Genomic DNA, 144,179 nt, shown 5'->3' on the forward strand with positions numbered 1-144,179 from the left:
GTGTTTATTCTCTCAGTCTCGGGCAAATTATCATAGGTGTTAACCAGGAAGATAGTCATTTTCTTATGAAACCGTGGTCTCAGGATCTGGTAATTAGGCTGTAGGGTGAGTACCGTGACTTCTAGTCCTGGTATAGTATTTTTTATATATATTGTTAAACCCCCCTTGGCCCTACCATGAGGTCTTGCAACTCCCGGGGAGAAGTAGGTTTTGTATCCTGTCAGATGCATTTCTTTAGTGGTCCATGTCTCCTGCAGGCATATCGCATGATACTCCTGCAGAAAGTCCATGGCACTACCATCCAATATTTTCATACGTAGGCCTGCTATGTTCCAGGACAGGATTTGAAGTGTAATATCCTCCTTTCTACACGGTTTGTTTATACTGACTATCTCTTCTATCGGTGGAATCTCCCAAACTCTTGGTGCGCGATTCTCCGAGTGCAGAGATCCGCTACGGGGACTGTTCCCCTGAGTAACCTTTTCCACACCTTCGGTTTGCGGCAAATTAGATGATTGTGGGTAATTACTAATTTCAGTTTCTTGTCTTACGGCTCCTATGCTTGGGCTAGCTACCACTTTAGGCATATTGACTTCTGCAGGGGTAGGATTTTGCACGCACGCCTGATCTGGGCGGAGTCAATCTACACTTTCCAGGTCAAACAGTGGCAGGAAGTGATTAAAGGTGGGTACATTATAGCCCTGATGTTGATAAGGGTTCTCGTTCTGAAATTGTGCAATAGGCCTCTGGTATTGGTGGTAATCGTTATTCTGGGGTCCCCTGAAGGAATGAGCATTAGATGTATGATTACGAGGATATGAACGAGGGAGTTGATAATCGACTTCCCTCCAGCCTACGAGGGAGTTTTTTACAGAGTAGGGTTTTGGTTGGGAGGTCAATTCTCGTGGGTAAAAATAATTAACGTAATGTGTGAGAATACCATCCCCCCCTCTGGCTTCGTACCAATCACCAATATATCTAACTGCTCTGTGATCCCTGAAATGTATGATTATAACATCCCCCTTCTTATCTTTTGGTCTTGTTCCCACCCAAGACGTGCGTCTTACCATTATGATTTCTCCATTTATGTGCGCTGGTAGGGGTCTATTTGGTTTAAGCCAATAGATAATTTTATTTCGTAGGGCGTAATAGTCCTCCCTTGTTCTATCTGGCAATTCTGGTACCCCAGTCATAATAATTGTGTAGGGGGCTGATTCTGGGGGAAGATCAACCTTTCTACCCGAGGTAATGAAAGGGGGCTGAAGTACTCGCTCACCCATTCCAATCTCCTGTCTGTTTTTTCCAAGTGTGTTATTAGAAGCCATGGGAGATTTTTTTTCCTCTATTGTTCCAGCGTTTCCAGGCCTCTCGAATTTATCAATCCCCTTTGCAAATTTTCTCAAATCTTTTCCAGTAGGTGACGGATTAGTGCTACAAGTGTCTGTAGTGTCTTTAGATGACTTTGCCAGGGCTTTTTTACTCGACACAATGTTTGTTTTCGTTGAGGTGCCACTGGTTGAAGGTTGTTCTGAGTGTCGGGTAAAAGGGGCGACTAGGTCGACCATGGTATGTTTTTTCTGAGCCTTAACTAATTCATTTAGAACCAGATTATTCTCTTGCTGTTGTTTTCCCAGATCATCCAGATGTAGAGATATTAATCTAGTTCTCTCTAGTAGAGGAAGTAATAAAGACTTTACCATGGTCTCCATTTTTATAAGTAATTCGCCCACAATATCCTGACCAGAAAAGAGCCCTATGGTATTAGTGGTTATAGGTAGGTTACTTATTTCCGAAAATTCTAGAGATGTCAGCGTTTGAGATTGCAAGTTTGGTTTCTCCTTATTTGACAAGCATGGCGTGATAGGAGAATCTCGTCTTTTACTTGCAATCAACCTAGATTCAAAAGGGCCAATAGTAAGTTGAGGGGATATATCCAAATTCGGCGAGTCCGATAGCCCAGAAATGATTGAACTAGATATATGTTCAGGAGGTGGGATTGCAGAAGGATATATACTCTCAATATTCCTTACCTCCCTTTCAGAAATAGACTGGGAACTGGAATTACCTGTATCCTTTACTACTACCCCTGGGGAAGATTTTTTCCCAATTCTGCCCAGGGAGGATTGTTTACCAGTTAACAGATCGAGTGAGAGGCGCTTCTCTGTGTCCGCTATTTCTTTTTCTAAAACTGTAGTCACACGTTTGAAAAATTGGTCGATAGTACCCGTTACAGGACCTTTAGAGGTATTAACTGAGAGGGTGCGAGAATTCCCTGCATCTACAGGCATTTTTGTAAATAGTTGTGTGGAGAAAAAAAAAAAAAAGAAACGAATTATACAATAGGAACAATTACCGTATATGGAAAATGTACTGACGACAGGGGGACACGGGATTTCCAAGTATGGGGGAGTTAGGGGGGTGGCCGTCCCGTCCTCAATCGTCCTCGGACGGCCACAGACGGCCCGCCCTTTGCCCGGGCTTCGCCCCGAGCTGCGTCCCGCGCGCGTACCGCTAGCGCGTAGGGACAGGAAGGATATTAATAGATGAGTGACCGTGGGGGAGGCGGGGCCGGGAAGAGGTACCAGGTGTGCGGGAAGAAGTGGCAGTGTGCACCCTGGGCCTCGCAGTCCCGTGCAGTAAGCCTCCTCGGTGCTACCCTCCAATGTCAGCAGAGCGTCCTCACAGGGCAGATAGCCAGGTGTTCGGTACTCTAGGGATGGTAGTGTTTGATGCACTTGACAAGGACTGGCATGATGGCATTGCAAGCCGTGTCATGAATCTGGACATTTGGTGATGACTTGCCGTGATGCTGAGATGGTGCTGAGTGACGCTGTGGCACTGAGTCATGCTGAGGTGGTGGTGCAGCGCCGGTGTTGTATTGAGGTGATGCTCTGCTGATGCTGAGGTGGTGCACTGATGCAGAGATAGTGCTGTGCTAATGCTGAGGTAGTGCTGCGCTGGTGTTTAGGTGGTGCTACATGATGCTGATGTAGAGTTGTGCTGAAGTGGTGGTGCACTGATGTGGATATGGTGCTATGCAAATGCACAGGAGGTGCTGTGCTAATGCTGAGTTGGTGGTGCACTGATGAGGAGGTGGTGCTGAGAGATATTGAGGTGGTGCTGAGTGATATTGAGGTGAGGCTGAGTGATATTGAGGTGGTGCTGAGCGATGCTGGGGTGGTGCTGCGCTGATGCTGAAGTGGTACTGCATGGGTCCTGAGTTGCTGCTGAAGTGGTGCTGCGCTGGTAGTGGTGCACTGATGCAGAGATTGTGCTGTGGTAATGCTGAGATGGTGCTGCGCTGGTGCTGAGTTGGTGGTGCACTGATGAGGTAGTGCTGTGCTGATCCCGAGATGGTGCTGCGCTGATGTGGAGGTAGTACTGTGCTGATGCTGAAATGGGGCTGTGCTGATGCTGAGGTGGTGGTGATCAGGTGGTGCTGTGCTAATGAGGAGATGGTGCTGCGCTGGTGCTGCACTAATGCTGAGTTGGTGCTGCATTGGTGGTGGATCACTGTTGAGGTGGTAGTGCTGTGTTGATGCTGATGTGCTGTGCTGATGTTGAGGTGGTGGTGCTGCAATGTTTCTGAGGTGGTGCTGAGCTGGTGATCAGGTAGTGAACCTGTTTGGGTACTGGAGCAGCGTGCTACCCACCAAAAAGAACTTCAACACCTCATCAGGGGTAGCAAGCGCTATATAAATGCAAACCCTTCCTTTTCTAGCCCTCCACTATCCTTTAAAAAAAAATAACAGGCTGTTATCTTCACCGCTCAAATTAATTTACTATTTTCCTATACTAATTCACCACTAATCTTTTTTGGGTTCCGGAGTAGCGTGCTACTTGCCAGAAAGCGCTTCGACGCCTGGTAAGGGGTAGTAAGCGCTATATAAATGCAATATAAATGCAATTACAATTACAATAAGGCTGCTGTTGCGCATCTAAGGAAAGAGGATGGATACACGCGAACAAAAGTAGGGACTGGGAATGTGAGACAGCCTTTTAGCTCCGCTTTGTGCTCTGGTTTGTGCTCACAGGTAGCCTTCCTAAGAAGGGATCCTTCAGAGATTGATGCTGGACTGATGTAGGCCTCATAAGGTGAATGGGCATACATAGCATAGGTCTTTAGAGCTTACCAAAAATATTGTGGGCTCACTACATTATACATTAGGGGCGAAATCCACACCACCGCATTTTCACCATACACAGGCGTAGGGACTGGTTAGGTATCAATTTTACGGTCAACATGTGCATCAAGGGTATATCCACTGCTACGTTTGTGATAACTGTACCTCTAATGGCAATTTATAAAATTTCTATGGCTCAGCAATAATAACATTCCATGAATTTCTCCTCCCGACTTGGCCAAGTTAATTACTCTACTGGCCAGCAAGAGGATAAAGGGCCCCACCCATACAACAGAGCCATTAACAGTGCATGCCACATTTCGGGGAACTGTGGGGTGGGAAGGAAATATGTATGTGTTAAATACATCCTCACAGTGCACCTGGACTGGGCAAGCACCACCCCACAGAAATAGAGAATGATGGCTAAACCTCTAGAGCCAACACAGGAGAGGTTCCCCTTTGAAGTTTCGGTTGAGAGGGATCAGACATAAGACAGTTATCCCTGGACTCTGCTGACCCACGGATACTATTTAGGTAGGCAGGAGGCTGTAGGACCTGACAAGTGTGGCAGGGAGGGGGTTTGGCTTGCTGGACTGTGGAAGAATCCCCTCATTCAGGTAAAGAGCATCGGGAGCCCAAGCAGAGGACAGGTCTGGCAAGGGAGCAGCAAACCCAAGCTCCTCACCTACAGTACAATTTAGGTGCCAGGAGTACTGACCAAAATGCCCCTGGTGGATAGAGCTTGCCACCAGGAGCAGAACCAATATTTGGTAGGAGTGTCTACAAGGGATTTTTTTCACAAAAAATCTTATTTTTCTGTTTAAATCGAAATTGTCACTGTGCGGACACCACCCTTAGGACTACAGAGGGGGTGTTCTTCTCCTTAAGTGATTTCAGCTTTGTGGCGAGCAAGGGTAATTGGAAAGCCGTCACCACATATGTTTGGATTTTGTGAAGCTATTCATTTCTCCATTTCTGGTAATCATCATCCATATGTATTTAGCATATGGTTATGTTAATTTTTGTTCAAGGGTCTTCAGTCCACATAAGAATATTTTGTCCTGAAGATGGTCTTATAGATGTTAGCAGAAGACAAGTCTGAAACGTTGACAATACCACCCATTTTCATTTGTAAATGTCCTTTCTGGAATTGTTCATTGTATTTTCAATTATGTTTTCCTTAATTGAAAATATGAGAACTGGGTTATAACAGTTCATAACAAAATAGTTATTAAGAAAAAGCCATCTCTGTCACTTTTGTATTTATGTGAATTGCATTTTTGTACCCTTTATTGTAACATAGTTTTCTTCATAAATCTGTATTTAAAACTATAAATCCATTTTGAATTTTTTGTATTTTATGCCTTTATTACCCTTTTCCTATTGTTGATATATTCGTCTTGAATTAATAGAGAATTAATTTTGCAAATTTGTTTGTCAGAAGCCACCAGTTAGGGCTTTTGAAATTTGTTTTGTTGAATCAATAATATTTTTTGTCAAAAGAATCCATTGAAGGCCCTCCTACCAAATATTGACTTTGATTTACCCAAGCCTTTGAGGGTTTAATGGGATGCCCATTTTTTGTTAGTAACCAGGAGCAGAACTGCATTTTTTGGGGTGAAAACTGGCCTTATGGAGCTGGGGAATAAAAGCAGAAACTCCCAGGGGAAGACAGTGGAGAATGAAACACGTTGTTCTCTGACAGAATTTTTGAAGTTTACCCCAGGAAGGGTCACCCACTGGAGTCGGTGAAACTCCATTAATGTATTTTTAATGGGGCGAAGCAGTGCTTAATTTGTGCCAGTGCTTTCCGGTGCTTAGCACCGTTACTTAATTATTAGGGCCGGGTCTACACGCATCTGCTGGGCCCGTCACATATTGCACGATGATAGATCTATATATTTAATTTACCCTGTACAGTACGGTGCAGCCGCAGCGTGTTTTTCACGTCTCGGACTCCGGTCTCCCGAGTGAGTCACGGACCAGTGCAACTTGCGGCTGTGACTCTTCTCAGTCACTGTGACTTAGCCTGCCCTGAGCTGCGAGTGAGTCCCCAAGTCAGAGGAGATTCAAGATTTTTGGGCTAGATTTTGGTTCTGAATGGGTGGGGTGGGCTATGCTGCAGGCAGCGTGTGCAGATTTGTTTCACATTGCCACGCCCCAGGGCCCAGCATAACCACCGCAGCAGCCAAGCTCAGCACGAGTCATCGTCGTTCGTGCAGCCCCACCCCGCCCGACGACGACGTGGTTGAGCCTGAGGGCAGGGGCAGGACAGCGGCTGCCTGAGCCTGGGCAGGCATCAATCAACCAGAATTGTCTGCTACTAGCGTAGCAAGCATCACCAGGCCGCCTAATAAGTTAATAAAGGCTGAAGGCAGTGTGAGATTAGTGCAGCCAGTGTGTGTCCCTGACTGCCTGCTGGCCCACCACGAGTAAAGGTAAGAAATTAATCACTAACTTACTTAGTATTAATAGCGTAGTAGCCAACTAGCGATGTGATGTCTTACATGCCATGCCAAAACCAACGCTGTTTTATTTTTTTCGGACTCGACGCATGGTGGCGTGACGGTCCTGACCGTCCTCTCGTCGGGTCACCGTGGTGGTGGTAGGCAACTTGCCTCCGGCACAAGATTCGATTATTAGGATGTGATCAGTTCTGTGTGTGATCATCATTCATTTAGATTAACTGATTGCCAGACCCTGTTTCTCTGAGGCTCTGACTTGACTTGTCCAAACATGGCGCGCACCCGCGCACAAATTAATTAAACGTAGTTTGGCTTCATTTTCTCAGTGTGGTCACCCCGTCTCAGGCAGTACTGGTCTCAGGTCTCACTCTCACTCAACAAACTGCTGGGTACCGCACTACCACCGCCGGGTAATTAATTTGGGCATGCATGCTCCAAGTAACCCCGAGCCTTGCCTAAAATATAGGCAAGAGGCGACATCCATTCCATTCTTCCTTCCATCAGCAAATCACTTCTCCCCGTGCCTGAATGTGTCCTGTAATGTAACCGGTGCTCATGTAAAGCGCAAAGCGCTACAATACCTAAGGGTCGGGTTTGCGCTATATAAATCTACATTAAAACAAAAAATGTAAAAAATAAACTGGCTCAGGCTTTGCATTTTTAAAGTTGAAACCAGTTCTTTTGCACGCATGACGCACGCACCGATTCCCTCTTCCTTCCATCATGCCAGGCCGGGTACAATTATGTATGCAAGCAAGTCAAGAAGACAGTTACTAAATCATGAACTAACTGTTAATGATCTACTGTCGGACTGTAAAATAACACTGCCACTCCATCCGAATTTCGGAGCCGTCACTCACTGACAAATCTTGATTGGAATTGAGCGCATGGCATGCACTCCAAAATAATCTTTATTAAAGAGGAGTACTTTGGGCTCACTCAGTCACTCGCCCAAATGCTTGGCGGGCTGGCCTGGGGGCATCGGCATCCTGTAATACCAGCCCTCCTGACTGGCCCTATTCCTAGTACTGTACAGTACTGCATTCTGCATATATATTCAATCCGGATTGAGATTCATTCATCAGGCTCACTGGCTCAGGCTTTTTTAAAGTTGAAACCAGTTCTTGTGCACGTACGACGCACGCACCGACTCCCTCTTCCTTCCATCAGGCCAGGGGTACACTTATGTATGCAAGACAGTTACTAAAAAAATCATGAACTGATGATGGTCTACTGTCGGAATGTAAAATAACACTCCGTCTGAATTTCTGAGGCGTCACTGACACATTTTGACTGGAATCAAGCGCATGGCATGCGCTCCAAAATAATTTTATTAAAGAGGAGTTTGGGCTCACTCACTCGCCTGCTAGCCAGCCTGGCAGCATCCTATAACACCCAGGCCCAGCCCTCCTGACTGGCCATATTCCCAGTACTGCATATTCCAGATTGAATCATCCGGCTCACTGGAAGTGGCTCTGGCTTTAAAGTTGAAACCTTTTGTACGCACGACGACGCACGCACCGGCAGTCCGTTCTCAAAGCACTTCTTGCAAAAAAAGTTTGCAAGCATGCGACTGAGCATGTATGGAATATCTATGATTATGCAACACAGACAACGTACTGGTGCAACAGCAACTGTTGTTCCTTTGGGTTTATTTCTGTATAAAGATCCATGAATACAGGCAGCCAGGAGAATGCACTCTGTGGCTACGTATCTGCCTTTGCAGTGGTGCTTATAGCCTCTATTGACAAGCTGCAGGCCATACTCCAGTACATGCTCAGTTCTCGCCCACAGACCGCAGTTCAGGTGTCACGAGACCTAAGCAGGCAGAGGCTAAATAGTGGGGCCAAATTACATCCATTTGAGGCAGTAATGGCAATTGTGCTGCACAATTTGCAACAATTAAAAAGTGCATTAAAAGACATTTTCACCAACCGAATGCTACAAAAATAAATATCCCTCTGGCTCTGTCCGATCTGTAGAAATGCAAATCCTAAATCACTGCTGGTGCACATTAATGCAATCTGCTGCCTCTGGCCTGTGCCTATGAACAATTGAATAGCTGAATGGAAAGCCTTGGGATGGGAAGGAATGTATTATCTGACTGGATCAGTCAGTCTACTGATCAGGTTTCCTTTTCAGAATGGTGTTTCCCCCACATGACAAGTTCACAGACGCGATGCGTCACTCCGGCATCCTAGGCCAGTGCCATAATCCTGTCTCGCTGCTCTGGATGGCACAGACAGGAAATGAGAACCTCTAACTGTGGGTGATGATAATGCATGATCATCCCTTGCTAAAATTCAGATCGATCGGGTATTACATCTGACTTTTAGCAGTGCCAGTTGAGGATGCGGGTGAAGCCAATAGAGTGGGTGGAGCCAGTGGAGGAAATGGGTGGAGCCGAAGAAAAGTAGGTGTGGCCGCCAACAAACATTTGAGCACCTGCACTTTATATTTTACAAATTAAGCACTGGGGCGAAGGCATGCCTGGGCCCCCTCAGCGACATCTTCCGCTGCACCATCCCCCAGGGCACTATGCAAGCAACAACTGTCCTTGGCACTCCATCTATCCGGAATAGCACCGCTGCACTCATTGATGGTGGTGTGAGCATCTGCTTCATGTGCCTGTGTCTACAGGAGCGGAGAGTACAGTGCTGACATCGCCAGGCGTGCATCAGGGTCCTGCGGGGGCATTGAGGCTCCCCAGGAGGCTCCCAAAATAAAGGCATGTGGTGCCAGAAAGGGACCAGGGCCCTTAATAAGAAAAGGAAAGGTACGCCTGAGGCTGCATCGTGAAACAAAAAGCGTCAAAGTCATTCATCTGATATGCATGCCTGTGGCACAGGGGAGAGACCAAGAGGCGCTTTCATTTGCATAATGTTTCTTGTGCTGCCCCAGGAAGGGAAAAGTCATTGCCAAAGTTAATGGAAGGTATTTGGGGAAAGGGTTGTTAATAGTGATGCACCCTTTCCCCCTAAAGTTTAAAAAAGGCACTAAAAGGCTCCCGGGGGTTGCATTAATGCTCCGGGGAGAGATATCCACTCATTGTGAAGCAATTCTGGAAACTGTAATTTTGTACAGTCTCCATAGTGAAGGGACCCTTGTTGGTGGGTAGTTAAACTGCTGTAGCAGCATCCTAAAAGTTGAAATAACTCAAATACAGTGCTTTGTTGACAGTGTTGATGGTTGACAATATAAGGCTACACGTTATAATGAACATTATTGAATGTTGGTATTATCCCCACTGATATAAATGGTATGGCAATGGCGGATTATAATATGTTTTCTGTTTTTACTAATGTGGTGACACCCTGACAAATCCAGTAGGCCTGATCTATTGATAGTAACAGCCCCTTATATTGTGATATTGTATTAAGTATAAATGGGGGAGATTGTGAATGCAGGTTTAGAGCTTGCTGGTGGTGTACACTGCACTGAGAATGTCACCTTAGGTATTACTGATTGTATACATTTGTAATTAAACCATATTTACAAATATGTGTAATAATAGCACTTTTTCATTAAAAAAAAAGCACTGGCTGGACACTGACTCGACAGTGATTTATCCTGTGTTGTTTTGTGTACCAGCAAAATAGAAAACTACCCCACATCACCTCCACTTAGTAGGCCTTGGAATGCTCTGCTTTGCTACCCAAAGAGAGTCACGTGCTACGATTGGGTAGTTGGTTCCCAGTACATAGAAAGTTGCGGACGTGTTACTTGTGAAGGACACATGCAACTAAATACCCAATTTCTTAAGGAACTGTAGTATATGAAAATTTATTTGTGTAATTCAAACTTGATACATTCTTGTATATAGGAAAAACAAGTGTGAGAGGTAGGACAGTGAACGGGCCGTCCTTGTCCCTTGGAAAATATAGAAAAACAACTTGGACGGATCAATCTAACTGGTTCTCCAACACTGCAGTGCCTGGCACCACAAGGGTTTCTTAAAAGAACCCTCACACACCAACCTAGTTGGTGTCATGCTTCATCAGCAGGTTCCCATCTGAGTATCCAAATGCTACTCAGCTGTGCTGCGACACCTGGTTACAGTGGACCTGTTTTTTTGTGTGAATGTGATGAAGTGGTGTAATATAAAAAATACCTCTGGGATTCTAACTGATAATTACTTTGGGCCCGATTCACAGAACTAACTTAAGACAAAATCCTTAACTTGCTACCATTTTGGTTTTCACAGAAGGTACTTACTCATTTTGGTATTCACAGAAGTTAGGAGTCCTAACTTTAGGACTCCTAAATGCCTTCTGTGAATACCGAAAGTCTTAAAGTTAGGATTTTTCTCAGTTTAGGAGTAGTAACGTTAGGACTCCTAACTTTCCTACTCCTAAACTGAGAAAAATCCTAACTTTAAGACTTTGGGTGTTCACAGAAGGCATTTAGGAGTCCTAAAGTTAGGAGTCCTAACTTTACTACTCCTACACTGAGATAAATCAAAATTTTAAGACTTTCTGTATTCACAGAAGGCATTTAGGAGTCCTAAAGTTAGGACTCCTAACTTCTGTGAATACCAAAATGAGCAAGTACCTTCTGTGAATACCAAAATGGTAGTAAGTTCAGGATTTTGTCTTAAATTAGTTCTGTGAATCGGGCCCTCCATTCCCAGTGGCCCAGGGTAAATTTAAAAACAATGTGTGGATAACGTTTTAAGACTAGTGATTGTGTCTTAGTTATATCTGGTCGACATGTTTCAGCCCTTTGCTAGATTTCATAGGGCTTTCTTCAGGACCTACTCCGGTCCATCCTGTTCCTGAGGAGACCGGAGTAGGTCACACTGCGGGCGAGCACCTTGACGAATGTGTGACAATAGGCTCACCCCTCACGGGACCAGATCAGTATTGAATTTTCGCAACTAACGTACATGCACAATGGTGGACCCTAATCACGGTTAGTCCACGAAGCATATACAGCACACCTTAGCATGTGTGCTTGAAATGCATATACATGTGGTTTAAACTTTTTAACAAGGATAAGAAGAGATAAAAAGAGAATATATCTGCAAAATGGTGGCACCTGTGGTTCACGATAAATGCATAACTGGTTGGTGTACCCTAGGGGTACACACCCGTAAACACAATAATTTTGTTAGCAATCATACCCCAACCTACTTTAAAGCAAGTTTAAACTTGCACACCAGTGACTACGGCAAAGCAGACTATTTGCGAGAAGACTGCACTCTCATATAGGTGTTGTTTCTCCTCATGTGCCCACTCATGCAAAGAGGACGGAGGAGCACAAATAACAAGCATTGGAAATGCAATCCGTTTCGCATTTGTTTGTGTGAAGATATTGGCATTTTAAATGGCAAAGTATTTTACTTATGTGTTATGGAGTGTATGTATGTGGTGTGTAGTGGAACTTTGTGGTTGGATTGGATTAGTTAGTTGTGTAAATGTGTGGAGTGTATTTGTGTAGTGGCATTATGTGGCATGGTGTGCTGTGGAAACATATGGTTAGCAATTTTGTGGCATTCAGTGTAGTGGCATTATGTGTAGTTGGATTGTGTGGAGTGGTAACTTGTTCAGTGTCATTATGTGGTGTGCAGTTGAATTTTGTGGCACAATGATGAATTGTGTGATGTGGATTCGATGTATGTTGTGTGTCATTGTGTTGTTGTGTTGTATTGTGTGGTTTGGTGTTAAATTGTGTGGGTTGGAAATGTGTGGATCCGAATTGTGTGACATGGAACTTTGTGTATTGGGTTGTGTTTTTGGTGAGGGAAAAGAACAAATAGGTAGGAGCTAAGCATCAGATCTATGAGTTTTTTCTTTTTTTTAAAGGAAAGAGTTGGAACCATTGGCATTGTAAATGTAAATGCCTCTTACCTATGTGTTATGGATTGGAGTGGATGTAGATGGTGTGTACCAATTATGTGGTTTGGATTGGTCTTGTTAGTTGTGGGATTGTGTGGTGTGAACCTGTGTGGTGTGGATTTGTGTAGTGGAATTATGTGGTATTGTGTGCTGTTGTATTATGCGGATCGTAATTATGTATATTGGAATTATGTGTTGTGAGACTGTGTGTAATGGAGTTGAAGTATGTGGAGTAGTATTTTATGTTGTAGGGTGTTGTGTAGTGGAGTTTAAAGAAGACGTGTACAGTTGAATGACTCTTTTAAAAAAAGAATTATCAAAAAATGTCTTTGTTTTTTTTTGTCCTTGCAATGCTGGCAACCTCTTCCTGCCTGTTGCAATGCTTGTTTGTTATAGCTTTTTTTGTTATGCAGGGACATAAACAATAGGAGAGTGGAGATTGAGAAATACTACCTGAATTACAATATGAGCTGCAGACGGACACTAGGAGAGAATCAACAGATTTTAGATTCAGGGCACACTGAGGTGGTGATGAGTAACGCTGAAGCGGTGCTGAGGTGGTGGTGTGCTGGTACAGATGTGATGCTCAGGTGATGCTGAATGAAACTCAGGTATTGCTAAGGGATGATGATGTAGTTGTGTGCTGGTGTGTAGATGATACTGAATTTTTACTGAGGGGGTGCTGAGTGATGCTGAGGTGGTGCTGAGTGATGCTGTGGCACTGAGTCATGCTGAGGTGGTGGTGCAGCGCTGGTGCTGAGGTGGTGCTGTATTGAGGTGATGCTTTGCTGATGCTGAGGGGGTGCTGCATGGCTTCTCAGTTGCTGCTGAGGTGGTGGTGGTGCACTGATGCAGAAATGGTGCTGTGCTGATGTTCATGTTGTGCTGTGCTGGTGCTGCGCTGATGCTGAGTTGGTGGTGAACTGATGAAGAGGTGATGCTGAGGTGATGATGAAGTGGTGCTGAGTAGGGCTGAGGTGGTGCTGAGTGAGGCTGAGGTGGTGGTGCAGCGCTGGGTCTGAGGTGGTACTGAGCTGGTTCTCAGGTGGTGCTGGATGATGAGTTGGTGGTGTGCTGAGGTAATGCTGCTCTGATGTTGAAGTTGTGCTGCATTGGCACTAAGTTGCGGCTAAGGTGGGGCTGCTTTGGTGCTGTGCTAGCGGTTGTGCACTGATGCGGAGATAGTGCTGTGCTATTGCTGCGCTGGTGCTGAGGTGGTACTAAGTGATGCAGATGTGGTGTTATGCTGAATAACCCTAGGTGTAGTTTGCGTAGTAGCACTACGCGTAGCTACACAAAGTACAATTTGAACTACGCTCAGCTACGCAAACTGGGTAGTGTGCTGTGCGTAGCTGTTGGCACTGTGTGCTTGTCTGCTCTGGGCAATAATTGCAAACAGCATCTTGCACAGTGCAATTTATGATAAAATAAGAATCTGTCTTTATATGCTAAAATGCATATAGTCATTTCACAAAAGTGAAAATGATAAATTAGCAAGCAGTGAGAGAGCTGATGATTTTGTGAACCTCCCTAACCTAGGGAGAAAACCAAGCAGATGCCTTGAAAACAAAAAGCCATTTTGTTGAACGATTCGGCGGGGGTCACATCCTCTTAGGACCACCCCAAGCACAGTTATTGGCAAAAATACAATCCCAACCAAAGGTCCTGCAAAGCATTATGGAACGAGTTTAGCAGTGGGCAGTGAATATTATAGTATCCAATATCAAAATAATTCTACAAAGAGCTGCAGTTCAACTAGTCGTTACTAGATGTCCCTCATGAGTCAAATGCAAAAGCATTGAAATTATTATTACATCAAGCTGCAGTTCCACTAGTCGTTACTAGATGTCCCTCACAAGTCAAATGCAAAAGCTTAATGAAAGGGTTTCAATGCTTTTGCATTTGACTCGTGAGGGACATCTAATAACGACTAGTGGAACTGCAGCTTGATGTAATAATAATTTCAATGCTTTTGCATTTGACTCGTGAGGGACATCTAGTAACGACTAGTTGAACTGCAGCTCTTTGTAGAATTAATTTGATATTGGACACTATAATATTCACTGCCCACTGCTAATCTCGTCCCATAATGCTTTGCAGGGCCTTTGGTTGAGATTGTATTTTTGCCCATAACTGTGTTTGGGGTGGTCATAGGAGGAAGGGACCACCACTGAATCGTTCACTAGCATTATATGCTCTTAGTGTTCAAGGCATCTGCTTGGTCCTCCCCTAGGTTAGGGTGGACCCCAACATCATCACCTCTCATTGCCTAATATTTTTATTCTCAAAGTTCACTTTTGTGAATTGGCTATATGCTTTTTAGCATGTAAAATTGCTTAATCAAAGCATTTGTGTGTGTAGTTGATTCTGCAGCTACGCTACGTGGTTTAGCACAGGTTTTACACTGTGCTACATGCGTAGTACCACGCCCAGGATTAATGCTGAAGTGGTGTGCACTGATGTGGATATGGTGCTATGCAAATGCACAGGTGGTGCTGAGTGATATTGAGGTGGTGCTGAGTGATATTGAGGTGGTGGTGCTGCGCTGGTGCTGAGGAGGTGCAGAGTGATGCTGAGTTGGTGCTGCGCTGATGCTAAAGTGGTGCTGCAAGGGTCCTGAGTTGCTGCTGAGGTGGTGCTGCACTGGTAGTGGTGCACTGATGCAGAGATTGTGCTGTGCTAATCCTGAGATGGTGCTGTGCTGATGTTAATGTGGTGCTGTGCTGGTGCTGAATTGGTGGTGCACTGAGGAGGTAGTGCTGTGCTGATCCCGCGATGGTGCTGCGCTGATGAAATGGTAGTGCTGTGCTGATGTTGCGATGGGGCTGTGCTGATGCTGAGGTGTTCAGGTGGTGCTGTGCTAATGAGGAGATGGTGCTGCGCTGGTGCTGCACTGATGCTAAGTTGGTGCTGCACTGGTGGTGGATCACTGTTGAGGTGGTAGTGCTATGTTGATGCTGATGTGCTGTGCTGATGCTGAGGTGGTGGTGCTGAGCTGGTGATCAGGTGGTGGTGAGTGATGTTGAGTTTGTGCTGTGCTGAGGTAGTGGTGCGCTGATGCTGAGGTGTGCCTGCTTTGGAGGTGGTGCACTGATGCTGAGATAGTGCTGTGCAGTGCTGATGTTAAGGTGGTGCTGTGCTGATGCTGAATTGATGCTGCACTGGTGGTGCACTGATGGGGAGGTGGTGCTGTGTTGATGCTGAAACGGTGCTCAGGTGAGGTTGAGGTAGGGCTGAGTGATGCAGATTCCCTCATGACCACTCTTTAACAGTGTCCCTTAAGGTTCCATACCCACTAAAGTTCAGATGCATTTAATTAGTTAGAAAGAGCCACACATACCAGGGTAGGGTTTCAGAGCACTTTGCATCACACACAATTTACACAGAGACCATCAATCATAAGTGTATAAATTAGTGTAAAGGAAATGTTACATAACACAGAGGATTATAGGGTGTAGGAGTCAAAAGTCATGCATATTGGTAAGCAGCATTGCTAAAGAGTGCTTGGGCCCCAGAAGCACAAACTCAGAATTGAAAACAGAACACCATAGTTGGAGGTTCTCTTAAATAAAAAGAATCAATTTCCATCCAGATGAACCCTTTTTGCAGCTTTAATAGCTCCTATAGTATTTACTTTGCAGTGCATGCAGTTCTTTGATGACAGTTATAATTTCACTGTTATGTTAGGGTTTTAACTTATAAGCTGCCTGTAACAGAAGAGCAGTAACCCATTAACCTATTTTCATTGTATGCACTTTGTAATCTCCATGGTTCACTTTCTTCGCAGCTGGCATATTAACACTCTGGCTACGTTTCAATGAGTTAAAACTTCTTTCACTAAACAACCCTGATCTCTCCAGCAAGAACACCAATCAACGGAGTTATTTTGACATTTTTATTGTCTGGAAATTTCTGGAGGTCTAGAATGTGTGGAGCGCTTTTATAAGCAAAATAAACTCAGAAACATTGCCCCTCTGAAGTCAGTATCCACTGGGATGCACAGCCCTTGTGCTGGCCCTGTGTTTTTGTTCTGCTTTTATTTAATGTAATACTTTCAAACAAACATTTTAAAAGGGACATTTTTGCAAAAGGAATCATTTTGGCCTCAGCGCAAAACTGATGAGGAGAAACTTCCAACTCCTCAGCCAGCAGCCAAGAATGCTGCAATAAAATGTAAGCAGCTATGTCTGAGCACCCACAAGAGGATACAAACATAATAAAATAGCCCCCCCCCACCACTAGCAGATCAACGGAACGAAGTGTGATGATATTGTACTAAGTCTTCGCTCCTTGGAGGGAAAAGGAGGGACAAAGAGGCAGGACTGGCCACTAGTAAGCAATGATTTTTAAAGGACATTGAAACAAACAAATGAGAAGCAAGGAATGGCATTTGGCCCACAGAGATATATGTATACTAAAGTATTCAAGAGGTCGGACGCTTACGCCCGACCTATAAAGGAAGTTCAGGAAAGAGCTACTATCCAGAATTATACAGACTGGGCAAACATGCAGAGGTGGATTCAGTTAACAAGGACACCTTCAATAACCTCCTAAATCTCTTCACAACTCACTTAACACCCAAGAAAGCCACAACTCAGACCATAACCATAGAGACAAAGGATCCATGTTTACTATGGTGGTTTGTAATTGGGTCTCTACAGAGATACACTGTAGAGACAATTAGTATCCAACAACAACAATACAGTTGTGAGGCCTGTCCAAGGCCACTCATTGGTTCACTTAAACACAAGTGACCCTCTATATCTCCCTCCAACATATAAGAAAACAGGTATGATAAGCAAAGATGGGCCTTATGCCTTGCCCATTTCTGTAAAAAAACATTATTTACATGCAAAAATCCACCAGAAAGTCCCACAGACATCCCTTTCTTGATGTCATAATAATCTTGGTTATTGAATGAAAAAGTCCACCTGAAGTTAATACTCTCCTAGAATGCAAAGACCAAGATATTGGAACTGCCTTGCTGAATTCCACAAACAAACAGATACCACAAAGTCCAACCACGGAAGATTTCTTTCTAACTACAACAGGTACCAATGGATATCCCTCAACACATCGTATATGACTACCAGACGGGGGGCTAACATTAAGCAATCTTCCTCTTTTATTCACTGCTCCTGACACAATTAAGTACTTTAGCTTTGTTATTCATTTAGCTTTATTTGTTTAACTTGTATTGATTATTAATGACTTATTTTAATATTTTCAGATTAGGTATATTGTACTTACTCAGGTATGCTACTGTGAATGTTGTGTTTTCCCCATCCAATTTATGGTTGGGTTATTATTTTTTTCCCCTTTTGTTAGTGTTTTTCTTTACAGAAGGATTCTATTGTTGGCTCACTCAATGCTCCGCTTCTTAGGTGGCTGGTTATCAAGGTTGCGCTCCCTTAAGACTGCACTTGTTTAGCCTAACTGATTGCCCTCAGGGCCCGGTATACTACCTGTGGCCTCATAGTAGTGTGCTTCAAAACGTTCCTCTTTTCAAAAGATACACGGATTAAGGCAGGGGCTTGTATTATTGAATAAATACAGGAAGGCAGTGGAGGCGCTCTCTCGTCTTTCGGGAGGAATGTCTCTGCCTCCAAGACCAAGCTGCACCCTGCAGGCACATTCATGGAGTCATCAATAAAGTCCCCGAGAAATAGAAATGGGAATCAGCAGTGGCAGCCATTTTCCCTTGGGAGTAGGCCCTTCTTGCTAAGGTGTGCTCAGTGCATGTACTGTGTTGCCATAGCAACGCGAGCTGCCAACTGTTCCCGATTGACATCTGAACCAGTAGGGTGCATTACGGTCATCTGTTTTTTTGATATTTAATAGGCTGTTTGACAAAAAAAAAATTAAAAAGGAGGAAAATAATTGCAAGAGCAAGTTAATACTAATTTGAAGCCCTTTTTGACAAACCTTATACTAATTGTGGGACAATGTCTGATAATAACATCTAGGGGACCTCTGACCTTCCCCTCAGTGAAGATATTTTCAGAAGGTATTTTGAGAAGGAATTTAAATCTTCCCTGAAAGAGGCGGTGGAAGCTGTTTTTAATACGAGAAAAAGCGATTCACCAGTTGAGAAGGATTTTTTGTCCTTTTCAGAGGAGGAAATCCCTTTACTTAGGAAGGCAGATAAGGCCTCTAAAAAAACTAAAAACCTGACCAGTGGAGAGCTTTCCTTTGATAGCCTAAGCGCTGCAAGAGAACGTGATCTATCCTTGGGCAGCCTGAGCACTACAAATGACTGTGGTGTCCATAGCTGAACAATTAGTAAGAGTGACCATGTTGGCATGTGTGTCCCCCGTGGCACAAAGAGAATAAGTGGCCTTCACGGAACAAGAGGCTGCAGTTTTGATACTGATGATGAGTACTCATATGGTATAAAGATAGAGGACAGAGCAGATGAATATGTCTTCGATTCTCTTGAGACGTTGAATGATGATTTCCCTGATGAGGATGTGGATCGGCTTTCAAGAACAAAGGCTATTACCCTTCAGGTGTGGAAATGTAGAATCTTACTCACATTACACACCCGAGAGCCTCAGATTGGTGGCCTATGGACCAGGTGACCTTCTTTATTATATTCTGGGTCCGCAAGTCCCTCAATAAAGAGATGTGAATCTAATGAGAGCTGAATATTGCAGCCCGTTCCTGGATAACAAGTCAGGAATAACACCTAATTTGGACCCTGAGCTGTTGGCTTTCCTTTTTAAGACAGGGAGAGATCCTAGGAAAGGTCTTGAGTGCTGCCTTAAGCAGTGTCAAGGCCGACTATTAGACACTGGGTTCACTGGGCAGAATTTTGGATATGGCTGAGGAGGCCTCGGTGGATGTGGATCGTCTCCGTGGCTGGAGCCAGCAAGCCTTATGCCTGCTCAGCAATGCCAATGATGGTTTAATTGCCGAGCAAAGTAGGGCAATTCTGATGAGGATCAAGCCAAAGTTGGTAGATCTTGCTAACAAGGAGACGCTAGGGGACCCAAATGGCCTTCTCTTTGTGGAGAGTTTTATTAAAACCTTGGCAAAATATGTCTCTACTTTCACTGCCTTCAGTAACGTGCAAAATAACATGAGATGAATGTTCAGCAATAGAATTTTTGGAAGGGCTAACAGGAAAGAACTGTCTGTCAACTGTGGACAACTAAGGTCCCAATAGTGCCACCAGGACCAGCGGGGGCATGATGTCAGGTTTCACGGCTCCCTTGCCTGCTGTTCCCTCTGCTTGCCAGCCACGTACGAATGCATGCGGGACGACATCCTCACTTCCGGCTTGGTCTGTAGCAGTCTAGTCATTCCGGATTGCAACGGAGCGTCACCAGCGCTTCCGGGGGAATCCGCTTATCAGCGGCGGCTTTTCCCCCGGCCGGCGCTTCGGATTAATGAACTTGCCCCCGATGCTACGAGACTCCGTTACTCATGCTCTTCAGAACCCCGGAGGAAACCTTTGCCGTCGCCGTCTGCACGGTGAGTACTCAGCTAGCCCCGCGGCGCTGCAGCGCCTTTGCAGCGCCTTTGGAGCTTCGTCGTTACACTGAAGCGCCTTGCCAAGTCCTCACCGCGCTGAAGCGCCTTGCCAAGTCCTCACCGCGCTGAAGTGCCTGAAACCCTTGAAGTCGCGCTGAAGCGCCTTGCTAATTCCTCACCGCGCTGAAGCGCCTGCAACCCTTGAAGTCGCGCTGAAGCGCCTTGCTAATTCCTCACCGCGCTGAAGCGCCTGCAACCCTTGAAGTCGCGCTGAAGCGCCTTGCCAAGTCCTCACCGCGCTGAAGCGCCTGCAACCCTTGAAGTCGCGCTGAAGCGCCTTGCCAAATCCTCCCTGCGCTGAAGCGCCCGGAATCCTTGCATCGCGCTGAAGCGCATTTGTATTTGATCACCGCGCTAACACGCGTTGGATACTTTGTTGTCACGCTGGATCGTTTAGTTGGAACACTGCTGCTGCACTGAAGCGCATTCGAATTGGTTCACGGCACTAAGGAGTCACGTAAATTGCTTGCCGCGCTGGAGTGCACTCTTCATTTCTTACCGTGCTGACGCACCTTCAGACAACACTCCGGACCGGTTGCATCAACGTCGATCAGGAACTCTTGGTCATCGTGGTGTGTATTGGTGCCTTCCTGCATTCCTTTTTTACATAGCACGGACGTGCTTCTATTCCTCAACCGCCACAAGTGCGGCAAGTTGGAGGAGTCCTTATTTCGTTTGACCTATAGCGCAGGAGCGCTTGCTGACCCAGCATCAGCGGCCTGGTAGCTTACCCTCTGGAGGAGTCACGGAGGTGAGTGTCGTTCCACATGTGTGCATGGTTTGCATGAACCAGGTCTGTTATGCGGAAGTAACCATTTGTTTGTCTTCCTATACAGTTGGGGTTCCCTGTCCACCCACACAGAGGGAAACTTCACCATTCCTCGTGACCCCTCATCTATCTTATTGGCTACGTTCCTGGCTCCCATCCTTGTCCTAGTTGTAGCACATCCAGAGTGGGATAGGGTGGGAGTGGGGGCGTTAGCTCCTGCCGTCTCTGCGAGATATCTCCACTTGTAACAGGTAACTCGTGGGGAACCTGACACATGAAAGGCATTTCCATGTGAATAACAGATTCTTACAGCAAAGAGGACAAGCACCTCACTCATAAGGTAGCAGTGGCAGGCTCCAGGGAGCTGGAGATCAAGGTAAGGATCACCCCTCCAATTGGTCCTTCCCATTCTAAGGTAGGGGAAGGTTAATTTTTTTCACCCAAAATTGATCTGCCGTAACTAAAAATTCTTGAGTGTTACAGACTGGGAAAGGTTTCAAAATAGAGTTTTGCCAGGTTCCTTACCTAAAGTGTCGGCCAAGGGATTTACCCTTAAATCAGGAACAATCGCCACTGGTAGATTCAGAGTTGGCACAAATGTTGCTCAAGGGAGCAATTTGCAAGGTGACGGAATAAGGAAAGGGTATTATAAGTACCGGTTTCCTAGTGAAGAAGAAGTACAAGGGCTGGCATCCAGTAATAAACTTGAAAGAGATGAATAGGTTTCTGGTTTACAGGCACTTCAAGATGGAAAGAATCCATCTTCTGTGGGACATTTTTCAGGAAAAGGGCTGGTTTGTGAAGTTGGATCTCATGAACGCCTACTTCACAATCCCTATGGATCCAGGTTCTCAGAAGTATTTACGATTCAGATGGTGAGTTATTCTGTACCAGTTTTCCTGTCTTCCTTTTGGCCTGTCATCAGTCCCTTGGTGCTTCATCAAAATCCTGCACCCAGTAGTTGCTTTCTTCAGAGAGAGGAGTACAATTATTGATTTATCTACACATGTAACGGATGTCTAGGGGTGAATTGCTGGAGCACATGAGGTGGTCAACAGATATCTTAGATGCTTTGGGGTTCATAATCAATGCGCGGAAGACTGTTGTGATTCCTGCTCAGAGCTTGGAGTTTTTGCAGTTTCAGGTAGATACTAATATGACACAATTATGTCTCCCTCAGAAGAAATTTACGAAGATTAAGAAGGAAGTAGCTCATGGTTTATCACAAGATGTGGCGTCTTTGAGAGGTCTGGCAAGAGTGGTAGGACTTTTCTCATCCTCCATTCAGGTCCTTTTCCCAGGTCTGTTGCATTACAGAGCTCTTCGGAGGCTGAAATCCATGAGTTTGAAGAAAGGTCTGTGGTACGCAGATACAGTTCCCCTGTCCCAAGAGGTTTGAGAGGACCCTTAATGGTGGTTGAGCAAGCTGGACAGCTGGAACAGCAAAGCTATTTTTCGGAATGTCCCGGCATTTACTGTAGAATCAGATGCAAGCAACCTTGGTTGGGGTGTGAGATTAGGGGAGTTAGAAACTGGAGGGAAATGGTCCTGGGATGAACTCTCCTTATTTTTGTTTCAAACATATTTCTATTGGCATTTGTTTCAGCGATCAACAAGAGCAACAATATTCAATAGTACATGTCATATCACAGCATTGTTATAGGTCAAAATCATAGATACATGCATGCTTATTACTGTGTGCTTCCTCTCACCATCTCTTATCTTGTACATGTATTGGAGTCATGACGACTTATGGTTCTCTCTTAAGTTTTATTGTGTATTACTGAGAGGGATTCATATTTGATCAGTATGTAAACATCTGAAGAAAGCCATTCCATATAAATCCATATACATATTAATTCAAAACTATGCAACCTAAATAACTCATTGCGTAACTAGGTGCGCAGTGGGGTCCTTGTTGTCTGTTCATGCTCATAGTGTAAAGTAAGTGCCCTGGGTGTTGAGGCGTTGGGTTTGGAGGGGGGGCGCTAATAGGCTGTGTCACACTTTGGGTGGTAAACCAGCCCTGCCGTTCAATCATGCATTATATGTATTGAGAGGAGGTGTAGTAGAAGTGGGGGCTTCCCCCAATCCTTGTCTGCACCTGGCAGTATAGCAAGTTCTGGTTATACTAGCGCTCTCCTCTTGGAGTTTTCAAATGCCCGGTGCCCGTGTATGCTCTCTCCAGGTCTAGCCCGCTGTTTGATTAAGTGATATCCTGTTGATATCCCTTTCCTCCTCGATCTGGTCCAGCCCCTGTTTGATTAAGTGATATCCTGTTGATATCCATTTCCTCCTCGATCTGGTCTCGGCGCAAGTTTTCCTTTGCCCTGTAGTGAAGACAGGGTTCTGCTTGCAAACATTGCTATGTTAGCATAAGTGTATTAGAAGTTTAAACGCCATTTTGGCCCTTGGCCGCTTTTGCACGCGACACTACGTGTTTCTGTTATTGTAAGTTAAACTGCTTGTTTTTCTTCACATGAGAACGGTCTGTTTTTCACATCCCTAGACTTACACCACGACCTTAGTCTGTACACTGTGTGCAGAAGTCTTCAAGGTCAAATAACAATGTATGCTGTTGCTTCAGGTTGATCGTCCCATGCTCTAGACACAACACACACACAGCTGCAAATATCTGAAACTCGGGTGCCTTTAATTTTGCATTGCACGCATGATGCTGGCACTTGGAGAAAACCTTTCCAGCAACAGAGAGCGTTGCTGATCCTGTGATGTGATTCACCAAAGCTGATCTTGGAGGTATAGGGTTCCCCATTCAAACCTAGAGACCTTCTATTATTATAAAACTAGCTTCTAGCCAGGCGAGGGTGGTACACAAGGAGCTATAAGACCTGTTTCCACTATCATTATAACATGATTTCTCCCTTTGTGTTTTATGGAATTGTAACAATGCTGATTGTTTTATTTCTAATCATTTGCCTGCTTATGTTAGCCAAAATACTGCATCTTAGAGCACGTCGTTAAAAATATACATTTTAAACTTTTCTGTGTCTCTGACTACTCATGTTGTGGACTTGTACGAGAATGAAAATGAAAGAGTGTTCTTGATTCCCACTATTCCTGAGAGTACCCTAAGTTGCTTGTTCTGGGTTGTCTAATCATTGGTAGCTTCGCTGTAGTACAGAGAACGAATGAGACACTGATGCTAGTTGGATAGGGGTTCTGGGTACTGATGTGAGTTTTTTGGTACACCTCAATTCACTGAGGTCCTGGTTTCCTGTGCATAGTTCTGTGCATGAGCAGAATCCCCACAACATGGCGCACCTAACGTTTAGTCTTGTATTCGAGACGCTTTAGTAGTAGTGCTTATATATGTCCACAACACCCTCACTCCTGATTCTGGTTGACAGAAGTGACGGATTAACCTACCTATATGGATAAATTATAGGTTCGTTCAAGCTTGACAATTAAAAAGATTTGCGCTTTGGATTACTACCCTTTTTGTGCTACACTGTTTTTCTTCACCGAAATTCTTAAAGTTAGGATTTTTCTCAGTTTAGGAGTAGTAAAGTTAGGAGTTCTAACCTTACTACTCCTAAACTGAGAAAAATCCTAATTTTAAGACTTTCTGTATTCACAGAAGGCATTTAGGAGTCCTAAAGTTAGGAGTCCTAACATTACTACTCCTAAACTGAGAAATTTCATGGGCTATATAAACAGCCCTAGCATCTTTGTTAGAGAGCATTGACCCTGATGCGTACTCGCATGTTGATGAGATTCATCTCACAGACGACGAATTATGGCTGCATCTGTGTCACGTTGACCGCATCATTGTCATGTTTGCAGACTTCAGTTACAAAATTAACTTAGCAAAATCACACATTGCAGAGTACACAGTGTTGTTTTTAGGCTACGAGCTCAACAACGAAGGGCGAGGTTTAGCACCTCACTTCCTGGAGAAATGCGCACATTTGCGCGCACCAACAACTCTGAAAAAACTACAATCTTTTGCTGGGTTTTTTGAATTTTGGGAGTACTTATATTCCAGATTATGCCCAGCGTATCAAGACGCTATATGCCTTGATGCAACCTACTTTTACCAAATCTTGCTGGCTTCCAGAACATTCAGCTATACTACAATCTTTGCAGGCTGATCTTATTGCAGTTAAATACTTACTGACTCGTGACAACCACACTAACCTGGTACTAAGAATTGTGCCAGGCGCAGTGGGTTTCATGTATTTAACATTTAATGAAGTTGACACAGTCCCTATTGCTTACAAATCCCACTTGAACACTTAGGCTGAAATGTGCTTTTCTTCTGTCGAAAAAGTATTGACTGCTGTGCAGATGGCGATTCTAAAAGAAAGAGCGCTGTTGCAGGGAAAACGCATGTTGGTTGTCACATCGTATCCAGCCCTTGAGGCAGTGACGAGAGCCAGTGTACCAAATTCTAAAGCTTTGCATCCGCGTTGGATACAGTGGGCCACGTTCTTGACGTCTCCGGATGTCACGTTTATCTTTGATTCCTCATTGCAAACTCAGGAGTATTTGCAGTATGAATTTGTTCATCCAGCTCCTCAGTCCATGCGCCCGCTTGAGGATTACCATTGTATCATTTACACTGATGGTTCAGCGCAACCAGCAACGGCATCAAAGCATGCTTATTCAGCAGCCTGCGCAATAGTAGCGGGTACCATGGTGAATGGAGAATTCAAGTCTGATGTCGTGCATACGCAGACATTAGGGGACTGTACCGCCCAGTTGGCAGAGCTACGTGCTCTAGTGCTAGCATTAGAGTTTGCTGATCCCTGTGTGACTACTCTTATTGTAAGTGACTTTTCCTACTGTGTACAGTCTTTCAATGAAAATGTATTCTTTTGGACTCAGAATGCTTTTCGTGATTCCAAAGGTAGCACAATCAAACATAAAATGCTTTGGGTTCGAGTTGCAGAACATAAAGAATGTCTGCCTCTCGTGAATGTCATTCATACTCTTGGTCACCAGCGCGTAGGAGTACACGCTGTTGGTAACAGTTTAGCTGATGAGGCAGCGAAAACAGCAGTGGCGACATATCTAGTAGCAGCAGCTACAAGATCCAAAAGTTAAATTGGTGATGACATCTTGGAAGCTATTGCTGCGACCGAGAAGGGAGATAATTACCCTAGAGGTTTCCCTTCTAAATACTCTTATCGTTTAAGTCCTGATAAAGTTCCCTATGTGAGAATTAACGACGTTGGTGACAGATTGATTCCCAACGTGGACCGCAGGCTATCCTTGATAACAGCAGCTCACGAAGGCATGGCCTCGGCTCATGCAGGCGTTTCAACGACTGTCACTATCTTGCAGCAACGTTACTGGTGGCGCAGATTGTATAAACAGACTTGTGATTATGTCCTTACTTGTGACATTTGCCAGCAGATTAAACCTTTGACTGCTGCGCGTCCACCACAAACACAGTTGTACATATCTAATAAACCGCCTGGGTGTGTTTATCTAGATCACTGTGGTCCTTTCTCCTCTGATAATGCGTATAAGTTCATCTTAGTTGCAGTGGATTCGTGCACACGTTTTCGATGGGTTTGGTCACAAAGAAGTGCTGATTCTCAAACTGCAATTAGGGATTTGCGTGTCTTTGTGGGAATTTTTGCATGTGGCACCCTCCGTTCTGACCAAGGTCCGGCGTTTGCCTCTAAGGCATACAAAGAAGCCATGAGGTCTTTGGGGGTCCAAGTCAAATTTTCATCTCCATACCGGTCTGAGGGCATTTCTGTTGTGGAGCGAATGAACCGTGACTTAAAGCAATATTTGACAGCTAGGATTTTAGGTATAGCCAGAAACTGGTTGGCCCATTTGTATAGCGTACAACGTGCACTTAATAATCTCCCTAGAAGGTCTCTGGGTGGGCGGACCCCATACGAAATGCTCTTTGGCATAAAAATGTTTGTCCCGGACCTTGATGATCTAGACATGGCGGCGGTCGCCACACCCTTTGACGTAGATGATCATTCTGTGGTGTTACACAATCTACAAGAGACTCGAGACAGTCTTGCAAAGGAAAACTTGCCCACCACAACTGATGCTGCACTTCAGATTCCGGTAGTAGGCTGGCTACCTCGAGTCGGAGACCTGGTCCGTGAGAAGGTGGAAAACAAGAAGGAGTTTGGCCCCTCTTATTGTGCACCTGTTCCAGTGCTTGGCGTGCAGGGTACAAGAACAGTCATTTTACCTCCACTTCCTAGTCGCAAGGATAAAAGGTACATCTCCATTGACAATGTAAGACTACAACGAGTGGTCGATTCTTCTTAGTATGACTCCAGCGGTCTCTTGTCCAGCAATGCTGAGAACTTCTGTTTTGGCCTCGGCAAATACGAACAGGCCTGACATTGCCATCGAGATGCATACAGTTACTAATCCATTATTGAATCCACTGGCTGGTGATCCCCATGAAGATACTGAGTATACCTATCCCACAGATGTGTCATTGCCTGGTGTGCAGGCAAGTGCAGTTGACCAGTCACGTTTTTCATTTGACACTAACTCAACAACATCGAGTGCCCCATCGAAATTTTTTATTTTTGCTGTTTGGTTCAAAAGACATTTTTTAATTCCCCCTTGGACTTATATTTGGTTGGTGCTCATTTCTATTTTTTTATTCATGTCGATTGGATTTGTGGTTGTCTTTTTTCGTCTTGTAAATGGACATTATCTTACAGAAAGATCTGCAATTAGATTAATTGATGGAACTTTGGCACCCCACTCCTCATCACACATCATGAAGTGGGACCAGACTTTTGTCAATATTACTGCCTGGCCTGTGTTAGATGGGATTGTATGGGATGCTGTAAAATTTCAAATTCATGGCCCTACAGAGGTGATTAATGTCCCCAATGTACTTCGTGTTTCTATGGGGGATGTTGTGAAACAAAACATATGTTCTGATGATTGGGATGTCCAAGCCGTTGAGGCCCTTTTTTCTGATTTGAAATATTATGCTGCTTTTGATGCTGAAGATTTGTACTTAGACTCAGCAAATTATGCAGAGTTGTTTTGTTACCAGCACTATGGCAATCATTTCCTGCATGAAGCTAATACATTTAGAAATGTGGTTAATTATACCCAATGGGAACATTGTCCAGCCCCCATTGAAGGTAGTTCAAAAACTCTATTGAAAACATCTACATATGTTACTGATTTTAGTCGATCCAAACCTTAAGCCTTTTATTTCAAAATAACTGCTGGGTCCACCTCTAAAGTTAGACTCACATACACTAAATTACTGTATTCAAAGTCCTTTACGGACCAATTAGCTATAGGGGGCTATGAGCTGTGGAAGGATACAATTGATCTTAAATCAGTTTGGGGTTCTAAAAGCTGGCAAGTGCAAGGCATAGAAGCTTTACATCGTGTTTGCCTTAACCCCAACCACATGTTATTTTTGAATTCTAGTATTTCCCAAACTACTTGCTTTGGATTGGCTCCTTCTAAAAAAATGAATGCCCCTACCATTCCTGATCTGGGTGTTTATCCTACATGGGACAATCAAACAGATATGTCCCTTGATGAATTGCAGTCCCTAATTACTAATGACTCCTTCAATATTTCCAACTTGGATCCCCAAGAATGGTTATTATGGCAAAAAAGTTCGGATTGATACCAACATCGCTTCCTGGGTCTGGTCCCAGGCTGTACACAGGTTAGGGTGGACCCTCGTTTTGAAATATCTCATTCTGTTACTACCTATTCGGACGCAGTAGGAATACTGCTAGCTACGCTTGCTCTGTACTCTTTTAACAATTGCACCGAATTCTATATATTTTAAAATATCACCTGTATTTTACTTAAATCTATGCCAGAACGAACGTGCAGCGGACACGGTAGGAATACTGCTAGCTACGCTTGCTCTGTACTCCTTTAACAATTGCACCGAATTCTATGTTTTAAAATATCACTTGCATTTTAGTTTAAACTGCTATTGCTCTATGTGAGTGTGATGGAGGAAGTCTGACTTATGTATAATTCCGCCCCTGCACCCTGGTCCGTCGCAGCAAGAGCCGATTGAACGGAGGGTGGACCTAGGGCAATTTCACTTCCTGTCCTCGCGGTTTCCGGCTGGTTGAGTGGTCTACTCTTCCCGCTTCACAGACTACCTAAATCTATGCCAGAACGAAAGCGCAGCGGACGCGCGCAGCGGGCATGCCTGTTGTGTGCCAAAGGCAAGTCCGTCTGCGCCCGTCCGCGCTCGGGACGCGCTCAGCGCCAGGCACGCTGCCAGTCTGGATAGTGATGTTAATGGGACAACAAAGTATAGTTATACCGGTAATCAATTGAGAGACATAGGGTGCATGAGAGATGGGAAAGGGGAAGTTAAGTGGGAGGAGACTGCTGGCCCACAGTCAGACTATGTTAACATGGATTCCTTGAGATGCGGGCTGCTGAATGTGAGGTCGCTGTCAAAACATCACATAGAAGCTCAACTACTATTAGAAACTAATCATTTGAATATCCTGTTTATGACAGAGACATGGATGCATCCCGGGTCTGATCTGGAATTGGGCCTGACATGCCCACCTGGCTATAAGGCTTTACATAAACCTAGAGCTAGTGGCAGAGGGGGGAGTGTTGGGATTATATTTAAGGAGATATGGGATATCTCATCGATGGATATCGATGAGGTTCCAGGCATGGAACAGCTGGCTCTCCGCCTTAAAGGCCGCAATGGACTTTGCTGGATGGGTATATTATGTTATAGACCCCCTGGGCCATTCTGACTTCAACTTCAACAGGACATGGTTGATGTACTTAGCAATATGGTACCAATGGATATCCCTCAACACATCGTATATGACTACCAGACGGGGGGCTAACATAAAGCAATCTTCCTCTTTTATTCACTGCTCCTGCACAATTAAGTACTTTAGCTTTGTTATTTATTTAGCTTTATTTTTTTAACTTGTATTGATTATTAATGACTTATTTTAATATTTTCAGATTAGGTATATTGTACTTACTCGGGTATGCTACTGTCAATGTTGTGTTTTCCCCATCCAATTTATGGTTGGGTTATTATTTTTTTTCCCTTTTGTTAGTGTTTTTCTTTACAGAAGGCTTCTATTGTTGGCTCACTCAATGCTCCGCTTCTTAGGTGGCTGGTTATCAAGGTTGCGCTCCCTTAAGACTGCACTCCTTTTGCCTAACTGATGGCCCTCAGGGCCCGGTATACTACCCGTGACCCCCTAGTAGTTTGCTTCAAAACTTTCCACTTTTCAAAAGACACACAGATTATGGCAGGGGCTTGTATTATTGAATAAATACAGGAAGGCAGTGGAGGCGCTCTCTCGTCTTTCGGGAGGAATGTCTCTGCCTTGAAGACCAAGCTGCGCTCTGCAGGCACATTCATGGAGTCATCAATAAAGTCCCCGTGAAATAGAAATGGGACTCAGCAGAGGCAGCCATTTTCCCTTGGGAGTAGGCCCTTTTTGCTAAGGTGTGCTCAGTGCACGTACTGTGTTGCCATAGCAACGCAAGCTGCCAACTGTTCCCGATTGACATCTGAACCAGTAGGGTGCATTACGGTCATCTGTTTTTTTGATATTTGATAGGCTGTTTGACAAAAAAAAAAATTAAAAAGGAGGAAAATAATTGCAAGAGCAAGTTAATACTAATTTGAAGCCCTTTTTGACAAATCTTTTACTTATTGTGGGACAATGTCTGATAATAACATCTAGGGGACATCTGACCTTCCCCTCAGTGAAGATATTTTCAGAAGGTATTTTGAGAAGGAATTTAAATCTTCCCTGAAAAGGCAGTGGAAGCTGTTTTTAGTACGAGAAAAAGCGATTCACCAGTTGAGAAGGATTTTTTGTCCTTTTCAGAGGAGGAAATCCCTTTACTTAGGAAGGCAGATAAGGCCTCATAAAAAACTAAAAACCTGACCAGTGTGGTGCTTTCCTTTGGTAGCCTAAGCGCTGCAAGAGAACGTGATCTATCCTTGGGCAGCCTGAGCACTACAAATGACTGTGGTGTCCATAGCTGAACAATTAGTAAGAGTGACCATGTTGGCATGTGTGTCCCCCGTGGCACAAAGAGAATAAGTGGCCTTCACGGAACAAGAGGCTGCAGTTTTGATACTGATGATGAATACTCATATGGTATAAAGATAGAGGACAGAGCAGATGAATATGTCTTTGATTCTCTTGAGACGTTGGATGATGATTTCCCTGATGAGGATGTGGATCAGCTTTCAAGAACAAAGGCTATTACCCTTCAGGTGTGGAAATGTAGAATCTTACTCACATTACACACCCGAGAGCCTCGGATTGGTGGCCTATGGACCAGGTGACCTTCTTTATTATATTCTGGGTCCGCAAGTCCCTCAATAAAGAGATGTGAATCTAATGAGAGCTGAATGTTGCAGCCCGTTCCTGGATAACAAGTCAGGAATAACATCTAATTTGGACCCTGAGCTGTTGACTTTCCTTTTTAAGACAGGGAGAGATCCTAGGAAAGGTCTTGAGTGCTGCCTTAAGCAGTGTCATGGCCGACTATTAGACACTGGGTTCACTGGGCAGAATTTTGGATATGGCTGAGGAGGCCTCTGTGGATGTGGATCGTCTCCGTGGCTGGAGCCAGCAAGCCTTATGCCTGCTCAGCAATGCCAATGATGGTTTAATTGCGAGCAAAGTAGGGTTATTCACATGACGATCAAGCCAAAGTTGGGAGATCTTGCTAACAAGGAGACGCTAGGGGACCCAAATGGCCTTCTCTTTGTGGAGAGATTTATTAAAACCCTGGCAAAATATGTCTCTACTTTCACTGCCTTCAGTAACGTGCAAAATAACATGAGATGAATGTTCAGCAATAGAATTTTTGGAAGGGCTAACAGGAAAGAACTGTCTGTCAACTGTGGACAACAAAGGTCCCAATAGTGGTACCAGGACCAGCGGGGGCATGAAAGGCATTTCCATGTGAATAACAGATTCTTACAGCAAAGAGGACAAGCTCCTCACTCACAAAGTAGCAGTGGCAGGCACCTGGGAGCTGGAGATCAAGGTAAGGATAACCCCTCCAATTGGTCCTTCCCATTCTAAGGTAGGGGAAGGTTAAGTTTTTTTCACCCAAAATTGATCTGCCATAACAAAAGATTCCTGAGTGTTACAGACTGGGAAAGGTTTCAAAATAGATTTTTGCCAGGTTCCTTCCCAAAAGTGTCGGCCAAGGGATTTACCCTTAAATCAGGAACAATCGCCACTGGTAGATTCAGAATTGGCACAAATGTTGCTCAAGGGAGCAATTTTCAAGGTGACGGACTAAGGAAAGGGTATTAAAAGTACCGTTTTCCTAGTGAAGAAGGACAAGGGCTGGCATCCTGTAATAAACTTGAAAGAGATGGGTTTCTGGTTTACAGGCACTTCAAGATGGAAAGAATCTATCTTCTGTGGGACATTTTTCAAGAAAAGGGCTGGTTTGTGAAGTTGGATCTCATGAACGCCTACTTCACAATTCCTATGAATCCAGGTTCTCAGAAGTATTTAGATTCAGATGGGGAGTTATTCTGTACCAGTTTTCCTGTCTTCCTTTTGGCCTGTCATCAGTCCATTGGTGCTTCATCAAAATCCTGCACCCAGTAGTTGCTTTCTTGAGGGAGAGGAGTACAATTATTGATTTATCTACACATGTAACGGATGTCTAGAGGAGAATTGCTGGAGCGCATGATGTGGTCAACAGATATCTTAGACGCTTTGGGGATCATAATCAATGCGGGGAAGTCTGTTGTTATTCCTGCTCAGAGCTTGGAGTTTTTGCAGTTTCAGGTAGATACTAATATGACACAATTATGACTCCCTCAGAAGAAATTTACAAAGATTAAGAAGGAAGTAGCTCATGGTTTATCACAAGATGTGGTGTCTTTGAGAGGTCTGGCAAGAGTGGTAGGACTTTTTTCATCCTCCATTCAGGTCCTTTTCCCAGGTCTGTTGCATTACAGAGCTCTTCAGAGGCTGAAATCCATGAGTTTGAAGAAAGGGCTGTGGTACGCAGATACAGTTCCCCTGTCCCAAGAGGTTTGAGAGGACCCTTAATGGTGGTTGAGCAACCTGGACAGCTGGAATAGCAAAGCTATTTTTTGGGAATGTCCATGCATTTACTGTAGAATCAGATGCAAGCAACCTTGGTTGGGGTGTGAGATTAGGGGAGTTAGAAACTGGAGGGAAATGGTCCTGGGAGGAACTCTCCTTATTTTTGTTTCAAACATAATTCTATTTGCATTTGTTTCAGCGATCAACAAGAGCAACAATATTCAATAGTACATGTCATATCACAGCATTGTTATAGGTCAAAATCATAGATACATGCATGCTTATTACTGTGTGCTTCCTCTCACCATCTCTTATCTTGTACATGTATTGGAGCCATGACGACTTATGGTTCTCTCTTAAGTTTTATTGTGTATTACTGAGAGGGATTCATATTTGATCTGTATGTAAACATCTGAAGGGAGCCATTCCATATAAATCCATATACATATTAATTCAAAACTATGCAACCTCATTGCGTAACTAGGTGTGCAGTGGGGTCCTTGTTGTCTGTTCATGCTCATAGTGTAAAGTAAGTGCCCTGGGTGTTGAGGCGTGGGGTTTGGAGTGGGGGCGCTAATAGGCTGTGTCACACTTTGGGTGGTAAACCAGCCCTGCCGTTCAATCATGCATTATATGTATTGAGAGGAGGTGTAGTAGAAGTGGGAACTTCCCCCAATCCTGCACCTGACAGTATAGCAAGTTCTGGTTATACTAGCGCTCTCCTCTTGGAGATTTCAAATGCCCGGTGCCCGTGTATGCTCTCTCCAGGTCCAGCCCGCTGTTTGATTAAGTGATATCCTGTTGATATCCCTTTCCTCCTCAATCTGGTCCAGCCCGCTGTTTGATTAAGTGATATCCTGTTGATATCCCTTTCCTCCTCGATCTGGTCTCGGCCCAAGTTTTCCCATGCCCTGTAGTGAAGACAGGGTTCTACTTGCACACATTGCTATGTTAGCATAAGTGTATTAGAAGTTTAAACGCCATTTTGCCCCTTGGCCGCTTTTGCACACGACACTACGTGTATCTGTTATTGTAAGTTAAACTGCTTGCTTTTCTTCACATGAGAACGGTCTGTTTTTCACATCCCTAGACTTACACCACGACCTTAGTCTGTACACTGTGTGCAGAAGTCTTCAAGGTCAAATAACAATGTATGCTGTTGCTTCAGGTTGATCGTCCCATGCTCTAGACACAACACACACAAAGCTGCAAATATCTGAAACTCGGGTGCCTTTAATTTTGCATTGCACGCATGATGCTGGCACTTGGAGAAAACCTTTCCAGCTACAGAGAGCGTTGCTGATCCTGTGATGTGATTCACGAAAGCTGATCTTGGAGGTATGGGGTTCCCCATTCAATCCTAGAGACCTTCTATTATTATAAAACTAGCTTCTAGCCAGGGGAGGGTGGTACACAAGGCGCTGTAAGACCTGTTTCCACTATCATTATAACATGATTTCTCCCCTTGTGTTTTATGGAATTCTAACAATGCTGATTGTTTTATTTCTAATCATTTGCCTGCTTATGCTAGCCAAAATACTGCATCTTAGAGCACGTCATTAAAAATAAACATTTTAAACTTTTCTGTGTCTCTGACTACTCATGTTATGGACTTGTACGAGACCAAAATGAAAGAGTGTTCTTGATTCCCACTATTCCTGAGAGTACCCTATGTTGCTTGTTCTGGGTTGTCTAATCATTGGTAGCTTCGCTGTAGTACAGAGAACGAATGAGACACTGATGCTAGTCGGATAGGGGTTCTGGATACTGATGTGAGTTTTTTAGTACACCACAATTCACTGAGGTCCTGGTTTCCTGTGCATAGTTCTGTGCATGAGCAGAATCCCCGCAACATGGCGCACCTAACGTTTAGTCTTGTATTCAAGACGCTTTAGTAGTAGTGCTTATATATGTCCACAACACCCTCACTCCTGATTCTGGTTGACAGAAGTGACGGATTAACCTACCTATATGGATAAATTATAGGTTTGTTCAAGCTTGACAATTAAAAAGATTTGCGTTTTGGATTACTACCCTTTTTGTGCTACACTGTTTTTCTTCACTGTGTCCTTATGGGTGACATTAATATAGCACCGCATAGTCGCGGAGCGCTCCAGCGTCAAACTGATGCAGTTTGGGGTGCCTGACGATGGTATGTCTGTAATCTTTGTGGTGAGTGCCGATGCAGCATTCCCCTTTGAGCTTTTCTACTCTTGGGTACATTTCCTGCCGTTGATGCGGATGATAAAACATTCCGGGCCCGATTCACAGAACTAACTTAAAACACAATCCTAAACTTACTACCATTTTGGTATTCACAGAAGGCACTTACTCATTTTGGTATTCACAGAAGGCTCTTACTCATTTCGGTATTTACAGAAGTTAGGAGTCCTAACTTTAGGACCCCTAAATGCCTTCTGTGAATACCGAAATTCTTAAAGTTAGGATTTTTCTCAGTTTAGGAGTAGTAAAGTTAGGAGTCCTAACTTTACTACTCCTAAACTGAGTAAAATCCTAATTTTAAAACTTTCTGTATTCACAGAAGGCATTTAGGAGTCCTAAAGTTGGGAGTCCTCACATTACTACTCCTAAACTGAGAAATTTCCGAATAAGACTCCTGTTGAAAAACACAGGATTCTGACAATTAGTTTGCAGAAAGACTTAGTACCTGAGGTGACTGAATGTGAGAATGGGGGTAAAGTATTTCTAGCAGTCTATGCGAAGGGCTTCGGCACACCGTCTATGACGGTGCTGCCCTCAGTGATTAAGCGTGTTCAGGATGAGCACGGTCCAGAGGCGGCGGTCGAGTTGGGAATGAGGCTTGTCGGAGTATTTGACGTAGTTGCTGATCTCATCCTTGCTAACGTCAAGGGAGATGCGGTTAACTTTCAAGTGTCAAATGAGTTATGCCTCGTCGCCGATGCCAATAAACCCCGGCAGTTACCGAAAATTATTGCAGAGGCTTATAAAACTATTGGCCGTCCAGTTTTTTCCTAAACAAAATGGGAAAAGTAAGAAACAGGGGAAGCAGCAACAGAAACAATAGTCACGTCCTGCATCACCAATACCAGTGTCTACTGAACGCACATATGAATTGCGCGATCGCGCAAGAATTAGGTCTCCTGATAGATTTCAGGTTCCTGATCAACGTTCTCCTCATTCTTTACAGGAAACATCGGTCTCACAAGCCGGTGGAGGAGAACGCGGCAGAGGTCGGGGTGCCCCGCAAGGATGCGAACAGCCACGCTCGGCTGATGGTAAAGGCAAGCAGGACAACTCTCCACATCAACGCCCTCCGTTTCAGAAAAAGAAAGTTGCTGCATTAACAGCGAGGTATGCCACAGATAGTGAGAACATAGCTTCGGAACCTGACATGGGCGCTAACGCTGCTAGAGAGCGCAGCGGAGGTTACAATAGTGCGGCAAGCACTGCGTCCGTATCTGAATGCGACAGCAACTGACACGTTCATTACTATAGAAACTGCTGACACGAGAGTGGCTCCCCCTGACAGACTATATGAAATAGTCCTTTTAATTGAAGGTGACATACAACGTATAATAAGAGGGATTTTGTGGGAAAATCTGACCTCAACATATGACATTTTGTTAGCGGAGGCAGACTGGCCCCCACCCTTTGCTTTGGCCGCTCCTAGAGGAGAGGAGGTAATCCTCCCTAGTTTTGCACATACTGTGCCAAAGGAGCAGGCGCAGAGTTTTGCGAAAGACTGGGATCAGGTGCTTGCACCGGCGTTATACCGTACTCAGATTGGTTGGGATAAACACTCGCACTCAGCATGAGATTCCATTGCGGTCAATGCCACAGCCACAACCCCAATATCCCATGCGGCAAGAAGCAAAAGCTACCATTGCGGTAATCCTTGACCAATTGAAATATCAAGGCGTAATTGAAAAATGTGTGTCACCCATGAATAATCCTCTATTCACTGTGACCAAACCTGATGGGTCGTACCGTCTAGTTTTGGATTATCGACATTTGAACTCTCATTGTCGGACGTGTGTGGTACAGAATACCCACAGTTTAGTCCTGGTCGATAGTCTCGTGAGAAAAAGGTTTAAGACTACACTTGACATTTGCAATGGCTTTTATAGTCATAACCTGTCCTCTATCAGTAGTCAATGGACAGCCTTTACTTCTAGCAGCAAACAAAAACAGTTTAAAAGATTAGCCATGGGCTATAAAAACAGCCCTAGCGTCCTTGCCGCACGAGTTGTCTCTCTGTTAGAGAGCATTGACCCTGATGCGTACTCGTATGTTGATGAGATTCATCTCACAGACGACGAATTATGGCTGCATCTGTGTCACGTTGACCGCATCATTGTCATGTTTGCAGACTTCAGTTACAAATTTAACTTTGCAAAATCACACATTGCAGAGTACACAGTGTTGTTTTTGGGCTACGAGCTCAACAACGAAGGGCGAGGTTTAGCACCTCACTTCCTGGAGAAATGCGCACATTTGCGCGCACCAACAACTCTGAAAAAACTACAATCTTTGCTGGGTTTTTTGAATTTTGGGAGTACTTATATTCCAGATTATGCCCAGCGTATCAAGACGCTATATGCCTTGATACAACCTACTTTTACCAAATCTTGCTGGCTTCCAGAACATTCAGCTATACTACAATCTTTGCAGGCTGATCTTCTTGCATCTAAATTCTTACTGACTCATGACAACCACACTAACCTGGTACTAAGAATTGTGCCAGGCGCAGTGGGTTTCACGTATTTAACATGTAATGAAGGTGACACAGTCCCTATTGCTTACAAATCACACTTGTACACGTCGGCTGAAATGCGCTTTTCTTCTGTCGAAAAAGTATTGACAGCTGTGCAGATGGCGATTCTAAAAGAAAGAGCGCTGTCGCAGGGAAAACGCATGTTGGTTGTCACACCGTATCCAGCCATTGAGGCAGTGGCGAGAGCCAGTGTACCAAATTCTAAAGCTTTGCATCCGCGTTGGATACAGTGGGCCACGTCCTTGACGTCTCCGGATGTCACGTTTATCTTTGATTCCTCATTGCAAACTCAGGAGTAGTTGCAGTATGAATTTGTTCATCCAGCTTCTCAGTCCATGCGCCAGCTTGAGGATTACCATTGTATCATTTACACTGACGGTTCGGCGCAACCAGCGACGGCATCAAAGCATGCTTATTCAGCAGCCTGCGCAATAGTGGCGGGTACCATGGTGAATGGAGAATTCAAGTCTGATGTCGTGCATACGCAGACATTAGGGGACTGTACCGCCCAGTTGGCAGAGCTACGTGCTCTAGTGCTTGCATTAGAGTTTGCTGATCCCTGTGTGACTACTCTTATTGTAAGTGACTCTTCCTACTGTGTACAGTCTTTCAATAAAAATGTATTCTTTTGGACTCAGAATGCTTTTCGTGATTCCAAAGGTAGCACAATCAAACATAAAATGCTTTGGGTTCGAGTTGCAGAACTTAAAGAATGTCTGCCTCTCGTGAATTTCATTCATACTCTTGGTCACCAGCGCGTAGGAGTACACGCTGTTGGTAACAGTTTAGCTGATGAGGCAGCGAAAACAGCAGTGGCGACATATCTAGTAGCAGCAGTTACCAGATCCAAAAGTAAAATTGATGATGACATCTTGGCAGCTACTGCTGCGACCGAGAAAGGAGATAATTACCCTAGAGGTTTCCCTTCTAAATACTCTTATCGTTTAAGTCCTGATAAAGTTCCCTATGTGAGAATTAACGACGTTGGTGACAGATTGATTCCCAACGTGGACCGCAGGCTATCCTTGATAACAGCAGCTCACGAAGGCATGGCCTCGGCTCATGCAGGCGTTGCAGCGACTGTCACTATCTTGCAGCAACGTTACTGGTGGCACGGATTGTATAAACAGACTTGTGATTATGTCCTTACTTGTGACATTTGCCAGCATATTAAACCTTCGACTGCTGCGCATCCACCACAAACACAGTTGTACATATCTAATAAACCGCCTGGGTGTGTTTATCTAGATCACTGTGGTCCTTTCTCCTCTGATACTGCGTATAAGTTCATCTTAGTTGCAGTGGATTCGTACACACGTTTTCGATGGGTTTGGCCACAAAGAAGTGCTGATGCTCAAACTGTCTTTAGGGATTTGCGTGTCTTTGTGGGAATTTTTGCATGTGGCACCCTCCATTCTGACCAAGATCCGGCGTTCGCCTCTGAGGCGTTCAAAGAAGCCATGAGGTCTTTGGGGGTCCAAGTCAAATTTTCATCTCCATACCGGTCTGAGGGCATTTCTGTTGTGGAGCAAATGAACCGTGACTTAAAGCAATATTTGACAGCTAGGGTTTTAGGTATAGCCAGAAACTGGTTTGCCCATTTGTATAGCGTACAACGTGCACTTAATATTCTCCCTAGAAGGTCTCTGGGTGGGCGGACCCCATACTAAATGCTCTTTGGCATAAAAATGTTTGTCCCGGACCTTGATGGTCTAGACATACCACACCCTTTGACGTAGATGATCATTCTGCGGTGTTACACAATCTACAAGAGACTCGAGACAGTCTTGCAAAGGAAAACTTGCCCACCACAACTGATGCTGCACTTCAGATTCCGGTAGTAGGCTGGCTACCTCGAGTCGGAGACCTGGTCCGTGAGAAGGTGGAGAACAAGAAGGAGTTTGGCCCCTCTTATTGTGCACCTGTTCCAGTGCTTGGCGTGCAGGTTACAAGAACAGTCATTTTACCTCTACTTCCTAGTCGCAAGGATAAAAGGTACATCTCCATTGACAATGTAAGACTACAACGAGTGGTCGATTCTTCTTAGTATGACTCCAGCGGTCTATTGTCCAGCAATGCTGAGAACTTCTGCTTTGGCTCGGCAAATACGAACAGGCCTGACATTGCCATTGAGATGCATACAGTTACTAATCCATTATTGAATCCACTGACTGGTGATCCCCATGAAGATACTGAGTATACCTATCCCACAGATGTGTCATTGCCTGGTGTGCAGACAAGTGCAGTTGACCATTCACGTTTTTCATTTGACACTAACTCAACAACATCGAGTGCCCCATCGAAAATTTCAATTTATGCTGTTTGGTTCAAAAGACATTTTTTAATTCCCCCTTGGACTTATATTTGGTTGGTGCTCATCTCTATTTTTTTATTCATGTTGATTGGATTTGTGGTTATCTTTTTTCGTCTTGTAAATGGACATTATCTTACAGAAAGATCTGCAATTAGATTAATTGATGGAACTTTGGCACCCCACTCCTCATCACACATCATGAAGAGGGACCAGACTTTTGTCAATATTACTGCCTGGCCTGTGTTAGATGGGATTGTATGGGATGCTGTAAAATTTCAAATTCATGGCCCTACAGAGGTGATTACTGTCCCCAATGTACTTTGTGTTTCTATGGGGGATGTTGTGAAACAAAACATATGTTCTGATGATTGGGATGTCCAAGCTGTTGAGGCTCTTTTTTCTGATTTGAAATATTATGCTGCTTTTGATGCTGAAGATTTGTACTTAGACTCAGCGAATTATGCAGAGTTGTTTTGTTACCAGCACTATAGTTAATCATTTCCTGCATAAAGCTAATACATTTAGAAATGTGGTTAATTATACCCAATGGGAACATTGTCCAGCCCCCATTGAAGGTAGTTCAAAATCTCTATTGAAAACATCTACATATGTTACTGATTGTAGTTGATCCAATCCTGAAGCCTTTTATTTCAAAATAACTGCTGGGTCCACGTCTAAAGTTAGACTCACACACACTAAATTACTGTATTCAAAGTACTTTATGGACCAATTAGCTATAGGGGTCTATGAGCTGTGGAAGGATACAATTGATCTTAAATCAGTTTGGGGTTCTAAAAGCTGGCAAGTGCAAGGCATAGAAGCTTTAAATCGTGTTTGCCTTATCCCCAACGACATGTTATTTTTGAATTCTAGTATTTCCCAAACTACTTGCTTTGGATTGGCTACTTCTAAAAAAATGAATGCCCCTACCATTCCTGATCTGGGTGTTTATCCTACATGGGACAATCACACAGATTTGTCCCTAGATGAATTGCAGTCCCTAATGACTCCTTCAATATTTCCAACTTGGATCCCCAAGGATGGTCATTATGGTAAAAAAGTTCGGATTGATACCAACATAGCTTTCTGGGTCTGGCCCCAGGCTATACACAGGTTAGGGTGGACCCTCGTTTTGAAACATCCCATTCTGTTACTATCTATTCGGACGCGGTAGGAATACTGCTAGCTATGCTTGCTCTGTACTCTTTTAACAATTGCACCGAATTCTATATGTTTTAAAATATCACCTGTATTTTACTTAAATCTATGCCAGAACGAACGCGCAGCGGACACGGTAGGAATACTGCTAGCTACGCTTGCTCTGTACTCTTTTAACAATTGCACCGAATTCTATGTTTTAAAATATCACTTGTATTTTAGTTTAAACTGCTATTGCTCTATGTGAGTGTGATGGAGGAACTTTGACTTATGTATGATTCCGCCCCTGCACCCTGGTCCGTCGCAGCAAGTGCCGATTGAACGGAGGGTGGACCTAGGGCATTTTCACTTCTTCCTCACTTCCTGTCCTCGAGGGTTCCGGCTGGTTGAGTGGTCTACTCTTCCCACTTCACAGACTACCTAAATCTATGCCAGAACGAACGCACAGCGGACGCGCGCAGCGGGCACGTCTGTTGTGTGCCAAAGGCAAGTCCGTCTGGGCCCGTCCGCGATCCAGACGCGCTCAGCACCAGGCACGCTGCCAGTCTGGATAGCGATGTTAATGGGACAACAAAGTATAGTTATACCGGTAATCTATTGAGAGACATAGGGTGCATGGGAGATGGGAAAGGGGAAGTTAAGTAGGAGGAGACTGCTGGCCCACAGTCAGACTATGTTAACATGGATTCCTTGAGATGCGGGCTGCTCAATGTGAGGCCGCTGTCAAAACATCACATAGAAGCTCAACTACTATTAGAAACTAATCATTTGGATATCCTGTTTATGACAGAGACATGGATGCATCCCGGGTCTGATCTGGAATTGGGCCTGACATGCCCACCTGGCTATAAGGCTTTACATAAACCTAGAGCTAGTGGCAGAGGGGGGAGTGTCGGGATTATATTTAAGGAGATATTGGATATCTCATCGATGGATATCGATGAGGTTCCAGGCATGGAATGGCTGGCTCTCCGCCTAAAAGGCCACAATGGACTTTGCTGGATGGGTATTTTATGCTCTAGATCCCCTGGGCCATTCTGACTTCAACTTCGACAGGACATGGTTGATGTACTTAGCAATATGGTACTTACCCACACTAGAGTAATGGTCCCAGGAGATTCCAACCTATGGACCGACGGAAGACTGGACATTGGGTACAATAATTTGATACAGTCATATGAGAATCTAAATTTAACACCGCAGGTTCTAGAACCTACTCATAAGGGGGGCCATGTTTTGGACTTGATCTTTGCAGAAAAAGACTCTGTCAAAGTGGAAAATATTGTCCTGGTGGGCTGGTCGGACCACTATATGGTACAATTTAGGGTGGCTTTCCCTAAGTCGAGGCGAGATAATGCCGCAAGGGGAAGAAGCTTCCTAGGCAGGGATTGGAAGAGCCTCATAAAGAGGGCTGACCTAGCCCCTATATTTAAGTTCAATGGGCTCCTGGATCCCCTGAAATCGGTGGAACAGAACTATGCTACCTTTTGCGGACAGGTCATCGAAACTCTTGACCAGATCGTCCTGGTAAAGAAAATCAGGAAGCTCGAGAGACCCTCCGCCCCGTGGTACAATGAAACATTGAGGACCATAAAAAAGGAATGTAAACTGGCAGAGCGGCAATGGAGGAAGGCATATGCAGAGATAGAAAAAGCCCTCTAGAAGGAGAAAATTGCCAATTAAATTGTGAATGCTAAGGCAGATTACTACGCCGAAACAATCCTGAAGGTGCCTGTTAGATCTGGGGGTCTCTAGTTGGTAGAGGTAGGTACCACTGTCCAAATAGGGACCCTTGCTTCTAGTCAGGATAAGGGGGATACACTCTTTAGATAACCCCTGCTCACCCCCTTGGTAGCTTGGCACGAGCAGACAGGCTTATCAAAGGCAATGTGTAAAGTATTTGTACCACCACTCACAGTAACACAGTGAAAACACCACACACAGTGAAAACACCACAAATGAACTCCACACCAGTGTAGATAAATAAAATACTTTTATATAAACTACACAAGACCAAAATGACAAAAATCCAACATACACAGTTCAAGAATATGGTTTCAAAAGAGTTCTTAGCTTAGCGACAAAATAAACAACATTAGCATCGATTTTAGCCAACAGTACCTGGTGATGCGATAAAAGTTGCTAGCGGCGCTCAGGCGTCGAAAAACAGCGTCAGTCCTGAGACCCTGGGGAGGCGCTGCGACAACCCCGCTGCACGCAGCGACGAATCCGGTCTGTATGGGGAGTGAGGCGATACCTGTATGGATTCCAAGGCACGATGCGACGATCTTCAATGGCTCTGCGACGATGTTCGCAGCGACGAAATGCGATCCGCTAACGAGCGGTGCGACAATCTCACCAGCGACGGCAGGTTCTGCGACGATACTCGCAGCGACAGGAATCTTCCCTCTCCGGGGACGATGCGCTCTGAAGACGAACGCGGCGTTGACATTGCAGCAGCGACAGGAGTTTTCTCGCTAAGCCGGCGGTGCGTGAAAAAGTTGCAGATCTTTTACTTCTTTTCTCTTGGTCAGCTTCCCAACAGCAGGCACAACTTCCAGAGGCCCCACAGTTGGATCAAGCACTCTAGGAAGGGCAGAACTCACACAGCAGAGTTCAGGGGGAAGCTGGGGGTGAAGTCCTTTTGTTCCTGGGACTTCTTAACAGGAGGCCAGCTCTACTCAGGCCCTTGGAGATTCCTTCAAGCAAGGGGACACAGCACACAGCAAAGTCCTTCCCCTCTCCTTGGCAGCAAAGCAACTGCAGGTCAGCCTTACAGCAGGTCAGTCCTTCTTCAGTTTTCCAGCTTTCTCTTTGGCAGAGGTTCCTTCTAGATTCCAGGATGATCTAAATTCTTGGGATCAGGGTCCCAATATTTATACCCCAAAATCATTTGTCCTCTGAGGGCAGAGGGGCCTTTGCCCAGTCCAAACCAGTTCTGGAGCACTCTGTTTACATGACTCCTTCTTACCTTTCACAGTGCAGGGCAGAAATATCAGACGCCCCACAGGAGGTGGAGCCAGCATGGTGGAGGGAAAGCACATCCCTGGAGCACTTTGTTGACATGATTCCTTCTCTCCTTTCACAGTGCACGGCAGAGACATCAGACGCACCACAGGGGGTGGAGCCAGCACTGTGGGGGGCAGGCACTGTCCTATTCAGGTCCCAGGTGCAACTCCTCCCTCCCATCTAGATGCAGAACTCTCTATTCAGCCCTGTGCTGGCTCACACTGTCTCTGGAAATTCCCCAGCCCCCTGGAATTCCCCAGCCCCAGTCACTCAAACTCCAGACAAGGAATACACAGCCTAGCAAAGGCAGGTTTTGATGGTTAGACAAGAAAATACCTACTTTCTAAAAGTGGTATTTTCAAACACAGAATGTTAAAACCAACTTCACTACAAGATGATTTTTTATCATTCTGAGTTCAGGCATACTAAACCCGAATTTCTACCATATTTCCTGAGTCAGTTTAGGATTATAAAATGTAATAATCAAACTGCCCATTCTGGCCTATGGAGAACAGGTAGCCTTGCAATAGTGAAAAACGAAAATGGCTGTAATTCACTACCAAAGCATGTCATCCACACTAGTACATGCTCTACCTTTCACATACACTGCACCCTGCCCAGGGGGGTACCTAGGGCCTTCCATAGGCGTGTCCAATGTGTACAGAAAGGTAAGGGTTAGGCCGTTCCAGTGTGGACCCTGGTCAGGTCAACATGGCAGTTAGCAACTGCACCCAGGCACTGCGGTGGCAGGCCTGTGACACCATTTTAGTGCTACACCTGTGGGTGGCACAATCAGTGCTGAAGGCCCACTAGTAGCATTTGAATCACCAGCCCTGGCACACTCAGTGCACTTTACTAGGGGCTAACAGGTGAAACAAATATACCAATCATGGATAACCAATCAATATCAATTTACCTAGGGAGCACTTGCACTTTGACACTGATCAGCAGTGGCAAAGTGCCCAAAGCATCTAAACCAGCAAAAACGAAATCCAGCACATCGTCAAAAATACAGGAGGTAGAGGCAAAAAAGTCAGTAACACATGTCCCCTCCAGCTGAAAGTGGGGAGAACTACCCACCCTCTTAGGAGTTCTCATCACTAAGGCGGGAAAACCTGGACAAACCATCATCGTTGGCGTGTTCTGTACCAGGGCGGTGTTCCACCATAAAGTCCATTCCCTGTAGGGAGATGGACCACCTCAACAGTTTTGGGTTCTCACCCCTCATCTGCATTAACCATCTGAGGGGCCTGTGGTCTGTCTGAACCGGGAAGTGAGTCCCAAACAAGTAGGGCCTCAGCTTCTTCAGAGCCCATACAACAGCAAAAGCTTCCCTTTCAATCGCACTCCACCTCTGTTCCCTGGGAAGTAGCCTCCTACAAATTAAAGCTACAGGTTGGTCCACGCCCTTGTCGTTGGTCTGTGAGAGTACCGCTCCCACACCATGCTCTGAAGCGTCTGTCTGCACTACAAACTCACTGGAGAAATCAGGCGCCTTGAGCACCGGTGCCGTGCACATGGCAGTCTTCAGGGCATCAAAAGCAGTTTGACAGGTATCGGTCTAATTCACTCTCCTGGGCTGCTTCCTTGAAGTCAGCTATGTCAAGGGGGCAACAATGGTGCCATATCCCTTGACAAATCGGCGATAATACCCGGTGAGTCCTAGGAAGGCTCTCACCTCTGTCTGGGTCTTGGGGGGCTCCCAAGCCAGAATGGTATCAATCTTCGCTTGGAGGGACGCCACCTGGCCGCTCCCTACCTGGTGTCCCAAGTACACCACAGAACCCTGCTCTATCTGGCACTTACTGGCCTTGATAGTGAGGCTTTACCTTTGCAGAGCCTTCAACACTTCACAGAGGTGCTGCAAGTGTTCCTCCCACGTGGAGCTGAACACAGCAATGTCATCCAGGTATGCGGCACTGAATTCCTCCAGCCCGGACAGTACCTGGTTGACCAGTCTCTGCAATGTGGCAGGGGCGTTCTTCAACCCAAAGGGCATAACTCGGAACTAGAAGTGCCCCTCTGGTGTTGAAAACGCAGACCTCTCCTTGGCCCCCTCAGTTAAGGCAATCTGCCAGTACCCAGATGTTAAATCAAACGTACTGAGGTACTGAGCAGCTCCCAACCGATACACGAGCTCATCAGCTCTGGGGATGGGGTGCGCGTCAGTCTTGGTGACCGCATTGAGCTCATGGTAGTCCACACAAAACCGGAGTTCTGGGGTGGCACCGGGCGCAGCAGCTTTTGGAACTAAGACCACTGGGCTAGCCCAGGGGCTACTGGAGGGCGCAATTACCCCTAGCGCCAACATCTTGGAAACCTCTTCCTTGATGCTGGCCCTGACCTTGTCAGCTACCCTGTAGAATTTCTGCTTTACAGGTAGACTACCTCCAGTGTCCACATCATGGACGCACCAGTTGGTGACACCTGGGGTCAGGGAGAACAGGGAGGAAAACTGACCAAACACCTGGCGACAGTCCCTCTGCTGTGCTAGGGTCAGGGTGGGCAAGAGGACCACACCATCCACTGACCAATCTTGCTCCTTGGCTGCCAGGAGGTCAGGAAGAGGTTCACTGTCCTCTTCCATTCCAGCATCTGTAGCCAGGAGCATGGTTACATCAGACCTCTCGAAGTGGAGTTTGAGGCGGTTCACATGTAAGACCCTCAGGGGCTGCCTGGGAGTCTGCAAGTTAACCAGGTAGGTTACTTCGCTCTTGCGCTCCACCACTTCATATGGCCCAGTCCACTTGTCCTTGAGTGCACAAGGCTCCACTGGCACCATTACCCACACTTTCTGCCCAAGTTGAAATTCGACCAGAGTGGCATTCTGGTCGTACCATCTTTTCATTTCTTCTTGGCTGGCTTCTACGTTCTCTTGGGCGAGCTTCCTGATGCGCAGTGTCTGGTTGTGGAAGGCCAGCATATAGCTGAACACATCCTGGGGGGTTTTCCTGGGGGATTTCTCCCACCCCTCCTTCACCAGAGTGAGAGGTCCTCTAACAGGGTGGCCATACAGAAGCTCAAAGGGACTGAACAATAAGGACTTCTGAGGCACCTCGCTGTGGGCAAACAACAGGCATGGTAAGAAGACGTCCACCTTCCGTCTCATGGGTTCCGCAAGGCCCATAATCATACCTTTCAGGGTTCGGTTGAACCTTTCAACCAACCCATTTCCTTGAGGGTGGTAAGGAGTGGTGAACTTATAAGTTACCCCACACTCCTCCCACAGAGACTTCATGTACCTAGAGATGAAGTTGGTACCCCGGTCGGAGACCACCTCTCTGGGGAACCCTACAAGGAACAGATCCCCATCAATGCACGGCCCACCACTGGTGCTGTGATTGTCCTGAGAGGGACTGCTTCCGGGTACCGGGTGGCGTGGTCCACCAAGACCAGGATGAACCTGTTGCCTAAGGCTGTCTTGGGGTCCAGTGGCCCCACAATATCGATGCCCACCCGCTCAAAAGGGGTGCTCACCACAAGAAAGGGTTGGAGGGGTGCCTTGCACTTCCTTCCGCTCTTCCCACTAGCCTGACAAGTTTGACAAGTCCTACAGAATGTCCCGACGTGCTTCTTCATCTGGGGCCAGAAGAAGTGGGTGACAAGCCTTTGGAAGGTCTTGTCATGCCCCAGATGTCCTGCGAGAGGCACGTAATGAGCCAGACCCAGTAGGAAGTCCCTGAAGCGCTCGGGTACCACCAGCACATGGGCTGCACCGGGCTCAGCGAACATAGGCTCACAATAAAGCAACCCATCCTCCCAGTAAATGAGATGATCCTTGGCCGCTCCACCTGCTGCCTGGTCTGCAGCCTGCTGCCGCATACCAATGAGGGAAGGGCATTCCTTCTGCGCCCTGCAGAACTCCTCCCTGGAGGGGCCACCCTCTTGCTGCCAATGGGTCAGCTCAGGTAGGTCCCCCAGTTCAGCCACCTGTTCCCCTGTAGGTTCCAGGGCATCCCCCTCAGGTTCTGCTCCTTCCTGGACCGTGGGAACGGTGGGGGCTGGTTTCCCATGCCCTCTGCTTCTTCTCCTCTGGGCAGGTACCTGGGCCACTGTTTCAGGCTCCAGGTCTGCTGAATCACCCCTACTGGCTGCCATAGACCGCATGGTCACACAGATCTACTCAGGCAAACCCAACATCTCCATGTGAGCCTGGCGTTCCACATCCTTCCATGGGGAACTCTCCAGGTCATTACCTAGCAGACAGTCTATAGGCATGGATGGACTCACAACAACCTTCAAGGGACCTGAGACCCCCCTCCACTCAAAGGGAACCTGCGCCACTTTACAGAGGCGCACTGAGTTGTCAGCTGCAACTACTGGGTGAAGTACATTGGGAATGACCTGCTCTTCAGACACCCACTGACACCTCACAGATGTCACACTGGCTCCTGTGGCTCTTAGAGCCTCCACCCTCCTCCCATTGATAGTCACCCACTGCCCGTATTTCTTAGTGTTATCGGGCAGGTAGGTTTCTTGGACCATCTCTTGGTCTCCTAAAGAGACAAGGGTCATAACTGCTGGTCCCTCTCCTTCACTAGAAATGAAATCCTCCCCCAAAGCTACACTCACTAAACCCAGTTTAAGAGCACCAGTGGGTGCTGGAGTTTTCTTGGTGCAACTAGGGGCAATGTGCCCCACCTCTTTGCAGTGATAGCAGGTAGGTGGGCCCCTGGGGTCCCGCCTGCCCCTAGGGGGCCAGGTCGGTTTGGGCTTGGGGGGTTGGGACTCCTTTCCCTGGGAACTGTTTTGGGGCCCTTGAGAGAACTCCTTTTGGTTATCCTTGTCCCCCCCCACTCTTTTGCTGGGGACCCTGCTCACCTTTGGCTGTGGTACCCACAATTCCTCTTTGGACCCTGGTACTGGTCCAGCGGTCTGCCTCCTTAGCAAGCTCAATGGGGTCTGTCAGCTTGCTGTCTAAAAGATGCTGGTGCAGCTCTGGAACACATAGACTACTCAAGTGCTCTCAACTAATTAAATGCAACAACCCCTTGTAATCAGTTACTTTGCTGCCCTTCATCCAACCTTCCAGGGCACGCGAGTACAAATTCACACACTCCATCCAAGTCTCAGACTCTTTCTTCTTGGAGTTCTTAAACTGCAGTCTATACTGCTCTGGAGTAAGTCCATACCTGAGACATAGGGCCTCCTTCATATTGGGGTAGGTCATGGCACCTGCTAGTTCTAAGGGCTCTAGAGCACTCCTCCCAGAAGCCTCAAAATGTTTTCACAGGCCCGCCCCCCAATGCTGATCAGGCACACCATTAATCCTCAATGCAATCTCATACGAGGTAAACCAGGCATAGATATCCTCACTCCTATTATAATTCTGCACCAAATCTTTGGGGATATATACTTCACCCCCTTGCACTGGCTGTGCGCTGCCACCATTGGAACTGGTCTCCACCTGTTTGGCTCTGATGTCCAGTTCCCTCATGCTCAACTCATGAGCCAAAAGCAATCTTTTCTCTTCTTTCTCTACTTCCAATTGCTTCATCTTCATTTGCATGATTTCCAATTCATGCTCTCTCACCCTTTGGTTCTCCTCTAACTCCTCTGGGGTGATGCCCCTACTGGAATGGTTGCTGCCAGCCCTTGAGACTGGTCCCCATGGGCAGATCTTGGGAAACAAAACCATTCTCTTCACCTGCCTCATCTTCCTCTTGGGCCTCCCACCAGGCCTTCAAGACTCTCTGTAGCACATCCTTTCTAGATCCGCTTTTCACAGGACAACCAAGGTCTTTGCAGAATTGCTTGAGTTCCTCAACTTTGTACGAATACAGATCCTAAATGGAAAACTCCAATTCTGCCCTCTCACTTGTTGCCATCTGAGACATGATGCTCTTGAAGAGTTACTCAAAAATAGAACCAAAAACACAGTATGTGGCTGTGTAGTGGTCTGCACTTAAACTAGTGATGTACACCAATTACTGTGGGTCAAGTACAAATACAAGTTCTAATCGTCACCGCTGACCACCAATGTTAGATCTGGGGGTCTCTAGTTGGCAGAGGTAGGCACCACTGTCCAAATAGGGACCCTTGCTTCTAGTCAGGGTAAGGGGGATGCACTCTTTAGATACCCCTGCTCACCCCCTTGGTAGCTTGGCACGAGCAGACAGGCTTATCAAAAGCAATGTGTAAAGTATTTGTACCACCACTCACAGTAACACACTGAAAACACCACAAATGGACTCCACACCAGTGTAGATAAATAAAATACTTTTATTTAAACTACACAAGACCAAAACGACAAAAATCCAACATACACAGTTCAAGAATATGGTTTCAAAAGAGTTCTTAGCTTAGCGACAAAATAATCCACATTAGCGTTGATTTTAGCCAACAGTACCTGGTGATGCGATAAAAGTTCCTAGCGGCGCACAGGCGTCAAAAAACAAGCAACAGCGTCAGTCCTGAGACCCTGGGGAGGCGATGCGACAACCCCGCTGCACGCAGCGACCGTGTGCGACAAATCCGGTCTGTATGGGGAGTGAGGCGATACCTGTATGGATTCCAAGGGTTAGCTTCTCCGGCAGAATTTTACTCGCAAAGGCACGATGCGACGATCTTCGATGGCTCTGCGACGATGTTCGCAGCGACGAAATGCGATCCACTAATGAGCGGTGCGACGATCTCACCAGTGACGGCAGGTTCTGCGATGATACTCGCAGCGACAGGAATCTTCCCGCTCCGGGGGCGATGCACTCCGAAGACGAACGCGGCATTGGTGTTGCAGCGGCGATATGCGCTGCGACGATCTTCGCGGTGACGGACGTTTTCTCGCTAAGCCGGCGGTACGTGAAAAAGTTGGAGATCTTTTACTTCTTTTCTCTTGGTCAGCTTCCCAACAGCAGGCACAACTTCCAGAGGCCCCACAATTGGATCAAGCACTCTAGGAAGGGCAGAACTCACACAGCAGAGTTCAGGGGGAAGCTGGGGGTGAAGTCCTTTTGTTCCTGGGGATCTTCTTAACAGGAGGCCAGCTCTACTCAGGCCCTTGGAGATTCCTTCAAGCAAGGGGACACAGCACACAACAAAGTCCTTCCCCTCTCCTTGGCAGCAAAGCAACGGCAGGTCAGCCTTACAGCAGGTCAGTCCTTCTTCTTCAGTCTTCCAGCTTTCTCCTTGGCGGAGGTTCCTTCTTGATTCCAGGATGATCTAAATTCTTGGGATTAGGGTCCCAATATTTATACCCCAAAATCCTTTGTCCTCTAAGGGTAGAGGTGCCTTTGCCCAGTCCAAGCCAGTTCTGGAGCACTCTGTTTACATGACTCCTTCTTTCCTTTCACAGTGCAGGGGAGAAACATCAGACGCCCCACAGGAGGTGGGGCCAGCATGGTGGAGGGAAAGCACAGCCCTGGAGCACTTTGTTGACATGATTCCTTCTCTCCTTTCACAGTGTAGGGCAGAGACATCAGACGCACCACAGGGGGTGGAGCCAGCACTGTGGGGGGCAGGCACTGTCCTATTCAGGTCCCAGGTGCAACTCCTCCCTCCCATCTAGATGCAGATCTCGCTAGTCAGCCCTGTGCTGGCTCACACTGTCTCCGGAAATTCCCCAGCCCCCTGGAATTCCCCAGCCCCTGTCACTCAAACTCCAGACAAGGAATACACAGCCTAGCAAAGGCAGGTTTGGATGGTTAGACAAGAAAATACCTACTTTCTAAAAGTGGTCTTTTAAAACACAGAATGTTAAAACCAACTTCACTAAAAGATGTATTTTATCATTCTGAGTTCACACATACTAAACCCGAATTTCTACCATGTTCCCTGAGTCAGTTTAGGATTATAAGATGTACTAATCAAACTGCCCATTCTGGTCTATGGCGAACAGGTAGCCTTGCAATAGTGAAAAACGAAAATGGCTGTAATTCACTACCAAACCATGTCACCCACACTAGTACATGCTCTACCTTTCACATACACTGCACCCTGCCCAGGTGGGTAGCTAGGGCCTTCCATAGGGCTGTCCAACGTGTACAGAAAGGGAAGGGATAGGCCTGGCCAGTGTGGACACTGGTCAGGTCAGCATGGCAGTTAGCAACTGCACCCAGGCACTGCGGTGGCAGGCCTGTGACACCATTTTAGGGCTAATCCTGTGGGTGGCACAGTCAGTGCTGCAGGCCCACTAGTAGCATTTGAATCACCAGCCCTGGCACACTCAGTGCACTTTACTAGGGGCTAACAGGTGAAACAAATATACCAATCATGGATAACCAATCAATATCAATTTACCAAGGGAGCACTTGCACTTTGACACTGATCAACAGGGGCAAAGTGCCCAAAGCATCTAAACCAGCAAAAACGAAATCCAGCACAGCGTCAAAAATACAGGAGGTAGAGGCAAAAAAGTCGGGGGAAACCACGCCAAAGATGCCAGGTCTAACAGTGCCCAATAGCACTAGGGGTATATTCAAAATCGTGAAGGATATTGCTAGTCCCAAATGTACAAATAATAGCACCCCACCTAATCAGGAGCTGTGTAATAGCCTAGCCACATTCTTTGAGGACAAAATAAGAAAAATTATAGAGAGGCTGGAAATTGGAGATGTGGTCATATATGGTGAGGTAGAGGGACGCTGTCAACTGGTAAGCAAAAGAGCTGGGACTGAGGGGTTGAGCCGGATGATCAGGCGGCCTGCCTGGATAATTTTGAGCTTCCCTCGGAGGAGGAGTTTAATAAGATAGCCTCAGGAGTTTCTTCTGGCTCTCCTCTGGACCCCTTCCCTCCCAAAACTTGGAAGGAGTTGGGAGGTGAATTACTCCCAATACTTCGACAGCTGTGCAATCAATCATTAAGCAGTGGACAGGTTCCGGCGAGCTGGAAAAAAGCAATAATTACACCTCTGTTGAAAAAATCCACACTTGAATTATAGACCCATATTCCTCCTCCACTACCCAGTAAAGATCATAGAACATTTGGTTAGCAGGACACTCTCCCAGTTCTTGGAGTGTAACAGCAAGCTGGAGGATGTGCAGTTTGGGTTTCACCCAGGCCATGGCACAGAGACAGCTCTGGTGACATTCTTGGAAGATCTTCGAATGCGAGCAGACAGGGGACAATCAGCTATATTGATTTTAATGGACCTGTATGCCGCATTCGATATGGTCAACCACACAGTACTCACGGCCAGGCTGAAAACAGTAAGGGTGGGAGGTGTAGCACTGGATTGGTTTCGATCCTATCTGACAACTAGACGACAGGCGGTGGCTCTCCCCCCTTATCACTTGGATTTTGCTGATATTAGGCATGGGGTCCCCCAGGGCTCGGCAATCAGCCCAATACTGTTTAACACCTACATGAGCCCCCTGATCGCGATTATTAAGTCATACGGGTTCAACTTGGTAAACTACGCTGATGACACACAGCTTATTTTATCATTGGAGGGAGATCAAGCGGTCTTGCTGGAAAAGTTTTGTGCTTGTATGCAAGAAACGGTGCACTGGCTGAAAAACAACTCCTTACAATTTAATTGTGAAAAAACTGAGATACTCTGCTGTGCAGCAGGTAAAGTCCCCTGTTCTCTTCCTTCGGGATTCTGGTCCATCCCACGGAGACACCCCTGCTATCCGTCACGACGGTACGCAATCTAGGGGTCAGTTTTAATGAGAAGCTGAACCTCAAAACCCAAGTCAATAAAATTGTGGGAAGCAGTTTTTCGCTCATTAGGGTTCTCCGGAAGATTCTTCTGCTACTCCCACATCAGGTATGAGCACATGTAGTAAGGAGCGTCATTCTGAGTTGACTTGACTATGGGAATGCGCTACTGCTGGAAACCTCTAGGTATTTGATTGGGAGACTCCAGAGAATTCAGACGGTGGTGGCTAAGCTGGCCCTATCTAGACCACGACGGTCATCCACATCCCTGGCGTTGGCGGAGCTACACTGGCTTCTGGTATTCCAGAGGATACAATTTAAATCACTTTGCATTGTCTTGAAGGCACTGCATGGGATGGGACCGATACCGCTGCAGTCTAAGTTCAATTGGTATAACCCCACCCATAGCCTTCGGTCCTCCTCGACTAATCTGGTGAATATACCCAAGATTAAGAAAGTTTAATCAGGCAGAAGAACTTTTAGGTATGCGGCAGCATGCCTCTGGAATGGTCTGCCAGTTAAGCTAAGACAGATGCAGGATCTGCTGAAGTTCAGGGGAAAAATTAAAACTTGGCTTTTCCCTAGAGTACAGGCTTAGCCTAGCAACCTGCAAGCCGGGTGATAGAGTATATGTACCGCAGCGCCAGGATGCCCGTAGGGTTACAGTGCGCTATATAAGTCTGAAATACAATACAATTCAGTAGGAAAATTATGTCAAAATTAGCTTAAACATTCCACCTTAGCGTCAGTTAAACTTCATTTATCCCAATTGACTGACGATGTTGATTTGAATGACTCTGTTAAAGGCCCTGTAGGAGTCAGGTCCAAAAGATGGGTATATGCTATTTACAACAAAGTTTGGAAATTATCTCAAATTGAAGCTGCTTCTAGTTTGAGGGCTATTGATCAAGCTAATTTGTAAAACGTGCTTGCTTTCATTGATAATAGCATTAATACCCTTTCTTCAAGAATGTACACATTGGATAATATTGTTTCATCTGTTGGTGGATACTGTACAGGATGACCTGTCTGTTTTATACCATGGTCAAAATCAATTGCGTTCTATAATGCAGTTTGTATGGACTTTACAAACATTGAAGTCTGGGAAAGTTCCCTGGGACTACATGAATACCTCATCTCTGTTTTTACCGTTTAATCTGACAGATAAACAACAGTTTATGCAGCAAGAGGTGGCCCTGCACACTTGTAAGTAATAGTGTTCTCAACAACCCACAATTAGGTACAATTATCATATAATTGTATGCTTATACAAAGAAATGACGTTATTCAGTTGGAGTTGGTTTTTCATCTTTATTTATTATGCAACCGCCAACGCGTTTCGTCCAAACATGGACTTCTTCAGTGCTCAACAAAACTCTTTTTTGTCTCTATTTGTCAGATGTTCATTGTGGAACATATTTAACACAAACTGTTAGTGAGTAAGATTATCCAGACATCGTCCATTTTATGTGTCCTTTAAAGTAGTAGGTAGGTCAGTCACGATATTCCTCCGTCTCAAAAGCCCGTCCAGTTCGATTTGTGAGTTTATGTCCATGAAGGATGCGACATACTCGCTTTTGCATATTGTAAAGTTGGAACCTTTACCATTTTCTGTGGCCTAATCTAACTCAGCTGTATGGCTCATTCATGGGTTAATAACACTACCCTTTCCCTTGTTTAAGTTCAGTTCATGTATGAAACACTATGCCTTAGTCAGATATGAACCATTAGGTAGCGCTTTTCTCCATGAAGTTTGGTCACTCCCATTCACATACAGGTGCCTGAGAGAGGGAAAAGAAGTTTATTTAAAAGGAGAGGAGTGCACTTCTACGCCTGATCACTCACTAGTATGCAACAATATACAATTGCACAGCGCGTGTAACATCCAAGCCCCGAATTTAGCTTGCATTTTAAAGGGATATCCAGTGCCAGCTAATACACCCACTTTCACATTACTAGCTAACGGTAGTTATTTGCTTTTAAATAATGAAGCATGTTACGGGATGCTAGCAGGGATTCCGTACATTGTAACTGTTTCCCAACGTGTGGCTTGCTGTAAAAATGTGCTCTTTCCGCCCCCGCATGGGAGACTCGATATATCCATCTGGCCTTCCATGAGCAGAATAAGGGCTCTATTGTCCCAAAAACAAGTCGCCCTTACTTTTTCTCGTGAAACATTTGTCCTTCATGTAGCGAACACCCGCACGAGGTGCATGCGCTTTTAAATACTGATCTCCCACTTCATTTCAGCGCTCTAATCCACACTATATTCAATGCCTCGTCAACAACTGGCTTGGCGCATTTTTTCAAAATTGTGGGCTCTGACCTTGTGACCTCGTTCCAAACAATATTTGGTGTGATACCGGCATTTCTTCATTCTATTTTTTCCAGCATCTTCGGCGGGTTACCATTAATTCTCGCCTTGGCTGGCGCTGTGCTGCAGTTGATTTGTTTGCTCCGAAATGGCTGCACAATCTGTGTCACAAGACAGCCTATCCTGGCTGTTCCATTTTCGCAACCGGATGCTTGAATTCTATGGAACGCTACCTCTGGCCACATTGAGTGTAGCCTATGGATTATATCCTTCCAGTTCTCATACTTTACTTGGGTGCAACCTGTTTTCCATTGCCTGGATTGTTCCTTTGAGTGGGCTTTGGATTTGTTTCTCTCCAGTACGGTGTCTCCTGGCCCGGATTATGATCGACTGATGTGTCCCTTAATGGCTCATGAGTTGGACTGTTCTGGTATCGGGATTATGGCCTGCGCGGCTGAGCATTGAGTTCTAGGGAATTGGAATATATGTGCAGCAGCTCATGACTTCCTGGCACGAAGTTACCTTGAAGAACACGCAAGTTGTCCTCTGATGGTGCTAGAGGCTCCGGCTATCAAAGAGCATGAATGTTCATTTCCTTTGTTAAATTGGATGGCGGAATCCTTCACTGACGATAATAATGACTTCCTCTTGGAAGCTGTAGCAACATACTGTGCCTACACGCTGATGGATTGAATTGGCTCGTGTCCATCTTCGAAGCCTACGATTTCTTTTCCTCCTTCTTCAACAGACCACAAACGAGCGTTGTACCGCTCGTTTGTGGTCTGTTTTATTTTTAACTCACAACTTCAAACTTATCACTTACAAATATCCGGTTTTGGCAAATTATGAACTTGGTTCTGTCTCACTCGAACTTGAACTCTGCGTTCCTAAATTGCTTCCCTTTTGTTCGTGGTCCGATCAGGGGAGGATGTAGTGAAGACAGGGTTCTGCTTGCACACATTGCTATGTTAGCATAATCGTATTACAAGTTTAAACACCATTTTGCCCCTTGGCCGCATTGCACACAACACTACTGTATCTGTTATTGTAAGTTAAACTGCTTGCTTTTCTTCACATGAGAATGGTCTGTTTTTCACATCCCTAGACTTACACCGCGACCTTAGTCTGTACACTGTGTGCAGAAGTCTTCACGGTCAAATAACAATGTATGCTGTTGCTTCAGGTTGATCGGCCCGCACTCTAGACACAACACACACAGCTGCAAATATCTGAAACTCGGGTGCCTTTAATATTGCATTGTATGCATGACGCTGGCACTTGGAGAAAACCTTTCCAGCAACAGAGAGCATTGCTGATCCTGCGATGTGATTAACCAAAGCTGATCTTGGAGGTATGGGGTTCCCCGTTCAAACCTAGAGACATTCTATTATTATAAAACTAGCTTCTAGCCAGGGGAGGATGGTACACAAGGCACTATAAGACCTGTTTCCACTATCATTATAACATGATTTCTCCCTTTGTGTTTTATGGAGTTGTAACAATGCTGATTGTTTTATTTCTAATAATTTGCCTGCTTATGTTAGCCAAAATACTGCATCTTAGAGCACATAGTTAAAAATAAACATTTTAAACTTTTCCGTGTCTCTGATTATTCATGTTGTGGACTTGTACGAGAATAAAAACGAAAGAGTGTTCTTGATTCCCACCATTCCTGAGAGTACCCTTAGCTGCTTGTTCTGAGTTGTCTAATCATTGGTAGCTTTGCTGTAGTACGGAGAACGTATGAGACACTGATGCTAGCCGGATAGGGGTTCTGGGTACTGAGGTGATTTTTTGGGTACACCACAATTCACTGAGGTCCTTGTTTCCTGTGCATAGTTCTGTGCATGAGCAGAATCCCCGCAACAGCCCCAAGCATCTCTCTCCAGTGGACTGTTATAGGTTGTTGTCTCAGCCCCCTCATTTCCTCCCTTGTCAGGGCTCTGCCCTCCGCTACAGCCCAATAAGTCACATCTTGCATCCAGGCGTCAATGGCCAACCCAGACACGTCTTTCCAAGTTATTGCTATCCTTCTCCTAGCCAAGACCAGCACTAAACTTATGAATCTGTTTCCCACCTATCGTTTGGGTGGTCGGGGGAAGAGACCCAGCAAACATACCCCAATTGTGGGCTCCAGTACGCGACCCACTGCTACTCCCAAGATTCTCAAAGCCTCTAAGCCTCTACCCAGAACCTATGAAGTGTGACGCAGTCCCAGGTCATATGACTAAAATCTGCGTCCTCATGGTTGCATGAGAGGAACTCTCCTTACACATAAATTGCCTGGAGATTTAGATAGGTCTGAATGCTTTGATGAGTTTCAGGTCCTTTCTAAAAAACAGCGTAGTATTGATCCACATGGAATAATTCACAGCAGTCTTTTATATAAATCATCTAGAGGAAGTAAGATCAAAACAACTTGCAGATTTAGTCAAGGTAGTTGGTATTTTTGTTGAAGTCAGAAAAACCTATAGAAAGCTGTGTTGATCCCGGGTCATCAAAATAGCAGACTGGAGCTTGAGATTTCACAAGGGATTCCAGCGACTGGAAGTTAAACCCAGTAATTTTCCAAAAGATTCACAACCTGTGAGGGCCCTTTTCAGGTAGATCTTTTTGCCAGCATGCTGACTTTTCAGGTAGATTGATATTACAGCTGCAGGTTGGATTCCAAGGCATTGGCAGTGGATGCGTTGCTTACAATTTGGAACGGAGAGAATTGTTATACGTTCCCTCCATGTGCAATGATCTAGAGGATGTTATTAAACATTCAGAGGGAACAATGCGGCATCGTTCTGGTAACTCTATTTTGGAGCACGCAGATGTGGTTCAGTGGAGTAATGGAGCTAGGTGTGTAATTCCCACGCATGATACCTTGGATTCCAGAGCTTTTAGAAGGGCAGGAAGGAGAGGAGTATCCTTTAGTGTTAGAAGGAAACATGAACCTTTTTCTCTGGAGTATTTCACAAGATCTGGTAGATGCTGTAGCCATTCAGGAGAGGCTAAGACCCTATTGTATGAGTCATGGGCACCAGGTACATAAAAAGACACGCAGGAGTATGGAGAAAGTGGTGTACTTGGTGCTTGGAAAGAAATTTGGATCCCATGGAGGCTCATTTAGTAGAAGTAGTGAATTTCAACAGAGTTGTTCAAGCCAGGCCTGGCTTATACAACTGTTAATTGTTACAGATCTGCTGTTTCAGCAGGCATTCCCTGGTAAATGCTTTGCTAGCAGTAGTGATCCTTTGATCTGAAGAGTAATGGAGGGAATTAGGTTTAGGTGTCCACCAAGGGCTAGATATGATTTCTTATGGAATGTTAATCTTAATTTTGACCTGTTTGTTTCTTGGCCTTTCAAGAAGACAAATATCACAGAGTTGGCAACTTTGCTCTATCTAATATCTTTTAGAAGAGTCTCAGATATAAGGGCATTGGAGGTTTGGAATAAGTATTATTCCCCAGCTAGGGTTCACTTTGAATTATGGAAGGGGACAAAAACCATGTAAAACATATTTTACCCCTTTTTCAATGACTGCAAGAAGTTGTGTGAAGTGATTTGCATGAAAGTTTACAAGCAAAGTATGCTTTAATTTAGACCAGATGATGAAGTTCAGTTATTATTTGTTATGCTAAACCCTATAGGGCAGTATCTACAGCTACTATTTCACAATGAGTGAGGGCAGTGATGTCCGAGGCTGGAATAGGTTTGTCAAAGTTTGGAGCTCAGTCTTCTAAGGGTGCAGTGGCCAGTAAGGTGTGTGGGCATGAGATACACTTGCAGACATATGGAAAGCAGCAGACTGGTCAGGTACTAACACTTTTGAAAGCTTTTATCTTAAGCCAGTGGATCATGTGAGCAGAGTCGCCCTGGGAAGGTTTTAACATGCATATTGGTAGCCTCTGGTCTTTTAATGAAATAGCGATTCTCCAATTAACATACAAAGGGAAACTTGATTGCATTAAAGACAATGGAGGCTAACATCCCACCGACCACTCCAATTTAATTATTTTGCATTTGTGTGTATTTGAATCAATTGTTTACTACAGCTTTTTGTGATTACATCATTAATTTGATGTTTTTCCTTACAGAGGTAAATGTTCATTTATTTAGAATAAATTTTTGGGGTGGTATCACTTGGTTTCTTCTTTTTCAGATAATTCTTTGCAGTAAGAACTTTTCCGGATTCAACCAAAGAAGAATCGCTTGTTTCTTCGCAGCATAAATAGGAAGATGCATAGTGAGATGGAATTATATATGTTGTTTGGAATATTCTAAGATGGAATGTTTTATTTATAATATAGTTCATGTTCTTAAAAGGGCTACATGTTGGGGCAGCAATAAAAGGTTATTGCATAATGTTAGCCTTTGTTGTCTTTAATGAAATCAAGAATCTCTCTGTATGTTAATTAGAGAATCGCTATTCTCTTTCATGGTCCAATAACTAGGATACAGAGAAGGTACAAAACAGCCACTGAAGAAAGAGCAACTGTTCTAGTTCTGCTTGCTCCACAACACGCCCATCAAAAGAAATCTTGTCCCAGATAACCATGGACAATTACAACTAGGGCAAAAACACTGCCAACAACAGTCGATAGGTGGCGGTCCCATGACATACAGCCCTTCCGGCCAACCGCAACATCATGATGCAGGCGGTCAAACCCTAAAATCTCGGGGGACCGACCACAGTCAATGCCAAGATCTACTGATCACAACAGGGCGGCGGTCGTAATCGTCATCCTGAATAGAGGTGGTGCCCGCTCAGGCACCGCCGTCAGGATCATGATGTCCATTTCCCACAGTCTGTTCATGTTGATCCCACTGCCATGAAAAGGCTGATGGAAAGGGACTTAGAGGCCCCAGGAAAGGGCCACTGTCACCTGTGGGCCACTGCTAAGTGGCCAGCGGATCACATGTGGTTCCTCCCCAAACATCCGTGCATCATGTGCCAGGCACCACTGGGTGCCTGTCACAAGGTGCATGCATGTTTTAAAAATGCCTTTTTCGACTGCAGCTTGTGCTGTGATTCGTTTCCAGGCCCCAGCAGAAGCTGCAGTAGAAAAAGGCATTTTACGACAGCCTACACGGCAGACTGATCAAAATAAGGCAGGTGGGACTGCTGACGACTTGTCGACCAGTCTCACTCCTGCTCAGCCGCGGCCGGTGCAGGTAAGAGTGGTGGAGCTGGGTAGGGTGGAAATCAACAGACAACTTTGAGGGAAAATAAAATGTAAAAAAACGAAACCACTTACTTTTGAAGGCGCGAAGAACAAACACGATTTCCCTTGTACGGGAGGGACATCCAAGAATGAAAAAAGAAGCAATACTTCATGGGAAATTTCTGGTGGTATGGAATGAACATAAAAGAGGAAAGGGTTATGGAAGTGTACACTCTATGGCCGATTCCGATCACAAATCGTACCGACCGACACAGACCCGGACCGGATACCGACCAACACGGACCAGCCCCATACAACCCGTGCAGTACGATGCAACGCGTGTGAATTACAACCGACATGTACGGAATACAAGCTGTACGACCGAGCCGTAGGGAAAATAGTGAACCGGACGGAAAACCGACGCGATTTTCACCGACCGACACAAACCCGGATTGAACCCGACCGACCTGTACCCGCGATGTCCGACCCGCGCAGTATGATGTAATGCGTATAAAACCAGACCGACTCGCACGGAGAACAAGCCGCACGACCGACACGCACAGAAAACCGAGCCCACAAGTAATACAGATCTCCGCGACCGACGCGTATCAAACACAGAAGATAGGCAGCGTGAACGAGGCGGAGAAGCCCGCACGAGCCGACATCAGCGTACGTTTCCATCAGATGAACGTCTCCTTCAATGACGAAGCCAATAAATATCAAATACAAAAAACCTGGGACAAAGACACATCCACAAATCCAACTATAGAAAGGACTACAATCACTACCATGATCTCTTGCAAACAGGAGACACAGCCAGCAGCAAACACCATTCCACAGCAACCACAGACACACTCACAACTCACCCATCACACAACTCACACACCATCAGCACCCTATCCAAAAGCTCACACACATACAGCCAGCAAAACCAACACCAACTCCTGCACCCTCACACACACATCCCTCACCACCACCACCCATCACCAAGCCCCCAAAGAAGAATCCAAAGTTCACAGATAGTGAGTTAGAAGTGCTGGTAGACAAGATCATCAGAGTAGAGCCACATTTGTTTGGTACATTGGTCCAAAGGACCCCCATGTCACAGAAAACCAAGATGTGGGCGAGGATTGTGGACAAGGTGAATGCTCAAGCACCAGCAAGGCGCACAAAGGACGATAACCAGAACAGGTGGTATGACGTGCGCAGGAGGGTCGAGAAACTCATTAAAAAGATCACGCCCTGAGTCAGTGCACCGGCGGTGGCCCTCCTGCCAAACCAGTCTACTTCAGGAACTGAGAGGAGAAGGTGCGGGACATCCTACATCCAGAGAGCGTCCATGGGCTAACAGACATACCAGAGCCTGGTGAGTACACAAACAACATACCCAATATTGTGTGGCAAGGGGACAGTGAAACCATGCACAGCAAGCAAAGCTACAGTAACCAATAGATAAGCATCCCAAGATGTGTATGCCAGTCAGACAAACACAATACCTGCCATCTCATAGTGACTTGGAATTGTGTCATGATATGCACCAACCTACAAACCAATAAGCAAGCCAGTGGCACAAAGCTAAATCGACACTGCCAGTTTGCCACCACAAACACACTACCTCACAGTGCAGCCGACTGACAGGAAGGAATAGTGGGGATGCAGGTGAAGTGAGTGTATCCAAAAGCATGATGGGGTCTGTAGTCACAGATAATGCTCCCCCTCCTGATTGGCCCATCAAGACCTCTCTGAAACATGCCCACATCACAGGGAGTGGAAAATGACTGACGAGATGGCTGACACTGGGTCCTGCTGTGGGGAGCACAAGGCTCTGGTAGGGCATGTGCGCAAATCAGAAGCAGGACACCACTGACTGACATCCTGAAAGACAACTTGCACGCCCTCCAATAGAAACACGTTTCATGGTGGGAAGGATGACTGACAGCTCTGACCATACTTACCAGCATGTGGAGACACCCCCCCCCCCCCAACACAAACTTCACACAACTCACCGGGTAGAATGCATTGACCCACACCTCTGTGAAATATCATCAAAAGATACCCCGTACTGGGTGCTGCTGTGTGAAGCACAGGGGCTCTCTTTGGACTTGTAGCCAAACAAACACCAGGAATTCACAGTCAGCCATCTTGCCATTGCTGTCACACCCCCTCACAGGGAAGCAGAGTCAAGAGGGAGGAAGTATGGCCATGCTGGGAAGGGGGGTGTAGCCAAGTGTGTGATGGGAGTCGCAGTCACAGACAATCTACACCCACCCACATGGCCCAGCAAGCATACACTGAACCATGCTCGCCTCACAGGGAGTGGGAAGGGACTGACAAGATGTCTGACATGTGGGCTCTGTTGTGGGGAGAACAAGGCCCTGCTGGGAAATGGGCAAAAACAAACACCAGGACTTCACAGTCAGCCATCTTGCCATTGCTGTCACACCCCCTCACAGGGAAGCAGAGTCAAGAAGGAGGAAGTATGGGCATGCTGGGAAGGGGGGTGTAGCCAAGAGTATGATGGGAGTCGCAGTCACAGACAATCTACACCCACCCACATGGCCCAGCAAGCATACACTGAACCATGCTTGCCTCACAGGGAGTGGGAAGGGACTGACAAGATGTCTGACACTGGGCTCTGTTGTGGAGAGCACAAGGCTCTGCTGGGAAATGGGCAACAACAATATAAAACTCTGTCCGTGACAAGCTGGGAAAAAGCTGTGTACAGACAGGCATCTGTTCGTACAGTAGAAAATGTCATGTTTGTGACCCATTGATGCCTGCAGAAACATCACTCACATTGTGTGTCTCTTCCAAACACAGGTAGTGCTGGGGACCCAGCACCAAATGAAGAGGATTCCCAGGCACAGACTCTGGTGGACACTGAGTTCTCTGGTTTTACTCTGTCTCTGTCCTCTTCGGATGACGACAACCAACCTGGCCCCTCCGGTGTGAGTCATCATGCAGCACCAGCTGCATCAACATCTGTACCACCTGTAAACACGCCTTCAGCATCTGGACACCGACAGGGCACCCCCGCCAACACGGACAGACCAAGGCCACTGAAAACCCACAGCACAGGGACACAGGACCCCCCGGAAGCTACAGCAAACACTACCAGCAACACCACACAAGAGGTCCCAGTGTCACCTGTGCGTCCCGCCGCTGGTCCTGCCCGTGTGGATAGGGGTTCTGGGAGGGGTGGGAGGCAGAGGGCGCCCCTTGCAGAGGGGTCTGGACTGCATGATGACCCCCAACTGGCATGCATCATAGATGCGTACCAGGATAGCACCGGAGGATTTGGCCAGGTAGTGGGGATCCTCAAGGACATGCAACAGGAGCAGGCTGCCCACCATGCCCACATGGAGGCCAAGTGGGATGCCCTTACTGCGATGCATCAAGACATACTCCAATGCCTCCGCCAGATCAACACAAACCTGTCCACACCTCCCTGTGTGGCCACAACATCTGTTGCAACACCATCTGCCAGCGCCACAGGGGAGGAGGACTCTGGCAGAGAGTCCCATGCACTGCAGAGGCCTGCACCTGAGGATCCCCCCCCCAGGAAGAAGAGGGGTCGTCCGAAGAGGGACATTTGAGAGGCAGATGTCCCAGCACATCCCCCAGGGCCTCTAAACCTATTCTGGACAATGTTCTTTGTGCGCAACACGTTCACCTTATTCAATCGCACACACTCGCCCACATGACATGGAGGGTTCATGTTGGGCCAATGTAGCAGATGACTGTGGACTTTACTCTGGACATTTCATCTACCAGCACTTCCAACTTTAATGTGAACTTTGGATTCCAAAACCAATGTACAGCACCCACCATCCTGTGCACTTTCCTCACACGTTCGAAATAAACTCACCAGTACACCATACTTGCTTCTGTTGTGATTCCAAATTATCATGTGTCATGGAGAAGTCGTTCTGCTACACAACACAGTGCATGCCAAATACTGCAAAAATGTGACCAACGTTGGGTGAGTCATGGAGATGTGACACATGTGAGGGAGACACACCACTGTGGCAACACAACATATACTCACCATGGCCATGTTACTCATCACACACAATGATGTTGACCTGAAACACATAAGTATGCACAACCACAACACCTATCCACAGTCAGTGGTAACAAGTCCACAGGTGAGGTAAGCAAATGTCACTCAGATGTGGGAAGACAGACAAGGCACCTAACAAAGCATAGCACAGGTTCATTACACATCAGCAACATGTTTATTCAAAAATAGTTGCAAGGCAATTGTATCTTACGTTGGACACACAGTCACAGAGTGTCTGAGAATTGTAGTCCAGGGGTGTGTGGCACATCACTTGATGACAATTGACTACTCCCACACTGGTGTCAAATTCTGGGTTTTGGGGGTCAGTGTTAAACAAACAACAGGCAAATTACCCTGTGAAGGACAGACACAAGACACAGTCAAAAGCACAGCAAAACAGGCGAGAAATGCAATACACATGCACAAAACATGTCACAATAAACCTACACCCTATTGTGGAGTACACACCACCTGAATGAACACATCACTGCATGCATCCAGTCAAGTGGCACACAGACACACTCAGACAGCAACAGAGCAGCCACAACACATTCCAGGCCAACGCCATACATTGACATAACAACCCTGGAAACTCACATTCAGGTGAAGAAGTTGTTGAGCTGTGAGCGGACGTCACCCTCATCCTCATCATCAATGGCATCTTGGCCCAGGCCGGGATCCTCCACAGGTGCTGGAGGTTGGTCATCGTCATCCTGGATGAGAGGCACCTTCTTCCGCACTGCCATGTTGTGAAGCATGCAGCATACAAGGATTATTTTGCACACCTTTGCAGGTTCATATGGGGGGGCCCCTCCGGTCTTGTCCAGGCAGCGAAAGCGGCTTTTAAGGAGGCCGAATGTCCGCTCAATCACCCTCCTGCTCCGAACATGTGTCTCATTGTAGCGCAAGACATACCACCAGAGCATTGATCGAGTGGAAATGTTTCCTGTTACGGTATGCCTGCTCATGTGCCTGTGGTGGTATCAGGGCCACATGTGTCCCATCAATTGATCCGATGACGTTCGGCATCCTCCCCAGTGTATGAAAGGCATCCTTTATTTCAGGGAGTTCAGCTGGGCTAGGGAACTTGATGTACAGGTCAAGGAAATGCAACATCCCCTCCAAGACATCGCGTAGCACCTGACTAAACATCGTTTGTGACATACCACCTGCTGTAGCTACAGTGTACTGGAAGGTACCAGTAGCAAAGAAGTGCAGGGCTGCCATCACCTTCACCTCTGGGGTCAGTGCTGTAGGGTATGTCCGGCCAGGTAGCAGATGTGGCGCCAACTGCTCTGCCAACTCCTCAATCAGTGGCCTGGTGAAGCGGTACCGTCGGATGCAGTCACGTTCCTGCATGGTTGCAAGGTCTGGGAACAGTTGATGGACAGCTGGTGCCCTGCAGAACAGAGATGAACAAAAGGACGATTGTCGGTTCATCCACCCATGTGGCCATGACCAGGCTCAATATCACATGATACATCATGACATTACACAATGTACTGAGGTATATGCTTTTGGGCATGGGCACATGTGTTACCTACATGACCATCACCTCACATCTCAATTCCACATGTCCACATGAGTCCCATGTAGTACAATGAACAATCATCTGGCTGTGTCACCCGACCTATGTACTGCTGTGATGTTAAAAATACACATCACAGTGACAAGTGAGGCCTGATGTCTCCCAGGCATCACAGATCTTTGCCATGCAGAAACCCAGGGTCCCTGTATTGCCACATCAACAATGCCATGGACATGGCGTATCACGTACACACCACAAGGCAAGCGTGAGTCCCACAGGTAGTGGCCACTGTTGTCCCTGCAGGCCCTACATGTACGTCTCTTAGACACACACACACCATCAAGGTAGATGCATATACGCATTGGATGTGGAGACTGTCTCCCATTGGGCACATTTGATCAGACACATCTGAGACACAACATGCACACAGACTGTGGGTGTTCATCAGAATTGTGGTGACAGGTCTCACTGTGATGTACATGCCATCACCCCTAGGAATCAGGGTGTATGTGACATGTCCTAAACATATCCAACATGAAACTGTGTCCGTGACTCATGCCCATTACTGTACATTTGCACATCACAGTGGTAATGTGCAAGACACACAAAGGATTCTGCCCCCATGTACACGTGCACAGCCTGGGAGTGGCTGAACAAAAGTGCCACCCAACAAACCATTTGTGCCCCCCCAACACACTGGGAGTGCAGCCTTACATGCCATGGGACACTGTGTGGTCAATGCTGTAGTGTGGTAGGTGTGCACATGAGTCCCTGGCCAGTAAGTGTGTGTTGAAGCCGTCAAATGGTCACACCAATGAGGTTCATGAGCCGTGCGTACGCTTTGCCATTGACTGCAATGAGGCCAGACGCGGGTGACAATGCGTACGCATTGCACAGGTCACGACCGAGCCGCGCGTATGCTTTGCCATTGACTGCAATGAGGTCCGACGCGGGTGACAATGCGTACGCATTGCACGGTTCATGACCGAGCCGTGCGTACACTTTGCCATTGACTGCAATGAGCCCCGAAGCGGGTGACAATGCGTACGCATTGCACGGGTCATGACCGAGCCGTGTGTACGCTTTGCCATTGACTGCAATGAGGTCCGACGCGGGTGACAATGCATACGCATTGCACGGTTCGTGACCGAGCCGTGCGTATGCTTTGCCATTGACTGCAATGAGGCCCGACGCGGGTGACAATGCGTACGCATTGCACGGGTCATGACCGAGCCGTGCGTACGCTTTGCCATTGACTGCAATGAGCTCCAACGCGGGTGACTATCATGCATGCGCATCGGGCAGGCATGGTCTGAGCCAGGCGTACGCCTTGGCCATTGAATCGTATGGAGACGGGTGCATGTGTATTTTCAAAATACGCGTTGTACCGTCAGTTGACCGAGCCAGACACACCCATTGGCTCTGAACTGTCATGGAGATGGATGCGGATTCAAAACTTGTACGAGTTGTGCGCTGGAAATTCAGTTGGATGCCTACAACAATGTTGCAATTACTAGTGTTTCATGAAGGTGAAGATTTGAACGATGCGGAAGGCGTGTACGAGTCGTACATTTCCATGGATTGGCCAGATTCATAGAATGCAACCGTGTTGGACCTATCACTTGGGACACGTGGCACAGATTCTGCCTCTGCAGCACAGATATAAGGCTGGCTGGCCCCCAGGAAGCTCACTTGCCTGCACTACATGCTCCTGGACCACATCCCTGCTACCACTGCTGCTGTCTCTGCATCCTCTGGCTCCTGCTATGGCAGATACTCTGGAGAGGGCCCCAGCCTTCACTGAGGAGGAGAACCAGGCCTGGCTGGATGGGCTCCTTCCACAGTACAGCAAGCTGTATGGGAAAGCAGAGGAGCAGGTGAGTGTGCATTCCACTGCCTTCCTAATTGTGCATGTTGTCGGACTAGCAGTACTAGCAGTGTGTACACCAGTGGCAAGCATTCTCACTGACTACTTTCATCCCCGAAAGTGTGTAGGTACATGTAAGGAACAGGTGTTCTGCTGCTAAAGTGCATTAGTGCAAACTTAAACTTCCCAGGCATTGTTAACATCTCAAACATGCAGGTGATTTGTCCTCCCCCATGGTTGCACTACCTGTGTAACTCATTTCCCTTTGTGATGATGACATGTATCTCCAAATGTGTGCAGCACAAATATGGGGCATGTGTGTTAATGTACTTTTAACTTTGTCATCCTCATAGGTTGATGCCCACCAGAAGCAGGAGATATGGCTGACCATCGACCGGGCAGTTCGTTCGGTGGGGGTCTACAAGCGCCGGATCCGCAACTGCCAAAAGAGGTGGCAGGACCTTCGGGCTGAACCGGAGGATAGCTAGAGTCCAGCTGAAGCTGTCACCTCCACGCAGGAGGGGCTGACACCCGACCCTGACCCCCCACATGCTACGGATCCTGGCGTTGGAATTCCCAGACCTGGATAGGTAGCTGAAGGCCAGACAGCAGCAAGAATGCGGTAAGTCCATGTCTAATCTGTGTACTATGTCTGACATGCTAATTGCAGTCTTTTGGCCTGGTCACACTTCCACATTATGTAGGTCTTGTAGTCCAATACTCAGGTCCCTCAATTGTGTGATGCACCCTCCTCATCTATTCCACAGGTGTGGTCCCTACAGTCTGTTTCTTGTGTCACTAGGGCACTATGTACCTGCAGTCAGCTATGCTTCAGCTACTGGACAGCATCTGTTCCCGTGACTCTGTTGTGTGTTTCATGGGTGGTTCATTTGTTTCCCCAATGTCTGGGATCTGACATGTGATCTGTGTGTGCCCTTGATATGTGTTCCAATTGCTGGTCTGACTCGCCACATGTGGCTGGGGTATTTCCAACAAACCCATGCAGCAGGGGACTCCAATTTGTGGGCCTCAGGAGTATGTATATAAAGTATGTCACACTTGCTTAGCCACCTGACTACTGTGCAGGGCCAAACACTGTTTCACGTAGACCTGGGCAGTCATGCCTCCTCAAGGGCATTTAGAGACACTCTGTAATCCCACTCCTGTGTATCAATTTACAGGTTGTGCTTCGTGACATGTGCCTTTAGGTGTCTGCTTCTGTGTCATTATGGTGGGGCTTCCTGTCACGTGCAACTGGGTGTCCATGATTTTGAGGGTCAGCAGGACATCTGATATGTGACTGTGAGAGACAAGACCTGTGTGACATATAGGTGTGTGATCATCTGACAGCGCACAATGGTGTATGCAACTGTGTACTTCAGGCAGCTGGGTTACATGCACGGCAGACTGTGATGTGCTAATGTACATGGAGTTGTGTTTGCAGAGACTCATATGTCTGATTTGCATGATGTGGGGTCTTCTGGGTCCTGGATATGTTGGTTGTAGGGGATTGGCAAGTGCACTTGTCAGCTGCAGAGATTCCTTTACCCCTGAGCTATGATTGTGACACATAGCATACTGTTGTTGGCTGGATGCCCTTCCCCTGTGACAGGAGACAGTGTTGACTGACTTTCCAGGCATGCCAGTGCCATGGCATTTCATTTGCTATGAGTGATACTGCATTGTGTTCAAGTGTGCACCATGCACCCCATTGTGGCATTGACTATCAGGACATGAGAACATCATAGTGTGTGTTGCTGGCATGCCTCACAACCATGTTAAATGAGTCTCTGCCCATCCCTTCATCCGGACACCTGTACTGAGTCAGTGGCAAGAGATGTGCTGTGTGTATAGTGGCATACTCCTACATGTTCACTTGCATGTCCAACTGATGTGTGGGTGGTGCATGTCGGGACATTGGGGTATTAGCATCCAACATGCAACAGACATATGGGTGCAAGTCAAGGAGGGATATGTGTGCCTTGGTTGATGTTGAGAATGACAATTGGCTTATCCTAAACAGTGTTGGGACTTTGAGCAGTGTTCAGCTGATGATGCCAGGGCTTGCCCTGTGATGTGATGTACTCACTGTGGTGTGTGCAGTCAGTGCAGGTGACTGATGTTGTTCTCTTTCTTCCTATTCCTATCCAGATACATCCACGGCCACAGGAGGGGACAGCTCCACGGACCAGGAGGAGCCACAGAGCCTGACAGGGACAGAAGGAGAGGAGTCGGGGGGACCCAGTGGCACAGAGGGCGAGTGGAGCCACACCGAGGAGTCGTCAGCACCATCCCCCCAGCTGAGGGCCACAGCAGCTCTGAGGATGACTCCCTTGTGGAGGCGGGTGTCAGCAGCCACCAAATACCAGCTAGTGAGGCTGTCCCCGTCACCGCCCCCACCACCACTAACACCACCCTGCCATCGGCTCCCATCCCAGAGGTCTGTGGAGGCTCCCGTGTTTGGAAGCATGTCTCCTTTGTGCCAGGCACCGCACTCCCTGCCCCTGTGTCCCCTGCTGCCCTGAGTGAGGAGTCTGTGGACTTACTTAGACAGGTCCATGTACGGCAGACATCGATGCTGAGTGTCCTCCATGTACACACCACTCTATTGATGCATCTGGTGTCGTTCATGGAGGGCATTTCATTGGGCATGTCTGGCCTACAGAGGACCAATCAGTCCGTGGCCTCCTCCCTAACGGCAGTAGTGTCCCTCCTCCAACAGTCCCGCACCCCTCCTACCCCTGCACCACCCACGATTCCTAGCAGTCTACCTATCCCAAGCATGCACAAACCTGCACATTCTCACAAAGCCACAGACACGGGCAGCACACAAACACCCAAACCAAGGGCTAGACGGGCACACAAGCAAGCGCAGGGGACTGATACCACACTGATAGGGGTTGGTTTGCAGACACACACACAGTCATCCACAACCACCACGCAGTCCTCCAAAACCTCTCCCTCCCAGCCCCCTTCCCTTGCCTCACCTGCAACCCCATATCCACACAAGCTCTTCCTCTGTGACCTTCGCTTCTTCCCCACCAACCCAGCAGATCCTGATTACAAGGGGAAGAGGAAGTCCCCATATACAGAGGGGAGTTCCCCTCACACCCGGACACCCTCCCCTAGGCGCAGTCAGACTGAGACCCCCACCTGCAAGTCCCCCCGGAACCGGAAGAGCAAGAACCCACCGCCGCGACGCAGCTCCAAGGCAAAGTCTCCGTCCTCCATCCCTCAGGCAACCACTCCAGAGGTTCCACCGCCACACCCTGCCCCGGGTTCCCCCACCCACAGATACACCATCCCCAAAATGCTGAGGCCCTACCACGTTCTCCTCCACGCCCGGTCAAACGGTTAGTGCCACTGATGTGGGGACCGTGTCCCCCCCCCCGTCTGTCCTGCCGACCTCACCTGCGCCCAATTACGCTCACATGGATTTAGGCACGGTAGTGAAGTCCACGACCACCACGTCTGACTTGGGCACTGCAGTGGGGACCAAATCCACTTCATCTGACCTGCCCACTGAAGTTGTGCCGGCACCTATCCCATCTGACTTGTGCCCCACAGTTGTGACTGCACCCACCACTTAAGTCAGCTCCACTGCAGTTGCAAGTGACTCTCCTGCATCCACCACCCCTTCACTGCCTCCTTCTGCTGTGCCCTGATCCTGTCCCTGCGGTGCCTGGCCTGCCCCCATGTATGCCCCTCTGAGGTGATGTCCCCTGTCCTTCCAGTGTAGGCAAGCAACGTGTGACAGTTGTCACTCAAGTTCACTCATGGTAATTTGATGATGGACTGGCCATTGGCCTTTTGTTTTAACAGACGTTTCAATTTTCATATGCTGAATAAAGCTTTTTTCTTTATCCTTGTGAACTTGATTTAGCTGTACATTAGGTTGATGACATTTAGCATGCACTTGCACCTGTAATGCTTGGTTTCCAATGTTGAATACTGATGTGTTGATGTGAGGTACTCCATGTGGTCCATGAGATATGTATTCTATTCTGGTCGGCATCCATGTCATCCTCTGCAGCTAACTGTGTGTGTCATGATCAACAATTTGTGGACATCTCTGTGAACATTTAATTTGCATGGTTACATCTGTGGCTTGCACCCATGCACATATGATGTGCTTCCCATTGTCCAATTTGTCTATTTCCCTGACTTTGGGCGCATCTCCACTGGACCTACAGGTGTGGGCATCATTGGTATAGGAGCAACTGGGTCCTCTGTGCAACTTGCTGTACATATGTGTTGAGTATGTGCAGATGACTTAGGGGAGACTCACGTACCCAGGCTGTTGTGACCAGAGCCTTCATTGTGTGGTAACGGATGGCTGACTGACCAAGTGTTCTGCTGACATGAGTGGGACGTGCTGTGACGATGTTTGGCACAGCTGGACTTACACAGGAGTTGGGTCCCCTCAGGCTATGTCACGGATGTGTTTGTATCATGTAATTTGTTATTTATTCTCTTTCTTATCGACAATTATCTTGATTCTTTACATTTAAATAAACTGATTTTGACTTACGTCCCTCTGCCCTTCTGTGTCAGTCACGGTTTGTGGTTGCCTATGTAATCCAGACCCAGTTCTGGGCTTATCTATATTCCTTTGCTGTAGGCAGTCGGTAATTTCTGTTGATATTTTGTCCCGTGACATAGCCTGGGCCCATGGTGTGTGTTGTATGAGCATGTGTGTGTGTCCACATCCCTTTTCACACACAGGCAGTGTTCCCTTGATATGTTCCTGTTGTTGATGCTTGCTGAGTGGTACTGTGTTCATCTCACAACTTTGCCATGGGCTACCAGATGTGTGGGTACATGACACACTACTGTTAATTGGTGGTTCATCATTGGGATTTGTTTGTTCTCAGTGGTGATGATGTGGTCAGACGCAGATGGGACACAATCAGGGTTCCCCAAGGCACTTGTTTGTTCGCAATATCATGTGGTTGTCCCTAGGTGGTACCTTTCAGTGATTGAGACATGTGTATGTGTGTGTGACTGCTCCCACTTGTCCGGTTCAGGGCTGCAATGTTTGCAGGTGTCAGCATGTGTGCCTTGTGGTTCTGCTTGGGTTCTGCATTGCCCTGGGACTGTGGCAGGTATTCTGATGGTTACGTGAGCTTCGACCTCATGGCCATGTACCGCATTCTGTGCAGTATGTCTGTCATTCACCAGGGTTGTAAACTGTCCTTGTGTGATGAGTTTGTGCACCTTAGTTCCTCCCAACATTCCTGTGTTTGTAATGGGTGCATGGGATCTGACATGTGATCTGTGTGTGCCCTTGATATGTGTTCCAATTGCTGGTCTGACTCGCCACATGTGGCTGGGGTATTTCCAACAAACCCATGCAGCAGGGGACTCCAATTTGTGGGCCTCAGGAGTATGTATATAAAGTATGTCACACTTGCTTAGCCACCTGACTACTGTGCAGGGCCAAACACTGTTTCACGTAGACCTGGGCAGTCATGCCTCCTCAAGGGCATTTAGAGACACTCTGTAATCCCACTCCTGTGTATCAATTTACAGGTTGTGCTTCGTGACATGTGCCTTTAGGTGTCTGCTTCTGTGTCATTATGGTGGGGCTTCCTGTCACGTGCAACTGGGTGTCCATGATTTTGAGGGTCAGCAGGACATCTGATATGTGACTGTGAGAGACAAGACCTGTGTGACATATAGGTGTGTGATCATCTGACAGCGCACAATGGTGTATGCAACTGTGTACTTCAGGCAGCTGGGTTACATGCACGGCAGACTGTGATGTGCTAATGTACATGGAGTTGTGTTTGCAGAGACTCATATGTCTGATTTGCATGATGTGGGGTCTTCTGGGTCCTGGATATGTTGGTTGTAGGGGATTGGCAAGTGCACTTGTCAGCTGCAGAGATTCCTTTACCCCTGAGCTATGATTGTGACACATAGCATACTGTTGTTGGCTGGATGCCCTTCCCCTGTGACAGGAGACAGTGTTGACTGACTTTCCAGGCATGCCAGTGCCATGGCATTTCATTTGCTATGAGTGATACTGCATTGTGTTCAAGTGTGCACCATGCACCCCATTGTGGCATTGACTATCAGGACATGAGAACATCATAGTGTGTGTTGCTGGCATGCCTCACAACCATGTTAAATGAGTCTCTGCCCATCCCTTCATCCGGACACCTGTACTGAGTCAGTGGCAAGAGATGTGCTGTGTGTATAGTGGCATACTCCTACATGTTCACTTGCATGTCCAACTGATGTGTGGGTGGTGCATGTCGGGACATTGGGGTATTAGCATCCAACATGCAACAGACATATGGGTGCAAGTCAAGGAGGGATATGTGTGCCTTGGTTGATGTTGAGAATGACAATTGGCTTATCCTAAACAGTGTTGGGACTTTGAGCAGTGTTCAGCTGATGATGCCAGGGCTTGCCCTGTGATGTGATGTACTCACTGTGGTGTGTGCAGTCAGTGCAGGTGACTGATGTTGTTCTCTTTCTTCCTATTCCTATCCAGATACATCCACGGCCACAGGAGGGGACAGCTCCACGGACCAGGAGGAGCCACAGAGCCTGACAGGGACAGAAGGAGAGGAGTCGGGGGGACCCAGTGGCACAGAGGGCGAGTGGAGCCACACCGAGGAGTCGTCAGCACCATCCCCCCAGCTGAGGGCCACAGCAGCTCTGAGGATGACTCCCTTGTGGAGGCGGGTGTCAGCAGCCACCAAATACCAGCTAGTGAGGCTGTCCCCGTCACCGCCCCCACCACCACTAACACCACCCTGCCATCGGCTCCCATCCCAGAGGTCTGTGGAGGCTCCCGTGTTTGGAAGCATGTCTCCTTTGTGCCAGGCACCGCACTCCCTGCCCCTGTGTCCCCTGCTGCCCTGAGTGAGGAGTCTGTGGACTTACTTAGACAGGTCCATGTACGGCAGACATCGATGCTGAGTGTCCTCCATGTACACACCACTCTATTGATGCATCTGGTGTCGTTCATGGAGGGCATTTCATTGGGCATGTCTGGCCTACAGAGGACCAATCAGTCCGTGGCCTCCTCCCTAACGGCAGTAGTGTCCCTCCTCCAACAGTCCCGCACCCCTCCTACCCCTGCACCACCCACGATTCCTAGCAGTCTACCTATCCCAAGCATGCACAAACCTGCACATTCTCACAAAGCCACAGACACGGGCAGCACACAAACACCCAAACCAAGGGCTAGACGGGCACACAAGCAAGCGCAGGGGACTGATACCACACTGATAGGGGTTGGTTTGCAGACACACACACAGTCATCCACAACCACCACGCAGTCCTCCAAAACCTCTCCCTCCCAGCCCCCTTCCCTTGCCTCACCTGCAACCCCATATCCACACAAGCTCTTCCTCTGTGACCTTCGCTTCTTCCCCACCAACCCAGCAGATCCTGATTACAAGGGGAAGAGGAAGTCCCCATATACAGAGGGGAGTTCCCCTCACACCCGGACACCCTCCCCTAGGCGCAGTCAGACTGAGACCCCCACCTGCAAGTCCCCCCGGAACCGGAAGAGCAAGAACCCACCGCCGCGACGCAGCTCCAAGGCAAAGTCTCCGTCCTCCATCCCTCAGGCAACCACTCCAGAGGTTCCACCGCCACACCCTGCCCCGGGTTCCCCCACCCACAGATACACCATCCCCAAAATGCTGAGGCCCTACCACGTTCTCCTCCACGCCCGGTCAAACGGTTAGTGCCACTGATGTGGGGACCGTGTCCCCCCCCCCCGTCTGTCCTGCCGACCTCACCTGCGCCCAATTCCGCTCACATGGATTTAGGCACGGTAGTGAAGTCCACGACCACCACGTCTGACTTGGGCACTGCAGTGGGGACCAAATCCACTTCATCTGACCTGCCCACTGAAGTTGTGCCGGCACCTATCCCATCTGACTTGTGCCCCACAGTTGTGACTGCACCCACCACTTAAGTCAGCTCCACTGCAGTTGCAAGTGACTCTCCTGCATCCACCACCCCTTCACTGCCTCCTTCTGCTGTGCCCTGATCCTGTCCCTGCGGTGCCTGGCCTGCCCCCATGTATGCCCCTCTGAGGTGATGTCCCCTGTCCTTCCAGTGTAGGCAAGCAACGTGTGACAGTTGTCACTCAAGTTCACTCATGGTAATTTGATGATGGACTGGCCATTGGCCTTTTGTTTTAACAGACGTTTCAATTTTCATATGCTGAATAAAGCTTTTTTCTTTATCCTTGTGAACTTGATTTAGCTGTACATTAGGTTGATGACATTTAGCATGCACTTGCACCTGTAATGCTTGGTTTCCAATGTTGAATACTGATGTGTTGATGTGAGGTACTCCATGTGGTCCATGAGATATGTATTCTATTCTGGTCGGCATCCATGTCATCCTCTGCAGCTAACTGTGTATGTCATGATCAACAATTTGTGGACATCTCTGTGAACATTTAATTTGCATGGTTACATCTGTGGCTTGCACCCATGCACATATGATGTGCTTCCCATTGTCCAATTTGTCTATTTCCCTGACTTTGGGCGCATCTCCACTGGACCTACAGGTGTGGGCATCATTGGTATAGGAGCAACTGGGTCCTCTGTGCAACTTGCTGTACATATGTGTTGAGTATGTGCAGATGACTTAGGGGAGACTCACGTACCCAGGCTGTTGTGACCAGAGCCTTCATTGTGTGGTAACGGATGGCTGACTGACCAAGTGTTCTGCTGACATGAGTGGGACGTGCTGTGACTATGTTTGGCACAGCTGGACTTACACAGGAGTTGGGTCCCCTCAGGCTATGTCACGGATGTGTTTGTATCATGTAATTTGTTATTTATTCTCTTTCTTATCGACAATTATCTTGATTCTTTACATTTAAATAAACTGATTTTGACTTACGTCCCTCTGCCCTTCTGTGTCAGTCACGGTTTGTGGTTGCCTATGTAATCCAGACCCAGTTCTGGGCTTATCTATATTCCTTTGCTGTAGGCAGTCGGTAATTTCTGTTGATATTTTGTCCCGTGACATAGCCTGGGCCCATGGTGTGTGTTGTATGAGCATGTGTGTGTGTCCACATCCCTTTTCACACACAGGCAGTGTTCCCTTGATATGTTCCTGTTGTTGATGCTTGCTGAGTGGTACTGTGTTCATCTCACAACTTTGCCATGGGCTACCAGATGTGTGGGTACATGACACACTACTGTTAATTGGTGGTTCATCATTGGGATTTGTTTGTTCTCAGTGGTGATGATGTGGTCAGACGCAGATGGGACACAATCAGGGTTCCCCAAGGCACTTGTTTGTTCGCAATATCATGTGGTTGTCCCTAGGTGGTACCTTTCAGTGATTGAGACATGTGTATGTGTGTGTGACTGCTCCCACTTGTCCGGTTCAGGGCTGCAATGTTTGCAGGTGTCAGCATGTGTGCCTTGTGGTTCTGCTTGGGTTCTGCATTGCCCTGGGACTGTGGCAGGTATTCTGATGGTTACGTGAGCTTCGACCTCATGGCCATGTACCGCATTCTGTGCAGTATGTCTGTCATTCACCAGGGTTGTAAACTGTCCTTGTGTGATGAGTTTGTGCACCTTAGTTCCTCCCAACATTCCTGTGTTTGTAATGGGTGCATGTGCAATGTCACCTGTCCATGTGGGCTTCACAGATGCACATTGTTGCAGTTCAGGGTGTGTGGTGTTGAGGGTGGACTGATGTAAATGTTTGTATGGATGTTCCCCTAGCTCCCGTTTGTCTATGGATGACGGGCCATGCTGAGTGATTTGTGTTTGTGTATGTGTGATGTACGTTTGTGGCACAGGACACATGTCTGGGTTTCTCAGTTGGTACGACATCTACCTTTGTCATCACAGTGGAGGTGTCATGCATGCTTGTGTCACCCCAATGTCTGGTCCCTGGGGGTAGTGCTGTTGTGTGTCAGTCTCTTGCTGTGTTAGTTGGTGTTCATTCCAGCTTGTGTCACATGTGTCTGTTGTGCTCCCTCTCATCTCACAATGCCTGATTTCCCACTAAGGGTGTCCCAATGATGGTTTACTTTTGTATGGCACTGTGTCCACATCTGTGTCACTGTGGTTCAGCACCCCTCATGTGTTGTGTAGTTGCCTGGGGATACTGAGACACACACACACACAGACACACACACACATGTTGTGTCAGATGTGCAGTGTGAGGTTGCCTGTTTGTGTTTGTGCATCTGCATCAGTGCATTGTTATTGCTCTAGTGGGCCATTGTCTGGATGCTGTTTCTGTGATTTTCCCTGCAGTCCCTGTGAGTCATATCACATAATTGTGAACATTCATCCTGGTTGTTAGGTCCCATTGCTGGCATGGAATGAGAGTTTGTGACCTGATACCCACAGTCTTACACAGGTTGTTTTGATTTGTGTGTCTATTTTCGAGATGTGTGTATGCTTTGTGATGGTCACCTCTGCTTTTGTGTCATTGTACACGGTATGCATTGTCAGCCCCATGGGTGGTGCTTGTCTGCACATGGCCGAGAGTATGTTAGGTTTTCACAACACTGTTAGCCTCACCACATCTCTGTGGGTAGGGGACACAACCACTACATTGGCCCAAAAGTGTTTCATGTGTTGGGATCAGAAATCATACATGCTGTTTGGCATTTGCAGCTTTGTCCATGATGACACTTACCTTTTGGTCAATGTGATAAGGGGGGTTTTGGACCCCATCACCACAATGCTCAACATCTGCTGCAGTTTGGAACCCCACACTTAACTTTTGTTCTACACAGTGAGGGGGTGTTGTTTTTACATTGCCACAGTGCTAGTGATGCTTGCCTTGTGTAGGCTACACTCAGTTTTTGGTCACACATGTGATGGTAGTTACATTGTATGTTCGAAGTCATGGTCACTGTTGTGCGCATTTGTCACAGACTACACACTGTTGTCATGATGTTAGGGGGGATGCATTTGCTGACTTACCTAATGTTGGTGGATGATGGATGTGTGGCGCATCACCCATCCTACGAATGGGGGTGGCAGGAGTGATGGGCAACAGGTCCCCTATGGGTGGGGGTGGCAGTAGTGATGGGCATCAGGTCCCCTAGTTGTTAGGTCCCATTGCTGGCATGGAATGAGAGTTTGTGAGCTGACACCTACAGTCTACACAGGTCGTTTTGATTAGTGTGTCTATTTTCGAGATGTGTGTATGCTTTGTGATGGTCACTTCTGCTCTAGTGTCATTTTACACTGTATGCATTGTCAGCCCCCATGTGTGGTGCTTGTCTGCACAGGGCCGGGAGTATGTTTTGTTTTCACTGCACTGTTAGCCTCACCACGTATGGGACACAACCACTAGTTTGCCCCAGAAGTGTTTAATGTGTTGGGAGCAGGGATCATACATGCTGTTTGTTAATTGCAGCTTTGACCATGATGACACTTACCTTTTGGTCACTGTGATGAGGGGGGGTTTAGACCCCATCACCAAAATGCTCGACATTTGCTGCAGTTTGGAACCCCACACTTAACTTTTGTTCTACACAGTGTGGGGGGTGTTATTTTTACATTGACACAGTGCTATAGTGATGCTTGCCTTGTGTAGGGCACACTCATTTGTTGGTCACACCCTAACTTTAGGACTCCTAAATGCCTTCTGTGAATACCGAAAGTCTTAAAGTTAGGATTTTTCTCAATTTAGGAGTAGTAAAGTTAGGACTCCTAACTTTAGGATTTCTAAATGCCTTCTGTGAATACAGAAAGTCTTAAAATTAGGATTTTTCTCAGTTTAGGAGTAGTAAAGTTAGGACTCCTAACTTTAGGACTCCTAAATGCCTTCTGTGAACACCCAAAGTCAGGATTTTTCTCAGTTTAGGAGTAGTAATGTTAGGAGTCCTAACTTTACTACTCCTAAACTGAGAAAAATCCTAACTTTAAGATTTGTGGTATTCACAGAAGGCATTTAGGAGACCTAAAGTTAGGAGTCCTAACTTTACTACTCCTAAACTGAGAAAAATCCTAACTTTAAGACTTTCGGTATTCACCGAAGGCATTTACTCCTAAACTGAGAAAACTCCTAACTTTAAGACTTTCGGTATTCACAGAAGGCATCTAGGAGTCCTAAAGTTAGGAGTCCTAACTTTACTACTCCTAAACTTAGAAAAATCCTAACTTTAATACTTTTGGTAATCACAGAAGGCATTTAGGAGTCCTAACTTCTGTGAATACCGAAATGAGTAAGTGCCTTCTGTGAATACCAAAATGAGTAAGTGCTTTCTGTCAATACCAAAATGGTAGTAAGTTTAGGATTTTGTCTTGTTAGTTCTGTGAATCGGGCCCTTTGACTCTATAGAATGGAATTTAATGTTCACTATTCATGGGCATATGGGGATACATGATACTTTTATGCTACGGGTGTAACTGTTGTACACAGACCCAGTTGCTAGGATTCGCATCAATGGGCACACTTTTCCACAGTTACAAATACAACGGAGGATAAGACAGGAATGTCCCCTTCCCTAATCCTATTCACGCTAACCCCAGAGCCTCTTGCCTGTGTGATCCGACAATAACATGCAGATGCAGCATTCCAATTCAGGCAACTTCCAATGGGCATATCAATATTTGCGAATGACATGGTCGTATATGTGAGACACCCCACAATACACCATGTGCTAATACTCAGAGAATATATCAGGTTTGAATCATAAGCAAACACAAGGATATGATGGATTCAAGGTAGCCTGGCTGATGAGGGGTGTTACCTCGAAACAGGTCCCAGGATGCTTGTTTCCGGTTCCGGCCAGGCAGTTCGGTCTGTACTGTTCCCATGAGGCACAGGGTCAAGACGGATTTGCATATAGCTGGGTCTGAACTGGGGTGGCGAAGTGAGCTAAAGAACGATGATAGATTCAACCCAAATCTGTGACCGGGGGGGTGAGTGTCTGAAAAGTTTCAGCGCTCCATCCATCATCTCCTTGTGTTAGCTTGGTTTGCCCTAAATTGGCAGGGTATGCCCAGACGTGGGTCCATTTCTCATTGCCACTGGATTCAAGCTAGCCTGGCTGATGAGGTGTGTTACCCTGACACCAGTCCCAGGATTCCTGTTTCCGGTCCAGGGGAGACCAGGCTTGGCAGATCGGGCTGGACTTTTCCCATCAGATACAGAGTCAAGACTGATTTGCATCTGGGTCTGAACTGTGGTGGTGAAGTGAGCTAAAGAACGATGATAAATTCAACCTAGATCTGTGACTGGAGGTGAGTGTCTGAAAAGTTTAAGCTCTCCATCCATCATCTCCTTGTGTTTGCTAGGTTTGAATGACACTCAGGCCTTAGTATAAACTGGGGAAAATAGATAATAAACCCGCTGACACTATGCATAATTCTGCACACCCTGGAATACCCACTGAAGTGGTGCACCAACCCGGTGAAATACCTGGGGGTGTGGATACACAGAGATCCTGACTTGATATTGCGCAAAAACTACAGCAAAGCAATAACTAAACTTGAGGATCAGGTAGAGAGATGGATCAAGATGCCACTGTCCCTAGCAGATAGGTTTGCAGTAATGAAAATTATCATACTGCCTCACTTCCTCTATTTAGTCAGTAATATCAACATAATGCTCCCTAGAGGGTTTTTTAAACTGCTACGATCATTCTAATTAAACTAGCATGGGCGGGTAAACAGCCTCGAATTGAGTGGAATACAATGACATTGCCATACGTGAAAGGAGGCTTTGGGCGCCAGATTTTTAACGTTACTATTTATGTGCCCAAGCGTAATGTGCACACTACTGGTACTATCCCCATGCCTACATGCCCCATTTAGCAATCGTAGCTGGGTGCACATACCCTGCCCCACTTAGAAACATTCTTCTACACACAAGTAAGGATATACCACACTAAAATAAGCAGAATCAACTGCACAAGAACTGCGTGGCATTCCCTGGGCACGAGAGTCCGTAAACTCCCATAGCACGCCCACGCACTCTCAATAGGACATCATCTATCCCTTTCTGTATCATCTATCCCTATCTGTAAAGCAAGAGGAAGGAGCTCTTGCCCTCTTCAAACGAGTGAGAATCGAGACGATGGGGGACATATACCCAGAGGTAAGGTTTCTAGACTCAAATGACCTGACATTCATAAGTGTGACGACGCTCATTACTTTTACCTACCACTGGCTCCGCTTGGTTATTAGAGCCTTATTCTAAATGTTTCCTGAACAACACCAACACTGAGTATGTTACATATGCTACTGACTAGCCAACCATGCCACCATATGGTTACGAAATTATTCAATGCAGCACAGGAAGACAATCCACTGCTAGCGGATAAAGCACTAGATCAGTGGAACACCACAATAGACACACCTTAAACACAAGAGGAATGGGGTTTCTGCTGTACTCTGACTAGGTTACTAACCCAAAATTGTAATTTATTCATCATATACTTAAGGTACTTACAGCAAATGTACTATACAGCGGTCAGACTACATAGCTATGGACAGCAAGAGGATACATGCTGTCAGAGGTGTGGGATGACAGATGCAGACTTCCTGCACCTGGCATGAAGCGGTGCCCAGGTGCAGAGGTACTGGCAACAGGTGGTGGAAGATCTTTGTGCTATGGCGTCAAATTCAGTAGATTGCACTATACAGATGTGGACACTGGTACTGGTTAAGAAGTTGAAGCCTAAAGGGCACAGGCGCTCCTATTGGCCAAAAAAGGGTGCCCATGCATTGGGGATAGGTTGTGCCTCCCAGGCGTAAACGATAGATGTTGGATATGGGATACTGTGGAGACACCATGAAGACATATGCAGAGGAGTTATCAGCTGACTCGCGCCCTAGAAAGTTATGGGACCCTTTGATGGCTCACTACTGGAATATCCTGATATACTCACCAACAACCAGTATACCTTCGGTCAAGTTTGCCCTATATAAAACTCCGTAAACTTTTTTTTTAAAAGTATGTCTTGAATGAGACTCTCATGCAGAAAACAGTTTCCTATTTTTTTTACAAGAAACAAGATAAGACCAAAGTGAAATATGAAATGTTTAAGACAAGGGAATGATGAGATGGGTAAATCTCATTAAAACTGGATTCTGCAAGTATTCAGAGCTCATAAGGAACTGGAGAAGTTGCCTGTGTGGTCTCCATGGCTGACTGGGGTTTACGAAATCTGAAGAGGATGTCTCTGTGTGAAGAGTTGTGTCACAGTAGTTTTACTGTGTGTGGATGAGCAAGAGGGTATGCATGTGAGAGAGGAAGGTTTGGAGAGGGTATTGTGTTCTATTGTCACAAAGGGTGATGTGTAGAATCAAATTCGTATCTTCAACCCCTCAGCTGCTGAGGATTCCCCCTTCAAAGTGCTGACTCCTTTTCTTGATGTCTTCAGCACTGCACACTTAAGCCTTCGTAACTTTTTTCCACAAAAGGTATCCAAGGCGGACTTGCATCAGTTTCCCCCACATCTAGGGTATTCTGAAGGTACCCAGGAATTGTTGATTTCCCTAGAAGAAACCAAGAAAATAGCCATAATTATAGCAAAATGTAGTTTTTTTTTAAAGATGGGGACAAGTGCCGTGCAAGAAAGCACAAGCTTGTATCCCTACAAATTACACCAATAAAAGGCTTGTTGTGGTAAGATCACACCCTTCTGAACTTTCCGAAGTTTAAAACAAACTAGTTTTTACCAGTTTTTTGATTTCCTAAGCAGCAGCCCATTTTTAGGTCTCGCTGAGACAGCGCTTTAGCGCTGCTCTCGCGAGAGCTTTTGTAAATGGGGGATCTGGAAGTGCAAACGAGTGCTTTCAGGCCTCTAAACACAGTGCATGTGTGCCGGGCGCGCGCACCATTTGGCAGCCTGAAAGCACTCGTTTGCACTTCCTGATCCCCCACCATTTGGCAGCCTGCACACCATTTGCTTTCACTTGTGCGGCCGCTTTGATGTTTGATCGCGATCAAACATCAATGTCTTCCTTACATTTTCCCCTGCGATCACTTCGCGGTTAACTTCCTTGTATATTTATGAAGTGCACTGCTTTGACTTCAAGCCCACACGCGCTGTTTTAATCAATTGCTTTCTGTTCCATTATCAGCCGCCCTCCACCCTCCGAACACACACACAGCAGAAGCAGTCCTCCGGTGGTCCGCCCATTCTGGGAGCAGGCCTCCACCATCTCCCTGCTCAGGTAGGGAGAAGCCCGCCGAGGCGTACTGCACATTGGCAGACACAAATGTCGGACATCGGCAATCTGAAACTTGACCTTGCCAATGCTTGTTATCTTCGCTCCGGAACCACTCACGTATACTTAGATGCCCCTACTCGAGCTGTAGACCTAAATGTTTCCTAGTAAAACAGGACATAGCACAGCGCTGTCACTGGCAGTGGACATCAAAGACGGACGAGTGTACATTCCTGTCTGCGGGAAATAAATGTAAACATATTTGCCTATAATCAGAGTCCAGCCCCCTTTGCAGAGCAAGCTACCCCGGGCCGGGGCCTAGCCTTCCCAAATGCAGCATATGTTTGCCCACACCCCAGGCCCCGTGCAGGTGCAGCTGGCTCACCCCCGCAGAGTAGGCCTGGCATGTGAGGGGGCTGGCAGGCACAGCATCAAAGCCCAGAGTGCGCTGTACCAACCCTGCGTGGCATCCCCCAGCCCGAGGGACATCTACGGCCTTTGTGCACGGTGGTCGCACCCACCGAGCAGGGCACACGGCTTCCGTGATTTACGGCTCCAGCTTAAGCTGCACTTCCCGTGGCAGATAAAAGGTGGAGCTGCCGACTGTAATTCTGAGGTAAAATCACTCCTTCCACTAGCGCGTCTTATTACAAGCAAATGGCTGATGAGAAACATTCTCGTACTCGCTTCTACTCCCTTCCCCGTCTTTAAATCCCAGAGTGCCCCGTCCTTTTGTGCAGATGCCATTGGACACTGTAATTTGCCAGAGGAGTTTTCCCTCTGTTTTAAATCTGTTTATTGCAGGCTTTAAACGTCAAATACGCTGACACAATAACACTGTTCATAAACACCCAGGGCAGGGGATTCCTTCTCCACGACTGAGTTTCTCTACACTCGGTGTTATACATATGCGTGTTTCGAGCAGCCCAGGGTGTCAGCATTGGTTATCGGCGCCACCTAGTGGCTGTTTCACCCGCGAGAAATGAACTGACAACATCGCCACGGTTCTCACTAACGGGAAACGCGAGAGTCTGAGCAAAGTGGCCAAGGTCTGAATGGGCACTGAACCTCAAAGTAACGTGGTTCGGTAGAAATCTCACAAACCATGATGTAAAATGTGCAACCATCTTAAATACTATTACTTAAGACAGCAGAACAAAATGTCACATAGCATGCTATGTCAGAATATGGCACAGCATACTTGACAAACGTCAAGCAGATAACAAGACACAGTGCAACAAAATGTACCATAGTATAAATCCATTTTATTGCATAGCGTATAGTAGCATGGTAAGAACAATATGACCGTTATCTCCGTCTTCCTCAGTCACCCTCCCACTAGGCACCCACCCTTAATCCGTTCCTCTCTTTTGTTTCCCATGGCTGAGCACCAAACTCGCAGAGCCAGGCATCCAGAGTCTCTCTTGCAAGCCCTCACAACAACCACATGCCGCGCATACCTTATCTCCCTCCGGGCCATAAATCTTATCAGGCTGCTCATTTGCTTTGCTCTCATGTCCTATCTCCCGGTGTCCGTGTGCTACAAATGCTTGTTTATGTTTGTTTCCTGGTTACGCATAAGCGTCTCTTACATTCAGTTGTTTATGCAGGGACATCTTCCCCAACCGGTTGGGAAGGCGGGCGGGAGATAAGGGCGCCAGCGAAAGTCTCAACAATGTACCATTACGGTGACTCAGATGTCATTAGTCCATCCTCATTAGCACGTGCTCCTCGCTGGAAACATACTTGGAGTAAGAGTGCGAGTACACAAGGAGAAAACCGTGGAGATGCATGGCTGGATGTGGGACAATACACACTTAATACACGCCCATGCAGAAGGTATCCTTTAATTTAATTTAATTTAAAGTTACAATCTCTCTTTAAAGAACAGTTCCCTGTTTAGCTGTCTGAAGAGGTGAACTTGAACTGTGCAAGTCACAGTACCACAGTAATGGAGTAACTTGTCATATTTCCCTCCAAACCTTTCCTCAAACCATGGGACGATCCTAGAGAAGAGATGTCTCAGTGGGGGCAGCCCTGCGCTGGATGATTAGACTACGAACAGTACTATTAGGATGGATTGTGAGTTAAAGGAATTGAGATTTGCAGCAGTTTTCTTTGAATAACCATTGTAAGGACACAATATTGCTGTAAAAAAATATGTTTGCATTATCGAGATTGCTCTCATGGTCTTTACACAGCTGTAATATTGAAAGTAATCTTTGCATTACTGCAAGCTGATATGTAGTTAGTAACATAGAATGTTGGCAGATGCCAAACAAGTGTATTCCACCATGCAGCGGGAGGATATTAAAATTGAGAGGGAGGAGGGGAAAAGTTCGACCATTCTGTTTTGACCTTACTTTAGACCTTGCGCCTACTCAAAGTAATGTGATATGTGTTTCAAATTATCACGATAGGTTCTATTATATTATTTTGTGCATTAAATATATTGAGAGAAAATCTTTCTCGACTAGTTTCTGCAAAGTACTTTTTCTGGTTTTCTCAAGCAGTCCAGTCTAAGTCGAAGAAAAAGACGGAGAAAGTTTGCAAAGCATTTAAAAATTCAGTTTGAAAACTGTTACAGTGTGTTACGTCACATCCCTCTCCTTGGATGCCATTGTGTGCCTGCTTGAAGTGAGTCATGCATTGTGCACAGTGATGCAGGAGGCCAAAGTGTTTTTATAGTCTGTCAGCATAGGCCATCTTTTAACAAAGAAATAGGTGGTTTGTTATGATATGGCTCTTCCCGATGCTTGCAGTGAAATGTAAGATATACTCTGCAATATGTGCCTGGCTGACAAAAGCTTTTAGAAATTTTTGAAACTGCTCATTTTCCATTGGCTCTTTTGATTTGAGGAGTTGGGTTTGCACTTTGTTACTGTGTTCAACAAGCATTTGCAATGCAATGGGTCTCGCATTTGCGAGAGTTTAAGCTATTGACATGTAAATGACAATACCGTTTATTTATCTGTTTTGAAAAACAACACATAAATAAAAGGCATTGTCATTTACAATGCCAATAGCTCAAACTCTCGCAAATGCGAGACCTATTGCATTGCAAATGCTTGTTCCACTTTGTGGTGGATACAAGGGTGTAACCCATGGGTGAACCTGGTAAGCTATACATTTCTGAAATGTACACAAAGTTCTAAAATCAGCAAGGGTTTATTCACGTAGATCACTCACGGTTTCCCCAAGACACTAATCATTGAATAAAAAAAATATGAAAATAAATAGGGAAACCAGCAATAGCAGACAATGTCTTCATCCATATTCTCAAAAGCTGTAGCCGACAACTGAGCTGCAGCTTGCATAATAATATTTCATTGTGTATTGACCATGCATTAATTCATGAGGTAAAATTTCATGAATGAACCATGAGTACGAAGGAGCAAGCATTTTAGAGATGGGCTTCAGATACTGGGCCTGATTCACAGAACTAACTTAAGACAAAATCCTAAACTTACTACCATTTTCGTATTCACAGAAGGCACTTACTCATTTTGGTATTCACAGAAGACACTTACTCATTTCGGTATTCACAGAAGTTAGGAGTCCTAACTTTAGGACTCCTAAATGCCTTCTGTGAATACCGAAAGTCTTAAAGTTAGGATTTTTCTCAGTTTAGGAGTCCTAACTTTACTACTACTAAATTGAGAAAAATCCTAATTTTAAGACTTTCGGTATTCACAGAAGGCATTTAGGAGTCCTAAAGTTAGGAGTCCTAACTATACTACTACTAAACTGAGATAAATCCTAACTTTAAGACTTTCGGCATTCACAGAAGGCATTTAGGAGTCCTAAAGTTAGGACTCCTAACTTCTGTGTATACCGAAATGAGTAAGTGCCTTCTGTGAATACCAAAATGAGTAAGTGCCTTCTGTGAATACCAAAATGGTAGTAAGTTTAGGATTTTGTCTTAAGTTAGTTCTGTGAATCGGGCCCACTGAGTTTAGGAAGAATGATTATTTGCACAACTCTGAATTTGAAGTTACCCACATTATCATGTAATTCAGAGAGCATATATCTAAATGTATTCTTTCTTCCACATTGGATTTCATTTGGAAGAAACAATAGAGAGAAATTAAACTGCTAATAACAAATATTCTATTATTGTGTGTTCCCCCACTTGTTTTGATAAACACAGTACCCCACTTGTGTGGGTGGCCTATTTGCTGCAACAAAAAGGTCCCAAAATGCAATTTGGAGGCATCAAGTGTTCATCTTGGAAAGTGACCCATTTTAACAAGGTGGGAAGCTGTTGTATTTGAGTCAGGAGTCGCCCGCCACCTACTTAACCCAGATAATTGTTAGAACTAAACACCAGGAGAGTCCAATGTGGTGTGACTGTGTGGCTGAGCCTGTAACCTGAAACAAAACTGATGTAGTCATGGAAAATGCAAAGGCCACAGTGATAATACAGTAACTTCAGAGGGTCACAGTTTTCATCTGTACCTGTCTCAGGTGATAGGCACATCCACAAATGTTGGATAACATTTTTACTATGAGAAATGTGGGAATGCTGGGTGGTACCAATATTGTGGCTCCCCATAGAGTCGAAAATGGAGTGGGATCCACACGTCACACCACTGAGTTTAGAAGGCGTTTTGCCCCCTGGAGAGTGAAGGGGAAGATGAGGTAAAACTCTCCAAGCTGCCCCCCTCGAACACAGAAAGACTAGTGGGGCCATTAAGGGGTGGGGGCATGACCTGCACCCTTTCAATTTTTTTAACTTATTTTTTTCTGGTGTCTAATGATCCGTTGCCAAATCAGAGAGGCAGATTGGAGACAACCCACCAACCTGCTGGCCTTGGGATGGGCAACAAGACTGTTGAGTTCATTTTGGCGAGAGGGGCATGGCCAGATGGCTTGATTGGCCACTACATCCCAAATTTTCACCTGGTCTATAGAGGACTGTCTGCAACCTCCTCCTGGAGGAGCAGATTCAGGGTAAATCCCTCAGTCTCTTCCTGGGTGGGCAGGAGATGCAGAAAGACGAATGGGCCTGTTATGGCATGCCTTGATGCCTGGGTGGGATTCCTCCAATTGTAATATCTCTGGCATCTCGTTGTTTCTTGGGGAGGGCAGAGTGGAGGTAAAACCTGCAATAGCCGTTCAAGGGGCCAGACAGACTGATGTTGAATGTTTATGTGATACCAAAGGGGATGATGGACGGAGCATTTGAGCAAATCAAACACTCACCCCCAGTCAACTGATCTGGGTTTAATCCATTATCATTCTTTATCTTACTCCACCACCCCAGTTCAGACATGGCCATATGTAAATCAGTCTGACCCTGTGCCTCATGGGAACAGTCCAGCCCGAACTGCCAAGCCATGTCTTCCCTGGACCAGAAACAAGCATCCTGGGACTGGTTTCGGGTTCATAACCCTCATCAGCCAGGCTATCTTGAATCCAGTGGCAAAGTGAGCAAGGGACCCACGTCTGGGTATACCCTGCCAACTTAGGGCGAACAAAGTGATACTGAAGGGGATGATGGACGGAGCGTTTGAGCAAATCAAACACTCACCCCCAGTCAACTGATCTGGGTTTAATCCATCATCATTCTTTAGCTCACTCCACCACCCCTGTTCAGACATGGCCATATGTAAATCAGTCTGACCTCGTGCCTCATGGGAACAGTCCAGCCCGAATTGCCAAGCCATGTCTTCCCTGGACCGAAAACTAGCATCCTGGGACCGGTCTCAGGTTCATAAACCTGATCAGCCAGGCTATCTTGAATCCAGTCGCAAAGTGAGCAAGGGACCCATGTCTGGGCATACCCTACCCCCACAAACGTTAACCCAGGCGTCCAGCGGATTTCCCCGTCATATCTTTTCCGCAAAAGAGCAGCGGGTGCGCTCACCAGTTTCCTGGTGGTCGGTAGCTGACAACAGTGAGGTGAGCGAGGAGTCCGGCGGCTCGGGCTCATCATGGTGGGGCTGTTGCAGCTTAAAGGACACGCGGCTCGCCAGGCAGGGGCGTTTGCGGCAAAGCTCTCAAATTCAGGCTTTGAGGGAAGGCAGTAGTGAACTAAGAAAAGTTTATTGGGGTCACATAGACCCAGATTGTTACTGGCAAGCGGCTGGCGACACGTGCTTCATTCAGGAAAAACTGACTAAGGATGTTTATCCAGCAGAGGCCCCCCTGTCGCCTTTGGTTGTTAAAACGTAATGACCTTACTGCATGGCTATTTTTGGCACAGAGAAAATCAAGGTTACGGGTGCCCCTGAGTGATTTTAAGGAGTTTGAGCCAAGAAGCATGAAGTATTAAGAACAGCAGCAACTGCAGCCGGCAGCCAGACCTAGCTTCCCGAGTTTGTGCCTCTTGTTTCATTCTCAGCAAAGGTAACCACAAAAGTGACTGCTACAGCATGAGAAAACAGCACTCTCAGGCAGTAAATGCCGCTGCTACCGCAGGCTACCAGGCCCCCTGTCCAGAGATCGCAAGGACGGCGACGCGAGCTAACACCGTGGTAGCCAGGGGGGCCGGGGGTGCGCAGATGAGAACGGAGGCCAAGGCGGCTGCTGGATGGTGAGAGTTCGATTAGTCGGAGCAGAAGGGAGAAGTTGTCTGACTTGGAGAGTTCTGGTATGGCTGCTGTCTGACCCCAGATGAGTGAGTCGGGACACTCTCCACTGGGGATGACACAAGTGGGCAACAATACTGAGCCCGTAGGAGAAATTAGAGGGGAAACAGCCTCGGGTAAAGCCTAAATAACTCCTATTGTTCTCAAAACCGATGAAATCTGTGGCTGTGGTGATGGCCCCTTCAAGTGAGCCTTCGGTCTTGACTCTCACTGGGCTCATAGAGAACCAACCTATCGATTCCCCAGCTCGAAGTACCCCCGCGCTGTTTTGATGAATTTCGCTGCCTCTCAAGGAGCACATTCCACAGAAAAGAGGAGTTTCTCAGCCACTGAAGCGCCTCGGTTTCGAACCTTCTCGGACATGTTGGCATCTTGGAAAGAGAGTCTATCTGGATGATCGATTCTTTCCAATCACAGTGAGCTCAGCCAGGCATTCATTGCACAGCAATCCAAGCTCAAATAAGTGCTGGGTGAAGGACACCTTCATGTTTTCTGGGAGTTTCTCCAGAAAATCTCGAACAAGCACTTGGACTTTGCACGTGACCCTGGGTCTGAAGTTTCAATTTCTGGGCCCCATCCTTTTTTTTTTTTTTGCTTGTGGGGGCTCTATTAAATAAAATGAGGTGCAATTTTGGGGGTGCTTCCGTGGGGATAGGAAGGCGTCCCCCCATCCCCGAGTCATGAGTATGGTGACCAACTGGCATGGGTGCTAATTCAGGACGGTGGGTGTAAAAATTGAAAAACTCAATCCACGGCTACGAGACGGACCAGCTTGCAGCGGGTACGAGACGGAGCAACAAGCAGCATGTACGAACACGAACACATCATGAATCCCATCGCGCAGGTCATACCAGTACTCTACATCTATGACCGGATCAGGAACCGACGCCGACAGCGCAGGCGGTAAGTCAGACACCTACCACACAAACAAACGACACGTACCCACAAAATGGCACACACACACAGGGGATCCACATCCTAGCCACTAACGACAGACCACCATAGGGGTTGTATGGCCAGCACCACTACCACCCCCATCCATAGGGCTTATGTTTCCCAGCACTACTGCCACCCCCACCCATAGGGCGCATGTTCCCCATCACTACTGCCACCCCCACTCATAGGGGACCTGGTGCCCATCACTACTGCCACCCCCAGCCATAGGGGGCCTGTTGCCCATCACTACGGCCACCCCCACTCATAGGGGACCTGTTACCCATCACCCCTGCCACCCCCACCCATAGGGCATATTTTGCCCATCACTACTGCCACCCCCACCCATAGGGGACCTGTTGCCCATCACCCCTGCCACCCCCACTCATAGGGGACCTGATGCCCATCACTACTGCCACTCCCAGGCATAGGGGACCTGTTGCCCATCACCCCTGCCACCCCCACTCATAGGGGACCTGGTGCCCATCATTACTGCCATCCCCATCCATAGGGGACCTGGTGCCCATCACTACTGCCACCCCCACCCATAGAGGACCTGTTGCCCATCGCCCCTGCCACCCCCACTCATAGGGCTTATGTTGCCCATCACCCCTGTCACCCCCACCCATAGGGCATATGTTACCCATCACTACTGCCACCCCCACCCGTAGGGGAGCTGTTGCCCATCACCCCTGCCACCCCCACCCATAGGGCATATGTTGCCCATCACTACTGCCACCCCCACCCATAGGGGACCTGTTGCCCATCACCCCTGCCACCCCCATGCATAGGGGACCTGGTGGCCATCACTACTGCCACCCCTACCCATAAGGGACCTGTTGCCCATCACCCCTGGAACCCCCACTCATAGGTCTTATGTTGCCCATCACCCCTGTCACCCCCATCCATAGGGGACCTGTTGCCCATCACTACTGCCACCCCCACTCGTAGGATAGGTGATGCGCCACACATTCATCATACTCCAACATTAGGTATGTCAGCAAAATACATCCCCCCTAACATCATGACACCAGTGTGTAGTCTGTGACAAATGCCCACAACAGTGATTATGACTTCGAACATACAATGTAACTAACAGCACATGAGTGTGTCCTACACAAGGCAAGCTTCACCATAGCACTGTGTCAATGTAAAAAGAACACCTCTTCAATGTGTAGAACAAAAGTTAAGTGTGGGCTTCCAAACTGCAGCAGATGTTGAGCATTGTGCTTATGGAGTCTAAACCCCCCCTCATCACAGTGACCAAAAGGTAAGTGTCATCATGGTCAAAGCTGCAAATAACAAACAGCATGTATGATCCCTGCTCCCAACACATTAAACACTTCTGGGGCGAAGTAGTGGTTGTGTCCCATTCCCACTGAGATGTGGTGAGGCTAACAGTGCTGTGAAAACATAACACACTCTCGGCCATGTGCAGACAGGCACCACACATGGGGGCTGACAATGCATACAGTGTACAATGACACAAGAGCAGAAGTGACCATCACAAAGCATACACACATCTCGAAAATAGACACACTAATCAAAACAACCTGTGTAGACTGTAGGTGTCAGCTCACAAACTCCCATTCCATGCCAGCAATGGCACCTAACAACCAGGATGAATGTGCACAATGATGTGATATGACTCACAGGGCCAGCAGGGAAAATCACAGAAACAGCATCCAGACAATGCCCCACGCCAGCAATACCAATGCACTGATGCAGATGCACAATCACAAACACGCAACCTCACACTGCACATCTGACACAATGTGTGTGTGTGTGTGTGTCTCAGTATCCCCAGGCAACTACACAACACATGGGGGGGTTGACCCACAGTGACACAGATGTGGACACAGTGCCATACAAAAGTAAACCATCATTGGGACACCCTTAGTGGGAAATCAGGCATTGTGAGATGAGAGGGAGCACAACAGACATGTGACACAAGCTGGAATGAACACCAACTAACACAGCAATAGACTGACACACAACACCACTACCCCCAGTGACTGGACATTGGGGTGACACAAGCATGCATGACACCTCCACTGCAATGACAAAGGCAGATGTCGTACAAACTGGGAAACCCAGACATGTGTTCTGTTCCACAAACGTACATCACACATACACAAACACAAATCACTCAGCATGGTCCCTCATCCATGGACAAACAGGAGCTAGGGGACCATCCATGCAAACATTTACATCAGTCCACCCTCAACACCACACACCCTGAACTGCAACAATGTGCATCTGTGAAGCCCACATGGACAGGTGACATTGCTCATGCACCCATAACAAACACAGGAATGTTGGGAGGAACTAAGGTGAACAGACTCATCACACAAGGACAGTTTACAACCCTGGGGAATAACAGACATACTGCACAGTATGCGGTACATGGCCATGATGTTAAAGCTCACGTAACCTTCAGAATACCTGCCACAGACCCAGGACAATGCAGAAGCCAAGGAGAACCACAAGGCACACATGCTGACACCTGCCAACATTGCAGCCATGAACCCGACAAGTGGGAGCAGTCACACGCACATACACATGTCTCAATCACTGAAAGGTACCACCTAGGGACAACCACATGATATTGCAAATAAACAAGTGCCTTGGGGAACCCTGACTCTGTCCCATCTGTGTTTGACAACATCATCACCACTCAGAACTGACAAATCCCAATGATGATACACCAATTAACAGTAGTGTGTCATGCACCCACACATCTGGTAGCCCATGGCAAAGTAGTGGGATGAACCCAATACCACTCAGCAAGCATCAACAACAGGAACATATCAAGGGAACACTGCCTGTGTATGGAAAGGGATGTGGACACACACACATGCTCATGCAACACACACCATGGGCCCAGGCTATGTCACGGGACAACACACTTACTTGAGGGGACCCAACTCCTGTAGAAGCCCAGCTGTGCCAAACATATTCACAGCACGTCTCACTCATGTCAGCAGAACACTTGGTCAGTCAGCCATCAGTTACCACACAATGAAGGCTCTGGTCACAACAGCCTGGGTATGTGAGTCTCCCCTAAGTCATCTGCACATACTCAAAACATATGTCTAGCAAGTTGCACAGAGGACCCAGTTGCTCCTATACCAATGATGCCCACACCTGTAGGTCCAGTGGTGATGCGCACAAAGTCTGTGAAATTGACAAACTGGAAAATGGGAAGCACATCATGGGTGCAAGCCAGAGATGAGACCATGCAAATGAAAAGTTCACAGAGATGTCCACAAATAGTTAATCATGACACACCCAAGTAGCTGCAAAGGATGACATGGATACCCACCAGAATAGGATACATATCTCATGGACCACATGGAGAACCTCACATCAACACATCAGTATTCAACATTGGAAACCAAGCATTACAGGTACAAGGGCGTGTTAAACATCATCAACATAATGTACAGCTAAATCAAGTTCACAGGGATAAAGAAAAAAGCTTTATTCAGAATATTAAAAGTTAAACGTCCATTCAAACAAAAGGCCAATGGCCATTTCATGTCCAAATGCCAAGGAGTGAACTAGAGTGACACTGTCACATGTTGCTTGCCTGCACTGCTAAGGACAGGGGTCATCCCCTTGGAGGGGTATACATGGGAGCAGGCCAGGCACCGCAGGGACAGGATCAGGGCGCAGCAGAAGAAAGCAGTGAAGAGGTGGTGGATGCAGGCAAGACACTTGCATCTGCAGTGGAGCTGACTGAAGTGGTGGGTGCAGTCACAACTGTGGGGCACAAGTCAGAAGGGGTGGGTGCCGGCACAACTCCAGTGGGGATTGGGTCCCCACTGCAGTGCCCAAGTCAGACGGGGTGGTCGTGGACTCCACTGCAGTGCCTACATCCATGTGAGCAGAATGGGGTGCAGGTGAGGTCGGCAGGATGGGGGGGACACGGTCCCCACATCAGTGGCACTAATCGTCTGACCAGGTGTGGAGGAGCAAGTGGTAGGGCCTTAGCATTTTGGGGATGGTGTATCTGTGGGTGGGGGAACCCGGGGCAGGGAGTGGTGGGGGAACCTCTGGAATGGTGGCCTGGGGGATGGAGGATGGAGACTTTGCCTTAGAGCTGCGTGGTGGTGGGGGGTCTTGCGGGTGGGGGTCTCAGTCTGACTGCACCTGGGGGAGGGTGTCCGGGTGTGAGGGGCACTCCCCTCTGTGTGTGGGGACTTCCTCTTCCCCTTGTAATCAGGATCTGCTGAGTTGGTGGGGAAGAGGTCAAGGTCACAGAGGAAGAGCTTCTGGGGAGATGGGGTTGCAGGTGAGGCAAGGGAAGGGGGCTGGGAGGGAGAGGTTTCGAAGGACTGCGGAGTGGTTATGGATGACTGTGTGTGTGTCTGCAAACCAGCCCCTGTGAGTGTGGTATCAGTCCCCTGCGCTTGCTTGTTTGCACGTCTAGACCTTGGTTTGGGTGTTTGTGTGCTGCCCGTGTCTGTGGCTCTGTGAGAATGTGCAGGTGTTTGTGTGCTTGGGACAGGTAGGCTGCTAGGAATCGTGGGTGGTGCAGGGGTAGGAGAGGTGCGGGACTGTTGGAGGAGGGACACTGCTGTTGTCAGGGAGGAGGCCATGGACTGATTGGTCCTCTGTAGGGCAGACATGCCCGATGAAATGCCCTCCATGAACGACACCAGTTGTGTCAACAGACTTGTGCGTGCATGGAGGACCTTCAGCATCGACGTCTGCCCTACATGGATCTGTATAAGTAAGTCCACAGACTCCTCACTCAGGGCAGCAGGGGACACAGGGGCAGGGGGTGCGGTGCCTGGCACAAAGGAAACATACTCACGAACATGGGAGCCTACAGGGACCTCTGGGATGGGAGCCGATGGGGGGGTGGTGATGGTGGTGGTGGTGGTGGCGGGGACAGCCTCATTAGCTGGGGTTTGGTGGCTGCTGGCACCCGCCTCCACAAGGGAGTCATCCTCAGAGCTGCTGTGGCCCTCAGCTGGGGGGGATGGTGCTGACGACTCCTCTGTGTGCCTCCACTCGCCCTCCGTGCCACTGGGTCCCCCGACTCCTCTCCTTCTGTCCCTGTCAGGCTCTGTGGCTCCTCCTGGTCCGTGGAGCTGTCCCCTCCTGTGGCCGTGGATGCATCTGGATAGGAATAGGAAGTAAGAGAACATCATCAGTCACCTGCACCGACTGCACACACCACAGTGAGTACATCACATCACAGGGCAAGCACTGGCATCATCAGCTGAACACAGCTCAAAGTGCCAACACTGTTTAGAATAAGCCAATTGTCATTCTCAACATCAACCATGGCACACATATCCCTCCTTGACTTGCACACATATGTCTGTTGCATGTTGGATGCTAATAACCCAATGTGCCGACATGCACCACCCACAGATTATTTGGACATGCAAGTGAACATGTAGGAGTATGTCACTATACACAGAGCACATCTCTTGCTACTGACTCAGTACAGGTGTCCGGATGAAGGGATGGTCAGAGACTCATTTCACATGTTTGTGATACATGCCAGCAACACACACTATGATGTTCTCATGTCCTGATGGGCAATGCCACAATGGGGTGCATGGTGCATATTTGAACACAATGCAGGATCACTCATAGCAAGTTAAATGCCATGGCACTGGGATGCCCTGAAAGTCAGTCAACACTGTCTCCTGTCACAGGGGCAGGGCATCCAGACAATATGCACTGACTCACAATCCCAGCTCAGGGGTAAAGCTAACTCTGCAGATGACTGGCGCACTTGCCCACCCCCTGCAAACAACATATACAGGACCCAGAAGACCCCACATCATGCAAATCAGACATATGAGTCTCTGCAAACACAACTCCCTGTACATTAACACATCACAGTCTGCCGTGCATGCAACCCAGCTGCATGAAGGACACAGTTGCATACACCATTGTGCGCTGTCAGATGATCACACACATATATGTCACACAGGTCTTGTCTCTCACAGTCACATCTCAGATGTCCTGCTGACCCTCTGAATCATGGACACCCCAGTTGTACGTAACAACAAGCCACACCCTAATGACACAGAGGCAGACACCTGAGGGCACATGTCACTAAGCACAACCTGTAATTCAATACACAGGAGTGGGATTACAGAGTGTTTCTAAATGCCCTTGAGGAGGCATGACTGCCCAGGTCTCCATGAAACAGTGTTTGGCCCTGGACAGTAGTCAGGTGGCTAAACAAGTGTGACATACTCTGTGGCAGAATCTGTGCCATGTGTCCCAAGTGATAGGTCCAACATGGTTGCACTCTATGAATCTGGCCAATCCATGGAATTGTACGACTCGTACACGCCTTCCGCATCGTTCATATCTTCACCTTCATGAAACACTTGAAATTGCAAAATTGTTGTAGGCATCCAACTGAATTTTAAGTGCACAACTCATACAAGTTTTGAATCCGCATCCGTCTCCATGACAGTCCAGAGCCAATGGATGCGCCCGGCTCGGTCAACTGACTGTACAACGTGTATTTTGAAAATACACATGCACCCGTCTCCATACGATTCAATGGCCAAGGCGTACGCCTGTCTCGGACCATGCCTGCCCGACGCATATGCATGATAGTCACCCGCGTCAGACCTCATTGCATTCAATGACAAAGCGTACGCACGGCTCGGTCATAAACCGTGCAATGCGTACGCATTGTCACCCGAGACGGACCTCATTGCATTCAATGGCAAAGCGTATGCACGGCTCGGTCATGAACCGTGCAATGCGTACGCACTGTCACCCGTGTCGGACCTCATTGCATTCAATAGCAAAGCGTATGCACGGCTCTGTCATGAACCATGCAATGCGTACGCATTGTCACCCGCGTCGGACCTCATTGGTGTGACTATTCTACGGATTCATCACACAATTACTAGCCAGGGACACCTGTGCACACCTACCAGTCTACAGCATTGGCCAAACAGTGTCCCATGGCATGTAAGGCTGCATTCCCTGGGTGTTTGGGGGGGCCACATTTGGTTTGTTGGGTGGCACTTTTGTACAGCCACTCCCAGGCTGTGCACGTGTACATGGGGGCAGAATCCTTTGTGTGTCGTGCACATTACCACTGTGATGTGCAATTGTACAGTAATGGGCATGAGTCACAGACACAGTTTCATGTTCGATATGTTTGGGGCATGTCACATACACCCTGATTCCAGGGGGTGATGGCATGAACGTCACAGTGAGACCTGTAGCCACAATACTGATGTGCACCCACAGTCTGTGTGCATGTTGTGTCTCAGATGTGTCTGATCAAATGTGACCAATGGGTGACAGTCTCCACATCCATGTGGTATATGCATCAACCTTGATGGTGTGTGTGTGTCTAAGACACATACATGTAGGGCCTGCAGGAACAACAGTGGCCACTATCTGTGGGACTTACGCTTGCCTTGTGGTGTGTGCATGATACGCTATGTCCATGCCAGTGTCGATGTGGCAATACAGGGACCCTGGGTCTCTGCATGGCAAAGATCTGTGATGCCTGGGAGACATCAGGCCTCACTTGTCACTGTGGTGTGTGTTTGGAACGTCACAGCAGTACATAGCTTGGGTGACACAGCCAGATGATTGGCCATTGCGCTACATGGGACTCATGTGGACATGTGGAATTGAGATGTGAGGTGATGGTCATGTAGGTGACATATGTGTCCATGCCCAACAGCACACACCTCAGTACATTGTGTAATGTCATGATCTATCATGTGATATTGAGCCTGGTCATGGCCACATGGGTGGATGAACTGACAATCTTCCTTTGTGCATCTCTGTACTGCAGGGCACCAGCTGTCCATAGACCATTCCCAGACTTTGGGACCATGCAGGAACGCGACTGCATCAGACGGTACCGCTTCACCAGGCCACTGATTGAGGAGTAGGCGGAGCAGTTGGTGCCACTTCTGCTACATGGCCGGACATACCCTACAACACTGACCCCAGAGGTGAAGGTGATGGCAGCCCTGCACTTCTTTGCTACTGGTACCTTCCAGTACACTGTGGCTACTGCAGGTGGTATGCCGCAAACGATGTTTAGTCGGGTGCTATGCGATGTCTTGGAGGGGATGTTGCATTTCCTAGAGCTGTACATCAAGTTCCCTAACCCAGCTGAAATCCCTGAAATAAAGGATGCCTTTTATACACTGGGGAGGATACAGAACATCATCGGATTTATTGATGGGACCCATGTGGCCCTAATACCACCACAGGCACATGAGCAGGCATACCGGAACAGGAAGCACTACCACTCCGTCAATGCTCTGGTGGTATGTCTTGCTGACATGTCTATCACACATGTTTGTACACTGTTCCCTGGTTCTGCGCACGACGCATACATAATGAGGAGTAGTCGCATTGCAACGCTGATGTCACAGATGCCAGCTCAGCATGCATGGCTTTTCGGTGTGTACAGACTGTTTCTCATTGTGTGTGTTTGTCAATGTTGTATTCCGCACTCCTACAAAACTCAGCTACTTGTTCATTTTTGTGTGTGTAGGTGACTCCGGATACCCCAACATGCCGTGGTTGCTGACACCCCTCCGGAACCCTATGACACCAGCCGTGATGCGCTACAATGAGGCACATGGTCGGAGCAGGAGGGTGATTGAGCGGACATTCGGCCTCCTGAAAAGCCGCTTTCGCTGCCTGGACAAGACCGGAGGGGCCCCCCATATGAACCTGCAATGGTGTGTAAAATAATCCTTGTATGCTGCATGCTTCACAACATGGCAATGCGGAAGAAGGTGCCTCTCATCCAGGATGACGATGACCAACCTCCAGCACCTGTGGAGGATCCCGGCCTGAGCCAAGATGCCAGTGATGATGAGGATGAGGGTGGCGTCCGCTCACAGCTCATCAACAACTTCTTCACCTGAATGTGAGTTTCCAGGGTTGTTATGTCAATGTATGGGGGTAGCCTGGAATGTGTTGTGGCTGCTCTGTTGCTGCCTGAGTGTGTCTGTGTGCCACTTGACTGGATGCGTGCAGTGATGTGTCCATTCAGGTGGTGTGTACTCCACAATAGGGTATTACTGCTAACTTGTTTTTGTGTAGGTTTCTTGCGACATGTTTTGTGCATGTGTATTGCATTTCTCTCCTCTTCTGCTGTGCTTTTGACTGTGTCTTGTGTCTGTCCTTCACAGGGTACTTTGCCTGTTGTTTGGTCAACACTGACCCCCAACACCCAGAATCCAACACCAGTGTGGAAGTTGTCAATTCCCATCAACAGATGTACCACACATCCCTGGACTTCAATTCTCCAACACTTTGTGAGCGTGTGACCACTGTTACGTAGAATTACCGTGCAACTATTGTGGAATAAACATGTTGCTAGTGTGTAATGAACCTGTGCTACGCTTTGCTATGTGCGTTGTCTGTCTTCCCACATCTGACTGACATCTGCTTACCTCACCTGTGGACTTGTTACCACTGACCGGGGTTGGTGTTGTGTCTGTGCATGCCAATGTGTTTCAGGTCAACATCATTGTGTGGGATGAGTAACATGGCCATGGTGAGTATGTGTTGTGGTGCCATTGTGGTGTGTCTCCCTCACATGTGTCACATCACCATGACTCACCTTACATTGGTCACATTGTTGCAGTATTTGGCATGCACTGTGTTGTGTAGCAGATTGACATCTCCATGACACATGACAAGTTGGAATCACAACAGAGGCAAGTATGGTGTAATGGTGAGTTTATTTTCAAACATGTGTGAGGAAAGTGCACAGGATGGTGGGTGCTGTACATTGGTTTTGGAATCCAAAGTTCACATTAGAGTTGGATGTGCTGGTAGATGAAATGTCCAGAGTAAAGTCCACAATCATCTGCTACATTGGCCCAACATGAACCCTCCATGTCATGTGGGCGAGTTGTGTGCGATTGGACAAGGTGAACGGGTTGCGCACAAAGAACATTGTCCAAAAGAGGTTTAGAGGCCCTGGGGGATGTGCTAGGACATCTGCCTCTCACATGTCCTTTTTCGGATGACCCCTCTTCTTCCTGGGGGGCGGGATTCTCAGGTGAAGGCCTCTGCGGTGCAGGGGACTCTCCGCCAGAGTCCTCCCTCCCTGTGGCGCTGGCAGATGGTGTTGCAACAGATGTTGTGGCCACACAGGGAGGTGTGGACAGGTTTTTGTTGATCTGGCAGAGGCATTGGAGTATGTCCTGATGCACCACAGCAAGAGCATCCCACTTGGCATCCATGCGGGCATGGTGGGCAGCCTGCTCCTGTTGCATGTCCTTCAGGATCCCCACTACCTGGCCAAATCCTCCGGTGCTATCCTGGTACGCATCTATGATGCGTGCCAGGTGGGGGTCATCATGCAGTCCAGACCCCTCTGCAAGGCGCGCTCTCTGCCTCCCACCACTCCCAGCACCCCTATCCACACAGGCAGGCGGGATGCACAGGTGACACTGAGACCACTTGGGTGGTGTTGCTGGTGGTGTTTGCTGTAGCTTCCGGGGGGTCCTGTGTCCCTGTGCTGTGGGTGTTCAGTGGCCTTGGTCTGTCCGTGTTGGTGGGGGTGCCCTGTCGGTTTCCAGATGCCGGAGGCGTGGGTACAGGGGGTGCAGATGTTAATTCTGCTGGTGCTGCATGATGACTCACACCGGAGGAGCCAGGTTGTTCGTCGTCATCCGAAGAGGACAGAGACAGAGTCAAACCAGAGAGCTCAGTGTCCGCCAGAGTCTGGGACTGTGAATCCTCTTCATTTGGTGCTGGGTGCCCAGCACCACCTATGTTTGGAAGAGACACACAATGTGAGCTATGTTTCTACATGCATCGATGGTTCACAAACATGACATTTTCTACTTTACGGAAAGATGCCTGCCTGTACACTGCTTTTTCCCAGCTTGTCACGGACAGAGTTTGATATTGTTGTTGCCCATTTCCCAGCATGGCCTTGTGCTCCCCACAACAGAGCCCAGTGTCAGACATCCTGTCAGTCCCTTCCCACTCCCTGTGGGGCGAGTATGGTTCAGTTAGAACTTGCTGGGCCATGTGGGTGGGTGTAGATTGTCTGTGACTGCGACTCCCATCATACTCTTGGCTACACCCCCTTCCCAGCATGCCCATACTTCCTCCCTCTTGACTCTGCTTCCCTGTGAGGGGGTGTGACAGCAATGGCAAGATGGCTGACTGTGAAGTCCTGGTATTTGTTTGGCTACAAGTCCAAAGAGAGCCCCTGTGCTTCACACAGCAGCACCCAGTATGGTGTATCTTTTGCTGATATTTCACAGCGGTGTGTGTCAATGCATTCTACCCAGTGAGTTGTGTGGAGTTTGTGTTGAGGGGTGTGTGTGTCTCCACATGCTGGTAAGTATGGTCAGAGCTGTCAGTCCTCCTTCCCACCCGGCCAGACATCCCACCATGAAACGTGCTTCCATTGTGGGGCGTGCAAGTTGTCTTTCAGGATGTCGGTCAGTGGTGTCTTTCTTCTGATTTGTGCACATGCCCTAGCAGGGCCTTGTGCTCCCCACAGCAGGACCCAGTGTCAGCCATCTTGTCAGTCATTTTCCACTCCCTGTGATGTGGGCATGTTTCAGAGAGGTCTTGATGGGCCAATCAGGAGGGGGAGCATTATCTGTGACTACAGGCCCCATCATGCTTTTGGATACACTCACTTCACCTGCATCCCCACTATTCCTTCCTGTCAGTCAGCTGCACTGTAAGGTAGTATGTTTGTGGTGGCAAACTGCCTGGCAGTGTCTATTTAGCTTTGTGCCACTGCCTTGCTCTATTTGTTTGTAGGTTGGTGCATGTCATGACACAGTTCCAAGTCACTATGAGATGGCAGGTATTGTGTTTGTCTGACTGGCATACACATCTTGGTATGATTATCTATTGATTACTGTAGCTTTGCTTGCGGTGCATGGTTTCACTGTCCCCTTGCCACACAATCTTGGGTATTTTGTTTGTGTACTCACCAGGCTCTGGTATGTCTGTTAGCCCATGGACGCTCTTTGGTGGTAGGATGTCCTGCACCTTCTCCTCCCAGGTCCTGAAGTAGACTGGTTTTGCAGGAGGGCCACCGCCGGTGCAGTCACTTAGGGCGTGATCTTTTTCGATGAGTTTCTTGACCCTCCTGCGCACGTCATACCACCTGTTCTGGATATCGTCCTTTGTGCGCCTTGCTGGTGCTTGAGCGTTCCCCTTGTCCACAATCCTCGCCCACATCTTTGTTTTCTGTGACATGGGGGTCCTTTGGACCAATGTACCAAACAAATGTGGCTCTACTCTGATGATCTCATCTACCAGCACTTCTAACTCACTATCTGTGAACTTTGGATTCTTCTTTGGGGGCATGGTGATGGGTGGTGGTGGTGAGGGATGTGTGTGTGAGGGTGCAAGTGAGGGTGGGTTGGTGTTGGTTTTGCTGGCTGTATGTGTGTGTGCTTTTGGATGAGGTGCTGATGGTGTGTGGGTTGTGTGATGGGTGAGTTGTGAGTGTGTCTGTGGTTGCTGTGTAATGGTGTTTGCTGCTGGCTGTGTCTTCTGTTTGCAAGGGATGATGGTAGTGATTGTAGTCCTTTATATAGTTGGAGTTGTGGTTGTGTCTTTCTACCAGTTTTTTTATTTGATATTTATTGGCTTTGTTATTGCTTGTTTGGTCCTTTTTTTGTCTTTTTTCCTTTGGGTTTTGTAGGCATGAAGGAGACGTTCATCTGACGGAAACGGACGCTGATGTTGGCTCGTGCGGGCTTCTCCGCCTCGTTCATGCTGCCTATTTTCTGTGTTTCATACGCGTCGGTCGCGAAGGTCTCTATTGCTTGTGGGCCCGGTTGTCTGTGCGTGTCAGTCGTGCGGCTTGGTCTCTGTGCGATTCGGTCTGGTTTTACACACATTGCATCATACTGCGCGGATCGGACATCGCGGGTACGGGTCGGTCTGGTACATTCCGGGTCGTGTCGGTCGGTGAAATTCGCGTCGGTTTACCGGCCGGATCACTATTTTCCCTATGGCTCGGTCGTACGGCTTGTATTCGGCATCGTACTGCACGGGTCGTACGGCGCTGGTCCGTGCCGGTCGGTATCCGGTCCGGGTCCATGTCGGTCAGTTAGTTTTGCGGCCTGAGTCGACCCTTTAAATTAATATTCTATCTCCAAGCTTTACTTACCTCAAGAAAAAAGCTGAATTATGCTATTTTTAAAATTACTATTTCAACTCCAAAGAGTGCTTACCTCAGTAAGAATGCTCGATAATAATGTAGTTTAAATTAGTAATATAAATGCAAAGGTTGCTTGCATCAGAGAAAATACAAAATAACATTAAGTTTAAATTACTATTTCAACTCCAAAGAGTGCTTTCCTCACAGAAAATGCTCAATAGTGGTGGTGTTTAAATTAGTATTCCAAATGCAAAGGGTGCTTGCATCACAAAAAATCCTAAATAATGTTGGGGTTTAAATTACTATCCCAACTCCAAAGAGTGCTTACCTCAGTGAAAATGCTCGATATTGGTGGTATTTAAATTACTATTCCTAATTTAAGGAATGCTTTCATCAGTGAAAATACTAAATAATATTGTGATTAAATTACTATTCCAACTCCAAAGGGTGCTTACCACTGAGAAAATGCTTAGGGGTCTATTAGAATGTCGGGCGGATCGCCACTGCCCACATGGCGGTGGCGATCCGTCCGACATTCTACCCCGTCCGCATGCCATTTCCCCCCGCCATATTAGTAAGGCGGGGGGGACCCCGGCGGACGGAAAGACAGTCCGCCGGTTTTCCGCCAGCCACACAGGTAATCAGGCAAAAAAAGGGCCTGATATGGTGGCGGTGTCTGCTAGACACCGCCATCCATATTAGGATGGCAGCATGACGCAGCCTTTCCGTGGTGGCGTTGACGCCACTGTATGGAATGCGGTTTCCATAGTTGGGGGCCCGTTGCGGGCCGCCAGGATGTTGGGGTGGTGGGGGGGCAAATGGGGGTACCTATGGTACCCCCGAGCATTTGCATGGGCGACGTGGCAGGCACCGCGCAGTGCCTGCCACGTTTTGCATGTAAATGCGCACGTGCCTTTTTTGTATTGTGGCGGGTGCTGCTGAGAGCACCGCCCGCCGCAATACAAAAAATGCGGGATGCGCCCGCCAGTGTGGCGGGCGCATCCTAATTGCCCATGCGGGATCGCCGCATCCTTGGCGGGCGGTCCCATTTCCCGGGGCGATGCCCGCCATAATAATAGACCCCTTAATAGTGATAATGTTTAATATACTATTCCAACTCCAAAGGGTGCTTGCCTCTAAATAATGCTGGATAGAGGTGGGATTTAAATTACTATTCCTACTCCAAAGAGTGCTTACCTCAGTGAAAATGCTCGATAGTGGTGGTATTTAAATGACTATTCCGAATTTAAGGAATGCTTTCATCAGTGAAAATACTAAATAATATTGTGATTAAATTACTATTCCAACTCCAAAGGGTGCTTACCACTGAGAAAATGCTTAGGGGTCTATTAGAATGTCGGGCGGATCGCCACTGCCCACATGGCGGTGGCGATCCGTCCGACATTCTACCCCGTCCGCATGCCATTTCCCCCCGCCATATTAATAAGGCGGGGGGGACCCCGGCGGACGGAAAGACAGTCCGCCGGTTTTCCGCCAGCCACACAGGTAATCAGGCAAAAAAGGGGCCTGATATGGTGGCGGTGTCTGCTAGACACCGCCATCCATATTAGGATGGCAGCAGGACTCAGCCTTTCCGTGGTGGCGTTGACGCCACTGTATGGAATGCGGTTTCCATAGTTGGGGGCCCGTTGCGGGCCGCCTGGATGTTGGGGTGGTGGGGGGGCAAATGGGGGTACCTATGGTACCCCCGAGCATTTGCATGGGCGACGTGGCAGGCACCGCGCAGTGCCTGCCACGTTGTGCATGAAAATGCGCACATGCCTTTTTTGTATTGTGGCGGGTGCTGCTGAGAGCAACGCCCGCCGCAATACAAAAAATGCGGGATGCGCCAGCCAGTGTGGCGGGCGCATCCTAATTGCCCATGCGGGATCGCCGCATCCTTGGCGGGCGGTCCCATTTCCCGGGGCGATGCCCGCCATAATATTAGACCCCTTAATAGTGATAATGTTTAATATACTATTCCAACTCCAAAGGGTGCTTGCCTCTAAAAAATGCTGGATAGAGGTGGGATTTAAATTACTATTCCTACTCCAAATGTTGCTTGTCTCATGGAAAAAAGCTGGATAGTGGTGGTGTTAAAATTACTATTACAACTCCAAGGGGCCGATTCCGATCCGGGTCAGAAGGGCACCGAATGCGATCCGGCCGGAAAAACTACGAGCCGTACGCGTGTTTTCTGCCCGACTCGTACAGATGTACGAGCGAGCCAGTACGATGCGACCTACATGAAATTCACCGACCGAGTCGTTTCCGGGTCTGAACCGCTCCGTACGTCTCGGTCGCAAGCTAACCGTGGCGTGCAATGGATGCGATTCACGACCGAGCCAGTACGATGCGCGCGTCGGACAGCCTGTGCGAGCCGGAGTGTCCGGCTCGCAAAAGCTCCCGGAGTCGGACTTCGGGGGTCTGCGTCGGACGCCCCGACACCCGCAGCCGTACGACTCGCACACAGGGGGAGACACATGGGTCTCCCCCACACAGGCATGTACGGCGCGGATGGCACTGACGCGTACACACTGTAGGGGGCGCACTTGTTCGAGACGTACCCATTCAGTCAAACGGAGCGCATGTACGTGTCGTACAACTGGCTCCCATTGACCTCTACGGGAGTCTGACCGAACCGAGTCCGACAGCATACGTGCGCATCGTACTTGCTCGGTCGGACTGTAGGGGTACGGCTCGGTCGGAAAACACTCTGGATCCGACTCGGTCGGAATGCTTTCCAACCCGGATCTGAATCGGCCCCCAAGTGTTGCTTATATCAGAAAAAATACTCAATAGTGCTAAAGTTTAAATTACTATTCCAACTCCATGAAATGCCACCTCTAAAAAACATACATACTGGATAGTGCTGGTGTTAAAATTACTATTCCAACTACAAATGTTGCTTGCCTCAGTATATATGCTGGATAATGGTGATACTTGAATTACTATTCCAACTGCAAGGGGTGCTAGCCTCAGAGAAAATGCTTGATAGTGGTGCTGTTCCAACTCCAAAAGGTGCTTGCCTCAAAGAAAATGCTGGATGGTGACAGGGATTAAATTACTATTCCAACTCCAAAAGGAAATTGCCCCAGGAGAAATGCTGGATAGCTGTGGGGTTAAAATAACTATTCCAACTCCATAGGATGATTAACTCATAGAAAATGCTGGATAGTAAAAGGGTTTAAATTACTATTCCTACTCCAAGGGGTGCTTACCTCAAAGAAAATGCTGTATAGTGGCAAAGTCAAAATAACTATTCAAATTCCAAAGGTTACATACATCGAAGAAAGTGCTGGACAGTGATGGAGTACAAATTACTATTCCTACTCCAAAAGGTGCTTGCCTCATGGAAGAATCTGGATAGTGGTGGTGTTTAAATTACTATTCCAACTCCAAGGGATGCATAACTCATAGAGAGTGCTAGATAGTGATGGGGTTCAAATTACTATTCCTTACCCAAGGGATGCATACTTCAAAAACAGTACTAAAGAGTGATGAGACTAAAACTACTATTCCTACTCCAAAGGGTGCCTGCCTCAGTAAACATGCTGTATATTGATGAAAACTAAGGGGTCGATTAGGATGTAGGGCAGATAGCCACCGCCCGCATGGCGGTGGTGATCCGCCCTAAATCCTTCCCTGCCTGCCACCCATTTCCCTCCTGACATATTAGTATTGCGGGAGGACCCAGGCGGACGGAGAGACTGTCTGCCGGTTTTCCCCCGGTCACACAGGTGACCGGGTGGAAAAGGGGCTATATATGTTGGCGGTGTCTGTTAGACTCCGCCATCCATATTAGCATGGGCAGCGGTGCATGGCTTTCCATGGCGGAGACCCCGCCATGACAAGCCATGCGGAGTCTGCTTTCGGGGGCCCGTTGCGGGCCCCTCAGGGTATTGGGGTGGGGGTGCACATGGGGGGTACCTATGGTACCCCCTGCATTGTCATGGACATGGTGACAGGCACCTCGCGGTACCTGTCACCTTGTGCATGACAATGCACACAGTGGATTCCCAGCATTGTGGCAGGCGGTGCTGTGAGCACCGCCCACCACAATGCTGGGAATAGAGGATGCCACCGCCACGGTGGCATCCTAATTGCAGGTGCGGGACCACCGCACATCTGGCGGCCGGGCCCTGCATCACTAGGGTGGCGGGCGGACATCCTAATCGGCCCCTAAATAACTAATCCTACTCCAACATTAGCTTATCTCAGTAAAACATGCTTGTTGTTTTTTACTAGCTTATAAATATTATCACAAACTATAAATATTTATTCTACTTTTTAATATATCACAGATTGCTACTACATCCATCAACAAAATAACAGCAATATTTGGACAGAAAATATATATATACAGAAAATGTTCTAAAAAGCATATTGCAAGGTAATTTCCTTAAATATTTACACCAAAAACAAGTTAACAAATGATATAGAATGCGAACACAAATGAAACAAATAAAATAACATCCTCATTACAATTTGTAAACAATGTTCAAATATATTTCTTTCAGCTTTCAAAACTTTCAACGTACATAAAAAAGAAAAACATAACAAGGTAATTTTCACATCAATAAATTATTTCTTTAAAGATGTTACTAATATTATTGTAATTCAATAATTTTGCAGGTAAATACATTTTTTAAACTTCACTAAAGAAATATAGCCAAATAAACACAAATGAATCTGTTCTGAGAAAAATGAAAAAGTTTTGTAAAAATACAAAACATTAACCTGTTGTTCCTTAACCAAAAATATGTTATTCTATTTCAGATAAATAATAGAGTATATTTTCAATATCTTAACAATAAATTACTTTCTACTTTACAACTCCACGTCATGTCCCAAAGAAACAAACAACCTAAATAATTTTATAAAGGTAAGATTTCAAAAACAAAAACCAATACAAATACTTAACCATGTTTCTCTCCCTTGTAAACTTTATTGAAATTATATATATCTAATAAAACACATTAAATATTTTTCATTTCAAAACCACTGAATAAACCAAACAATTCACCAAAGAAAAAGAATCAAGCAACATCCAATCCAAAGGTAAAAAAAAACAAAAATCTTTTACAATAACACAAATTAACCATTTTTCTCTTCCAATAAAGCATTTTTTTTAAAAAGCCAACATAGATAGAAATGCAACACGTTGAAAACATTGAACTGAACTTGAAAAAGCATAAACTTTAAACTGTTATATTATTTACATAAAATATACTATAATATTTCCCTCTAAACAGGTATAGACAACAAATTATTTAAAAAATAAAAAAAAATCTTCTTTTTTTATCTTTTCAGGACAGAAAATGTCTGCCTCTTCTACAGTAGCTAAATACATCACCTCAAAACGAGGAAACATACTGCTTAACCATAATGGGTATGTTTATTGTAAAGAGAGACTATCTGAGCCCAGGTATCATTGGACGTGTGTGCAATCTACTCTACCCATTGCACAGGCAGAGCAGTTACTCTTGGTGACACTGTTTTAAGAACTACAGACCATAACCACTCTGCTTCTGCAATGGAGAATGAAGTTAGAGAAAGAATTAATGAGATTAAACATATTGCATCCACCCCCAATGAACCCTATGGTGCAGTTTTAAGGGAGGTATCCCGACACATTCCCCCACATATTGCAAGTAGTATGCCCACCTAATTTGCGAAGAATTATTCAACGTCAAAAACTGACAACCCACAAACAGTAACACCCCGAACCTATTCTGACATAATAATTCCACCTGAACTCTCTGTCACGGTTTCTAATGAACCTTTCCTTTTGCATGACAACCAAAACCCTCAAAAGGAATACTAGTCTTTAGCACACCCCATAATCTTGTAAAGCTAGAGAACAGTGATATTTGGATGATGGATGGAACGTTTAAAAGCACGCCCCATCCATTCACACAAATATACACTATTCACGCATACATTGACAATACAGTAGTTCCCGTAGCTTACAGTTTACTCCCTGATAAACAATCCTCAACATACACTGAATTATTGTCAGTGATAAAATCTAAAACATCAAACAAAAGTCCAGAAAAGTACTAATTGACTTTGAATTACCTATGATTAATACAATAACCAAAATGTACATGGACACCCAAAGTCAAGGATGTTTTTTTCACTTTTCACAGGAATATTGGAGAACACTTAAAAAAACATCCTTAATTGAGGATTATATATCAGATAGCAAACTACAGTTTGAACTCAAAAAACTAACTGCCCTTTGCTTTGTTCCGCCTAATCGTGTAGACGAGTACTACACTTCAATTACAGAATCTGAATATTTTACAACAAATGAAGAAAAATTGGCACCTATTCTAAATTATTTTGAAGACACATGGATTGGCAATCTAAGCAGGTCGGGTCACAGGAGGAGGCCACATTTCCATGTGTAAAATTGTAAATTGATACTTGTATAGCGCACTACTCACCCGCAAGGGTCTCAAGGCGCTTGTACGAATACCGCTGTGGAACCCATTCTGGCTTTCCCTGTGAGGCGTCCACTCCTGGGCACCCCCAAGGTGGAGGCCAGGCATCCTTAGCGTCGTGGGGGCCGTTGTGGAGATTAAGCAAGCTATGGAGTGGTGGAACTGTTACTTGACCTGCTTAGAGGGAGGAGCAAAAACAAACAATGCCATAGAGGGATGGCACAACTCCTTCAATAAATCAATTGGCAAACCTCATCCTAATTTCTATCATTTCTTGGAAATTTTGAAGAAGGAGCAAATTTTCCAAGAAATGAGAATGTCGCAATCATTAACAGGTAGTCTGAACCCACGTATTTCTAAAAGAACTAAGGAAATGTCTGAAAGACTATTGAGCGTAATTCAACAGATAACTTTGACAGTGGCTTCATACTACCTTGATACTCTTGCACACATGCTCCATTTCTAACACACAATGGTGCCGATTACGATCCTGTAAAAAAATTCCCCGTACGACTCGGATCCGGTCGTTTTACCGTACGAATCGTACAAGTGCCGTACAAACTGCCAAGTACGATTCGCATGGGAAAAAGTCCATACGAATCGCATTGGGAATTATTCCCCACACGTCCTCGGGTCGGAAAATGTGTCCGACACATCCTCGGACGATTTACCGTACAAATGTGAAAAGTGAAGTCCGACCGCGCAAGTACGATCCATCCCGTGCATCCGATGTTACAACCGGATGGAAAAAACACCGTCCGCACCGAACTCCCATAGCAACCATGGAGACATGTGCCCGCATACGCGCCCAACACTCCCCCCAGCCCTCCTATGTACGAGTCGAATCCCCACACGTGTATGTACACCCGTGTACGTACGAGTCGAACCCCCACCCGTGTATGTACACCCGTGTATGTACACCCGTGTATGTACGAGACGTACCCCCACCCGTGTAGGTATGGAGCGTACCCCCACCCCAACCGTGTATGTACGGCCCGTACCCACACCCGCGTATGTATGGAGCGTACCCCCACCCCAACAGTGTATGTACGGCCCGTACCCACACCCGCGTATGTATGGAGCGTACCCCCACCCCAACCGTGTATGTACGACCCGTACCCTCACCCGCGTATGTATGGAGCGTACCCCCACCCCAACAGTGTATGTACGTCCCGTACCCCCACCCCAACCGTGCATGTCCGGCCTGTACCCTCACCCGCGTATGTATGGAGCGTACCCCCACCCCAAAAGTGTATGTACGGCCCGTACCCTCACCCGTGTATGTACACCAGTGTATGTACCAACCGTACCCCCACCCACGTAGTATGGAGCATATCCCCACCCCAACAGTGTATGTATGGACCGTACCCCCACCCGCGTATGTATGGAGCGTACCCCCACCCCAACAGTGTATGTACGGACCGTACCCCCACCCGCGTATGTATGGAGCGTACCCCCACCCCAACAGTGTATGTATGACCCGTACCCTCACCCGCATATGTATGGAGCGTACCCCCACCCCAACAGTGTATGTACGGACCGTACCCCCACCCCAACCGTGCATGTCCGGCCCGTACCCTCACCCGCGTATGTATGGAGCGTACCCCCCACCCCAACCGTGTATGTACGGCCCGTACCCCCACCCCAACCGTGCATGTCCGGCCCGTACTCTCACCCGCGTATGTATGGAGCGTACCCCCACCCCAACCGTGTATGTACGACCCGTACCCTCACCCGCGTATGTATTGAGCGTACCCCCACCCCAACAGTGTATGTACGGCCCATACCCTCTCCCGCGTATGAATGGAGCGTACCCCCACCCCACCCGTGTATGTACGGAGCGAACACACACCCCACCAGTCTAAGGGCCATATGTAGGTAGCCTAACATTTACCACTTCATAAATACCGAATTTTATCGATTCGGTATTTATGAAGTGGTAAATGATATGTAGGTAATCCATCGGTAATATTTACCGATTCGGAATGGGTCGGTAATTTAGAATCGGTATTTACCGATTCGGTAATGGTAACTGGCTTCCCATTGATTCCTATGGGCCAGGAGGCCCATAGGAATCAATGGGAAGCCAGTTACCATTACCGAATCGGTAAATACCGATTCGGTAATGGGGGGAGCACAATCAAGGGTGGCAGGGTGTCACAGTGACACCCTGTTGCACCCCTGATTCCTGCATGTGTGCACATGTGGCACACATACATGCCCTATGGGCATGTATGTCTGCCACATTGCACACTTTAAAGTGCAAAAAAATGCTTTTTTACAGCTATTCGTCATTTACCACCAACTTTTAGTTGGTGGTAAATAACGAATCCCCACAACAACCACACACTCCCCCTACATATCATTTCAGGATTCGGTATTTACCGAATCGGTAAAATTACCGAATCGGTAATTTTACCGATTCGGTAAATTACCAATCCTGAAATGTGCCCCCTACATACCAAAAGCCTGAATACCGGTCGGTAACGGGATATTTACCGAAAATTGGCCGTTACCGACCGGTATTGGGCTTCCTACATATGGCCCTAAGTACAGAGCGCACCCCAGGCCCCAACACCAGCACCTTCACCCAACATCGCGCATGTACGAGTCGTACCAAGCCAGAGACAAGGACAGCACTGTACAACAAAATGGCCCATGTACACACCGTACACACGCTAAAAACACACGTACACAACCAGGACAAAGCAAAACAACACAAGAATACTCTATTCGAATCGCACAAAGCCACAAAACATGTCCAACAAACACAAAGACAACACATTCACTGACCTGCAACTGCCAAACTCCCAAACAGAGGCCCAAAACACAACCACTCCTTATAACACACCCACCCAAAGTTCAAACACAGCCACACCCACCAATGGACCAATAAAAAGGGCCCACAGACACAAACCATGAGCCTTTGCAACAGACTCACTGCTGCCAGACCCCACAGACAACACACAGCACCATACTTGAACCTTTACTGCACCTTACACTTGCACACCTTCACACACCCACCTTCACAAACACCCCCTCATCACATTCACACACACACCTGCACAACCACACCCACACACCCACAACCATCCACACCCACACCCCCCACAACCATCCACACCCACACCCCTCACCATGCCCACTAACAAGAATCCAAAGTTCACTAGCCAAGAGTTGGAGGTCCTTGTCGACGAAATCCTCAGAGTCGAGCCACACCTCTTTGGAACATTGGTCAGACAGACCAGCATTTCCGAAAAAACAGCCATGTGGCAGACGATTGTCGATGCTGTGAATGCTGTTGCGTCCACCAGAAGGACCAGACATGAATGCCAAGCCAGGTGGTACGATCTGCGGAGGAGGGTCCGAGCCAAAATGACCGACGACCACAACCAGGCCAACATCACTGGAGGAGGGCCGCCCCGCAGACGCGTACAATACCATCCCTGGGAGGAGAGGGTGATGGCCAAACTGCCGGTGGTGGCAGTGGACGGAGTAGAAGGATTCCGAGAGCCGGGTGAGTACACAAACAACTCACCTCACATGGGGGGAACGTCATCCACAACCAAACTCACAATCATGCACGCAACCACCCCAAGCTATCGCATGACTCAACCACACTCCATGAACACGCACATGCCACTAGCGCCACCATGCCCCATGCACCCAGCTGGACAATGCCAAGTCACAGGCCACAGAAAACACCAACACAAGACACGGTAAGCCGGATGGCGGGAGTGTGGGCCCCAAAAATCACATAGTGCAACTCAGAAGCAGACAACAATGCCCTCTGCCCATATGGCCTAGGTCACAGCCAGACAAACAGTGTGTCCCCACACAGGAAAGACTTGCCAGCAAATGGCGGACGCCTTGCATTAAGACATGGGGGTGAAGGCACTTTTTGCACATGACAGCAGCTAATGAAAGAGTGGCAGCACACACCACCACAGCAGCAGCGCAGACACAGACACTACACCCAATGGGTGCCTGGAGATCAGAAACAAACTCACATCAACAAGCCAAGGGCCATTCAAAGATCTGCAAAAAGTGTGTGCCTAGGAAGCTGGGCTGAGGTGACAGAGGGTGACACACAGAGGGAGGGAGAGGGGGAGAGAGAGGGAGGGAGACACAGAAAGACGGACAGAGGGAGGAGGCTGACACAGGGAGGGAGGGAGAGGGGGACAGAGAGGGAGTGAGAAAGGGAGACACAGGGAGACCAATTCAGCCTTGGGTGGTGTGGGAATGTCTGCTTATCAGCAGGTGGACTGCGTGCATGTAGACAAGGGTGGCCAGTGCCTGAATCCCCCTCTCTTCTCCATGGCAAAACACTGGGCCATGTCTCAACCTGTGCACGAGCACAACGCCAGCTACCTGCATTATATAAGTGTGTGGAACAACTCCATGTGCCCACGTACAGTGCAACACGGAAGGCGCCAATGCATGGCTCGCCACACCTGCTCACTCCACTGCTGACTGCAGTCACAATTGACGCAGCAAGTAAGACTGTGTCACACATAGGTAAAGTCTCAAAAGCTGTGGCCAAGGGACATACCCATGCACAAGTGCACTGTGAGTGGAATGCAAGACATATCCAAATACCCAGAGGAAATGTGCCAACTTTGAAACGAATGAAACATGGATGTTGCATGGAACATAAATAACATTGTCTCTCTCACACACAGGTCAACGTCGTGGATCACCCCCCAACACTGGGGGGGAAGACTCACAGGACCCGGCTCTGCGGGATGACGATTCCACCGGCAGCGACGACTCTCACCACGCTGTGGACGACCCCGACCAACCTGGCCCCTCTGGTGTCCAACCACCTGCAGCACCTGCGTCAGGTACAACTGGGCCAACCACCACCCCCACTCCTGCCACATCCCAGGAGACACCCAGGATCCCTAACCTACCACCACAATGCAGCCAGGCTGACCAGGAGGGACACGGTGTACCGGGCACCCAGGAGGAAGCAGGCGACAACGCTAATGCCACCCCTCAGGGGTCCCGGAGACCCGATGTGCCCACAAGGGCAGGCCAGGTGCAAGTGGGCAGGGGTGGTGGGAGTGGAGGACGGCGGAGGCACTAGCCTGACCAGTTGGCTGCGGAACCGGTATATTCCCATGTCAGAAACATCCTGGACACATACCGGCAGGACACCACGGGCATGGGCCAGGTTGTATCCACCCTCAATGAGATGAAGGGGACCCTCAAGGAGATCAAGACCCAGCAGGCCCAGCAACATGTGGAGCAACATGCCTGTCTACTGCGACACCAAGGGTGGATGGAGGACAGACAGGCTGAGCTTGTGACGGTGTTCACGGGAATTCACCGTACACTCCGTCGGATGGCCGACAACATGGGCAACCCTCCCTGTGCCACCAGGTCAAGAACATCACCACCCACAGGGAGGGATCAGGAGGAGGAGGAGACATCCGACGGAGCATCCCAAACATCGTCACGGCCTGCTTCTGAGGGTTCCCGCAGGAGGGCGGGTCGTCCACGGAAAAGACCGTGAGGGTCGGCGCAACAGCATCATCTCCCAGGACACCTGGCCTGGCACCTGGCCCACTGGACCAACAGCAGCACATCAGCAAAAGACATTCTCTGCCACATGGACTTGCTGGTCACTGTCTGACCAATGTTGACAAAGACTGTGGCATGGACTCTGATGATTTCCAATGGCAAGGACACCAACTCCCCCAGTGAACTTTGGATTCCACACACCCGGAAAGCCCCTCTTGTCATACCCCCCCCCCCCACGTACCCCAACACAAATAAAAAGTTACACGATAAAGAGATGATGCCTACATTTTGCATTATTACCTTACATGTGTCTTGTAAAGTCTAACCATGCCTGAGTTCTCATATGACTTCAACCATCCATACCCTGGGGCCTGAGTCTGGCACAGGACACACATGGGTCACAATGTATTAGGCAAGACAGACATGGAGCACCATACACACCCGTGATGGGCCCAACCAGCTGAGGGGGTGGCCGCACAACCGTGCCGACAGACATATTGAGTACAGCGACAGTCATGCGCAGAGGTCAGGGATCATGTGGAGTGTCCTGGGGGCACCCAGGTATGTGTAGACAGGTGGCAGAACCATGTCCTGCAAGCTTGAGTCAGGTGGATGCAGAGAATGGTGGCCTGGCCAACGTTGGATGCATGGGGATGGTACATGTCACAATACCCACACAGTTATGGACATCATGCACAATACAGAGTCTAATCCCACACAAACAGCTTGCATCTTGCTACTCTACACATAGACACATAGCCACTATCACGGAAAACCATGCCAGACATGCCGTATGCCCCGTGGCAACACACCAGCATTGACTGAGAAGAGGCACCTTGGAGGCATAGGGACACCTTTATTAGTCATGTATTCGGGAATGCAGAGGCAACTCGGAGTACACATACACAGGTCATGTGGAGTAACATGTGGGTCCAACACTGGAACCCCCCTTCTGCAGCACAAATGCGTGATAGCCATGGAACTGGCACACAAGTGTCGGGTAACAGCTAAACACCCCCTGCTGCTCACGGAGAGGCTGCCATACACCATTGATCCTCTGATGTGGAAGTCCCACACCATGTCAAGCCAATGCAAACCGTATGTGTCCGAGGGCAGTGTTACACACATTGATGCCATCATCACAATCCACTATCCCATCACAGATGACTGTCAACAAGTCTGACCATCTATTCAGGTGTACCCAGCTACATGTAATGTGTCCCATGGTGATGCGACATATCTGCAGAGGAACCAAACATCGACAGGGGCAGTGTGCACACATCGTAAACAACTGCCACACCCAATACACCCCTGATGCATCCCTTACCCTAAGGAGACTTCCAAACTTGTCCGTGCGTGTAACGCTGAGTCAGCACACGATGACGTGTCCATGAGGAATAGCAGTGCCACAACAATGCAACCAACAGACGGCATGCGCAAGTACCTGGGGATGAGAGACCCACAAGAAGTCAGCCACAAAAAGCACAGCCACTTGCATGTGCATGTACTCGACACATGTAAGGATGACAACATGCTAGGTCACAATTATGACTGGGGAAATACACTCATCACTGGCACCATCACACAAGTGACACATCCACACACACCTCTGACTCACGTGGCATACATGCAGATGGACACACACATTGCAACACATGCCACACGGGGACCAATGCATGCACACTCAGACACTGGTACTCACCACTAAGCAAAGAAGTCGCGTATGAGCCGACTCCGAATGTCCTCTTGTGGAACCACATCCTCCACATCACTAGCCCTATTGCCAAGCCCTTCGTCCTCCACGGGTGGATGGTCCTGATCATCTTGTTCCAGGATGAGTGGCACAGCTTTCTCAACTGCCATGTTGTGCAGCATGCAGCAGACCATGAAGATTTTGCAGACCTTCACCAGGGCATATGGGAGGGCGCCGCCGGTCTTGTGGAGGCATCTGAATCGGCTCTTCAGGAGGCCAAATGTCCTCTCTATCACTCGCCTTGTCCGGCCATGGGCGGTGTTGTAGCAGAGCTGGGCCGGCGTGCTGGGGTTGCGGAGAGGTGTGATCAGCCATGGCATGTTGGGATAGCCAGCTCCCCTACATGGAAACCACATGGACATAAGTAGGACAGGAGAAGCGGTCGTGCTGGAAGTCTACGCAAAATACAGGACAGACAGAGTGTACCCACCAACAACACATGCTCGTTCGTTGCACAGCTGCGTCATCATTTCAGGCACCCTGCTATGCCTCATGATGTAGGCATCGTGTGCTGATCCTGGAAAACGAGCACAGACATGTGAAATCACCATGTTGGACAGACACACCACAAGGGCATTGATGGAGTGGTAGTGTTTGCGATTCCTGTACGCTACCTCCTGTGCCTGTGGTGGTACCAAAGCCACATGTGTCCCATCTATGGACCCAATGACATGGGGCATCCCTCCCAGGGCATAGAATCCACGCTTTACCCCAGTCAACTGTTCAGGAGTTGGGAAATGGATGAACTCATCCAGGTGAAGCAACATGGCCTCTAAGAAATCATGCAGCACACGGCTGAACATGCTCTGGGACATGCCACCAACATGAGCTATGGTATATTGAAAGGTACCCATGGCAAGAAAATGTAGGGCTGCCATTACCTTCAGCTTGGGTGTCAGTGCCGTAGGATACCTGTGCAGCGGTTGCAGGTGTGGTGCCAGCCTTGCCGTCAACTCCTCAATCAATGGTTGGGGGAAGCGGTAGCAGCGTATACAGTCATTCTCCCGCATGTCAGCCAAGTCCGGAATTGGTCGGGGAAGAGGCGGCGCTCTGCAGTAATTTGGAAGTGCCAAGGAAGAGTGAGTGCACTACAACAACAATTTATATGTACTGAGCACATGTTAATCTGTCAATACACATATGCTACATACGGAGTCAGGTATGTGCTACATGCCCTGGACACGTATGGCTGCCAGGTGACACTCCTACCAAGACCCAGCTACACACGGAGATTGTGAACCTCCACATGCCATGGCATGGGACTAGCTGTGTCCCAGTGTAAGTGAATAGCCAGACGCAACACAGGAGTGACATACATCAACACATCAGCAGAAGTAGGATGTCGATTGCAGAGACAGGTAGCGGAACACTAGAGCCACAGGTCACATGACATTACACTAGGACAGCCCACACACCTTGCCATTAAGGTGTACATGTCATGACTCACCACACATACATTGAGAGGATGCAGACAGGTCCTTGTTACGCTACTCCGTGTCCCATGCATACATACACACCTCACATCCGATACCACATGTGGCCTGGTGTGCGTAACAGTGTGCCATGTCCATCTACACACAGACACATGTTGGTTGCTGCAACAGCTGATGCTTTTGAGGGAACACCAACATCAAGCTAATGGGAACACACCACACATACATGACATAGACACATCGTGCACCGTGGGTAGTCACATGTCTGGTGTGGTAACCCCTGTAGCAGGCATCAGGGGACACTTGCGTGTGTTGTTGACTGTGCCATGCCAGTGACGCTCATCCCAAGTGTGCAGTACGACATGCACACATGTCAAAGGAGTTAAGGGCATGCCTGGCACATATTGCACCGTGACACATAACATCTGTACACATCTCATCATACATCTATTGCCTTCTCGACTCAGGAGTAATGTGCCACATCACAGCCTTTCACACCTGTGCCCCACACATGTAGTACTGCCCAGAAAATGCCTTGATGTCCATCCATGGACAAGTATGTCAGCTCTATTCCTTCCTGTGTGCTGCCTGTCACCACTGTGATGTGTGAAAGGCACCATACATTCGCTCTGAGGGACTGTGTACGTTCCCTATCACTATGGGAGTGCTGCCGTAGGCCTACCCACAGTGATAGTGAGCGTACGCGCGCGTGTACGGTCCGTATCACTATGGGTACGCATACGCGAGCACACCCATAGTGATACGGACCGTACACACGCGTGTACGGTCCGTATCACTATGGGTACGCATACGCCAGCACACCCATAGTGATAGTGAGCGTACGCGCACGTGTACGGTCCGTATCACTATGGGTAAGCATACGCCAGCACACCCATAGTGATACGGACCGTACACACGTGCGTACGCTCACTATCACTATGGGTGTGCTCGCGTATGCATACCCATAGTGATACGGACCGTACACACGCCTGTACGGGCCGATGCTATGCATTTGGGGTGCCCTAGGGCCCCGGAACGCACCGTACCTGTGTGTGAATCTCCAAATTACATAGGGGACACATGAGGGACAAGTATAAAGGCCTACATGCATGCTGGTTGTCATGGAGACCAAGTTTAAAGTATGATTTTTTTTCTGCAGGTGCACAGCAAAAGTCAGTTTGAATGAATCTACTTTGTTGCAATGTGGTTCTGGAGTTGACATCATGCTCAAGAAAAAAACCAATAAAAACCCACTGACTGTGCTAGGTTTGAAGGGATTGGAGGAAACATAGGATGCAAATGTGAGTGACCAATCACTCTGTACTCCTGTGCATGAAACAGGCCAGCAAGGCAGATATAAGGCAGCCAGGTCCCATGAGAGAGCACTTGCCTGCACATCTTTGGATTCTACGACCCAGCTGCTGCTCCTGATTCCCTGGAACCATGTCAAGGTCTGTGGAGAGGGCACAGCCTTTCACCCTGGAGGAGAACCTGGCATTGCTGGATGTGATCCTCCCACAGTACCCCCTGCTGTATGGGCGACCAGGGTATCAGGTGAGTGCAGAGTCCACTAGCACAGACTGTGTCCCTTTTTTGTGACTGTGTCTTCTGGCATTGTGTCCAGGTGTGACACACATGCAATGTACTGTAGGGGGGGTCCCAGGGGGGAAAATGCCTGATGTCTCCCAGCCAGAGCATGCTGTGGTGCATGTCTGCCGTCCTCACTTGCATTGTGTTTACTGTGACAATCACTGCATGGTGCATGCCACATTCTGCCTGTCTTATCCTCCTGGGAATGTAGCCTCTACAGTCCTCATGTGATTATGTGGTCAGCCCAGTGTGACAGGTGACTGTACCCACAGATGTGTGTTAGTTCTGTGTACCTGTGCTGAGAGTGTCCACATGATGTGTTCGTACCCTGGACATCGGTGTGTGTGTAAGTCCCCTGTCATGTGGGTGGGTGCATATGTGGAGTGTAGCACCCAAGCTGCATGAGGGATGGACATACCCTGCCCATGTGATGTGAGCAGGGAGCAGTGCTGTGTGTCTGACGTGCAGAGCCAGCCCCACACCTGTGAGCCCCCCTGTCTAGTGGCACATGTGCAGAGTGAGGTTTGTAGCTGCATTTGGCAATGGCAGGTGAATGTCCTGTGCCTGTGTGTGTCTGTGTACTCTGCTGAGGTAGCGTCAGTGGCCTGTGGCATGTGACTGCTTTGAGGTGCTGCACATAATCCTGGTGTAGCTTGTGATGCACAGTGTGAGCCTGGATCATTGATTGTGTCGTTGCCCTCATTCCACCTGTGTACTTTCAATGGCACGTACTGCTTTTGCCCTTCCCCAGAGGATCATGTCCCTATGACAAAGGTGCAATGCGTTGGATGCATACTATGCCTTGTTTTAAACAGCAACTTTGTTCTAATATGTGTCTCTGTGACATGTGCCAGGTGTATTGATGTAGTGTCACTTGTTCATCCTCACAGGTAGGCGCCTCTGCCAAGAAGCAGATCTGGATGAACGCAGTCAGTGCCGTGAGGAGGACGGACGGTCGCAAGCTGCGCCTGGCCCAGGTGAGAAAACACTGGCAGGATATCCGGTGCTGGACGCGGAGGATCGCACGGGTCCTGCTGGGGGACTCACCTGAGACCCATAAGAACCGCGGGCGCCGCCGTCTGACCCACATCCACAAGCGTGTGCTGGCGGTGGTCTTTCCAGACTTGGACAGGCGCTTACAGGAGAAGCAGCAGCAGAAAGGGGGTAGGTACATGTGTGTTTGTTGTGTGTCACCAGCATTTGTAAGTGCACAGTTACATGGATACACTGCCAGGGTTTAAAGGTGCTGTGCAGATCCTGTTACCTACAGTCTAGCGGTGCTCTCCTGCCTCCCTTCATCCTCCTTGCAATGTGTTCCCTGGTCTGTGTGTAGTCACTCCTTCACAAGGTTATCTAGGCTGGCAGTTTATCCACGTGAACAATGCCTGTAGCATCATGTGTGGGGGTGGTGTGTAACAGGTTTTGGGACCTTGCCTGTGCCCTGTCCAGTTCAGTACTTGTGGGTTCCATGTCAGTTGGCACTGTCAGACATGGGAGTTAGTCTCTCAAGTGTCATGCCTTACAGCCTTACAGCACGCATGTCCTATGTTGTGGCCTGTGACATGATGTGCATGAGTGTGCGATACGCATAGTGCAGGGATGGTGGCGTGTGTTGCAGTCATTCCCATTCAGGACCATGGAGTTGTGTGGCGACTACTGTCCCCTGGGGCATATTTTCCTAGGTGTCATGTGTGTCATCACAAAATGTTGACACTCTCAGTGTCTACAGCATAGGTTGTGCTCTGTGCCATTGTCCCCTGGCACCATGTATATTGACGTAAAATGTAGTACAAGTGTCCACTGTACAGCCTGACCTGATTTTCCTTGTTCATACTCACGGTGGCCAGTGCCTGTGTGTCTTGTTACAATCATCTGATGATGACCATTTGTACATGATTATTTGGACAGGCGCACCTTGGGTATTTTGTGTCCAATCTTGCATTTATCCAGCCCATGTGTATTTCACCCAGACTAAGAGATGTAAGTGCTTCCTGTGTCTCAACAAATTGTCTCATGTAGGGGGTGGTTGGTGCGGGCAAAGCCTACATGTCAAAACCTGATATCTCCTTGCTAGGTCTGGCCAGTGTGTGATGTTTGTCTGGACATACACTCAAGGTGCAGTGAGCCAGTCATGGTGGGCATGTTTTCAGTATTACCTATGCAGCATGTGCCTAAAGTTCATGGATATGGTCCCTGCTCATCCCTATTTTCGGCAACGCTGTGTGGTGCAGATGCAGTGCTGGATTGTCCCCAGAGCCTGGCTCCTCTGTCAAAATCCATTTCATGTCATTTGCTATTGTGTCATGCTCTCCATAGTTTTTCAGTGGCATGGTGGGTCAACCAACTGTGTGTTGCAGGGCCTTCATATGTACCTTGTTTTGTAGATGTTACTCATCTTTCTTTTCAGGCTATGCACTGTAACCTCTGTAGATTGGACTCATGTGACATATGTATACAGGTGTATGATTAATTGCTGTCTCTTCACCTTGCCCACAGCATCGTCGGGGGACATGGAGGGAGACATCAGCACAGACGGAGCGGAGGGACCGAGCACCAGTGCCAGCGGTGACATCTTGGCTGGCACATCGAGTGGAACTGAGGCGGAGGGGAGTGAGGCCGAGGACCTGTCCACTGCCACCACAGAATATGAAGCTGACGGGTGCGAGGATGAGCTCTCTGAGTGGGCGGAGGCTGCACCAGCAGCTGACAGCGGCACAACATCTCTCCCCGCCCCCTCCATTGCCATCAGCCGCCTCCCACTTGCTCGTGTCCCTTCCCAGCGTGCCCAGTCACCACATGTCTCCTTCCTGCCAGGCACCGCACCCCCTGCCCCTGTCTCCACTGCTGCCGCCAATGCCGAGTCTGTGGACATCCAGCGGCAGTTGCAGGTTGGTCAGGCTGCGATGCTTAATGTCCTCCATGGCCACAGCCAAGTGCTGAACAACATGGAGGCATACTTGGAGGGCATTTTCTCATCGCAGGCTGACCAACGTAACTTGCTGAGGTCCATTGACTCGACACTGACTGCAGCAGTGGGTCTCCTGCAGCGCTTCGTCCAACCCCCTACCCCTGACCCATCCACACTTTCCACTCCCATGCCTGTCCCACGTACACCCAGACGTCAGCATGCACCCACCACAACAGACACAGGCACCACACCAGCAAGGAAGGTCAAACGCACACCTCCTGGCACGCACACACAGGGTGAAGTAGGCACACCCACTGGGTCGGGGGGCAAACGTAAGACACGCAGCCAGAGTGGGAGTCCGCATTCCACAAAATCCACTCCCTCCAAATCCCCTCCCCTCAGCTCTCCTGGCCACAAATCCAGCAAAGACTCCTTCATGGCCGCTCCGTCCCTGAGCCCCACAGTGACACCACCCCGCAAGCGGTCAAAGGAGTCCACGGTCAGGGTGGTTGAGTCCCCCTTCCCTGTCCACACCCTCCCCCAGTGGCGCTGCGACCCATCCCTCCGACCCCCCCCCCCTCCTTGGGGCCTGTGGTTCCTTCGGGTGCAGGGGAGTCGCTGGAGGACCTTGCTAAGGTGTGCAGCGCCATCCTGACCTCCGCCTTTGGCGCTGCCCCACCCCCTGTGGTGGAGTCCTCCGTCCCTGCACCCACGACGCCTACCCTTCGCCCTCATGTCCCTGCGGTGCCTGGTCCTTCCCCCCCACATGATGCCCCCCCCCCCTCTGGAAGACAAAGGAGTCTGACTGTGCAGGCAAGCTAGGGGACACGCGTCCCACTGTGTCCCCCACCTGGATTTGAACTTTGGATTGCCCTATGGGCATTGTACATTTTGAACTTTCAAGGGACAAACAGATTTTTGGATGCTGAATAAAGCAATTTCTTTTTCCTTTGTACACTACTGTCTGTCTGGTATTGCTGTTGGTGGACCTGCTCCAATTTTTTGGGTGGTGATAATGTGTTGGGTGTGTGGGAATTGTAGTCTTCTGCTGGTCATTGGGTGGACCCTGGTATCTGTGTGCCATCACAAGCTGTTGGCTACATAACTTTGTTCATGTAAGCAGTTACTGCATGGTGACATCGTCCCAAGGTGTGTTCCTTCCTCTGTGTAACCTGACATCTTCCCTGCAGGGTCATTCCAATCTGTGGTGCTGAGCTGTGTCTACATTGGCTGGGTGTGTGACGGACTCGTTAGACTTGGGCCATGCATGCTGAGCGATGTCTCCACCTGCATCATTCGTGGCGTCCTTGGTGGTCACTGTACTTGTGTATGTAGACTGTTGTCATGACTTCATGTGGACATATTTTCTTTTCGGCGCTATGCATGTGTATACTCCCAGCCTCGCACACATGTGGTACATGTACTGCAGGATCTTTGTGCACCTGACTGACATTTGTGGGCATTGGATCTGTGGGTACTCCACCCTTTTCTTTGCAGGGGCACTGCTGTGAGTGTTAGGCACCCACCCCTCCTGTGTCTGGGCACTGCTGTGAGTGTTAGGCACCCACCCCTCCTGTGTCTGAGCACTGCTGGGAGGACTCTGCACACACCCCTCCTGTGTCTGGGCACTGCTGGGAGGACTCTGCACACACCCCTTTTATGACTGGGCACTGCTGGGAGGACTCTGCACACACCCCTCCTGTGTCTGGGCACTGCTGTGAGTGTTAGGCACCCACCCCTCCTGTGTCTGGGCACTGCTGTGAGTGTTAGGCACCCACCCCTCCTGTGTGGATGTATGACGTTACAACGCATGCTATTACAACGCATACCATTACAACGCATTTTTTACAACGCAAGCACTACTACAACGCATTACTTTACAACAAATACTTTTACAACGCAAACCCTATTAAAATACTGAAAAGTGCTGTTACAACGAAATCTATTACAACGCATACCATTACAACGCGAATTTTTTTTTTTTTTATTTAAAAGTACAATAAAATCTGGCACGGGATGCAGGGAAATTAGGGGTTTTAGGGTGGGGAAGTGTATTAAAATGTGGAGAAAATCTGAGCGTAAATCTACTGAAATGCATTACCAAATTAATACTCGAGTATTAAAATTTATACTCGAGTATTAAAATTAATACTCAAAATCGCCCATAAAATTCCGTTTTCACACATTTCGAAGTTTTACAAAAAGAACAAAAGATTTAACAACAGTACATACACATTTTTATCATGATTACATCGGAAAGTAAGTAAACAGAGTAAAACAGAAGACACATACACATAGGCGCCATTTTATCCATCTCACTTGTAAAACTTGTCCTACAACACTTTCTATGAAAACAATACCAAAAGACATGTTCCAAAATGGATGCCAAAATGGAGCAAATGAATGAAAACAATACATTTTTAAATGCATTTTTAAATTATCATTTTCCACAGTAAAATAAAGTATAAAAAAAAACACAACAAACGCAGTTTTAAAAAAAATTAATAGTGACATAGAGTTAAACTTATAAATACCAGGAAGACACCATTTTGCAATCAGTTGATTATCAACTACCAGAGAGACCAGACGTCAAAACCTGACCCTCTGTCACCTCCACTGCGACCTCCTCAGAGAGAGCACTGAATTCGTTCGGAAAAGCATTATTAGTTTGCAACTACTAGTAAGTCAGTAAAAAAAATGTATACCTTGGTTTAGCGTAAAATATGTTTGCTTTCCATACAAAATATATTTTAAAATTTTTAATATTAACTTTTAAAATGTACTGTTTCTAATTTGTTATCACTAAAAATATATACCAACTTAAAACAACTACTTTTTTTTCCCAAAACAGAAACTTGCAATATATTGAGAATCAAGAATTGGTGTACCTAATTTTGCATCACCTCCACGTAATCGACTCACCTTTACTATTGTGAAGGTAAATGTAATTTAATTTTAATTATTTTACTTTAAAAATATATTTTTTGCATTAGCTAAAGTGTTGTATGGCAAAGGTAATTTTTTTTTTTTTCCTCATTCTCACTACATCATAAACGAAATTATACCATGGTGCAGGGGTAACAATTACTAATAAGACTTCAGTTAGGTACTACATCTGAAAAAGCGTTTCATGTTACTGGGGTTACTATTAGTATTCTAAGTCCCAGAATGTTCAGCAGTAGAGTAATTGAGTGATAGTGTAGGTGTATCCATTATTACTCTTATTTTAAAATGCATTCAATGTGTATTATGTTTTGCTTAACCAATTGTTACTCATACTCATTTGTCAAATATCATATTTTTTTAAAATTGGTTATTTTTTTTTAACCAACGTTAGCTAAGTAACATTAATTTATAAATCTTTTTTTTATTTCCAGAGTAAATCGGTTACAAAAAAATAACTTTATCCTGCAGCAAGCATTACCTTAAAGGCACGAGAACAAACAACAACTGAAAAAGGTATTTTACATTTTCAGTGTTATAATATCCACAATTTAATAGTCATTCCTTTTGCTATTGTTACTCCAGTAAAGTGCAGAAATAGGATAACTGATGGATAGTGTAGGAGTACAAATAAGTATTCTAACTCCAGGAAGGTGCAGCAGTAGGGAAAGTGTTGGATGTGTAGGGGTACATTTCTCTATTTTAACTCCAGGAAGGTGCAGTAGTTAGGAAAGTGTTATGTAGTATTAGTTATATTCTATGTCATAATTTTTAAAAGTTAATCAGAATTTACATTGTAAAACAACGTTAAGTTATTTTATTTCCTCTTTTTTTTCCAAAGACAATTGTTTGTTTCGTTGCTGAAAGAGTCTTTCCATCACATACGTTACAACTCCAGCCAACAGGCCAATTCAACTTTAGAAGCCTCACCAAGAAAAGCAATTTCAAAAAAACAAGGTATTGTTATACAGCATTGTTTTTAAACCTTCAATATGTTAGACTAACCATTTAATTGTTAATGTTATTAAAATCCCAAAATAATTATAAAAAGAGTTGCAGTTTGAAGAATTTTTTTTCATAACTCCAGGAAAGTGCAGCAGTAGGGAAAGTGTTGGATGGTGTAGGGGTGCAATTTACTATTCCAACTCCAGGAAGGTGCAGCAGTAGGGAAAGTGTTGGTTGGTGTAGGGGTGCAAATAACTATTGCAACTCCAGGAAGGTGCAGCAGTAGGGAAAATGTTGGATGGTGTAGGGGTGCAATTTACTATTCCTACTCCAGGAAAGTGCAGCAGTAGGGAAAGTGTTGGATGGTGTAGGGGTGCAATTTACTATTCCAACTCCAGGAAGGTGCAGCAGTAGGGAAAGTGTTGGATGGTGTAGGGGTGCAATTGACTATTCCAACTCCAGGAAGGTGCAGCAGTAGGGAAAGTGTTGGATGGTGTAGGGGTGCAATTTACTATTCCAACTCCAGGAAGGTGCAACAGTAGGGAAAGTGTTATGTAGTATAATTTAAATGGAATATCATTTTTGCAAAAAGTTATTCTAAATTTGCATTTCTCTACAACGTTCAGTTTTCTCATTTTTTCCTTTTATCACTTTTGCAGACAATTGTTTTTGTTTTACGATTCCAATCAACACATAAGTGTCTACTCCAGCCTACAGGCCATTCCCACTTCAGAAGCCTCACCAAGAAAACCAATTTCAAAAAAACAAGGTATTTTTAAACAACATTATAAGGTGCAGCAGTATGGAAAGTGTTGGATGGTGTAGGGGTGCAATTTACTATTCCAACTCCAGGAAGGTGCAGCAGTAGGGAAAGTGTTGGATGGTGTAGGGGTGCAATTTACTATTCCAACTCCAGGAAGGTGCAGCAGTAGGGAAAGTGTTGGATGGTGTAGGGGTGCAATTGACTATTCCAACTCCAGGAAGGTGCAGCAGTAGGGAAAGTGTTGGATGGTGTAGGGGTGCAATTTACTATTCCAACTCCAGGAAGGTGCAACAGTAGGGAAAGTGTTGGATGGTGTAGGGGTGCAATTTACTATTCCAACTCCAGGAAGGTGCAGCAGTAGGGAAAGTGTTGGATGGTGTAGGGGTGCAATTTACTATTCCAACTCCAGGAAGGTGCAGCAGTAGGGAAAGTGTTGGATGGTGTAGGGGTGCAATTTACTATTCCAACTCCAGGAAGGTGCAGCAGTAGGGAAAGTGTTGGATGGTGTAGGGGTGCAATTTACTATTCTAACTCCAGGAAGGTGCAGCAGTAGGGAAAGTGTTGGATGGTGTAGGGGTGCAATTTACTATTCCAACTCCAGGAAGGTGCAGCAGTAGGGAAAGTGTTGGATGGTGTAGGGGTGCAATTTACTATTCCAACTCCAGGAAGGTGCAGCAGTAGGGAAAGTGTTGGATGGTGTAGGGGTGCAATTTACTATTCCTACTCCAGGAAGGTGCAGCAGTAGGGAAAGTGTTGGATGGTGTAGGGGTGCAATTTACTATTCCAACTCCAGGAAGGTGCAGCAGTAGGGAAAGTGTTGGATGGTGTAGGGGTGCAATTTACTATTCCAACTCCAGGAAGGTGCAGCAGTAGGGAAAGTGTTGGATGGTGTAGGGGTGCAATTTACTATTCCTACTCCAGGAAGGTGCAGCAGTAGGGAAAGTGTTGGATGGTGTAGGGGTGCAATTTACTATTCCAACTCCAGGAAGGTGCAGCAGTAGGGAGAGTTTTGGATGATGTAACTGTTATATTTTAAGTATTTCATGTAATTTTTCTGGCTAATTTGTTTTTCTTCTCTTCTCTTTTCAGATAATGTCTAGTCTGGAAGCTGCAAAGTATATTAAATCCAGGAAGGGCAAAAATTTATTAAACCATGGAGGATACATATATAGTAAGGAAAGAATAAGTTTAACTAGAAATCATTGGAGGTGTGTGCAATACTACACTACCCATTGCAGTGGCAGAGCGGTTACTGTTGATAATTTAGTTGTGAAAACCACAGAACATAACCACTCTGCCTCTGCAATGGAGGTAGAAATTAGAGAAACAGTGAACGAAATGAAAGCTATTGCAAGCACCTCCAATGATTCTACAGGATCCATTTTAAGAGAGGTTGCACAGCATGTCCCCAGTCATGTTGCTAGTAACATGCCTATAATTCCTAATTTGAGAAGAATTATTCAAAGACAAAAGCAGGCAAGTAACATTCAATTATCTACACCACATTCTTTCTCTGACATTAGAATTCCACATGATCTTTCTATTTCTTTTTCTGATGAACCTTTCCTTCTGCATGACAACGAAAACCCTCAGAAACGAATTCTTATTTTTAGTACCCCACGTAACCTTGCTAAGTTAGAAAGTAGTGAAATTTGGATGATGGATGGGACGTTTAAAAGTACACCCCATCCTTTCACTCAAATTTACACTATACATGCCAAAATTAACAATAGTGTAATTCCCTTAGTATATAGTTTGCTACCTGATAAGACTTCTGCAACATACACTGAACTTTTATCAGTGATTAAAAGTAAAACATCTCAAAGTCCTCGGAAAATAATTATTGATTTTGAATTGAGCATGATCAATGTGATCACTAAAACGTACACGGATACCCAAATTCAGGGATGTTTTTTTCATTTTTCCCAGGCATTTTGGCGTAAATTACAAAAAACATCCCTAGTTGCAGAATATTCTCGTGATAGCAAACTACAATTTGAACTAAAAAAATTAACTGCACTTTGTTTTGTTGCTCCCGATAGTGTGGACGAGTACTACACTGCAATTATAGAATCTGTTTATTATACGAGTAACGAGGAAAAATTGGCACCCATTCTAAATTATTTCGAGGACACATGGATTGGACACCTAAGCAGATCGGGTCGCAGGAGGAAGCCACGATTCCATGTGGAGTGGTGGAACTGCTACACGAGTTGTTTAGAGGGAGAAGCAAAAACAAACAATGCCATTGAGGGATGGCATAACTCCTTCAACCACACAATTGGCAAACCTCATCCAAACTTCTACTCTTTTTTGGAAACTTTGAAGAAGGAGCAAAGTTTTCAAAAAATGAGAATAGCCCAAACACTCGCAGGTAGTCTAAACCCACGAGTAACAGTCAAAACAAGGGAAATGTCTGAGAGACTATTGGCTATTGTACAACAATTTTCGTTGTGTGTGGCTATAGACTACCTGGAAAATCTTTCTAACATTCTTTCTTTCTAAAATTAGTTTTTTACTTACTTTCTTGCTTTGCTTCAAATTTAAATATTTTTCAAATTACAATTGGCATACAATGTTTTTTCTAAAAAAATTTTCAAACAAACAAGTCGGGTCCTTTTTTTTCTTCAAATCTTCATTTCTAGCAAAACTACCAATGTCAACAAATTTACTGTCCCATATTATTTGACCAATTTCTCAACATCCTAACGCCATTAATATAATTACAGAAAACTTCGTTTTTAATTTCCGACCTAAAAAATCACCAAAACTCAAACCAATCTAAATTGTACATGTCAAGCCATAATCCAAAATGCACATTGCTGCATAAACACCAATTTTTATTCAATCATTAATTCCCAAAATTTACGAGTACGCTATTTTTTTTCACTTAGAAATGAAGATCAAAATCACTTTTTTTAGTTCCGAAGTAAAGAAATAAACTTTGTGAACAGTAACTTTAAATTTTTTAACAGTTACATACATTTTTTAAATAAACAAATAACTTTTCGCGACCCGACATAGGCATACATTAATGACATTATTGTGGACATGTTTAAAAACATTTAAAACATCAATTAGTTTTCCCGCAACCTCTCCTTATTCTTTCCTCACTATATATGTATCACTATTAAAGGTTTAATCTATAATTTAAAGTGAAAATATTTCCTACCTGGACGCAGATCAGCTTCCTGCTGCTTCCTCCTCCGATGCTCTTCAAAATGGCGCATTATGTCGACGCGCACGTCATTACGTCATCGCGTGCATCAATATTTATAACAGACTACTTTATTTAACTAATCTGTAAATAAATGTTTGAAAATGTAATTAAAATATTTTTATGTTTTCTAAAAAATGTTACTTGCTTTGCAAAATTAAATAAAAATATGGTTTATTTTTTAAGGATTTTTCAATAAATAAATATTTTGAAAACATTATATGTTTACTGTTATTATTTTTAAAATTGTTATTTATTCTTTAAAAATGTAACTTTTTTAATGTAAATTTACTAAATGTGTTCCTTACCTCGACTCTATTGTCTTTTTCCTTCAAAACTGGCTCTTTCTTCTCTTTCTGATCCTTCTTTTCTTGTTCCGCGGGTTGTATATTCTGAAGCTGCCAAAATAAATGAAGGACAAATAAGCTCATAGACTTCAATGCAAAAGCGTGGGAATTTTTTTTTAAAGTAAGTTCTTTTTTTCCTGCTCTTTTTTCTTTAGGTATTATTATTTCTGAAATGCATTTCTTATTACTCTAATACTCCAAAAGTACTCTTCCTTTTTTTGGACAAACATTAAACTTTATATTAGAAACTTAAAAATACTCTAGTATTAATCTTTCTTAATACTAATTTTTTCTTTAATTTACTGTTATTAATTTTAAATAATTGGTCTAGTATTAATATTTAATAATAATCCTTATTTAACTTTTATTTACATATTTAATTTAAATTTAAATTACTCAATTATTAATTTCTCATAATACAATTCTTTTATTATTAATATTTAATTTTTTTAAAATTATTTAAAAAATACTCTGTGTATAATTCTTTCTTACAACTAATTATTAATTAATTTATTAAATATATTTTTCAGAAAGCTCTAGTAAAAATTATTATTAATAAATCTTTTTTTAAATTATTAACAAATTTTACTTACAATAAAAATACTCAATTATTTATTTGTCAAAAGCCAAATCATTTTATTTTTTAAACTATATTTATTTTATTATACTTTTGTAATACTCTTTCATATTACTAAAATACTCATTTGTAAATCTTATATTTTTAAATGTAAATCTTATATTTTTAATTTTAAATTAAAATATACTCTTTTTTTAAAAAAAAATACTCAAGTATTAATTTAGTTTAAAAAATACTCTTTTATATTTGAGAAATACTCAAGTATTAATATTTTGTTAAACTACTCACACTTATATTTTTAAATTTAAATTAAAATATACTCTTTGTATTTTCAAAAATACTCAAGTATTAATTTAACTTAAAAAATACTCTTTTATATTAGAAAAATACTCCAGTATTAATATTTTGTTAAACAACTCACACTTATATTTTTAAATTTAAATTAAAATATACTCTTTCTATTTTGAAAAATGCTCAAGTATTAATTTAACTTAAAACATACTCTTTTATATTACAAAAATACTCAAGTATTAATATTTTGTTAAACTACTCACTTTTTTATATTTATATTTTATAAAAAAACATTAAATTAAACGATATATATTTATTTAAGTTAAAATCCAAAAATTAAAAAATGCGTTGTAATAGTATATGCGTTGTAAAAGTACTTACCATATAACATCATGCGTTGTAAATGCATGCGTTGTAAATGCATGCGTTGTAAAGGCATTTTCAAAGAATGCGTTGTAATGGTATATGCGTTGTAAAAGTACTTACCATATAATAGCATGCGTTGTAAAAGCATGCGTTGTAAAAGTTTTTGCGTTGTAAAAAATGCGTTGTAATAGCATAGCGTTATAAAAGTTGCGTTGTAAAGGTAGTTCCCCCTCCTGTGTCTGGGCACTGCTGGGAGGACTCTGCACACACCCCTCCTGTGTCTGGGCACTGCTGGGAGTGTTAGGCACCCACCCCTCTTGTGTCTGGGCACTGCTGGGAGTGCTAGGCACCCACCCCTCCTGTGTCTGGGCACTGCTGTGAGTGTTAGGCACCCACCCCTCCTGTGTCTGGGCACTGCTGGGAGGACTCTGCACACACCCCTCCTGTGTCTGGGCACTGCTGTGAGTGTTAGGCACCCACCCCTCCTGTGTCTGGGCACTGCTGAAAGGACTCTGCACACACCCCTCCTGTGTCTGGGCACTGCTGGGAGGACTCTGCACACACCCCTCTTATGTCCAGGCACTGCTGGGAGGACTCTGCACCCAATCCTCCTATTTCATGATATGTACGCTTAGAACATACACGGGTGTGGGTTCGCTCCATGCATTCGCGGGTGGGGGTACGGTCCGTACGTACACTGTTGGGGTGGGGGTACGCTCCATACATACGCGGGTGAGGGTACGGGCCGGACATGCACGGTTGGGGTGGGGGTACGGGCCGTACATACACTGTTGGAGTGGGGGTACGCTCCATACATACGCGGGTGAGGGTACGGGCCGGACATGCACGGTTGGGGTGGAGGTACGGTCCGTACGTACACTGTTGGGGTGGGGGTACGCTCCATACATACGCGGGTGAGGGTACGGGCCGTACATACACGGTTGGGGTGGGGGTACGCTCCATACATATGCGGGTGAGGGTACGGGTCGTACATACACTGTTGGGGTGGGGGTACGCTCCATACATACGCGGGTGAGGGTACGGATCGTACATACACGGTTGGGGTGGGGGTACGGTCCATACATACGCGGGTGAGGGTACGGGTCGTACATACACAGTTGGGGTGGGGGTACGCTCCATACATACGCGGGTGAGGGTACGGGTCGTACATACACGGTGGGGGTACGCTCCATACATACGCGGGTGAGGGTACGGGTCGTACATACACGGTTGGGGTGGGGGTACGCTCCATACATACGCGGGTGAGGGTACGGGTCGTACATACACGGTTGGGGTGGGGGTACGCTCCATACATACGTGGGTGAGGGTACGGGTCATACATACACGGTGGGGGTACGCTCCATACATACGCGGGTGAGGGTACGGGTCGTACATACACGGTTGGGGTGGGGGTACGCTCCATACATACGCGGGTGAGGGTACGGGTCGTACATACACGGTTGGAGTGAGGGTACGCTCCATACGTACGCGGGTGAGGGTACGGGTCGTACATACACGGTTGGGGTGGGGGTACGCTCCATGCATACGGGGTGGGGGTACGGTTCGTATGTACACTGTTGGCATGGGGGGTACGCTCCATGCATACGGGGGTGGGGGTACGGTCCGTACGTACACTGTTGGGATGGGGTGTACGCTCCATGCATACGGGGGTGGGGGTATGGTCCGTACGTACACTGTTGGGATGGGGGGTGCGCTCCATGCATACGGGGGTGTGGGTACGGTCCGTACATATCCGTACCCACGCTGTGGAATGCTTGTGCGGGCCGTACCCAGGCCTTTGCCACGGGTACGGGTATTAAATCACACAATACCCATTTTCCATTGAATATTAATTATTAAATTGTATTATTAATTATTTAATAACTCTATAGTTAATTATTAAAAATGTAGTATAAATATGATTACCTGAGTAATCAACTACCAAAACAAAAAGTAATTTGTTTGGATTAATTCTTTAGATTTTTTTTAAATTAAGTATTAACAATTTAGGTGCCGATTCCGATCCGGTAAAAAGGCCCTACGAATCGTCGTACGGAGCGTTTTCTCCGTACGACTCGTACCCGGTAAACTGTCCTTACAACCTAGGAAGTACGATTCGTACAGAAAGCCTATTTCCGTACGAATCGTACAAAAGACCGTACGGGTAAAAAAACCCTACGAATCAGATCCGAAACAGCCTGTACGTGACGTCCGTACGTATGTAAGCAGCGTTTTACGGCCCAGCAAGTACAATCCGTCCCTACGGCACTTCGTACGGCTCTTTTTTTACGGAAGCCAAAAAACAGCCGTAAAAGCTGAGTCCCCAGGGGTACAAGTCGTACAGGCCCCCACATCCCCCCGTATGTACACACCGTACCCCCACCACCCCCGCATGTACGCACTGTACCCCCACCACCCCTATGTACGCACCGTACCCCCACCCCCCGTATGTACGCACCGTACCCCCACCCCCTGTATGTACGCACCGTACCCCCATCCCCCGTATGTACGCACCGTACCCCCACCCCCCATATGTACGCACCGTACAGCCGGCCAAATTAGCATTAACCGCCCAAAAAATCTGACCGCGGCGGTACCAGGCCCAGAATAACCGCCCGTAGCGGGCAGAGATGGGCAAAATCTTTCCGCAGCGGTTGGAATCGCGGCGGAAAAACAACAATAAGCCGCAAGTATAGTGGAGACACCGCCCTGGAAATTAGTATATCCCCGACGGTCCCACGGTACGTACCGCCGTCTCCGACCTCTGCGGTCACACAATGGGATGAATGGGAGAGCCAGCGGAAGAGCTGAACCACAGCCACCGCGGCGCACGAACAGTCAAAAATATGGCGGACGATGCCAAAACCCCACAAGAAGGCCAAAAAGTGCACACAGAAAACTAGTCATGCCTCCCAAATATGCAAAACACACCCCAATGACACAACCACATGGCAAAACGAAAAATACAAATCCCAGGACAACAGACCTGTCAGCAACACCCCAATTGGACACACCCACATAGCTGAGTATAAAACCAGCCCCTTCACTGACCACAATCCCTTGGAAAAATCCAGGCAAGAAGGGACACATACCCCAGCTGATAGGAGAAGCAAAGGACACAACATCACCAGCCACACCACACACAGCACCACCACCACCTCCAAACCAGCACAACTAGCACCCCTGCACAACACACACCATACACAGCACAATCACAACCACCACTCACACTTGTGCACCCACAATCCTTTGCACACCACACACCATGGCCACACAGAAAATGCCCAAATTCACTGAGAGTGAGTTGAAGGTCATGGTAGATGAGATAGTCAGAGTGGAATCACAGCTTCTTGGTACCCTGGTCCAACAGACACCATTAGCCACAAGGACACAAATGTGGGCTAGGATAGTCCATCATTTTTTTGCGCACCTTGCCATTCCAGTTTGAACCCAGCCACATGCAAATCAGTCTTGACCCTGTGCCTCATGGAAATAGTCCAGCCCGAACTGCCAAGCCAGGTCCTCCCTGGACTGGAAACAAGCATCCTAGGACCGGTTTCGGGGTTTCACCCCTCTTCAGACAGGATAGCTTGATTCCAGTGGCATGGAGAGCATGGGACCCACGTCTGGTCATACCCGTACCACTAGGGGTGACAAATGCAAAAACAACAGTTGATGGACAGAATGCAGAACAATGTCATACATTCACCCCAGTACAATGATCTGGGCCTAAATCCATCGTTTTTTTGCTCACCATGCCATTCCAGTTTGAACCCAGCCATATGCAAATCAGTCTTGACCCTGTGCCTCATTGGAACAGTCCAGCCCGAACTGCCGAGCCAGGTCCTCCCTGGACTGGAAACAAGCATCCTAGGACTGGTTTCGGGGTTTCACCCCTCTTCAGCCAGGATAGCTTGATTCCAGTGGCACGGAGAGCACAGGACCCACGTCTGGGCATAACCGTACCACTCGGGTGACAAATGCAAAAACAACAGTTGATGGACAGAATGCAGAACAATGTCATAAATTCACCCCAGTACACAGATTGGGCCTAAAATCGTTTTTTTGCTCACCATGCCATTCCAGTTTGAACCCAGCCATATGCAAATCAGTCTTGACCCTGTACCTCATGGGAACAGTCCAGCCCGAACTGCCAAGCCAGGTCCTCCCTGGACTGGAAACAAGCATCCTAGGACCGGTTTCGGGGTTTCAGCCCTCTTCAGCAAGGATAGCTTGATTCCAGTGGCATGGAAAGCACGGGACCCACGTCTGGGCATACCCATACCACTCGGGTGACAAATGCAAAAACCACAGTTGATGAACAGAATGCAGAACAATGTCATACATTCACCCCAGTACAGAGATCTGGGCCTAAATCCATCGTTTTTTTGGTCACCATGCGATTCCAATTTGAACCCAGCCATATGCAAATCAGTCTTGACCCTGTGCCTCATGGGAACAGTTCAGCCCGAAATGCCAAGCCAGGTCCTCCCTGGACTGGAAACAAGCACCCTAGGACCAGTTTCGGGGTTTCACCCCTCTTCAGCCAGGATAGCTTGATCCAGTGGCAAGGAGAGCACGGGACAACAAGCATCCTAGGACCGGTTTCGGGGTTTTACCCCTCTTCAGCCAGGATAGCTTTATTCCAGTGGCATGGAGAGCACGGGACCCACGTCTGGGCATACCCATACCACTCGGTGTGACAAATGCAAAAACAACAGTTGATGGACAGAATGCAGAACAATATCATACATTCACCCCAGTACAGAGATCTGGGCCTAAATCCATCGTTTTTTTGCTCACCGTGCCATTCCAGTTTGAACCCAGCCATATGCAAATCAGTCTTGACCCTGTGCCTCATGGGAACAGTCCAGCCTGAACTGCCAAGCCAGGTCCTCCCTGGATTGGAAACAAGCATCCTAGGACCGGTTTCGGGGTTTCACCCCTCTTCAGCCAGGATAGCTTGATTCGAGTGGCATGGAGAGCACGGGACACACGCATACCCGTACCACTCGGGGTGACAAATGCAAAAACAACAGTTGATGGACAGAATGCAGAACAATGTCATACATTCACCCCAGTACAGAGATCTGGGCCTAAATCCATAGTGTTTTTGCTCACCATGCCATTCCAGTGTGAACCCAGCCATATGCAAATCAGTCTTGACCCTATGCCTCATGGGAACAGTCCAGCCCGAACTGCCAAGCAGGTCCTCCCGGACTGGAAACAAGCATCCTAGGACCGGTTTGGGGGTTTCACCCCTCTTCAGCCAGGATAGCTTGATTCCAGTGGCATGGTGAGCACGAGACCCATGTCTGAGCATACCCGTACCACTCAGTGTTAGTTTGAAGTTTTATGACCAGGTTATTTATTTGATCAACCTCTATGGGCCTATTGAAGATGATGCAACATCATTAAATGAAGTATATAATATGTTGGTACCCCTTGCTGAACGTATTCTTACCGGAGGATATTTTAATCTTATTCAATTAGTTGGATGGGCCTGCTCTCATTCAAACAAACATCTGAATAAGGCAAAATCAGCTCAGGTTTTGGCTAATCTTTTATGAGATGTTGCACTAATTGATCCCTGCAGACGAATGTATGACGTTACAATGCATACATTTACATCGCATGCCTTTACTACGCAGTTTTTATATCGCAACATCCTTTACAATCCATTCTTTTACATCGCATGCCATTACATCGCATTTTCAGAAACTACCTTTAAAACACATTACAAAACATCGCATTACACCTTTACAATGCATACCATTACAATGCATACTATTACATCGCAATTAAGGTAAGTGTTGGATAGTATAGGGGTAATGATTACTATTCTAACTCCAGTGAGTGCAACAGTAGGGTAAGTGTTGGATAGTGTAGGAGCTCCAGTGAGTGCAACAGTAGGGAAAGTGTTGGAGAGTGTAGGGGTATAACTGACTATTCTAACTCCAGTGAGTGCAACAGTAGGGTCAGTGTTGGATAGTGTAAGGATACTATGCATTGTAATGGTATGCATTATAATGACTTGCGATGTAATGCCTGCGTTGTAGTAACATGCGTTGTAATGACAGGCGTTGTAGTGACATGCGATGTAATGGCTGCATTGTAATGACATGCAATGTAAAGGATGTTACGATATAATGACTGCTATGTAAAGGTAGTGCAATGTAATTACTGCATTGTAAAGGTTGTTTCCCCTGCAGACTACCCTGCCAGACATGAATAAATCTTTATCTCGAAACGTTTTAACTCTGTTTCACGATTGACTATTTTTTTATATCTTATAATTCGCAAAAGGTAGGGTCTGGTATTTTGTCAAACCCTTTTTCGGATCACTCTTCTCCCATAGGTCGATCTTAAAATGTGTGACTCATGTGTGCTAAGGCCACGCTGGTCTTGAAAAATCCTTACAGACAGAAGAAGGGTGGATTGTGACCATGCACACTGGATTGATGAAGTTTTGGCAACAGAATTCTAACAGAGCAGCTATTTGCTCTATTCGTAGAGCTTGCAAATCATTATTTAAGGGGGAATGTCAGATCTTACACTGCTCAGAGAAATAGAGATAGGTGTGATGAAATTCTTTCTCTCCAATCTGGGCTTGAGCAGGCAAGGTGCTGAGACGCCAGGGTATAAATGAAGGCATCCCAGTAGCAATGGTCATGCTGGGCATGACCATTGCTACTGGGAGTTCTGGGCAAAAAAAGGCTTTGTCCCCTTGGCAGGGGGTTTAAAATACCACCTTCACCTCTTTACTAGTGTCAGGAGAATGTTTCAGCTCCTGCTATTGCGCTTAAGCTAATAGAAAGGGACGGCTCAAGTCAGCGTGTCGCAAAGTCTGTATTAAGACTACTCCGCTCCCAGTCCTAGCAGATGGCGTGCCCCATGAGTTGGATTTTTCGGGATACGTTTGCACTCAATCAAAAGTTTAAATGCAACAATGACACATGGAGTTATCTTCAACACCAATTTCATTCATTCCATAATGAGCATAACATCCCATCCTCAAACCCCCTCCCTTTGCTTGATACCGGAGTCATCTCCAGTCTCATAATTTCACTGATATCTGAAAACTGCTTATTTGTTTCTATCAAAGCATATGAGAACTGACCAGCAGGAGCCAAGTTGAAGCATAAGAGAAAATGGCAGTGGACTAATAAGCAGGATTGCCTCTGGCGAGGACTCCACATCAACGGCAGACCTCTTTCACAAACTGAAATCCAATTTGACCAGTTAACAGCATTTTTTCTTGAAAAACTGCCATTAAAAAGCAGGCAGTTTCCAAATGCACTCTATCGCCCAGTTGGAAGACATTTCCATATTTCATAAATAAATAGGAAGAGGATAAAGCATTGAAACTGCATTGACAAGGTCAGATGTTGTCCTCATTTTTTCCATATTTGCAAGTAAAAAACACAAGATCGGACATTTTACACAACGGCAGACAGTGTATGAAAATGAATATAAATTGCAATTCCAAACTCAAATTTTTCCCCATATTCTCCAAATGATTGGCACAAAAAAACAAAGTATAAATTAGGCTGTCAGTGCTTTTCCAGCTCCACCCCTCTGGGCACATCCTCTCCCCACAGGCTTTGAACAGCACAAGCAAGATTTCATGAATTTAGTTATTTTTTAATTGTTCTTATTCTTCTCAGAAAGATCTTTCTCCAGTTCAATTGTAACTTCTAACATGTTGCAAAGTCTTTCCTTTTTTCACTGAGATTTTTTCATTCACTTTAAATGTTATGGTTAACGTTCATATTTTATTAGAACCTTTCTGGATGACATTAGCCTAGAGTATGTTGAATAATCACTCATGTAGTGGATTAGTGCTTAGGTGTTAAGGCACAACGACATTTACATTGTATGTGCTCTTATTGCTAATAAAGTTATATATTTGTCAACGCCTCCAAGAATCTTAAGAAATATTGATTTTATATGCAAGATAATGTAACAAAACTCTGTTTTGGTTGTTTGTGATTTATAGTAAAGAGGATTTGTTTTATTATTGGTTGGTATTGGTTTTTAGATTCAGCGAAATTCAAGATATCAAGATACTGTGGTTTTACCTGTCTGCATCTAGTAATGTGTTTTGCGAGGCGCCAGATACACATATATAGGGTATTCTGAATTAATGAGCCTTCTTTTGCACAAACATGTGTCTAATCCGGGTTGGTGTCCTTATTTCTAGCCACACAGTGTGAATTGTGGTTTAAAAAGTCCTGACAAAGAGTGCTCTGGTTTCTAAGGTTTGCAAGGCCTGTATAACTTTATTTTGCTGATTTGTTTCCTATTTCGGTTGAGAAGACACATAAATTGTGTTTATTTTAGAGTAAGTGTATGGTGAAAGGCTTATGTGGTGTCTTTCCTTATCCCCTTCTTTTGTCAACTGGAACCTTCTGAGCTCTGGCCTTAGAATGTTTGAGTGAGAAATAACAGTTGGAGGTTGGTGACTGAAGGTTGGTCTTACTACCAAGCTGTGGCTGGGGTGTCATCAATAAAATATTGAATCTTCCTGTATTTCAGCTTCTTTTGGTGTTTCACCCATCTCAAAATAGCAAGGAGGATGTGATGCACAGAAGGACACCCCAACACAAAATCAAATCAATCTTTATTCGGAAGCCAAAGAGGCAACCATAAAAGTACATGAAAATACAATTGACAATGACATCTTCAAAATATTCAGCATGAAGAAAGCAAAAAAACTAAAACAAGAGAAAATATATAAGAAGTACCTCGCTAATGCAATGACATACAAATGTTATTATACAATTTAGTAAGAGGAAAAGAATTAAATTGACATGTCACAGATTCTGCCTATGTCTCACTACCAATTTCAAGTAAGTAACTATCTGTTTAGCAAACAGCTCAGTGTCCAATAGTTGCATAACAAGGAAAGCAGGACGACATCTACGTAAACCCCAAATTTTCAGAATCGGGATTAGCCACTGTTTTCTCAAGTCGTGGTAAAATTTACAGAACAATACTGTATGCAGTGTAGATTGAGAGGAACTCATATCGCAAGGACAGGATTGAAGATGTCTTTACCAAGATTTAGATATAGGAAAGGTAACCCAATGATGAAAAACATTCAGTCTAAGCCTTGTTAAAAGAGATCTCTCGTAATCAGTAATGTTAAATGTCAAGTAAGGCTGGATTGAAAGAGTTGTTTGGGTCAATAAGGAATGTTGAACTGTGGGTTTGTGGGCTTCGCTAGTTAACCTCAGAGATTCTAGCTGAACGAGGCACAGCTTTTTGAAGTGTTTCCTTGGGATTTCAGCGATTTTCAAAGGGGAAAGATAGTACTGTATCATACCCAAGTCGTCTAAGAATCTCTTTACATAAGAAATCCATCTGACCTTATGTGCTCTATCCAAGGCAATACAGTCTTTTATAAACCCTAGGGTAAAGGTGGTATCTTTGGAGGTCCAAATGCGGTGCCATAATAGCAAGGGTTGAATCCTTATTAGATCTGCTACAAAAGGCAGTCCTACTTCTAAATGACATACATCGGTTGAAGTAGTCCGCGGGACTGCCAGGAGGAATCGTAGGAATCTGTTTTCTACCCTTTGGACCTCTTCAATCTTAGCGTAGCCCCACACACCGGCCCCATAAATTACGCTACCGATGCATTTTGCCTTGTAAATTTCCAGAAGTTCAACAGTAGGTCGTCTTCCTAATTTGCTGGCAAAATTAACCAAAGCGGCTGTTGTTCTAGCAAAGGTGAGTTTT

The 144,179-nt window shown here is 46.7% G+C and overlaps 1 long non-coding RNA gene across 1 annotated transcript; it reads left to right on the top strand.

The window, feature by feature from the left end:
* The first annotated feature begins 6,427 nt into the window (after positions 1–6,427).
* Positions 6,428–68,909, top strand: LOC146839572 (uncharacterized). The gene is made up of 3 exons (XR_014980687.1): positions 6,428–6,562; positions 60,067–60,150; positions 68,881–68,909. It is a non-coding gene; the product is annotated as an uncharacterized LOC146839572 (long non-coding RNA).
* Positions 68,910–144,179: the final 75,270 nt, after the last annotated feature.

Source organism: Triturus cristatus, chromosome 4_1, assembly GCF_964204655.1.
Source record: "Triturus cristatus chromosome 4_1, aTriCri1.1, whole genome shotgun sequence".
Classification (NCBI taxonomy): Eukaryota; Metazoa; Chordata; class Amphibia; order Caudata; family Salamandridae; genus Triturus; species Triturus cristatus.